This window comes from Arvicanthis niloticus, chromosome 4 (assembly GCF_011762505.2).
Source record: "Arvicanthis niloticus isolate mArvNil1 chromosome 4, mArvNil1.pat.X, whole genome shotgun sequence".
NCBI classification, from domain to species: Eukaryota; Metazoa; Chordata; class Mammalia; order Rodentia; family Muridae; genus Arvicanthis; species Arvicanthis niloticus.
Window position 1 is genome coordinate 95,058,936 of NC_047661.1, and position 144,179 is coordinate 95,203,114.

The window sequence follows — 144,179 nt, forward strand, 5'->3', positions numbered from 1 at the left end:
GGTGAAGGAATTGAACAAAACCATCCAGGACATAAAACTGGAAGTAGAAACAATCAAGAAATCACAAAGAGAGACTACCCTGGAGATAGAAAACCTAGGAAAGAAATCAGGAGTCATAGACATCACCAACAGAATATAAGAGATAGAAGAGAGAATCTCAGGTGAAGAAGAAACCATAGAAAATATTGACACAACTGTCAAAGAAAATGCAAAATGCAAAAAGTTCTTAACACAAAACATCCAGGAAATCCAGGACATAATGAGAAGACCAAACCTAAGGAAATAGGTATATATGAGAGTGAAGATTCCCGACTTAAAGGGCCAATAAATATCTTCAACAAAATTATAGAAGAAAACTTCCCTAACTTAAAGAACGAGATGCCCATAAACATACAAGAAGCCTCTAGAACTCCAAATAGACTAGACCAGAAAAGAAATACCTCTTGTCACATAATAATCAAAACCCCAAATGCACAAAACAAAGAAAGAATATTAAATGCACTAAGAAAAAAGGCCAAGTAACATATAAAGGCAGACCTATCAGAATTACACCAGACTTCTCACCAGATAATGTAAAAGTGAGAAGATGCTGGAAAGATGTCATACAGACCCTAAGAAAACATAAATGCCAGCCCAGGCCATTATACCCAACAAAACTCTCAATTACCATAGATGGAAAAACCAAGATATTCCACGACAAAACCAAATTTGCACAATATCTTTCCACAAACCCAGCACTTCAAAGGATAGTAGTGGGAAAGCTCCAACACAAGGAGGGAAATTATACCCTAGAAAGAGCAAGAAAATAATCCTCTTCCAACAAATTCAAAAGAAGATAGCCACACAAAGATAATTCCACCTCTAATAACAAAAAACAGGAAGCAACAATCACTGTTCCTTAATATCTCTTAACATCAATGGATTCAGTTCTCCAATTAAAAGACATAGGCAAATGGACTGGATATGTAAACAGGACCCAGCATTTTGCTCCATACAGGAAACCCACCTCAGTGCAAAGACAGACTCTACCTTAGAGTAAAAGGCTGGAAAACAATTTTTCAAGCAAATGATCCTAAGAAACAAGCTGAAATAGCCATTCTAAAATCTCCAGCCCAAGAACACAAAGGGAGGGACTCAGAGGTCCACCTGTATAGGCAGTTGAGGGTGGCCTTGCCAGGCATCAGTGGAAGTAGACAGCCTTGGTACCTGAAAGTTTGGATTCCCTAGTGTTGGGGAATTTTGAGAGCAGGGAGGCAGGAATGGGAGGATGGTGGGAGCACACCCTCATAGAAACTCCCAGACTTATATGGATTAGACATGACAGAGGCAGGCCGCCAGAAGACTAGATTCCAGAATTCAAACAAAAATTTATCTTGATACTAAAATTTGTTTTGAGAATTGTATATTGCAGAATACACAGCCTTGGTATATCTACTTATCATGCAAGCTGAGCAGACCTGCTCAAACCTATGATGTCCTGGAATTCCAGCTGGATGCAGTGAAGACACAGCATCAGAGGCTTATCAATTTACTCTCGCCCTACAATACCCACAATCAGCTTGAAGAAGTTAATGAAGAGTCGGCGCCCCTATTCCTTGGGCTTGGGGACTGAGGTGCTTAATATTGGGATGTCTTTCTAGGGAAAAGTAGTGGTTTTGTTGGAACATGAAGGATTAGCTAGGATTTATTGCATAGCCATAACCTACTGGTAGAAATCTGTATAATTGTTATTAAGATGAAGTTATAATTTCTTAAATGGTACAAAATTTACTTTGATTTCAAATTTAAGGTTTTTATTGGTATGAGTTTTTTATTGATATAAAAGTGAGATGAATATTGTTACTCTCATAGGCATTGTGCCTGTATAACACAGTTAGGAATACAAGGCTTAGACCCAGTCCCTCTTTAACTTTTCTGATGGTTAGCCTGTGAGTTAAGGGCCTATAGCAAATTCATGGCTCTGAGTTTATTGTTAGGGTGATTTCTATATTTTATTTAGAAATAGCTGAGAGGGGTTAACAGACAGCAGTCCAGATTGCCTTACATGGATAGTTGGTTTTCAAAACTTTAGAAGTCCACAGAATTGATGTTACAAACATTTTTGTAGTAATGTTCATTTTGATTAGAGACCTGTTTGTTCCTGACAGCTTCCTGTCTTGGATTCTAAGAAGAAATTGAGCATCTTTGGAGTTACTCCAGTTGTGGTGAGACAGACACTAGTTAAGAATTGCCTCTTTTCATTTACAGACAAATTACTGTCCAGAAAAGGACTCACTTGTGGAATAGTTGACTGGTTATATCTGCCAAGACAGAGCAATCAGCCCTTAATAATTCTGCAACACTAGGTCTGTCAGATGATTCTGGGCTAGAAGGCTGAAGATTGGATGCTCCAATGTTTTGTAGTATAGGGACTGTCCAGGTGTTCAGTGGTCTCTATAAATTTGCTAAGTTTTAGAAGCTATGCTTTGTGTTTCCCATAGTCTCAGTTAACTCAGTCATTCTGGATTTCTGATGGGGTTGAAGACTTATAGTCCTATAGCCAATCCTGGCTATTTACTTTGAGAGAAAAGATTTGAGAGGATGGTTTTCAGCTGACATTTATTCTAAAGTCAAGAAAAAAGCCAGGTTCAGAACTAATTAGGTCTTTTAGTTAGGAGAGATGACAGAGGTTCTGGTTAGTCAACAAAATGATGGACTGAGTAGTAGTTCTATCCTGTACCTTACTGACACAAATTGGTATAGTTATGCTCTAATTGTATTTTGAAAGGAAAGTTTTATTTTAACAGAAAGGGTGATATGTAGGAGGAGCTAAGGTGGGAGGAGTAAGGAGAGGAGAAGGAGAAGTAGAGGAAGAGCTAGGTGATGAGAGAGAAAGAGAGCAGGGAAGAGGAACATGGAGGCAGATGTTCGAGTGTCTCTGCCAGTCAAAGATAGTTGATATATCTAGGTTGGGTACTGGATTACACTTCTGATTGTATGGGGATCTTGTTATTGAGCATTACCAAACTTATAAAGCCTTTGATTAACATTAAAAATTGTATAAAAGCAAAAAGGAGAAGGGGGGATGGGATAGGGTTTTTCTAGGGGGGGGGAATGGGGAAAGGGGATGGCATCTGAAATGTAAATAAAATATCCAATAAAAAATAAATTTAAAAAAGGAAAAAAAAGAAAACTGAATTTAATTAGTGCTGCCTATATGTGCCTGTGTGTGGAGCCATCTGTGATGGTTTGTACATGCTTGGGCCAGGGAGTGGCACTATCAGGTGGTCTGGCCTTGTTGGAGTAGGTGTGTCAATGTGGGTTTGGGCTTCAATACCCCTATCCTTATAGGAAGCCAGTATTCTGCTAGCAGCCTTCAAATGAAGATGTAGAACTCTCCTTTCCATCCTCCAGCTTTTTCATTCTCCCCCCACCCCCCCTTTCATGATGTTCCCGAGCCCTGGGGAACGATAGTTGATATAGATGTCCTGTTTAGGGCTGAGCACTCACAGTCACTTCTTGTCAGCAATTTGACCAGTTAAGAGTCTTTGTACTATCAGTATAAAATTTGTGAGGATTCGCTTTAGAGTAAATCCATGTACTGAGCTGGAAATTTAATTTTGGCAAACTCCAAACAAAGAGAGAGAGAGAGAGAGAGAGAGAGAGAGAGAGAGAGAGAGAGAGAGATATGCATACATATATATACATACATATTGCCTATCTCTTTGAGACAGTAATCAAAGTTAATACCAAACCACAGAGCTAATCAAGGCTCACTGATATCCAGCAGGATATATGATAAAGATCAATGACCTTTTCTCTGGAAAACCAAGAACCAGTAATAACAGGAGGTAGAAATGAGTGATAGACATATTAGTATTGATTAATACCTTTCCCCCTTCCTACTAAAGACAAAGCTTAGTCATGTGACTTGCTTTGGCCAATGAACATTAGTAGAAGGTATATGAGTCTCATTCAAGTAGATTTGAGGGTTGTTTCATACTTGTCCTCTGTCTCTTTGCTGGAATGTGCACAGCATCCCAGAAAGAAACTGGTCCCAGTCTAGACCAGTAGTTCTCAACCTGTCACAACCCCACCTCCAGTGATTGCATATTAAATATTCTGTGTGTTAGATATTTGCATTTCAATTCATAACCGTAGCAAAGTGACAGTTATGAAATAGCAATGAAGTAGTTTTATGTTTGGGGGGTCACCACAGCACGAGGGACTGTTATTAAAGGATCACAGCATTTGGAAAGCTGAGAGCTACTGATCTAGACCCAGAAGGAGAAGGGGTTAGTGCAGAGCTGCAGTCAATCCACCATGACGTGGGTCCTGAGTGAATAATGGGCCTCTGCTAATGCACTTGTGTTTGTTACGCTGCCTTATCCGGAAGTGACTGAAAGCTGAACTGGCAAGATGTCAAGGCACAGTCGCCACTCTGATGAGGCTGATTAATGAGAACTGTGGAGCAACCTTCCTTATACAGAAAACCAGCTGGAAGGACCTCTGCGTGAGCATCAGCAGGTACAGTCCACCAGTCCTTTAGTTGATAAGAGTGCCTCTTGCTGCTTCTGCTTCAGAGCTACTTACATGCCTTTGTCTATTTCAGCTGGCCAATATGGGAAGAAACTAGAAAGGAAGAAAATAAGTAATTAACGTATCTGCTTGCTGTTTTTTTTTTTTCAACCATACAATGAAGTACTTGTTAATTTTCCTCTCTTGGAGAGCATGTTGCTGCAGGGAAGGAAAAGCCCAGCAAAGCTGGCTCTGACCTATGAGTAGTACTTTTCTGTTTTCTCCTAATCACTTTTAGCACCCCACACCCACCCTTCCATATGCACTGTGCCACATTTGGCAATTTTTCTTTGGCCAGTACCACTGCCAGGCACATCTTTAAGGTGATGTATTTGTGAAAGAGAAAAAACCCACTAGGCTCTAATGATGACAGCTAGTACCTGATATTTGTAAGTCACTTTGACATTTATTTATTGTTATTTTTGTGTGCACTGATGTTTTGCCTGTATGTCTGTATGAGGGTGACAGATCCCCTGGAACTGGAGTTACAGACAGTTGTGAGCTGCTGTATGGGTTCTGGGATTTGAACCCGGGTCCTTTGGAAGAGCAGACAATGCTCTTAACCACTAAGCCATTTTCCCACTCCTTGTAATTCACTATTATCATACAGTTTTGTGGGGATTTCCTAAAGGTCGTCTCACTTGAATCCTTTTATCCCTAGTGTGCCCAGTTGTCAGTGTGTGATGCTGAGGCACAGAGAGGGGAAGCCACACTGCCACACTTCCAAAGCCGTGTGCTCAGTGAGTGGCAGGGCTTGGGGTCTGAACTTAGAGGGCTGAAATCAGGAGCCACAAAGACATTTCCCTGCCCTACATCTGTCCCTAACGAGTGGTACAAACTTTGGTAATTCCTTCCCTCTGGATATCAGCTGTTTTTATGTTTCTGACAGGAAAGATTAAGTTTTGGAACTCTTCCAATGGTAAATCTTCACAAATTAATGGAAGATTAAAGAGGCAAATTAAAATAATTTAATACAAGGTAAGAAAGATCTACCACATTTTGGAAAGTAAACAATTTTTGGAGACTCTAAAACCGTGTAACTTCTGTTGAGTATTTCAACCTCTCTGCATCTATTTTCTCATGTGAACATTGAATTACCTGTCTTGAAGATTTGTTATCATGTTTCAAGGAAGAGTATATGTGTATGTGTGAGTGTGTGTGTGTGTGTGTATGTGTGTGTATATATATTGAGGATCTTTGCTAATTTTATTTATTTCTGAAAAAATATTTTAATTTATGTGTGTATGTTTGTATATGTAATGCAGTAACTGCAGTGCTTGTGCAGGTCAGAAGAGGGCGATGAAGATCCTACAACTGGAATCACAGGCAGCTGTGAGCTGCCCGATGTGGGTGCTAGGAACCAGACTCCATTTCTCTGCCAGAGCCTCGTGTGTTCTGAGCCACTAAGAAGAACCAATAGAAACACAGGAAATTACCAATGGTAAAAGATTTTGTTTTTGTTTTTAAAATTGAACCACCTATTCAATCTTTTGTCAACCCATTCACCAGCTAAACTTTTATCCCCTCTTTGAAAGGAGCTCATATTCTACGTGAGAAACAAACACAGGACCGAATAGCTACCTGGCCGAGGTTTGCAGGCTGATAGCATAAATAAGCTTTGTGGCCAACCAAAAAGCAGCCAGAGAGGCTTCACACAGTGCCAAGGACCACCTTCATCGTGAGGAGGGTCCTGAGAACGGGGTTATGGGAGCCACGCTGAGTAGTGAACCAAGCTGTCAGTTCAAAAGCTTCCTCCTTGCCCGAGGATTAAGCATCATTCTTTCTTCTTTTCCTTTCTTCCGTTTTCTCACTCTTTCCCCTTCTGTACATCCAATCTGTGTCTCTTTTAAGCTAATCCCATGCAAAACTAACTTTAGACTTCCCCCAACATGTCACGTTTGTGTTTCCCCCTTGTATTCTTTCTTGAAGCACCAGTGATGGGAAAGCCAGAGACCTAAATAATCTAATCATCTTCTACATAAATTTTAAACCTCCTCCATCAACCAGAATAAAAAAAAACCCTATATATGAAGAAATCATATTTACATAATTACACATACATATTAAAGTTAACACTTGTTCTCAATTTTTTATTGATAAATATTGATAAATATAGAATATTTTGGAATCTTATAAAGGTGCAATCTCTAGAACAAGCCGGTCTGATTTGGAAATGCTGATTTCACCTTGGGCTAGTTACTCAACCATTCTTTACTTCAGTTTCTTCAGTTTTAAGTATGGAGAAAAATACAGTTTCTTAAATTCAATGATTATAAGCTACAGTGAATACAAAAGGCTTAGTTAGGAGAGGGTCCAGACATTATTTGGTGTCAAGTATAAATACTAGTAGCCACAATTAGCTTTTGTATAAGAAGCTAATTTTGTGTTGTATAAGAAACCAGGGTATAGAATATAAATGTCAGACAAGTAAGACATTACCTCTACTCAGCATGCAGCTGAAACCAGTCAGAGAGCGAAGCACATCCTAGAGCTGGGAGGTCAGTGGAACTCCCTTTTCATCCTCATTTCTCAGTTTAGCTTCTTCGTCTTGGGCATGTACAAATCAGTCAGTTCCCCACAGCAGCATCGATTCTGGCATGATCCTATTATCCTCTGTCCCCGTTCTCCTCAGGATGTCACTCACTCTGATCCCAACCTCCTCAGATACGTGATGCACTAGAGATGACTTGCCTTCCAAGTATTAGAATTTTAAGTTGCCATCTTGGCTAGATGCTGCAGTACAGGGGATCTCAACCTTGCCTGCTAATACCACAGTGTCTGTGGTATTAGGGCCAACTCCTGTACCAGCCAATGTTTTCAAATGGGCTTCTGGAAAGAATATCAATCATCAGGACTACTGCTTTGATTTCTGGATTGAGAATCAATGCACTCATACAGCAGGTATCTATTTTACTTATTTACGGAAGGATTCAATGGAAGAAATTACTTGGCAAGTTGAGTTCCATAAACTTAAAGCCAGCCCTGAAGGGGATAGGAACTCCACAGGAAGACCAACAGAATCAACTAACCTGGACCCTTGGGGTTCTCAGAGTCTGAATCACCAACCAAAAAGCATACACAGGCTGGATCTAGGCCTCCCCATCATATATAGCAGATGTGCAGCTTGACTTCATGTGGGTCCTGAACCACTGGAGGGGGAGCTATTCCAAAAGCTGTTGTTGGTAGAGTAAGATATGTTCTTCTAACTGGGCTGTTTTGTCTGGCCTCAGTAGGATAGGAAGCACCTAGCTTTGAAGAGACTTGAAGTGCCAGGGTTGGGGGGCGATTAACGGGGGGGGGGGGGCACCTGCTCAGAGGAGAAGGGGAAGGAGAATGAGGGTAAGATTGTGGGAGGGAGGCAGTGAGTGGGATGTAAAGTGAATAAGTTAAAAAAAAAATAAAATTAAATACAAAAAACTTAAAGCACAGAGTTAAAATTCATAAGTAATATGAAGATACAGATGAAAAATTTGAACTGTTTTATGACAAAAGAGATACTCAAGGTATACATGACATTAATCAATAGGGAAAATGCTGAAATGAAACAAGCATGAGAAGAAATAATTTAAAATGGAAGTAATTAGAAGCAATAAGCAGAACAAATCTCCAATTCCTCTGGTAGTCATGAATATAAAAACGGAGATGTTATTTGTTGGTGCATAAAATCAATAATAATTAAAATGGATAGTAATTTCAAAAGGCTACCATAAGATGAGTTATCTGTATATTACGTAAATGGTACAGACTTCAAAAACAGAAACTGAAGACCTGTTTACAAAGGACTTAGAAAGCCCTATGCCCTTTGATTCAGTCATTACAATGCTAGAAATCTCCCTTATGTTCATATGCTTTTGCATAGAGATTATTTTTTACCATTTTATTTGTTATAGCAAGTAAACCCAGTAACATCACAACAACAACAATTTACTGTAGAAGTATTGTTATAGATTAGAACTGGGAAATGAAGCCCAGTGGTGGCAGCACTGCCTTTAATCCTGGTACTCAGGCGGCAGAGGCAGGCTACATAGAAAAACTGTGTCTCAAAACCACCAGGAAACAAAAGTTAATAAAAAAAAAAGGGAAATGTTTATATAAATTACAATTAATTCTTACAGTAGAATCATTCCACACTACATCTTCTCATAATGACAGTATGCACTAAATGGAAATAATTTCAAACAACCTCATACTGTATACATGTATCTAGAATCAGATAACAGATTTATTACACAAGGTGTTATTAACCATATTTTAAAGGACTTTAATTAATCTACACATATATATAAGTATCATAGACACATGTTATTGTATATAATTTTAGTACACATAATTATGACATTTATATTTTTAAATATATACAGATCAAATTATCAGTTATAAAATTATATTATTCATATTTTATAAAAATTAATTATAATAATCATAATATAATTAATTATATTGTGATTATAACTATTTAATTATTATAATAATTAATAATATAATATTATAACATTATAATAAAACAGCTATACTTAAAAGCCAAATCTATACACACAAAAGGCCTGTATATATACTGCTGAAAAGTGCTGGAGAAAGATAGGTGAAAACCTCAGGAGTAGTTGTAGGCTCCTGGGGGAGAAAGGACTTCAGGAAACTTCACATTGCCTGATATGGCGTGCTGCAGATGTGTCAGTTAAATAGCTTTACATGCCTTTTTCACCTGGAGCCCTCTAATACTGAAGGTAAGCACTGGCTTTTCTTCTTTTGGGAGGTAAAGGTTCTGAGATTCAGAAAGACAGTTAGTTTCCTCAAGGTTCCAAAAGCAAGGAAAGGTAAAGCTGAAACTTGAACATGGGTCAAATGATGCTCCATCTAACTAACGTGTAAGGTGGTATGGCCAGACGTTCTGTAGCTAGAGAGAGGGCAGGAAGTAAAAGGAACCTATATTTATAATTCCTGAAAGCTTCATGGGCATTCAAGAGAAATAGGAAATATTAACTTAAAGTTCTAGGTAGGAGTTACATGAAGAAGAAAGGCTCTGTCTGCATGCTTAAGAAATACATCTATTGTATAAAACATCTTGATTCTCTGGCTGAATTGAAGAATCGTTTTCAAAAGTCACCCGTAAGACCATAGAAGAAAAGTGAGTAGGTGCTAGCCTGCTCTACTTAGAGAGAAGCAACCATTAAATAAGGGAAGGCTACGCTTTACAGTCCCCCACACAGAAGCAGCAGACAGTAGTGAGTTGACGCTCACATTCTAGCCTCCCCCATCATATGGTGACGTCAGATTCCCAAGTGGATGGCCAGGGTGAGTTTGCGGGCGAGTGAGAAGATGGGACGCTCCACTCTTTAACTTCTTTCTTTTCACATTCTATTTTGTGCTTCCAAAAATGAGCTTGATCGTCCTCAGCCAGGAGCTTTGGAGTTAGAGAAGTGTGGAGCCAGTAATGTCACACTCTGGATGCCACTGCACATGGCCTCTCTTCCTCTTATGTCTTATGTTTGAAAAAGCTGAGCTGTGACGGAAATGGACAGTCTAGGAGCGCGGGGGTGGGGGTGGGGCGCACCAATAGCTCGGTGCCAACTTGAAAAATCGCTTATGATCAGACTTATTTCACATTACCCATAAGTACCATTTGTATAACTTCCTGTTTCCTATTAAGGATTATTGAACTAACTTCGCACGTTTTTAGTTTCACTCATTGCTTTGTACAGACTGACGAAGTGGTCACTAGGCCTAAAGCGTACATCCTGTGAACTCACTATATACTTCGTTTTGCCCTGTGGTAAAAAACATATGGGGGTGGGGGAAGCATTCTACACAGAGAAGACAAAGGAGATTATTAAAAGCAGTTTGGAAAGTATGATGGTTGGTGAGCAATGGAATGGTATCTAGTGAATATTTTCTCAAACATTCTATTTGTTGTAAGAACCCAAATGCTCTGCTCAGTTTGCTCCCTCTTAGCAATCTTACTGTCGTAACCTATGGCGCCCCAGAGGTAGTGAACTTTGTCTCTGATTGCACCTTTCCGGGCCCTCTTAACCTCTCACCCTGGTTATTCAATTCCTGCATCTGGGCTCTGAACAAGTGAGAGGATTAAGTGGTGGTTGAGTTAAACCAGTATAATTGTGGTCAGTCCGTGATGAAAGAATAACAAAACCCAATTTACCGTGACTGAAAAACAAGAGCAATTTCCGAGTGTGCCTCCAGGAGGTGGATGAGTGGCTCCAGGCTGATTGAGAGTTTCTGTGGTCCTAGCAGGCTTTTAGTGTGCTCAGAGAAAGAAATAAAACACATTATCCTAGCGTCCAACACTAACGTAAAACAAATAACCAGGAAAATATGAAGCAGGTAAAAAAAAATGTGAGAGCTGCCTGTGGCGACTCATGACTGCAATCTCAGCATTTGGGAGCCTGAGGCAGAGGAATCGCTGCCAGTTCTAGGCCATCTTAGGATATAATGGGAGGAGACCTTGTCCCCTAAACAGGAACCCAAACTCAAAATAGAGGGACAAGGAAGTCTGGAAGGGAGTTTGGTTCAGGGTGTGTGTGTGTGTGTGTGTGTGTGTGTGTGTGTGTGTGTGGCAATCTCTACGGGGAGAAATAACCGAAAGAGAGTCTGCAAAAGCTACTTGCAATTGCTATCTGCTGGGAGAGGGAAACACAGTTTTCTTGAATGGCCTCACAATCCAGGGCAGAACCCAAGCCCGGGAGTAGTTAGCAGTGCCATCTCCCATCCCCCCCCCGCCCCCCCCACCTCTCTCTCTGCTCTTGTGTGATTTTAGTCTAATTTTTGTTTTTTATTTTCATCTTGGGGGAGAGAAAGAGAGAGAGAGAAGAACACCTGAAGTTGAGTGGGTAGGGAAAGAACATGCATAAATATCTAGTATAAAAAAAGTTTAATTAAAAGTTAAAAAACGTATACACTGGCTAGAGTAAGTACTTAGATTTGGACAGAAAAAGTTCAAAGCAGATTTCTGATGTGCAAGATAATAGTTAACAAAGCCTTCTTTTTGAAAAAAGTAAAAGAAAAAAAGACTATAGTATGGGTAAAAGCATCCACTTTGTAACCTGAAAAGGTTTGGGTGTACTGGCCTTGTGGACTTGATTGCTATTTCACCTCCTAGAGCTTTGTTTTTCTTTCATGGGACTATTTCAGCAAAATAAATGTTGTCGATGCACACTGAACAGATTAGGCAACTTGGCTGGTAAGGTTGCAAAGACACATGCTAAGAGAATCTGAATTCAATCCCTGGGACTCTTATGTTAGAAGGAAAGAAATGACTGTACCAATTTGTCCTCTGACTTACACATGTATACACACACACACACACACACACACACATACACACACACACACACACACACACTAAGTAGATAAGTATGTAAAAAAAAAAAGTTAGGTGAAAAAAACCCAAATTCTTCTGGTTAGCTTCTAGTACATAATACTTGGTGACTGATGGTGACTATGATTAATTATTCTGGAGCTTGTATGATGGTTTAGACTCTAAAATTGTAAATTTCATCTGAAATGTAAATAAATAAAATATTCAATTAAAAAATGTATACTTAGGAGCTCCCAAGGGTCTAGGTTAGTTTACTCTGTTGGTCTTCCTGTGGAGTCCTTATCCCCTCTGGGTTCTTCAATCCTTCTCCCAACTCTTCCACAAGACTTCCTGAGCTCAGTCTAATCTTTGACTATAGTTCTCTGCATTGGTGTTGGTTAGCTGCTGGGTGGAGCCTCTCAGAGGACAATTATGTCAGGCTCTTGTCTGAAAATCAGGCTTGCGGATACAAACATGGCCCGAGGCCCCAACATAATTGAAGTAGGAAGGGAAGCCTGCAATGTGTCCCCATTGATCCTCTGAGGACAGCTGGGCACAACCCCCTAAAATTGGCAGGGGTTGCTACTGCATTAATTTATGTCTGTCTCACACAGGGCACCTGTGCAGCCAGGCTAGCAGTAACAAATATAGCTATCAACAGTGTCTTCACATGTTGGATCACTGTGACAAGGCTTTGACCAACAAAGAGGCATCAAAGTCTCACAGTGTGTCCCTGACAATCCACTGCCTGGGCAGTCACAGTAGGAGTTGTTTCTTCCATCCACACATAGACCTCCATGGAGTCATGGCTGACTGGCATGTTCATCAAAGTTGAGTTGATGGTGGTCTCCAAGGAACCCAGGTGCACAGTCAGAGAAGTAAGCCCAAGAGCATCCTCACATGTGACATCATGTGAACATGGCTGGAATCCACATTCATCAATTTCCAACTCACAGTTCAGAGCAGAATACACCTGAGGACAAACACACCTCTATCTTCCTATCTCATTGAGGCATACAGCCTTATTTATGGAGGGATCAGAGGCACACGCATCCACTTCCAAGTCACAATGCCTGCTTTGGTATCCAGGCACACAGAAGCAAGCAGCAGAGACTGAACCACCAACCAAAGAGCATACAAGGGCTGGACCTAGGTCCCCACACATATGTAGCAGATGTGCAGATTGGTCTTTATGCAGGTCCCCCAACAACTTGAGTAGAGGCTTACTCTAACTCTGTTGCCTGCTTGTGGGTACAGCTCCCCTAACTGGCCTGCTGTATCTGGCCTCAGTGGAAAAATATGTACCTAGTCCTTCAGTGACTTGAGGTGGAAGGGGTAGGTTGGTTCCCTGGGAAGGACCTCCCTCTTCTTGGAGATGAAGGAGAGGAGGAGATGATGGCAGGGAGAAACCATGTGAGGGGGAAGGGGTTCTCTGATCAGGATGCAAAGTGAATAACTAAATAAATCAATGGAAATTTTTTTTTTTAAAATTTGTTCTTGAGAATTTCTCCTGTATACACAAAATACAGTATTTACTCCTTATTTCCCCTTCCAGCTTCCCCCAGATCCTCTTTAATATATACTCCTCTCAACTTCGTGTCTTTGCAAAAAATAAAAATAAAAATTCTTATAACCCACTAAGTCCAGATAGTGCTATCTATAAGTGCTTTGGTGTGGGGACACTCACTGGAGAGTGGGGATCCTACCAGTGGCCTTGATTCTTCCTCCCCCCAGCAGCTGTTAACTGCCAATAAGCTCCTCAGTAAGGTGTGGGACCCGGGGATTCTTGGCTCTGTGTATGCTAGATTCTTGGCTGACTCCATCATGTGTAGGTGACAACATAAGGTGACAACATAAGGGGAGGAGCCATGTCACATCCAGAAGACAACATTTTATGGCACTCCTCCCCATCCAAATGGCTGCATTCTAATAGTGGATGTAAGGATGAAGGACGCAGGAGACAAGATAGAAAAAATTATGGAAGGTCTTGCTCTTGAACCAGAGGCATTCACAAGGATGGGAAGACCTGAATATTCAGCCATGTTTCACAAGAATATAAAAGGACTGTGTTGAAGACCAGAGGAGGCTAATGGCATTACACCAGTTTTGTTGTGCAGAGACATGTTGCTTCAAATTTGAAGCCAGTTGATCTCAGTGGGTGGCTTGGCATCTTCCAAGATGCTGTCTCTTGATAGGGTAAACATTCTGTATTTATATGACCTCTTGCATCATGGTACCTTGGAGTGTCATACGGATCACATAGTCCTTTGGTAGCACATCTGTGACGTGGGAAGAGCTGTGGGAAGAGGCAGTGTGTAGATAGAGTGGCTCACAGCAGGTGAGTGTGCTGTGCAGGTGGACCCCACTCGAGGTTTTCTTCTTCCCAGAGCCTTCAATAAAAGCTTATGTAGCTGACTGTAGTATATCTCATGAGACATCTGTTCCAGAGGAGACAGAAATGAAGAGAACGGAGCACTGTCAGGGCAAAAGCAAGAAGCTACAACATCCTTTGCAAATGAGTAATGAATCATGGAAACTGTTACCTAACGTATATGAAATATGAATCTGTAATTATGGAAAAGTTCAGACATAATTTCCCCAACAGGGAGGCATCAATAAACAGGTGTTTCCCCTGCTTAAAAAATGATTTTTTTCCATTTATAATGTCTTTGTTCTTATATTTCATGTTAGACTTATTCTTTTCTTTGGACAGCTAATAGCCTCTTCTCCCTTCTTCCCACTTGACACCCCTCTGTGAATGACTAGGCAAATAGAGATGACCAACATCTTGTGAAGCAGTATAAACTTTGGAGATTATGTGTGTTCCCTAGAGTCTTGGAGCTGAGGCCACAAGAGAACCCACTGTTCTCATTGTTTTGAGAACATGGGATGGTGGATTTAAAGAGCTTGGGCTGGAAGATGCTCGGCCACATCACTGATGCTTCAGCTTTCCAGAAGTCAGATGAATTCCAAAGAGCTACTACAGTCCATGATTTTTAAGCTATGGCTGCATATTGAGATCAGCTGGGGATTTAGATATCTTTGCTGCTTTGGCCTCAGTTTCTAGAATAATTATTATTCGTTTAAGACATGTGGAGATTAGAATTCTCCCTATCCTGAGACTGGAAACCACCATGTAAAGTGTGATATGTTATATACTCTACTGATGTTCTAGTGTGCTTTTAATGAGACATGGCAATGCAGACCAAATATTTCAGCATCGGCACATGCTAACCCTGTAGCTATTTCTCGAGTCTTCAAACTCTTTTCTGCAATATTACTTTGTAGAAGGGTTTTCTTTCTTAGGACATGGTCTTGCATTCTACTGTCTCTTTGCTGAACTTCCAAAATAAGTTATCTGAAAAAAGAGTCAGTGAGGGCCACGTTCTGAAATATAGGGGATTACTGCAAGCCTCTCTCACTTAGATCATTTCTGACGAGGAACAAAGAGCTTGATGCAAAACTGAAAAAGAAAACCTTCATGATAACTGTGATCTAATAACTTAAAGGCAGTTACTTACTGTCTACGAAGAGATGACTTGGTTTTCTCTATCATAATCATGCTATGGCCTATCTAAGGGAGCTTCAAGGTCTCTATGGGCTGAAAGCTGTGCGGTTGCATAGCGTATGTGATAGTGAATATGGTCCTCCCCACTGCAGCTTCAAAGACCAGCATTCTTATGGAAGATGCTCAGCCACATGACTGATGCTTCAGTTTTACAGAAGACAGCTGAATTCCAAAGAGCTACAGTCCATGATTATACAAACTATGGCCGCATGTTGGGGTCAGCTGTTTTGTTCCGATGGCTAGCCCTGCTGGAATAGAAGACAGGACATCCAGGTTTTTACCTAGAACAAAACTGAAGGCACAGATTGGTCTCCTCATAGGATATGAGTTGTGGAAGAACAGGTTTCTGCTAGCTTCCTATCTGCAACTTAATTTAAGAATTATGGCATGTGCTTCCTGTGTTATTTGTAGTGTTTGTGTTTAGATACCTTGTCTGTTTTTTTTCCCAATGGTATGTACTTAAGTAATTAAGGCAAACATGATTCCATATTTTCTCCACAGAGTCTTACAAAGGTAAGAAATCTAGAGGCCAATCCTCCATGACTTGCTGCTGCTCCTGTGCCAAAGAGTCCTTCTTTAGGATGTGGGGACTCTTCCTGAGATGCATTACAGTTATTTATGGAAATTATCCATATTATATTACAGTTAGAGCTGTAAGGAAAGAGGGGAGAGAAAGGACAGAAAAGCAGAGAAGCACCAGCATCTCGTAAGGACTTAGTGTAAGAACTTGACAGGCTGAGGGTGGAGCTCAGTTAGTGGAGTGCTTGTCTAACATGCAAAAGTCTTGGAATTGACCCCCGTGTACCACAAAAGCCAGGGGTGGCAGTGAAGGCCTCTAAACCCCACTACTCAGGAGGCAGAGGCAGGAGGATCAGAATCCCAGGGTCGTCATCCATTCTAGACTACCGTGGCCAAGACAAACTGTGGCTGAGTAGCTTTTATCTGACTATTTTTCTTCACCAAAGCACACATTAAAAAAAAAAAAAAGCTCATTTTTCAGGAAATGAGCATCAACTCATAGTGTGACGCTGAGATCCCTAAAGACAAGGGAAACACACGACCCTTGGATTTCTCCCAAGCATGATTTTCCAGCTATCAAATAAAAACAGCACCCAAGCAGAAGGTGGCAGAGGAAACAGATGCCAGTGTCTGGAATCACCACAGTCATTGGGATAGAGTATAAGATAGAGAACTGCAAAAACTGACACAAAATTCATACTGACCCTGGCTGGCTTAAAGAACTGCGCTTTTGCAAAATACAGTTTTAGGAGTCAAGAAAGGTGGAGAGATTTAGTCACACGCCAGGATTTCAGAGTTTGCCCGGAAGTTAAAATTTTGGTCCAGCTAGTGAATACCATATGCTTGTTGTTGTTGAAATACCACACCATAGAAATTGGGAACATGCTAGAAGTTAGGTCTAGATTTTGTAAGGGAAAAAATGAGATAAACCGATGGCCACCAAGGCCTCTCATCCTTACTTAGATCCCTCTAACCCAGTCACAAGTGACAGTGAGACTTGTGACTTCATGTTTGTTTATGCTTCAGTGACTGAAATGGTAGAGGCCTAGAAACCAATGGTCAGGTCAGATTAGGTGCCACGCCTACAACTGGACTCCAGATCCCCAGTCCAGAAAGCATCAGTGAAGAGAAGTTTTTCAAAACACCAACACCTTGGCTTTATTTAATTTGTTTTGTATGTTAAAGAAATTAGGGGTCGGGGGATGGCTCAGTAAGAAAATGGCTTGCCCCACAAGTGTGGCAACCTGAGTCTTCAGTCCTCAGCACCCACAAAAAAAGGGGGTGAGTGCATCAGTGCACATTTGTAATCATATTGCTGGAGGGTGGTGAAGGCAGGTGGATCCCTGGAGCAATCTGGTCAGCCAGCCTCACCTTTAGTAAGCTCAGTGAAAGACTTTGCCTCCAAAAATAAGGTGGGAAGAGAATGAGGAAGACAGCTAACATTGACTTCTGGCTTCTACATGCATTCACACACATGAGCATATGCCTCCTATACATACACACAGATGAACACAAACACACACACGCACACACACAGGAGTTTACTTTCTGGGACTTCAGGCTGTGTCACACAGATCAACAATGCCAATTATGATAGATTCAACTTGGTCTCTGGAGGATCTAGAAACTGCTAGCTATGTGGAAAACTGCCCACAACTTCCTAGAAAAGATTTGGAACACTAAGGCACAGGTAAATATTCTCATTTGACAAAACCCTAAATCATCATCCATTGGATCTGGATAAGCCATGAGCAAATGAATCCAGAGCAGGATGGCAGCTGGAAACTCCACATAGACCTCAATTAAGGGAATGGGGGGAGGAGTTGAGTTGGGAGAAGAGAGGGGCTGATATTGGGATGTAAAGTGAATAAATAAATTAATGAAAACAAAAAGGTTCTTTCGAGTGCACATCTTCCCTGCCTGGATTTTAACTTAGTCAAACTTGTATCTTATACCCTAGTTGTGGGGAAAGCAGCTTGTAAGGAGTTCTTTGTGCTTTTCTTATGAGTTATTCTAGCCAACTCTGGTCTCTAGGAACCCAAATTTACAATAGATACCAAAAGCAGAGATGGGCTTATAGGATCCCCACCCCCCCAAATTCTCACACAAATGGTAACAGTTATAAGCTATGGTTTTGTAATTATTAATAGCCACAAGTTAATGTGTAACAAGTTGATAATTTGAGTGGCTGGCATGAAGATAGTGTTGGTAACTGTCCTTTAAAAGGAAGGACTTGATGTTTTAAACACATAGTAAGTTCTTTGAGTTCTGAGGTATTCATTCCTTCCTCCGTCCATTTTTTCTTCCCCTCTCTCCCTTATTCAGTGAATACCTTACTATGTAATTGAAAGGGTATAACCCTCTATTGAGATGATTTCTAGATGTTGATGAGATGTAATACCAATGACAAACAAAGAAATCCATTAAGGAATGCATTCAAAGTCCATAATGAGTTACATAATCAAAACATTTTATTATTATTACTAATGGGTTCAGCTTTCTCTTTTAATCTAATCTGAAATGTTGTTAAAGATGTTACTTCCCAGAACATCTATTTTGATTTTGGCAGATCCCTAATTTCTTGGTCTCTGGGACTACACATAGGAAACTGAGGGCCATAATAGTCAGTTGTGTTTAAACAACACGGTGGTGATGTTGATATTCTGCATGGACCAAGATGGTTGACACTGGACATCCAGGTGGTGCTGGGAGTCAGCACAAAATGAGTGACACCAGATGTCTGGGGAACCCAAGAGTAAGCGATGACGTAATTTGTTATATAATGACCTCCCTCAGAATGCCACCTTTATATTGGTTTGTTTAACTATGGTATTGAGGTCAAAGATCAGAGGTCAGAGGGTTTATCCTTGCCAGCCTGCCTGTGTCTGTCTGCCTATAGACAGATGTGCCGACCTCTGAGAGTCCTGTATGCTGATGTGCATGTGTATCTCTTCCTACTTGCCTGTATGTGCTGACGTGTGCCTGGGTTCCTGCCAGTATCTGCCAGCCTATTGGCCTGTGTGCTAGTGAATAAAGTATGTCTTATCAGCCTAAGATGCTTCCCAGTTTCTTCAGCCTCCAGTCTTCCTGTGACTTCCTCTTGCTGGCTTCAGTTTGGACCTCACACTACAGCTGCCTTAAGGGGATGACAGAGCAAGAGCAGCTTTGAACTGCATGTTCTTGCAGCAAAGAATTAATAAACTTTTGGATTTATCTTTTAGAAGTGACTTCAATTACAGCTGCCTTGACTGTCTTTGTTGTTGTTAGTAAAGCACCAGGGGGATTTGGCTGCTGTACATGTGGGGTGCAAAGCTCCAGAGAAAGCAAAAATTGGACTTTGTAATCTTGAGGCTTTTAGGCAGGAGGAGGATTATGAAGCAGCTGGCAAGAATCAAATATTCATTAGTTTAGTTTGTAGCAACATTCAAATGTTTAGATGGTTTCTCATCTAGGGTAGCTCAAGCTTTGCCCCAGAGACATGCTAATTTGCAGATCATATTGGGCTGGGAGGACTGCGCAAGTTGTCGGTAAATTAGTCATTTCTGAGATTTTTTCTTCATTCTAACGTAAGCTACATATTATACTGTATGCTATCCAATGTATAGGGGAAAGTGGAGGCAATATTTAAAAAAAAATTAAAATGTATATCTTTGAGTATGTCTTAAAAAAACAAACAAAACAGTGCTCTCAAACAATGTGTACCTTTGCATCTGAGAATACTCATTTGAACTCAGTGCACTAATCTTCCAGGCCATTTTCAATCTTGGCCTGACATGACACCTCAGGCTCTCCCTTCTTAATCCTCAAAACTCATTAATGTAGTTTGGCAAGATATAATAGTATATGGTGCTTGCTGCAAGTAAAGCATCGAAAGTCACAAGGTAGACAGCAGCAGAGTTTAAACACAGTACTCATTTCCCTTCCCATAAAAACCACAGTACCAAACTTGAATACGTACGAACATTCTATAGTAGGGTTGTTGAAAATGTGCATGTCCTGGTGAGACACCTGGAAGTCTCGGCTCACTGTGCCAGCCACAAGGAAGGGGATACAGTTTAACAGTTCCACCTGGCCATCCTGAATAACCTGTCTGCAGCAAGGGAAGAGCAACATTACAGGAATAATGTGGAATTTTTCTGACAGCACCAAGAGTGGTTATTTGTGTATCTCCCAAACATTTTGCAGGATTGCAAGGAAGTCAGTATGCAGTGTTGAATTTGTGGCATCAAATAAAATAGAGTTGGTTTTCCTATGAAGAAAATGGCATTTTCTTTCCTGCTATCTGCTTGATTCCACTGTTGGAAGAGGAGGCCAGCTTTCTGTCCTAGAAGGTTTAGGTTGATGTCTAACTTTGCTGTCAACGTCCCAAGGGGTGGCATTTATTTTCCATGTTCATGCTGAATCATAAAAGAATGTGAAACTAATTAGAGTAAATTAAAGCTTCCACCCTGAAGCCCTGAAGTGTTTCTTTCAGTGGAAAATCCACCGATAACCCTCCCAGGCCACTGATAAAAATGCTGGGCCCACCCTTTTCCTGGTCTTGTTTAGTCTTACTGACTGCAATCAAGCTTTGCAAGGAGTCACTGGGAAACAAGAGCCTTTTAACTTCTCTAAAGGCCTATTGCCCCTTGCAAGAAATATCTAAGCAAGTCAAAGGGCAGAATGGGGGAAGGGCGAGAGGGAAGAGGGGAGAGGGAAGAAGGAAGAGGAGAAGAGGGGAGAGAGGAGAGAAGGGAGAGGAGAGAAAGAAGAAAAAAAGAAAGAAGAGAGAGGAGAGAGGACCTTTGGCTCCTTAGAATCTATTTCTGGATGACAGCAGTTCTACAGCCTTTGATGCACTATGCTGTTGAAATTGGAAGCCAGCACCACTCTGAGTATCAAGTGAAACTGAACTTTTTGGCTTGAGCCCACACCATCTCTTTTTCAACGTCAGATTTTGCTGGTCCTGATGGGAATGGCTTTCTTTCTACAGTGAGTGCTAGGTTTACAGTGGTAGAAGGGAACTCCATGTTGTATGGGGGCTCCCAGGAACTGTGACTGTGCCGGGGAAAGAATAAAACCATCTGATGAAGTAGGTTTTATTTACATCAACAGATAGTTGCCACGCAGATGAATTTTCTGTACCCCAGCAAAGATGACATATTAGGAACTTTCCTTTGCCATCTTCTGAAGTAAATGATTGTGTTTAATTTTCTCAGCAGGAAAATGAAGGGCTTGGATGAGATTAAGAGCCATCAGACTTTTTCTCAAAAGTATTTCAGGCTTTACAGACCCAGTCTCCTTCACAATTGGTGAACATTACTGTTGAAACACAAAATTAGCCATAGAAAATAAACAGATAAATAAATAAATGAGTGTCACTCTGTGGTGCTACTGCTACACACAAAATTAACCATAGGCAATGAATAAGTAAATGAATGTGTGTCACTCTGCCCTGATAGTTGGGCATATTTATCCTAGACGGTATAGCTTGCCTTCTGCAGAAGGCAAACATTTTTTTCCCCAATGACTCCAATTTGTCATTTTATTCAAGCAAATTAAAATCTAGTTGTCTCTTGGTCAATCTCTCTAATGTAGGCCCATTTCCAATTCTGCCTATCAAAAGCCTCTGGAATTAGAAATAATAGTAACATTTACTGAAAAACCTGTGCTGTGAATTTGGTAAATGCCTTTAAAAATCATGTGTATTTTTATGTGTGGGAGGATGAAGAGTGTTAGCATAGAAGTGCACACAGAGGCCAGAGGAGAATGGTGGGGCCAGTAGAGTCACAGGTGGTTCTGAGCTGGCCAATGTAGGTGTCAGGAACTAATTTGGATCCACTGGAAGAGTGGCAAGTGCGCTTAACTGCCAATCCATCTCTCTAGTCCCTTAAAAACTCTTAATTTTTTTTATTGTGTGTGGTGTGTGTGTGTGTGCGTGTGGCAATTGTACTGGCTGGTTTTATGTGTCAGCTTGACACAAGCTGGGGTTACCACAGAGAAAGGAGCTTCAGCTGAGGAAATGCCTCCATGAGACCCACCTGTAAGGCATTTTCTCAATTAGTGGTCAGTGGGGGAAGGCTCATTGTGAGAGTGCCTTCCCTGGGCTGGTAGACCTGGGTTCTATAAGAAGGCAAACTGAGCAAGTCAGGGAAGCAATCCAGTAAGCAGCATCTCTCCATGGCCTCTGCATCAGCTCTTGCCTCCGGGTGCCTTTTCTGTGTGAGTTCTAGTCCTGACTTCCTTTGGTGATAAACAACAATGTATAAGCTGAATAAACCCTTTCCTCCCCAGCTTGTTTCTTGGTCATGATGTTTTGTGCAGGAATAGAAACCTTGACTAAGACAGCAATTTTGGGGGTTTGAGTGTTTCTCCTCTTCCAGGGTGAGACCCATGGATGGAAGCTATGAGGAGACCTATGGTGGTTAGGATTGGTGGAAGGTACCGTTACCTGTTGAGCCAGCTGGCCAGTTTTCCATAAAAGTCCTTTAAACACTCCCTGAGTCTTCTCATAGAAGTCTAAAATGGCAATATCATAACTACCATTAATAGATAAAAAGAAATGAAGAGCTTGGGAAATAAAGCACATGACTGTAGTAAGTGGTTCCATTCTTATCTAGCTATTATAACAAAATACCACATACTGTGTGATTTATAAACCACAAAATTCCACTGATTACACTTTTAGAGAGGATGAAGTCCAATATCAAGGTTTCAGTAGCTGTAGTATCTGGTTGGGTCTCCTGCGTCACAGAAGGTGTTCTGTGGCAGTGTATTTGCATGCCAGAATAGGCAAGGAGCTTCATCAAATCTCTTTTCTAAGGGAGACACTCTTATTCAGGAGGACAGAGCTCTCATGAACTACATTTCCTGAAAACCCTATTTTTTATCACTTTGAAAGTAGGTTTTGAATGTGTGAATTTGAAGGGGCACGAGTATTTAGACCATCATAGTGTTGCCTGTCTTGAGTCAAGTGTAGGAGCATCAGCTTCAAGAATTCAGTTCTTATTCCCCTTCCTCCTTCTCCTTCTCTTCCTCCTCTTTTTTCTCCTCTCCTATTCCTCATCCTCTTCCTTTTCTTCCCAACCCCTCCTTTTTCTTCTTTTGGGACAGGGTGTCTACCAGGGTATCTGGCTGTCCTAGATCTCACCAGGCTGGCTTTGAATTCACCTGCCTTTCTACCTTCCCAGTGCTGGGATTAAAGGCGTACACCACTATGCATCACTAAGGGTCCAATTCTTAAACACTGTGCTCTCTACAGATTTCCATGAAGATAAAAGATTTTGCATACCAGTCAGGTAATGTGTGGGCTGACCACTTACTGAAGAATGTCAAGAGAACAAGAATGAAGGAGAAAGGGATTAAAACAGGAAAAGGAAATTATGGGCAGGAGAGGTTTTAAAAAGTGTAATATCAAACTGATCAGATGAATACTAAGAAAAACACACCGGACTTGAAAGATAAACAGTATCTCAGAACTGTGCTGGCTGGAGCCACAATAAGAGCATCAGCAGAAGAATGAATAAAGCCAACACAGAACTGTCACTTCAGAAAATTGGCCAATCTAGTGGAGACAAATGGTCCAGTTACTTCCAACTTTTCCCGTTCTCATGTTGTCTCTGTACAGAGAGGAAAGACTCACTCAACTCTCATCAGTGGACGACTATGTGGTTTGGCAAGATTGCCCCAAGTGAATGATCAGGACTCAGTCCTGTTAGAGGGACAAAAGTTTCTTTTGTGAAAGCAATTAATACTCTTCATCTTAGTGTGTGACAGGGCCAGCACTAAGGGGACTTGCCTTGTGGTTTAGGATGGTTTGAATATGCTTGGCCCAGAGAGTGGCACTATTGAGAGGTGTGGCCTTGTTGGGTCACTGTGTGTCACTGTGGGCATGGACTTTAATACTCTTGTCCTAGCTGCCTGGGAGTCAGTCTAGGGGCCTTCAGATGGAAATGTAGAACTCTCAGCTACTCCTTCACCATGCCTGCTTGGTTGCTGCTGTACTCTGGCCTTGATGATAATGGGCTGAACCTCCGAACCTGTAAGCCAGCCCCAATTAAATGTTGGCCTTATGAAAGTTGCCTTGGTCATAATGTTTGTTCATAGCAGTAAAACCCTAACTAAGACAGAAGTTGGTAACAGGGACTGGGATATTGCTGTGATAAGCCTGATCATGCTTTGGGTTGGAAGAATGTGGATTGTGGGACTTTGGATTTGGAAAAGTAGTGGAATCTTTTAAGTGGGGCTTACTGGGCTATTCTAGTAGGAATATAGAAGGTTTTGTTGCTAAGAGTGATTTGAACTGTGCAGACCTGGCCCAAGAGGTTTTAGTGAAATATTTCAGTATGTGGCCTAGAGACTGTTTTTGTGGTATTTTGGTGAAGAATTCGGCTTCTTTTTGCCACTGTCTAAAGAGTCTGCTTGAGGCTAAGGTGAAGAGATGAATTGCTTTGATAAAGGAAGTATCAAAACAACCTGGTGTAAATTCTGTTGTGTGGTCACTAAAGTTCACTCTTATGAAGAACATTTTAATGAAAAGGAGCAAGCTGAGAAAGGGAAAATAAAACATATATGGTTCAAGTATTAAAGGAGCATCAGGAGGTAGAACGGAGCTGAATCCTATGTTCTAAGAGATAGCAGATTAAGGGAGTGAGATTTTGAGGCAAGATCCCACCCAGCTAAATTTAGGTCTAGGTATGGTGCTACGCACCTTTAATCCCAGGAGATAAAGCCAAGCAGATTTCTGAGATCAAGGGTAGCCTGGGACAGAGCAAATTCTAGATGAAGAAAAGCTTAAATCCAGGCATGGTGGCACACACCTTTAATCCCGGGAGACAGAGCTGTGTAATTCTCTGAGAGTTCAAGGTCAATTGTACAGAGCAAGTTCCAGGACAGTTAAGGTTAGGCAGTGAGGGAGCTGGAAACAGAAAGCTGATGATAGTATAATAGAACAAGGGGTCATGTTACAGCTCCAGCAAGCAGCAGAACTCTGAAGCTTTATCATTTTGGCTCTGGCTTTATAGTCAAGAAGAAAATAAGACCACTGGGATAATTAGTGCTGGTTAGCTGGAGCTAAGAAAATAGCAATGATTAAGAGCCCAGTATCACTGAGGTGAAATATTCTGGGAAATATTTTCTGAGAGCACAAAGAAACTGTGTTCCAGAGATAGCCAAGGTTGTACCTCGTGCTGCAGCTGGACTTGGTATTGTATGAGAATCACCCAGGTGGTACTGGTTTTGAAGGTATGAAGGAGTCATTGAGAGCAGCTGAGGCTTGGCATTGTGAGAAGCCAGGAAAAGCCATTGGTGAAGGTGTAGCTTCAGTTGCAGATGATGGCCCAGGACTGAAGGGGTCATGCAAAGAAGTTGAGGCTTAGCATCGTGAAGGGAGCCTATGAGAGGCTATCGGTGAAACCTAGTTGCAGTGGTGGACCCCAGTATATTGGAGATGCTGGTACCATGGGATGATCACCAAGAACAGCAGCAGCAGTGGAATGAAGTCACTTGGATAGAGTCTAGAGTGCTACAGAAGGCAGAGCTGGAGATATGATCCAAGCCCTTTGGAGGGTCCCAGAGGATTGTTAGAACATGAAGCTGTAACACTGAAGTTGCCTTGGAGACCCCAAGATGTTTGAGATGCCAGGGCCATGGAAAGTCTGCTAAGGAAAGCTGCTAACAGGGAGTGGAACCAGCCCTGGAGAAAGATGTTTGCTGCAGTCAACAAAGACGAGAAAGGAGTTGGAGATCTGAAGACTGCTTTGACATCAGACTGGACATGTGGAGTTTGGAGTTTGCCCAGCTGCTTTCCAGTCTTACTTTGGGGATTAAAGTTAAGTGATTAGATGAATCTCAAAAGAGACTTTAAACTTTGGACTTTTAGCATTGTTGAGGCTGCTATAGACTATGGGGGCTTTTGAAGTTGGACTAAATGTATTTTTTATTATGCTATGTTTAGGTATGGCTCCCATAGACTTGTGTGTTTGAACAAGCCTATGGGGGCCAGGGAGTGGAATGGGATGGTTTGAGTATGCTTGGCCCAGGGAATAGCACAATTAGCAAGTGTGTCCTTGTTGGAGTATGTGTGTCACTCTGGGTGTCAGCTTTAATACCCCTGTCCTAGCTGCCTGGAAACCATTCTTAGAGGCCTTCAACTCTGTTGTTCCTTCACCATGGATACTGCTGTACTCCGGCCTTGATGATAATGGACTGAACCTCTGAACCTGTAAGCTAATCACAATTAAATGTTGCCCGTATAATAGTTGCTTTGGTCATGGTGTTTGTTCACGGCAGTAAAACCCTAGCTAAGACATGGCTGAAAGCCATGTTTCAACATACTTGTTTTACATGTTTGTTTGTTTATTTTCAAATAGCCGCTTCTTGGAAGTCAGGGCCACAGCTCATTTTGTAAACATGTATAGTTTCTGAGTTAGCAAGCAGAACTTTGGTGATATTTGCTTTTTTTATAAAGCAGGGTAAATGGATTGGTTATGATACAGCTCAAAGCCATTGCTACAGCTGAAGGGAAATATCTTTAAGATCGAGAAAAAGAGTATAAAGTGAACCATGTTCACTTCAGTCCTTACTTTAGAAAGCACCGGTGGCTACATCCTGAGTTCCATGTTTCTACAAAAGCTTTCCATATAAAACCCTATACCTTAGAAGTTTTGGGATCTCCATGTTTATCCAGAAGGGAATCTCCTAAGCAAGTTAGAGATTTTTTTTCTGTCATCTTGTTACAAATTGGAGTCTCCTGGAAAGAAGGGACCTCAATCTAGGAATTGCCCTCAAAAGATTAGTCAGGTTACAAATCTGTGAGGGAATTTTCTTTATTAGTGTCTCATATTGGAGGGTCCAGGCCACAGTGGGCAGTCCCACCCCTTTCTCTACATTGTATAATAAAAAGCAATCTGGGTGGTTCCATGATGATTAGCATGCAGAGATTTGTCTCCATAAGTAAAGACAAATGTGAAATGATAGAAAAATAAAAAGCAGACAAGCTGACCATGTCATAGAAAGCCAGCCAACACGTAGCTTTCCTTGTTTTCTGCTCCAGTTCCTACCTCCATATTCCTTCTCTGACTTCTCAGGATAACTGACTATAACTTGTAAGCCTAATTAATCCTTTCCTCTCAGTTTGCTTTTGATCAAGATATTTATCCTAGTAAGAAAGAAGCAAAGTAAGACACCTTCTTTTGTAAAAGAAATCTCTAAGTTAAACAATTGTTTAAAACCCTATAACCTATAGTCTATATAGATTCATTATATAGAATTTAAGAACAATGCACAGTTCCTTCTTTTTTATTGGATATTTTCTTTATTTACATTTCAAATGTTATCCCTTTTCCCAGTCCTCCCCCATCCCCAAAATCCTCTATCCCACCCCCCTTCCCTGCTTCTATGAATGTGTTCCCCCCACCTACCCACCCACTCCCACCTCCCTGCCCTCACATTCACTGGGGCATCGAGCCTTCACAGGACCAACGGCCTTTTCTGCCACTGATGCCCGGCAAGGCCATCCTCTGCTACATATGCAGCTGGAGCCATGGTTCCCTACATGTGTACTTCTTGGTTGATGGATCAATGCACTCACTGTTCTAAAAGTGTTACCACATGGGCACTTTAAGATTAAATGATGGAGGATATAGAACTTCCAAGAGAAGTGGAAAGCTTCTGTCCCTTTTCTAGGCAGCTAAAGTAGCATAGTGAAATGAAGAAAACCTCGGAAAGCCGGTAGCCCAATACAGTGAGTGATAGCCTCCACCACCAATCCTTCTCCACCACCATCAGTCCCAAATGTCAAATAAACACGACCCAGCCTCCAATGAGGAGCAAATGTTTTTACTGGTAACTCAACATAACATGCCATGATTCTCCAATATCAAATGTTTGCATTTTCATGTTGATAACAATCATTTGTAGCTTGCTGAAAGAATTATTAGGTGGGACAAAATATCTGAATAATCTGTATAATCTAGGCTTGTATAATTCTTTATTGTATAATCTAAGCTTGGCTATTATTATAATTAATGTAATTTGGTCACCTAACAAACACATTGGTGACCATTCTAACCTTTGCATGGCAAGAGACACAGTACTTTCTGCTTTTAGGTTACCTTTTCTTCTACATGTATCTCTTTTAATTGATCCTTAAAGGGAACATAAACACTTAAATGATATTTTTATGCATTCACAATTAGCTTCTTGTGGGAATGAGAATATGGTTATTGATTCATCCTCTTGGTCCTTTATCTATAAAACATTTGTTTGGTTCTAAACCCAAAGAACTTTTCACTGGTGCTGATCCCTCTCGGGGCCAATAGTTATCTTCTTGTAGAGATGCAGGATTGTTGCTGGCCGTTTGATGCCCTTGTTTTCAGTGTGGGTTGGAGACCAATGTTCTAGGAAACATTGGCTTAGAGTGTGTTTGACCTCAGCTCACTGCACCTGAAAGCAGACTTCTAACAAGAGATTTTCGAGCAAATATTCTTTTGATTGACATGACTTTGGGCTTTAGCTTCCGGTTTTCTCATTAAAAGGTGTGTGGTAAACTCATGACATGACATGGTAAACTCACGACAAAACTTTCCAAGCTACTTAATAATTTTGTGGCAGTCGTAGCTCGCTGTGCTTGGAGATATTGGAATCATCACCAGGAGTGACCAAGTCATCCCATGTTTTATTATTTCTAGGATGTTATGAAAAGGAAGAAAACAGATTCCAGAATGCACAGCAAGGCCTGTCATCAACCCCAGAGTAAAGACTACTTCTGTTACTTTGTTAGAGTTCTTAGGGTAAATTTTACTTTTTTTGATGAGCTGTTTATTATTCTCTCCAATATTTTGCATGAAAACTTATAAAATATAAATATGCTAGACTTGTGATTGCTACTCGATACTAATTTTCTCTAGAGTTTCATTTGTACTAAATGTATAAAATTGGTAATTATATGCATGGGTATTTAATTAATTAAAAACCTGATTACCGAGTCTTATTTATTTTGAAAAACAGAAATTTATTTCAAGTGTTTGACTATATTGGTACATAGTTCTTCTCAGGATGTTGCTAGGACATGCTAGGCAAAAATAATAATGCTACTTGCCTAAAATACATTTCTTATTTTTTAATGTGGGAGTAATCACGCATGTGATTATAAGAAGTAATTAGAATCAGCATGCTTTGAACAAAACTTCCTATAACCCAACCTACAGACGTATTTAAATTATAGGTCATGGGGTCAAGTATTTTTAAAGATTTATTTATTTTTATTTTCTGTGTATGAGTGTGTTGCTTACATGTAAGGGTGCTACGTGAGTGCCTGGTACCTGCAGAGGCCAGAAGAGGGCACTGGATCCTCTGGAACTGTCATGAATGACATTTATTAGCCATTATCCAAGTGTCCCAACCCACAGTTCTTAAACTGATCGTACTTGGAGACAGAATCTTTATAGTATACTGTACTTGGAGACAAGTCTTCACAGAGATAAGTAAGTTACAATGGATATTTTTTTTTTTTCGAGACAGGGTTTCTCTGTGTAGCCCTAGCTGTCCTGGAACTTGCTCTGTAGACCAAGCTAGCCCCAAACTCATGGGGATTCACCTGTCTCTGCCTCCTGAGTGCTGAGATTAAAGGTATGTGCCACCACTACCCAGCTCTAAAATGAGGATGTTAAGAAAAGTACTAATCATATTTGACAGAAGAATTCCTAAGAGAATATGATAGAGACACATAGAAGAATGATCCCAGGAAAACATGGAGAAGATGACACTCTACCAAGCAGGAAAAGCCTGAGAAGACACCAACCTTACCAACACATCGACCCCAGAGTTTGTAGCCTCTGGGACTATGAGAAAATGCATTTCTGCAATGTGAGCTATGTAGTCTGTAATTGTTTGTTAAAGTATAATCATGGCTAGTTGGAACATTAACAGCCATTACCATAGAAACTCAAAGACCAATTCTGTATCTTCTGCAAGGCTTATGCCTTTCAGATGCTGGTAATCTACTTCCTGCTAGTCAGTTTCGTTGTCATCTTGTGTTAAACTTTACTCTTCGTCAGGTAGATAGAAGTGTGTGTGTGTGTGTGTGTGTGTGTGTGTTACAATGGATGCTGAATGCTTGATGTGCTTCCAATCATATGAACTCTGAATCTCTTCCTCTGCCAGTGCACTGCTGAGGAAGGGACAGAAACAGGATTGTGCATTCACACATGTGCACCTGTGTATATAAGATGTGGGAGGCTCCTATGAATTGAATGGGTGTTAGAATGTAGTGTTTTGGAACCAGAAGGAGCCTAACAGCTTCACAGTTCTATTTGACCTTGCATGCTGTTCAGCTTCTCAGGCCTAGTGGCAGTCTGTACCTTCTTAGTATGTTCACAAGGATTGATGGGTGAGACCATTTAGAACAGTGTCTATTATGTCGTGTTAGGGGAGGGCTAAATCTACACTCCATAGCATCCCCGTGCAAGTTAAAGAAACGAGACAACAGATTTGGTGGGCTTGGTGTTGCTTGTTTAGAAACAGTGTCTCACTCTGCAGCCCAGGGTTGGTCTTGAACAGGCAGTCATCCTAACTGAAGTCAAACAATAGATTGAAGCAATACATGTAGTGTTGAGAAGTCGAGCAGGCATTAAACACCTGCTTCATTGTTCTAAGAATCTCAGTGAGTGTTAAGGTTCTGTTCGCAAACAAGGGATTGAAAGTGTGTGAACTGTATGGCTCTGACCGGTCGGCCAGCTTCAAGGCTCACAAACACTTGGAGAACAGAGAGGTCAGAGCACAATGTAGAGCTTCCAATTGCCAACCTTTGCAAACTCTACATCAGACATTGGCTCACTTTGCCATAGAGATAAAGCATGCTTTTGTCTTGCCTTTACCTCTTACACAGGGGAAAACCAGGCTTCATACAACCTGGGGCTTGGTAGGTAAAGAGTGGCAGAAGAAACTGGATGTCAGCAAGGCATTGGCAAAGAAACGATCTGTTGTCATTGTTACTCATGTGAACGTGTTTCATTTTTCATAAGGATATGGTTATCAGCCTTCTGCAAGCGAATGAGGAAAGAGTGAATCTCTACTGGCTCCTTCCTGATCTTTTTGAATATCTTTCCTGTGACCTTAGGTAGCCGTTCTCAACTTGTGGGCCATGACCTTTTTGGAGGCTGCATGTCAGATAGCCTGCTTGTTAGATATTTACAATTCGATCCATAACTAGCAAAATTGCAGTTAGGAAGTAGCAATGAAATAATGGTTGGTTGGAGGTCAGCACAACATGGACAGCTGTATAGAAGGGTCTCAGCATTAGGAGGGTTGAGAACCGCCACCTTAGAGCATGCCTCTGCTTCTCAGCTCTTCTGTCCTTACTAAGTCTAGTGTCTCCTCATCAATAGCAGAAATTTGAAATCAAAGTAAATTTGTGCCATTTAAGAAATTATAACTTCATCTTGATAATAATTGTACAGATTTCTACCAATAGGTTATGGCTATGCCATAAATCCTAGCTAATCCTCCCTATTCCCACAAAACCATTACGTTTCTCTAGAAAGACAGCCCAATATTTACCACCTTAGTCCCCAAGCCCAGGGAATAGGGGTGCTGACTCTTCATTACCGTCTTCAAGCTGACTATGGGCATTGAGATATTAGAAGAGGAGTGGGGGAATGAGTGAATTGATAAGCCTCTGATGCTGTGTTTTCACTGCATCCAGATGGAATTCCAGGACCTCAGAGGTTTGAGCAGGTCTGCTTAGCTTGCTTGTTGAGTAGATACACCAAGGCTGTGCATTCTGCAATATACAGTTCTCAAAACAAATTTTAGTATCAAGATAATATTTTTTAGAGGGCTGACATTTTATTAAAGATGTTGGTTCTAACAGCTTTTCTTTTTTTCCCCCTCTTTTATTGGATATAATATTTACATTTCAAATTTTATCACCTTACCCCATTACCCCCACCACCCAGGAACCCCTTATCCCTTTCCCCCTCCTCCTGCTTCTATGAGGGTGTGCACCCACCTACCCCCCACTCCCACCTTCCCACCCTCAGACCACCCCCCGCCCCACTCGGTGTTCAGCCTTCATGGGACCAAAGATCTTCTCTCCCACCTATGCCCAACAAGGCCATCCTCCCCTACCTATACAGCTGGAGTCATGTGTCCCTCCCTATGTGCTCCTAGGCTGGTGGTTTAGACCCTGGGGAGCTCTGGCTGGTTGGTATTGTTACTCTCCTCATGGGGCCACGAACCCTTCAGCTCCTTCAGTCTTCTCTCTGACTTCAAGGCTGAAGATTTTCAAGTCATGCATGCAGGATCCACACACATTTCAGCCCTCTCTTCAGGGGTTGCAGGATTCCAATGAGGCTGAGAATAACTGCAGAAGAAAAGCGTGAACTTCTCAAAACCGACCAGATGGTGGCAGCATAGAACGCACAAGAAAAGCCAGGACCAAGAGTGGCTCTGGAACATGAAACTACTAATTATTGATGAGAACACCACCAGGAGAACTGGTTAAGAACATGCAGTTCAGTTTCAGAAATACCTGCTTTTGGCCTTGTTTCCATGCTCACTGGCAGCGTGAACTTGGGCAAGCCGATTAATTTCTTTAAGCCTCATTTCCTCATCTACGCAATGAGGATGGCAATAATTACAGGAAGGTTTTAGGATTATGGGAGAAAATGTATGTGATACACTTAGTATCTATGCCTAGGAAACAAGTAGTTCAAGGACAGCCAGGCAGCCAGCCAGCCAGACAGATAGATACATGTGATGAGTAGTTTTATGTCAATTTGACACAAGCTTATGGCATCTGAGAGGAGGGAACCACAATTAAGAAGATGTCTCCATAAAATCAGGCTATAGGCAAGCCTGTAGGGCATTTTCTTGATTAATGATTGATGGTGGAGGGTCCAGCTCATTTTGAGTGGGACCGTTCATGACCATCTGGTCCTGGATTCTACAAGAAAACGGGCTGCACAAGCTGGTAAACAGCACTCCTTCACGACCTCTGCAGCTGCTCCTGCCTCCAGGTTCCTGCCCGGTTTTCCTGTCCTGACATCTTTTGATGATGAACAGTGATGTGGAATTATACAGCCTCTCTGACTTGATTTTTGTCATGATGTTTCATCACAGCATTAGGAATCCTTTCCAAGATAGACAGACAGACAGACAGATAGACAGACAGACAGGTTTTTATTTTTATTGTTTTTGGAGACATTGTCTCCTACTGAACCTGGTGCTTTCTAATTGAGCTAGCTTAACTGACCAGAAAATCTATTTTTTACTTATTTACTGTTGGAGTTACAGGTGTGTTCTCCCATACTTGGCTTTTAAAAATTGTATTTTATATTTTATTTTTAGTGTGTGTGTGTGTGTGTGTGTGTGTGTGTGTGCTTGTGTGTGCTCCTGCGTGCATGCACCAGCCTTTCTGGCTGGCTGTTTGTGTATGGACATATGAGTGCTGATACCTACAGGGGCCAAAAGGGGGCACCAGATCCCTTGGAGCTGGAGTTAGGGGTGATTGTAAGCCACTTGATATGGGTGCTGGGAACCTAACTTGGGCCCTCTGCAAAAGCAGTAACTTTTTAAGTTACTGAGTCATTTCTCCTGTTTTATCACTTCATGACTTTTTGTAGTGTGCATGCTGAGGATCAAAGTCATGTCTTCATGATTATGCAACAAGTACTTAATCGACGGAGCCATCTCCCCAACCCTGAGCATTGTATTTCTCAGGAATAGCTGTTTTAACATTTCCTAAACCGAGAGTGGATACCTAGAGCAAGGTAATGACAGCTTTGCAAGCCTGTACTCTGGCAAAGGAGGCTCCTTATCTGCAGAGCTTAGAAATGCTTCTAAATGCTAACTGAATTCAGTCTTCTCTTCTCAACCACCATGCGCTGGCAATGCCAAACATTAACAGTGACACAGTGATAAAATATTTTTCCTTATAGGAATTGGGTTCTTTAAAAAAAAAAAAACTGAGGACTTCATTATCAGCTAAGCATTTTAGATTGACGCCTTTGGCTTTTATACTTTGCCATTGAATCCCTCTGTCCAGTTCAATTGCACAGATTGTTCAGTGGAGGTACACTGCATATTCTTGCCTTTCCATGCCTGATCATATTTTGCCACACAGTTCCTATGACCTGAAATACCTTATAACCTTCTTTTCCAGTTACCTAGATCTTACTTTTCTTTCCAGGGACCAGTATTTTTTTTTTTAAAGCTACACTTTTCTGGGAAACTTTCGCCATCTGCTGATTCCACAGGGAGATCTCCCGTGTGAATGTAGCTATTTTGGCCTCTGGCATCTGGTGTCTTGAGTGAAGCATATTGCCTCTTCCTCCCTATATGAAGGAGGAACTCATTCACAGAGTTGGGGTTTATTTCCATAATCTAGAGCAACTTTAGGTTTTGGTATCATCTGTACACTTGGTGCTCATATGTGCTTAAATCTTATGATATTCTGTCTCACGGAGTACATGTGACTGCTGGGTGGATGCTTTCTATTTTGAACTGGGTCACACATGTACACATACTCTGTATAATTTAAATTATATTATTAGTGTTATATACTTTAAACCGCATATATGTTGTGTCATTAACATTAGGCATTTTTTATTTTTGTGTATGTTGGTTGTGTAAGTGGTCTGTGTATGGGCATATATGTGTCTATAGGTGCTCACATATGTGTTCATGCTTATGCAGGACCCAAATTGAGGTTGGATATCTTTCCTTGACTGCCTGCCACTTTTACTTTTTTGAGATTGTATCTCACTAAACACGAAGTTTATCCATTTGGTTAGGTTGACTGGCCAATGAACTTTGGGGAGCTGCTTGTCTTCTCCCAACTGTCTCTCCAAGACTGGGGTTACAGACATATATCATCCTGTCTGGCATGCTTTATATGGACTCTGGGAATCCAAACTCAGGGTCTCATGCTTGTGGAGGAGGCACTTTACCGATGGATCTGTCTCCCTAGGTCTAATATTAGGTATTTAAAAAAGAAGAAATATAATTTCTTTGTAAGGTAAGATACAAATGGTTGGAGCTTCTTTCTCATGTTCCAGATTAGTGTGCAAAGTCCCAATTAAACTCTAGACATTTCACCAAAGCTAATTTTAGTGGAATCTGGAATTCTATCTATCTATCTATCTATCTATCTATCTATCTATCTATCCATCCATCCATCCATGTATCTCAACCTAATGTATGTAATGGCTGCTCTTTTCATGGGAAAACATCAACCATGACAAATACAAGGTATTTGAATTCAATTGTTAGAATTAGGTTTACATCCTACCTAACTACCCAACTACTAGGTTACGTTGGGCATTTGAGCATTAAAGCACATCGGCCTGAAGGCCTCCTTTCTGTGGTCTAGCTTCTGTATTACTAGAAAGGCACTATGAAAACTGCCAAGAGAGGGAAGTGGTTAATATTTCTACAAACAAATATTATGAGCTACAATGGCCAATAAAGCATGATACCCTGAAGTGCATAAATGGTACTCATAAGTGGTAAGCAACAGTATCTAACTGGATATGTTGTTAGGGTCTACCCAACAGAGTAAAATGGAGGCTGGTGCTAGAAACTTAGTCAAATTCCTGGGACTACTAAGGTCATAGGTTTTGGAAGGGAATCTACTGCTGTTACTTTGCTGTGCCAGCATAATTTCTAACTACATTCTATATCTTATCCTTATACCCATACATAAATATTGCTACTACTCTCATCAAAGAAACTTCTTTTTCTGACAAATAGAGATCAGCACAGAAAACCACCACTAAACACAACGTAGTGATCAATAGATTGTTGGGATCCTAGTCTCAATGGATACATATATATCACAGCTTCTTTGTCTGTGGTTCAGGGAACATCGTGGAAAAAGGGGCAGGAAACTGTAAGGGACAGAATACCAAGAAGTCTGCCATGGACCAGTCTTTCATAGAAATAGCTGCACAAACAAGGCGTGACCGACAGCAATGGCAGTAAATGTACTAGTGTAGAAGTAAAGAAAATCTCATGGGGTCCTATTCTGTGCTGGCTGGTTTATGTCAACTTGATACAAGCTAGAGTCATCTGGGGAAAAGAGACTCTCAACTGAAAAGATGCTTCCATAAGATTTTCCTATGGTCAAGTCTGTAGTGCATTTTCTTAATTAGTGATTGGTTTGGGAGTTCTCAGCCCATTGTAGGCCATGTCACCCCTGGGATGATGGTCCTAGGTGATATAAGAGAGGAGGCTGAGCAGGTCATGGAGAGTAAGCACTCTTCCATGGGCTCTGTACCAGTTCTTACCTCTATGTTCCTCCTTGAGTTCCCTCCCAGATTTCTACAGTTGATGGATTTATAAGCTGAAAGCTAAAAAAAAAAAAAAAAATGCCCCCCCCCCCAGTTGATCATGGTGTTTTATCACAGGAATAGAAATACTAACCAAGACACACTGTGGTGGTTTGAATATGCTTGGCCCAGAGAGTGGCACTATTTAGAGGCGTGGCTTTGTTGAAGTGGGTGTGGCCTTGTTGGAGAAAGTGTGTCACTATGGGTATGAGCTTTAAGACCCTTGTCCTAGCTGCTTAGAAACAAGTCTTTTCCTGTCTGCCTTTGGATGAAGATGTAGAACTCTCAGCTTTCCCAGCCCCACATCTGCCTGGATGATGCCATGCTCCTGCCTTGATAATGGACTGAATCTCTGAACCTATAAGCCAGCCCCAATTAAATGTTGTCCTTTATAAGAGTTGCCTTGGTCATGGTGTCTCTTCACAGCAGTAAAACCCTAAGACACCCACTAAGACCAAGAACTGCAGGCAGGCTTCTAATGACTGCTGAGAGAGGGAGAATTAGCCTCATCCAAGGATGAGACACCTAATTGGTTATCAAGTACAAAATGGTCATCCCTGAAGGCATATACACACAAACAAAAACAGACTCAGAAGGTTGTATTTATGTATTTATGCAGACATACACATGCATTTATGCAAATATACATGCATATTTGTGTATGTAACAACAGTAAAGAAAAAGGCTATCAGTCTGAGAGCAGAGGAGCATAGGAACTGGAGGGTGGGGACTTGAGAACTGAATTGAGGATAGGGAAGGAGAAAAGTAATGGAATTTCTTTTAATTAAAATGTATAAAAATTAACAAACTACACTTTAAAAGGAAACAAAGAAAAGACAGGAAGGAGGAAAGAAACAAAAGGAGTGCATCTCTTTTCTGGTTTATAAAGATTATAGAATTTCATCTGGATATTAAGGAAATGTGCAAAGAATAATTTTTAAAAAGCCACTCAGTGTCCTTATGGTCCACGAAATAGCCACTACGTTATTCAAGTCCCTTGTAAAAATCCTTGCCATATCTTATTATTAGAGGCACAGTCTTTCTCTACAAGTACAGGGATCTCCAGAGTTCTGTGATTTCACTGAGTGGAATCATAGAATTTTTTTTCATTTATTTATTCAAGTTTGGAGAGAGATGCAATATTATAATGAAGTCTTAGATGTGTAAGCTAAAATAAACATTTTGTTCCTCAAATTTCTTTTTGTCAGAATGTTTTATCACAGCAACAGAAAACAAACTAGAACAGAAGGAAAAGTACAAATGTTGAGAAATTCTGCTTTGGTACCCTCTTTAATCCATGTGATTCAGAATGTATTTTATGACAAATAGCTTTTGTAAGAACATGTACTGGTAAGTTTTGTGTCAACTTTACAACTGAGGAAAGTCTCCATTGGTTTGCTTGTATGAAAGTCTGTATGTGCATTTTCTTGATTCCTAATTGATAGAGGAAGATCAAGTTTACTGGGGGCAGTATCTCAAGGTACTTATGAAAGTTAGTATGAATTGTCAATTTGACATAATCTAGACACCATGGGAAGGTGGTCCTGGACAGTATGAGAAAACCTGTAGAGCAAGACGTGATGAACAAGCAAGTAACAAGCAGCATTCTTCCATGGCCTCTGCTTTAGCTCCCACTTACAGGTCCCTGACTTGAGTTCCTGACCCAACTTCCTTTCATGATGACAGAGATCAAAACGTAAGCCAAATAAACCCTGTCCTCTCTTAGTGGCTTTTGTTTATGGCATTTATTACAGCAATAGACACTCAACTGGGACAGAACCTCACCATCAGCTTCCATGTTGGGTCATATTTCCAATCATCTTTCTTGTTTATCAAAAACATTCTTACTGCAGAGGTATTATCTGTCTCCCTAGAATACTCAGATAAAGTGCCAGTGATGCCTGAATTAGCTTCTCTGAAGGCAGTTATGAGAGAGAAAAACTGTCCTGATACTCAGACTGAGTGAATGGCTTCACTGTTGCTTGGAAAGATGAATACTATTGGTAAGAAATAGTATGATTTTTTAAAAAATTTGGACCCAAGCATATTTATAACATTTATTTGTATTTGGGAACAAATGGATAAAATATGCCTTATGATGATAGAAATGACTTTCTAATTGTAGTTCAAGAACTACTCATTACAGATAAAAACAAAGATGAGATTCTATCAGACAAGTAACCTACAAATGGTCGATTTTTCATTTAATTTTCTACAAAACAATTCCTCAAACATTATGTTAGTACTTCTGTCTCTTGTATTTCCTTCATATCCTTAAAAACTGTTAATTTCTGAATCTTCACATATATTATACCATGTAACAAGACCAAGAAAGAAACATTAACTATGATAACTTAAACCATATAGCAACATCTTTGGCTTTTGAATTTGAGAAATACAGAAGAGTCATCATAAAGATGATATGGTACCATACAGTGTCATGAAAAAGAATCAAGGTTTCTGTCTTTGTGGTCCCTTTCTTCTGCATCTTCTCCATTTGAAGGTCAACCAGATGGTTCCATTTCCTGGGAAAATAAGAGAAGACAAAGCAGAAAACTATAGAAGGTACTTGTAGTATTTAGTTTTAACTGTCAATTTGACATAAACTAGAGTCACCTGGGAAGAGAGATTCAATGAGGAATTGTCTGAATAGGAAGGTCCAAGGGCAGTTTGAGGATGGGGTGTTGTCTTGCTTATGTTAATTTATATGGGAAGATCCAACCTAAAAGTGGATGGTGCCATTCCCTACACTCAAGTCCTGGACTGCTTAAAGAAGGAGAAAGTGGTTATGAGAAAGCATGCATGCATCCATTCTCTCTCTACTCTTGAGTGTAGATATGACTAGTTCCTCTAAGTTCCTGACCTCTGTGACCTGTAATTGTGAGCTTTCTTCCCTAAGTTGTCTTGTCAGGGTGTTTTGTTAGAGCAAGAAGAAAGAAAACTAAGACAGTGTGCCCCTTGCTACTTCCCCACTTCCAAAGTATAATTCTCCGTCACATTGTCATACTTATATGCAAAAAGAACCTGAAAATATTCTTCTGACTTATTGAGTGCCCATCTAAAATGTGGGCTCTCTGGCACTAAAGGCAGAGGATTGGCAAACAGCCATTCTTTTATGCCACATATCACAAGTATGCATGTTCTTTAAAAAATGGGTAATAAATGAATATCTCATGTATTTTAAAGATATGATGAATAACGTGGCTACATATCATTCAGCCATTCAGAAATATAAATAATATAAATATAAATATAAATATAAATATAAATAGAAATTCAGTTGTATTAGAAAGAAGCTTCAGTGGCCTGGAGACTCCAGTGCTTCTGAATGCACTGGATTTACATTCTAATGTAGTTTTACTATGTTATATATTATATATATTATATATGTATAATATATATTATATTCTCTCAATATAATTAAATATATCAATATATATTTGATAAATATATACATATGTTATATATAATACAATTAAAATGAATTCATAGTCATTTTGGATATAAGCCCATAATCTTTCCTCAGAAAAGTTAAGATAAAAGGCATAGGGGCTCCTTGAATTTCACTACATTGTATGTCTCAGTAGACTCTATAAGCATTTCAGTAAATGCACCAATTTTGTCTTACACTTGCCTTATCAGCTTTATATCATGTTGGGTACATTCATTCCAAATCTTAGAGGTAAAAAATTTAAAACCTTAAACCATCAAATGTGTCAATAAGAATCTTTCTCAGTTAAAGTGTTAACATAGTCATTTGGTGGGGACTATATCCAGTTACATGTTATTTGTTCTTCTCTAGATATCAAACTGAAGTTTAAGAGTCTAGAACCCAGGTTTCCTTTTGTTAATTAGATGCCAATTTTAAGCATAGGAATTCCAGAAGAATCAGCTAAAAAGTATCACTTTCAGCAAATGTTTTTTTACTGCTTTGTAAATGGAATGAATGCAGGACTTCTCAGCAGAAAACACACATGCATCAATTTATATTATAAACTCTCCTGGCCCATTCCTCTCTCAAACTATTGTCCCATCCTTTCATTTTCTTCCTAGAGAAAAGGAAAATTTGAAATAACAGCCCATATTTCCCATGTTCAAACCTTCCTTCTCCTGGTCTTTTTCCTCTCCTCCACTTAGGGTTATACCATCATTCCAGAGAGTCAGTGATTTAACAGAAACTCAGGACCATTTCTTACTAAAACTTAACTGGAAGTATATAAAAGTTGCTAAATATCAGTGTTAGTATGTATCAGTAAATGGTTTCAATACATGTTCAAGCAAATTAAATATATTAACTTTTTATGCTATATATGTTTTCTGAGTTTTATATCCTATACTGTTTGCAGTCACTCCAGCTCTGTTAAGAAAACCTTGTAATTCATAGTAATTACAGGCACTGGTACCAGCTTTTCCCGTTCACATTAAAATACTCTCCTGGGGGCTGTATCTGTGATGGTTAATTTCAATGATTACTTTATCATCTTAGGAGATGGCTGGAAGATTCTCAGACACACTTCTGGGTATCTCTATGAAGGCATAACCAAAAGTGACTGGCATGTGGCATGGCCCATGAGGGAAATATCAGCACTATTCTAGAGGGTGGAGGCCTGGGTTGATAGGACAAGGAGAAGTCAGGCAGTTCATACAAACTCCGATCCTTCTGAACAAGTGTATCATAGATGATGTCTCACTCATACCAGTCAGTGACTCTCCAAATTTAACCCAAACATGGCAATGAGAATTTCCTGCCATTTTACAGAGAAATGTTAATGTAGCTCAGTGTTTGCCTAGCATGAATGATGCCCTGTGTTCATTTCCTAGCACTGTATAAGACTAGGCATAGTGATGAACATTGGACTTATAATACTGCATTTAAGAGATAGAGGCAAAAGGATCAGGAGTTCAAGGCCAGTCTTATGTACACAGTGACAGTTCAAGGCTAGCCTGTACTACATGAGAACTGTATATATATATATATATATATATATATATATATATATATATATATATATCTGTATATATCATATGTGTATATATATATACATGAGAACTATGTATATATATGTATATATATATCAAGACTGAAGTATGATACAAAAACTGAGGGCTCACTTTTACTTTTAAAAATATATTTATAATAAATATTTAATTATATATATATATATATATATATATATATATATATATATATATATATATATGTATTACTTCAGTCTTGTTAAATTTTAGCATCCTTATTTCTGGAGTTTTCTTCTTGTTTTCAGCAATTTCCTTCAGAGCCAGTAGAGGAGGGACTATTTTTCAGAGGCTAAATTTTGAAGTTGTAACAAGAAAGGTAACACTAGCCTTTCCAACTTAATTCTAAAAATAAATAAATCTGAGTCACTAGAATAAATCACTAGTAGGAGTTTTCTGCTTTGACTGCCTGCTAATGATTCTGAAGCACAGAAAAACAGCAGACTAGGCTATCTGTCACATGGAAGTTGTTTCTCTTAATGCAGTCAATTTAGAGCAAATGATCCTAATCACCTCTCCGGAGTGTGAAAACCTTGTGATCTGGGTGATAGCTCTTTTACATTGGTTAGAGAAGAGCAGTGGGGAGAGAATCTCAAGCTGTTCCCTGTGGAGGTCACAAAGGATGAGGAGGAACTCTGGGTGGAAGCAGATGCCTTCTGAAAGCAGGAGAGACTACAGAGGACATGGATGTGAAGCGGGATCTGCTTCCACAGGACGACCGCATTTGTGGGTGCCAAGCAGTCATGCAAAAGGATGGCGATTGCCTAACATACTTGAGAACTGTAACCAGCCACTTTGATCTTACAGAAATTTTTGTGAAGAATAAAGTGTATTGACATTGTGAGGGTGAGGTTTGAGAGTGTCTCTCCTACTCGCTCTCCTGCTAACTGGCTGAGTTCCTTAGAAATCCATGAAATACAGCATGAAATACAGGTAAAGTCAAAGAAGTCCTTTTTAGCTGAAAATAATCCATAAATCTACTGGTAATAAATAATAATTTCTCCTTAAACATGAGATATAAGAAATTCACACAGGGGCTAGGGAGATGAATCAGACAATGTCATCTCAGCACTGTGCAGGGGAAGGTGGGTGGATCCCTAGTGCACACTCATCACTCAGTCTGTCTGAAGTGGAGAACACCAGATCATGTGGGATACCTTATTCCATAACCTAAGATGGAGTGAATTGAATAGATGTTTGAAACCCACCCCTAACCTTTATACACATACGTCTGTACACCTACATACACATGTGAACACATCTACCACCCCACATGACACATTTCATGGACATTTTCTTGATAGAAAAAGTTAAATATTATTTAAGTCTTTCCAAATCAATACTAGCTGGCTGCTGAATTCAAGCTCAAGGCCCAGCTCTTCAGATGTTTCTGGAATAGGAGTCAGAGGGGTTCCTCCCTTCCAGACACTCCAGCTTTCCCTGTCACAGGATGATGTACAGGAGTAGACACTTTTCACCCGGGGAGGCTTGTCTTTTCTTGAGGATTTTGGATTTATTTAGTTCAGGAAAATGAGAGCAATTCTAGCCTTTATTTGTGGTTATCTTCACAGTTGCCCCTGTTCTCCCTGGATCCGTGTGACACTTTTAAAGTGCCTACATCTATTTCAGATCTTCTGTACAGTGAAGAAAATCACTAGAGCCAAGAGACAATGTATAGAATGGGGAAAAAGTATTTTCAAACTGTGTGTTTGTCAAAGGTATCTAGGAGATAAGGAATCTAGGAGAGATAAGGAAACCCCACAACTCAAAATTGGGCAACAGACCTAAGTAGACATTTTCTGAGGCATACAAATATTTTTCAGGTATATGAAAAATTGTTTCATATCAGTAATCATCATGTAAGTGTGAATCAAAATCCTAGCCAACAACACTTTAGTAAGAATGGCTGGTATCAGGAAGACTCAACTCTGTAAATACTGGGCAGGATGTAGACATAAGAGAATATTTGTTCACTGCTGGCATAATATAATTTAATGTGGAATTACGGAAAACAATGTGGAAAATTGGAACTACTAAATGAGTTACAATCCTATCTTTGGGTGTATACATATTGGAAGTAAAATCAGCATTCTACAGAGATACTGTGCTGGTATATTTATTGAAACACTATTCACAATGCTCCAAACTGGAAACAAACATAATCTCTATCCACTGAAAAACAGAAATAGAGAATCTACTACACTCACAATAGAATGCTATTCAGTCACTAAAAGATTGATATTCTCTCATTTGTGACAATTAGGAGATCATAACAGTCAGACTAGCACAGAAGATAAGTACTGCATCTGTCACTGAGATGCGGGTGCAGAAAGTACTGGTCTCAAAGAGATAAGAAAAGAATGATGGTGACCAGAAAGTAGGAATAGTGGGGTGGAAAGATGATGATGGGTAGGGGGGTGATGAATGGATATTAAATTTCAGTTAGAGAAGGAAGTAGTTCTGGTGTGCTTCTGATGAGAGGTGACCTGGGATATTAGACAAGCTCAAAGGAAGGACTTTAGAAAGTTTTTAATCATAAAGGGGCGAAAGGCGAAGGTATCTGCAATGATATATTATTTAAGTTTTATATAAAGCTCTTTTGTTTTAAGCATCAATGAAAATTTAATTTAGAAAAGGATTAATAAGTAGAGCATCTATGTGTTCAGGTAGTACCTCTCTTCAAGAATCCTTTGACAAAACTCTAGTGGCCTCCACTTCTCTAGGAACCCAAGCCACTGTCCACATCTTAGACTCTATTCTTTCTGTGATGCTATGAATGGGAGATTGGTGTCTGGTAGTTCATAAAAACTCATCTTTGTCTACCTCCCTGTCACTAGTGAATCGTGCAACCACAAGGCTTTAATTGCTGTTCCACTGGATCCTCAAGACCATAATATCCATCCTGTTCTACTTTGGACAGTGCAGCTTAAGAATGAATCTGAATCTCCAGCAAATGTATTCTCCATGTTCTCACAGTCTCCAACCCTTCTTATTTCTGATAACACAGCAGAACATCTGCTCCCCATTGCTACTTTTTCACTTTTGGGTTAAGAACACCATCCCTAGAATCACACCATCTAAATCTGAGCTCTACTCTCATTAGGCTATGGGGGGAGGGGTTGCTAAAGTTACATGATACACGATACTTCTGTATTTTACTTTCTCTGTGTGTATACGGCAAGAAATTGAAGACATCTAGTAAGGATATTATAAACTCAGCAGACATGTCATATTTGCAAGCTCATCTAGGGAGTAATGAGCATAATAGATTTACTGCTATTGCTGCTGGTACTAATCACTTTATTACTGACCTGTTTCTCAGGCATTTCAATGAGATATGTTTCAGCATAAGAAATTGTAGTGAGATTTTTTTCAGACTTATCCCATATCCTCAAACACTTCAGAAATATTTTTGATCTCACCATAAAATTACTTATCCTAGCACCGAATGAAAAGGTCTGTTTTATTTTTGACATGAGACTGGCAAATTTTTGTCACCCTATTAAACTTTGACAGGTCAGATAAATCTCTCTGTATTTGGATTCTGAAGTCTGTACACATTTCTTTATTCCGTTCCTTTCTTAATGCTTTACCAAGTAAATGTCCTCCAAACATTGAGTAATTGGTAAAAATTTCCCCTATTTCCAGAAACTAAATTGTGACTTTTAACTTGATATCCCTTGTAACTGAAAGTAATTTGAGTTGTTTCTTAAGATCTCAGCTTACCCTGTTAGCTGGCTTGCCAGTCTTTCATTTTTCCTTGGTGAGTCAAAAATAATTTTCACTTGGAGAATGAAATTTGGCTATTTCCACTTTACAGAATAGTTTTGAGTGTGTGGTCTTTGAATTGCTGATGGTTTAAGATCCTTCACACGTGCTATTTTTATATGTGACCTTTACATTGTTTTGAAATGCAAACTTCTAATGAGGAAGGTTTCGTTTCAATGTCCACATTGGCTTGTTTCACCAGCTCTTTGTCCTATGGGCAAAGAATGAAAATAAGTGATCCTTTGATTGCCTGTCAGCAGGAATTTTATTACCATGGTGTCTGACCACGTCCCTTGGGTGGAAACAGCAGCCATAAGCTGGGGCTTTATTTATTGTTAGGGCATTTTGTATGTGTTTAAAAAGAACTGTGCCTGTAAGCTTGGCAAGGGTACATGTGGAGACCAGGAGACCTTACTTTCAAAGCTGTCAGGACGACTCTGTGATAGAATGGATGGATCCAAATATTGCTTCTTGTATATTGTCTTCTTGGTAAACAGACCTACAGGGACACAGGAATGACTCGCGTTCATAACTATACTTTTAGGCCTTGGACTTACTCCTATGTGTTGGCTGATTTTTAAAATGAGACCTGAGGGAATGGGACTGAAGAGTTTAGGCAAGAGAAGCCTTGTTTCTCTGATTTTTAGAGTGATAACTTTGTTAAACTGGACCAGAGACTACATTTAGCATCATGGCTACAGCTCCCGAGGATTGAGGGCTAGAGCTAGAAAGAGAAGAAGTGCAAAACACTGTCCTAAGAATGGTTGTCAGTACTTTATAGGATGCTACTTAAATATTTCTCAGTCTAGCTTAAATTAATTTGACTGTGATAAATTTAAGATACATAAAATGACAAAGGTTTGCACTAAAGTCACAAAAATTAAGATCGGCAAAAACGGTGCTTTTTCAACTTCTGGGTGAAGATTGGCAGAGTCTCTTCAAGGCCTCCTTGATTTTTCACCTGGGTTAGCCCTAGATGAACCTGGAAGGTCATTTGACTAGACTAGAGGAGAACAAAGGGACAAGGGGCTCACAATGGCACAGTCTTTTTGTTAGATGCCTGAAGTGGGTGGTCTCCAGTCCAAGAAGGACCGGGAGCCTCAGTCTCCTCACAGGCTGTAGTAGTTACAGGGCAGACAAAGGGAAATGGGTTAGGGGCTGAAACTTTTCCTATTTTGTCCTGTGGTTGACTGTGGTTTGGGACACAAGGTGAGTGGCAGGTAAAGGAGTGTACAAAGATCTCTAAACATCTCTCTAGTTAGTGGGTGACTGCAGTTTACAGGGTAGGTGGTGCAAGAATCTGAAAAAAAAAGTCAAATTATTTTAGTTTTGTTATTGTCACAGTTGTACCAAAATGGAGGAGCTTTGCAATGTCACTTGGCAATGGCCTACCGTCTCCTTTGTCAAGAGAACTTTGTGGTTTTAGGAATTGTCTTCCAAGCACAACATATTTACAGTCATAAAGGTAGCAGTTTGAAACCATTTTGTGTCTCTAGGTGCTTATTTTGTACATTTCCATTCAGTTCCAAGTCTCAGAACTCCTGTGATATTCAACTTGCCAAACATCCTGTATTGGAATCATTTATCAAACCCTGGCTCGAACTGAAAAGGAACGAACTAAAGTGATGAGTTTAATATAATTCACAACCATTGGAGGGTGGCTCTCTCTCCACCTCCCTTACATCCCCAGGTTTTGAGATCTCACAGCCATCAGAGACTTCTACAAACTGTTTCAATTAGGTTCAGTTAGGCATGAGGGGAAAAGAAATTATCGAAAGACATGAGATAAGCAATCTGCTTTTTCTCCCCTGACCTACAAAAGTTCTCTTGAGATTGAAACTTCTTTCCTTAACAGATTCTTCCTAGAGTCCTCAGACAGCCTAACCTGTGTGGAAAAGGACTTGCTTTTAGTGACAGGGACGTCTACATTAATGATTTGAAAGCAGGCCAGAGGCTGTGGAGGCATGAGCTTGCATTATCTAATAAGCAATGAGGAAATGTGTGTGTACCTATTGATTTCTTTTAGAAAACAAAACCAACAACAATAAATAAATAAATAAATAAATAAAGAAAGAAAGAAAGAAAGAAAATGGTCTTTAATGTTTCAGGGAGTGATGGAGCTTGGAGATGTATGTAGTACTCTGGGGTTGACACCACTTCTCCACTGTGATTATTGTTTGGACAGAAGTATGTTAGAAATCCAGGATATTCTTTAACATGACTGTATATGGAATATCCAATATTCAGACAGAAACACAATCAATAGCCTGCTCTGAAGTTCAACTGTAGCAGAAATAGAAAACCCACCCTCATAATCATGATATCAACATAGAGATGTTGATCTCTCTCTCTCTCTCTCTCTCTCTCTCTCTCTCTCTCTCTCTCTCTCTCTCTCTCCAGGGAAATGTTTTCTTTGCTTTGTTTCAAGCATCAGTGGTCTTTCTGATTCAGCTGTTGTACAGAGCCACGGAGGAGGTGGAGACGGAAAGCGGGTGGGAGAGCCGCTGGAGCTGGCATGAGGTTACTGAACAGATGCAAAGGCATTTTAAATGTAGGCCTTTAATGCCTTTTTGGAAAGCATGTACAGATTCTTGACCCATCATCTGCAGTGAAGAGCCAAAGTGCTCTTGGGAAGGCGAATGCAGTTGTATTAATGGGCCCCGCACCTCACATTCCAGTGTTAGAAACAAGTGAGTTCTTAAGATCACAGGCCTAGAGAAAGGCCCCCTGACTAGAGATCTCAAATGTAGCTACACCCAGGGATCAGAAGCAGGGAGCAACCTGTGGAGGTTCAGCTTGACAATATCATCCTTGTTCTCCTGGAATATAGATTCCTATTCATGCCATCCTGCTCCTACTCTATCCTGTGATTTGTAGGAAAAACATGCATTAGATGTGCATGCATTGCCATCTCTTTGTGCCTGCATAGCCACCTCTATTGACATTTCATAGACCAGAACAGATTGGACTTATTTTCATTCTGCAATCACTTTCAAGTGTTTGAACTCTCTTAGCAGCTGGGAGACAATATTTATTCTTAATCAGCAACTGATTTCACAAACCTGATGCCATGTAATATACGTGGCTGTTTATTAAAACACACAGAGATGCCTGAGTGATGCAGTAGAATTTCAACAGGAAGAGATCAGTGTGCTTTGGGATCTTGGGACAGGTCAGGTTCTGTGGAATTACAGAGAGATGGCTTTCTTGGCAGTTCAAGAGGAGGGCAAGGATTTCCATTTCTGGGAGGAAAACTGCTGGTGTTCTATGAAGTAGTGGTGGTGGTGATGATGCAGAGAGATAAAGGTGATGGCGGTGCTCGGAGCAGAGAGTCAGTGCAACAGAAGGATGGGAAGACTGTTAGGTTGCGATCATTTACATATGAGTTTCACAGTGCATCCAGTCACCATCCACAAATTCTACTTGTCATTATAGTATTAGGGAATCACAGAGGAAAACCTTTGTACTTTTACAGTATAGCACAATGATCCTTGGAGTTTTACTTGCACACTTCTAGATTTCTGGTCTGAAAAAAATCTAAGTAATGTGGAGCCAAGACTCTTAACAGCTATTGGCAGTTGATGGCTACTGAGGGAGGGAGCATGAGGGTTTGTTTGCTTGTTTTGTTTTGTTTTTTTTCAGAAGTGCATCCCCTTAAAGACTACCCATGTTTCAGTAGATGGCTCTACATCTGTGCATACTGTCAGCCCTAAGTAGACTCAATGGGTTAAAGTTGGAGCACATGAAACAGAGAGGGAAAAATATTGTAGAATTGGGGCATAGTAGAGAGAGGAACTGGAGGGGAGAGCATGGGGGTGAATTTGATCAAAATATGCAGGCATGAAATTTTCAAACATAAAAAAGAATATAGGATTCTTACTCCCTGTAGTGAAAACACTTCTCAGACCCATAAATATAATGAACAGATATGAGGGACTAAAAATGCCCTTAAATTTTTTTTGTGTGTAAATTGATTATCAGTGGCAGAGAAGGTAAATCAGAGATGCTGAGTTACTGCCCAAATTATATAGTAACTACTAGCACCCTTTGGGCTTCTCTCCTTATACATAGGAAGTTTATTTACTGTGGCTTCAATCACAGTGTCTACAAAGGTCTCAGATACCGACCTGCAGCCCGGTTGTTCTGGAACATTATCTAGTCATCAGTCTGGTGGCTGGTTTACAGCTTTTCCAGCCACTTCATGTTCTACAATTTAGCATCTTCCTTCCAGTATATGTTTCTCTCGATTTGCCTCTGAGATTAGCAAGTAGGCCGCACCCTCCACCTACTGATCCAAACTACAAATGACAAGCCTAGGCTGGGTGGCCCTGCCATCCCATCACTTGGGAGGCTGAAGCAGGAGGATTATGAGTTTATGTCCTGCCTGGGCTACATAATACCTTATCTCAAAACAAAAGACATAAAGAAAAACTTACTTTCTTCACCCAAACCAACCAACCCAAACTAAACAACAGCAGCAAGAACAAAAACCTAACCCCAAACTACAGTTTTCTTTTGATAAAAACCAATTCTATACATATATCCCTTGGGCAATCCTCATTTCTAACCAACAGTTAAGGATAGCATTGCCTCTTATAAAATGTATCAATATTTGATTCATAATATAATTTTTTCCACAATATCAATAAAATCTTAAAGTAGAAATATTATTTAATTCGCAATTCCATGGATCAGTCAGGAAATGTTTGAGGTCTACAATAGCTCAGCTAATCTTATTGGGCTTCTGTGTGTGTCTGTTGCCTGGTGGCTCAGTGATCTGCCATGTTCTCATATATAGTGGCCAGTAAGTAGACTGCACCTGATCTCCTTCCATGTGGTCACCTTGCACTTAGCTTGGGCTCATCCACAGGATGGCACCACAGTTTCAAATTCAGGAAGAGAGAACAGGCCAAATTCTTTTCAAGAATTTGTGTTATTTATTTATTTATTTATTTATTTATTTATTTTTTATCGTGTCACCACAGGCAGGTGCCATGGTGGAGCACACTGCTGTAAACTATTGTCTTTCTCACTCTTGAGTTGAGGAAAACTCTTCCTAATTTTGTTGTCTTTCCCCTTCCTGGCAGGATAAACTTACTGATCTATTAGTGTCAGCAAACATATCCCCTCTTTAGGTTGACTACCCTGAACTTTAGAACTTGTACAGATTTAAGCTTTCCTATGAAACGCAAAGCTTTGTGGGCCAGGGACCATGTCTATTTCTCCTAGCACCAAGAATGTATGTAATACAGTATCTGGGACACAAGAAATACTGGTTAGAAACAAATTGCAGTTCCCTGTATGACTCAGAACCTCAATATTCTGTACCCAATTATTTATATTCTATTTATTCACCATATTTTTCTCTATATTTAACATTCTGCTTATCATTAAGACCATCTTTTATGACCACACTCTGAGCCAATAGCACTTCCTTCTAATCATCTTCATGCAGGGAGAAGAACACGTGTGCTTACAGATGTGGATTCTTGTTCAAAGGTTAAGTATAGATGACACAGTTGTGTGTCAACTCATTTTACTTGCCTCCTGTATTAGGGTTTTACTGCTGTGAACAGACACCATGACTAAGTCAACTCATATAAGGACACCATTTAATTGGGGCTGGCTTACAGATTCAGAGGTTTAGTCCACTATCATCAAGGCGGAAACATGGCAGCATCCAGACTGGCATGGTTCAGGAGATGCTGAGAGCTGAGAGTTCTACATCTGTATCTGAAGGCCCCGAGAAAAATACTGGCTTCCTGGCAGCTAGGATGAAAATCTTAAGGCCCATACCCAATGACATATCTACTCTAATAAGGCCACACCTACTTTAACAGGGCCACATCTACTCCAACAGGGCCACACCTTCTAATAGTGCCACTCTTTGGACTCAGCATATGCAAACCATATCAACTCCCATCCTCCTTTCAGAGGGTACTAAGCAAGTGAATGAGTGAAAGGTGTCCACATCAGGTTTCACTATGCTTGGGGGATTTTCCAGTGTCTGATAGTCTTGCCCACTTCGCTTTGGCTGTAGCTATTTTGGAGACCGTTCAAAAGTCCTGGAACATGTGTCAGGAAGCATGGCTCCTAGATTCATCTTTCTTGTGGGACATTTGAAGTCCAGCTTGCACTCTGCAGATGTAATATCAGGGGAAACTGCCACAGAAAAGCTCAGAAAAGAATAAGCAAACATAAACAAACAATATAACAATGCACGGAAGGCTTTTTTGAATACTAGAAGTATTTGTTCAGTCAAATATTTCTCAAATAAAAAAGTTATTTTCATTGTCCTTGGAGAATAAATACTATGTGATTTGAATAAATCTAGTTAGTTTGGTCCCCGTGGAATGATTTATAGCTTCATTTCCCTTGCCTTCTGCAATTGATCAATTTTCCTTCCTACAGGAAAGAGATATTTATGATATTATAATTAATAAGACAGCTATAGAGCCAATGTACTTTAAATAAAGAAAAATGTTGCCTCCTACAACACACTAGTCAGTCATCAAATGTTCATCAAGTACTTACATTCCAGATCTTTCTGTAGGGTCAACAAAACAAAGCAAAAGCTGGTCCTTTTTCCCTGATTAATCACACAACGTAGAGGGATGACAGACAGAAAGGTGAGATCATCATCCGGAGTAAACAAGACTGCCTTTCCACAGATGGCATGGTAATTAATTGTGTCTGGAGGGTTCACAGAAGTGCAGATATATACCCTGAGCATGAAAGGGTGGGTACGATTTCACCAAAGGGAGAAGACACAAAGGGTGTTTCAGTTAGCTGTCTACTTAGAATCTGTATCAGGAGAGTCACTTCCTCAGTACGGTAATGATAAGTGACAGGAGGCGGATGCCAGAGGCACAGAAAGCAGCTGTAATTGCTTCTTTTCTTTTCTCTTCTGCATTAAAGAAGACAAGCCAAATTCATAAAACAAAACAGCATCAAGAACAAAGAACCATGACAAAGAGCAAAAGTCTGGCTGGAGAAATAACAGTCCATAACTCTGCATACATGCTATAAACCTAATGAAGCTCCTACCTGAGCTTAGGATGCTTGGGTTTTCACACTAGGCATGTGGACCTATGAATTCAGAAGGACAAAGCGAGTGGACAGTGACTGACAGTGTATTTGGGCAAAGGTATATTCACACACTTGAGCAGCCATTCACTAACTAAGCAGGAAAATGAGAAAATGCTTTGCTTCCAATTATAATTTTGTGGTAACCAAAAAGGCCTATTATTCCTCTATACTCACCCTCAACTGCCAAGGGATCAATGTGATACTTTTTTAAGGGTATACATCTGTGTAAGATAAATTGAAAAGGCATTTTTAAAGGCTAAGGACACACCATTTTGTACACACACACACACACACACACACACACATACACAAAGAGGCACATAGACACAGACACATAATACAAGTTCATTTCCTTTATTTGGAAATTGTAAATTAAAGGCTCAAATGTAGGCTGGACATGGTGGTTTATAATCTCAGCTTTCATAGGCTGAGATAGGAAAAATGCAGGTTAGAGGCAAGCTTGGCCTACAAAGGGAGGCCCTGTATTGTGTATATATTCAAAGAGAGACCCTATGTTGTGTGTATATCCAACACACAACATATAGAAGAATGCTTTTGTAAGTGAAAGGGGGGGGCAAGCTAGGTGTACCCCTGGACTGTCCCAGGCATAATTAGATGCATGGTGCTACTCACTGGAGGAACCAGCTCAACAGTTCAATAGGATACGACAATGGTCTTTGTCCCCCTCTGAGGAGAATCTGGGGCTTCTGAATTTGGCACACTAGAAGTCATTGGTTTAGGCAGAAGTTACTATCTAGATAGGGTAGGAATCAATACAGTATTGTGGTTAAGAACATTGACTCATCTCAAATGCTGGCTAAGTAACTGTGTGACCTTGGACAAATTACATCACCTCTCTGTTTTGAAGCCTCCTTTTGTGTAAATTGGAAACAATTGTTGGTTGCTATGAAAATTAGATGACTTAATAAGTGAGAAGTGCTACCAGTAGTAGATAATAAGTAGGGCTTACTGTATTATATAGTTATTTCTTATTTTTATAGTTATACCATTTTATAGAGTACAAAAAAACCAAGCCTTCCTCCCAACTGAACAACAGGAACAAGAACAATAGCCCACCTCACACCCTCAATTTTACCTGCTATTTACGTTTATTTAAGAATAGCCAAGAACTGATGTTGACATTTAGTGGAGCTGGAAATCTCATTTCCCAGAAAGAAGTGCCTGCTGGATGGTGATAGTTAGTACAGATTGACAATGGAAGGTTCTAGAATGAGCTAGATACAAATCTCTGGGCATGTCAGACCCACTCTAACTGTGGGTGGCACACTCCATGGGCTGGGCTCCTACACAAGGTAAAGAGCTGAACACTAACCTCATCCCCCTCTATTATCTGACCGTAAATGTGACTGACAGTATTCTCGCACTGCTTCCAGGCATTCCCTGTCCAGGTGGCCTGTACCCTTGAACTGTGAGCCCAAGTAATCCTTCATCCCCCAAGCTGCTTTTGTCTGAAACTTTTGCTTACAGCAATGAGAAAAGTAACTATCAAGGAGGCTTTCTGTAGGAACAGGTAAGGGAAGACTTGACTATTTTGGTCTAAAGTTTGAAATTCTCAAGGCTGGGTCAGACCTTATTGGACTTATTGCTTAGATAGATGTATTTTTAAGGCAAGTGAATTCTAGTACTCTCCCTAACCCTAATCCTCTAACCATAACCCTCTAACCCTAAGCCTAAGTCTAAGCCTAACCCTAACCCTAAATAAAGTTGAAAAAAAGTAGCCACTTAAAATAGCTAGAAAAATTCCACAGAGGTCCATATTTAGATTCTTTGAGTTATGATAATGGCGGGCATCTGTCATTATCACAAGAAATAATACTATGATTATTATAATAAATAATAATAAATGGAGTTAAAATTCTTGAGCCCAGTAGATGCTAAGGTCCTGCCCTAGTTCTGCCCTAATTGCTTCATAAGTATTAACTCATTTAATCTTTGTGACAAAGATTTGAAGTGCTATTTGATAGATGATGTTTTGAGAGGTTAAAAAAAATATGTATTCATTTCTGCCTTTCCGGAGGGCCATATACACCAGGCATGTAGTATTTATTGAATCAAATTGATTTGTAGGCTTATTAACAGTTTCTAGCAGGATTTATGTGGTTAATTTTTTTTTAAAGCAGGAAGAGGAGTTGAGAGTTTATTTAGAGGAAAAACATTTACAGCTGCCTTGTCTATATTTGTCCTTGGTATTTTGATTTCTGCAGAACCATGAGAGTTAGTAATTATGAACAACACTTCAAATAACCTTTGAAGCAGCATCTGAGGTGAGGATGGAAATGCTGAATGAGATTTAAGATTCTGGAAATCAGCCTGACAAGTGAAATAAGACATTTAAAATAAACCAATTGTACCTGGCTCTGGAAAGCATTATTGTGGATATTTTTTTTTTCCTACAAAGATTTGTTTCCTAATTGTGTTTACCTCCAGACAGTATTGTAATTGCTTTTCTCTTCCAAGCATATAACAGCTGATGAAGGCGGGGCGGTAGCAACATTACTGGGCAGTTCTGAAGGAGTAGATAATCCAAGCAAAAGTAGTCAGCAGCCAATACTTTGCTTGCAATAAGAAAGTGTGTGAAGAAATAAGAGGGAGCCAAGCATTAAAACAGATAGCGGGAAAGACAGACATGGCAGAGAATACAGCAAAAATACTTCAGAGTAGCCATTATCCGTGCCAGTCATGGAGGTAAAAATGGCAGTTAGTTTTTATAAGCAGCACTTTGTGATTGGTTGAAAAGGATGACATTGTATTCTAGTGCCCTGAGTCAGTCACAGAAAATAAGAAGGAACAATATTCTTGAGCAATGTATCCTGACTGTTCATATTTAAAATCTAAAGGGTCAGGCTCATGAAATGATGAGGGAGAGAGTAAATGCTTTTCTAAATACTGAAGTGATAAAATGGGCCATTTCTATTTCTTTCTCACTGCGTCTCAGTTTGGTTATTTAAATATAAACCTAGCCATAATCTTACTGAGCTTGGTGTCTTCTCTCTTTTTTTTCCCATGTGTATGATACATGTGTGGGTGAGGTGAGGGGTCACGTGTGTATGCCACACTGTGTAGAGGTCAGAGGACAACCTCAAGTGTTGGTCTTTGCCTTTAACTTCGTATGAGACAGTCTCTTTATTGTTTGGCAGTGAGCATCCAGGGATTCTCCTGTCTCTACTGCCATCTTGCTCTAGGAGCACAGGGAATTACAGATATGTCTACAGTACACAGCACCCAGGTTTAGCATGAGTTCTGGAGGTTTGAAGCCAGGTCCTCATGTGTGCACAGCAAATACTTTATTCACTGAGTCATCTTCCTAGTTCCAAAGTTGTTAGTCACAAGATTCTGCTCAGAAAACACTCATTAAGCAGTGACTATGGGAATGGTAGCTAAGAGGAGAGGAAACAATGGAATACTAAAAAAGCAATCACACGCACACACAAATTGTCATATAATTATAAGTATTTAAAAATCATAGTATTTCTCAGAATAGCAAAAATGTCTTGATCTAGAAACGTGTCTGTTTGGAAAAGGAGAGAAAAAAGGAAAAGGAAGAAGAGATAGAGGATGATGATGATGATGAAGAGAATGAGAAAGAGGAGGTGAAGGAGGAGGAGAAGGAGGAAGATGAGGAGGAGGGTGATGAGGAAGAGGAGGGGAGGAATAAGAGGAGGGGAAAGAAATTCTCTTTGAAGATGTTGTACTTTAGAACACAGATAGGATACAGAGAAATAGGTAAGGCAAGGCAAGCGATGAGAAGGCCAAGGTTTGGTGAAGTTAGGTACAAAATAAATGTCCACTTGAGTATTGGGTATGTAGATCAGTTGGTAGAGGGCTTGCCTTGCATGCACAAAGTCTGATGGATAAAGACTTTTAACAAAAAAAAAAAAAAAAAGCAGAAAATCAGACATGTTGACACATGTCTGTAATCCTAACAATGCAAGCAGGAGCAGGAATTAAAAGTTATCATCGGCTCTGTAGTGAGTTTGAAGACAGATCAGGCTACACCCCCCCACCTCAAAAAAGAAACAAAAAGAAACAACAACAACAACAACAAAAACAAACAAACAAAAAACAAAAAGAAAGAACAGAAAAGGAACCATTGACTATTTCTGGCCTGGCTGAATGGAGGGGATAAAATGAAGACAGGAACATCACAAAGTAACAACAGTGAGACTGACTCAAGTTTTCTTTTAGTGTTTTCCTGTTTAAGCTAGCAAGTGGGATGTGTTACAGAATCATGGCTCTCAAGTAGAGGGCTCTGGATGGATCAGCATAAGCCTGATGTCCTGAGTGCCATCTCCCTAACTCACTAATTGTGTAGGTGAGAACTGATCCACATGGCTGTCCTCTGGCCTACACATGGGAATCATGACACATGTGCTCGTAATTATACACAGAATAAAAATTTTACAATTAAAAATTTCTACAAGTGGGATGGGTGTATTACCTTTATTTTTTTTAAGATGCCAAGACAGACAAAGTTCTGTGAATTGAGGTAGAAGGTGGTGACCATGAGATGTCAATTGTTCTTCACAGTAGACCAAGTCAACCTCCTGCTGGACACACAGGTAAGGCATAAACCACCTTCTGAGGATGCTAGAAATTAAGCAGTACAAGAAACAACTCCTCTAAAACTCAGATGGCAGATGGAGGGAGTAGTTTACTGCTCTCCCAGCAGCAAATTCTAAAGCTACACTATTTATGGCTGCATTTGTTGGTACGTTCAGAGTTTTTCCCCAGTGTTGGGGATAAGGGAGTCTAACAACGTTTTTTTTTTGGGGGGGGTTGTTTTGTTTTTGTGCTTAACGCTGGGTTCTGCAAATAGCCTCTGAAGGAGTCTGACATTAAAAGTAAAGATGATTTAAAACTTTATGCTTAAATAAAACCACACACACACACACACACACACACACACACACACACACACACACACACGAACACTGTGTGGGAGGCTGTACTCCCAGGTTTGGGGGCGGTTTAGAAGAGCCTTTCATGATGCTCACAGCTTGTGAGATCACGTGGTATGAATTCTCAGGCAGGGGAGTCTTTGGCAGCTCAACTTATATAATCTCATTTTCTTCAGAGCAGAAGATTTTATATGCAGGTTTTAATATCACATTAAGATGTAAAGAATTGCTCTTTAATTATGAGAACAATTCAGACCTTCCCTGTAGTTGCCTTCCTAGAGACAGCTTCCTTATGGGAGGATTTAATGCCACACTAGGTAATAGAGAGTTGTCATTCATGTAGAAATATGTGTGGGTTTATATTTAGCTGTGGATCTTACATAGGAATATGCATTCCATGATTTCTATTTTCATAAAATTAGATTAAGTGAGCAAATACCAACTGTATAAGTCTGTATGGATAATGGTTGCATTAACAGACAAAATACTTACAAAATCAAAAGAAATAAACATACTATTTTCCTTCCAATTCTTAATTATTGATTAGTAAATTATGATCTACTAATACAATAACTTCTGAATATCACTCCATCAGGATCCCAGAGTATCTGAGTTCTATTTTAGATCATCTGGGTACTAAAGGGAATATACAAAATTTAGTAATGGGACTTAACCAGGTAATGTTTATTTAGCAGCCTTTTTGTGTCAGTCAATATTCCTAGGATTTTCTAGGTTTTGTTGATATTTCATTGACGTTTGAAGTGACCCTTTGAAATAGGTGCTATTCTTAGCTTCATTTTACAGATGAGAAAAATAGTACAAAAATTAGACAAGGTCAATTAGCTTGTAACTTTAGCCAGGCTTGGAACCTGATTTTCTCACAAATTTGTAACATGAGAAAGCAAAACAACTATATATATATATATATATATATATATATATATATATATATATATATATATATTTGTATAAACAGCATTTTTAATAGAGAAACACAAAAATGCACACTACATGTTTCTTTATTGGGAATTCTGTTTACATTTATACCTCATTTTTAAACTGGATTATTTGGTTTTTGGGATATCTAGTTTCTTGGGTTATTTATATATTTTGGATATTAGTCCTCTGTTGGATGTAGAGTTGGTAAAAATCTTTTCCTATTCTTTAGTCTGCTGCTTTATCCAAATGATGGTGTCTTATGCCTTATAGAAGATTTTTACTTCATGAAGTCCCATTTATTAACTGTAAATCTTAGTGCCTGTGCTAATAATGTTCTTCTCAGAAAGCTTTCTCCTGTTCAAAGCTATGCCCCTCTTTCTCTCATCAGGTTCAGTGTATCCGGTTTCATGTTGATGTCTTTGATGTATTTGGATTCAAGTTTTGTGAAAGGTGTTAAGTTTGGATCTATTTGCAGTCTTCTACATGCAGGCATCCAGTTTGCTCAGCACCATTTGCTGAAGATGCTGTCTTTTTTTTTCCAGTGTGTATTTGTGACTTCTTTATCCATAATCAAGTGTCTATATGTATATTTGTGTTTGGGGCTTCACTTCAATTCCATTGATCAACCTGTGTGTTTTTATGCCAATTCCATGCAGTTTTTATTACTATTGCTCTGCAGTAGAACTTGAAATCTGGAATGGTGAGACCTCTAGCAGTTCTTCTTTTGTACAGGATTGTTTCGGTTATCCTGGGTTGTTGTTTTTCTATATAAAGTTGAGAACTTCCCTTTCAAGGTCTGTAAAGAATTGTGCTGGAATTTTGATGGACATTGCATTGAATCTGTAGATTGATTTTGGAAGGGAGCCCCCTCCCCCTTTTAAACTGTGTTACTCCTATTGATTCACGAGCATGGGAGATCTTTCTATTTTCTGATATCTTTCTCAATTTCTTTTTTCAAATACTTAACATTTTTATCTTATAAGTCTTCCATTTGTTTGGTTAGAGTAACCTCAAGATATTTTATATTATTTGAGGTGTTTTTCTATTATTTCTGTCTCTGTCCATTCATCAATTGTATACAGGAGGGCTACTGATTTGTCTGAGTTACTTATGAATCCAGCTACTTTGATAAAAGTGTTTATCAGCTTTCAGAGTTTCCTGGTGGCTGTTTTAGGGCTACTTATGATACTATTATTTCATCTGGAAATAACAATACTTTGACTACTTCCTTTTCCCCTTGGTCTCCTTCAGGGTTTCTTACTGCTCTAGCTAAGACTTCAAGTACTATATTGAATAAGTATTGGTAGAGTGAACAACTTTGTCTTTTTTCAGACCTTAATGGAACTTCTTAGAGTTTCTCTACATTTAATTTTAAGTTGCCTATAGGCTTGGTGTAAATTGCCTTTATTATACTTAGGTATGTACCTTTTATCTGTAGTCTTTTCAGGACTTTTATCATGAAGGGGTGTTGAATTTTGTTAAAGGCCCTTTCTGCATCTAATGAGATGATCATGTGTGGGCCTTTAATTTTAGTTTGTTTACATGATGGGTTACATTTATGAATTTTCATATAACCAATCACCTCTGCATCACTGTGAAGAAGCCTACTTGTTCATGGTAAATGCCTAAATACAAGATGCTCTCTTAGTTTTCTAATCTCCCAAAGTGAGAAAGGTTTCAAATGTTTTTGAAGAAATATTTATGTAGCTACATTGATACATTCTGTTTCAAGTATATTTGAGTTTAGTCCTTTTTTGTTTTAGAGAGTATTTCTTTCCTAAGATATACTTTGAAAAATGTCATTGTATGTACTCTATATGAATATTATTCCTCCTTTTCATCTTTTAAGTGTCTGGACATATTGTTAAATATTTCTTAATTTCAAATCCAGTGGTCTGTTCTTCAGACCTCATCTCTCAGATAATTTCAGATCCTATCCACTTTCTTTGGAAACATTGAACTTTCATGGTTTCCTGAACAATGTTCCCCCCCCCCTTCTTTTGTCTTACTTTTTTCTTGTTAATTTGCTTTAACTTAATTCTTATTTTTTAAATTAAAATTAAAAAATTTATATGGATGGGTACTTTGTCTGCAAGTGTGTGCACCACATGCATGCAGTTCCAGAGGCCAGAAGGGGCATTATACACCTGTAACTATGCTTATAGATCACTGGGTGCTGGGAGTTGAACTCAGATCTTCTGCAAGAGCAGCCATTACTTTTAACCACTCAGCCATATTTCTAGTCCATTATTTGTATTTTCAAGTGTGTGTGTGTGTGTGTGTGTGTGTGTGTGTGTGTGTGTTTATCCATACAAACCCAATGCCTTGAGAACAGAAGATACGGGACCTCCTGGAGCTGGAATCACAGGTAACTGCTAGCTGCTTGTCCTGAGTGCCAGCACCTGACCTGCTCTTAAGTGGCACATGTCCTACTGCTGTGTCATCTTTCCAGCCTCTGTCTTTATTTGAATCTTAAAAGCTAGTGACATTTATGATTCCATCCATCACTGTCTTCACTTCTGCCTCCTTGCTAAATCTTGGAGTTAGCATGCTTACTGGGTGCTGAACATGGATTTTCCCTTGACGACAGTTTGTCTTCATCTATTTCACAGGACAGAAGAGTCAACTTTGGAATGCTGGAATGAAGACTTGGACTCCTGCTCTCTCTGATTACCAGGGTCAAGTTTAGAGTCATGGAAATGGTTCAAAAGCTGTATCTGTTGTAGATAACCAGGAAATTCACATTAACAAACATAGTGTGAGTTGTAGCAAATAAATAATGTAAATATAGGGTGAATATTTTCCTGTTTTAATGGAGATACTATCTTTCTTAGTTATTTTTCTATGGCTGTGATAAAATAGCTGTATACAAACAATTGAAGGAAGGAGATGTTTATTTTGGTTCATAATTCCAGAGTACAGTTCACCAGGGCCAGAAAGCCAAGCCAGCATCATAAAGGCGCAGTGGTAGGAGCAGGAAGATGCATTTTGGATACATTCACACTTAAGAAGCAGAGGATGATAAATACATGTTGCTGCTCAGTTTCCTTTCTGTGTTTATGCATGTAGGATTCCATTCAGAAAATGGTACCTTGCATAGCAGGAGAGTATCCTCACCTCAAGTACTAATCAAGGTAACTCCTGTAGGCATGCCCAGAAACCATGTTCAAAGTGACTCTAGATCTCCTTAAGTTGGTAGCTGAGATTAAGCATCATACTATCCACACTTAAACATAAGGTGCACTTACTGTAATAACAACGACACCTAATATTAGGATGTGCAACTTCGGTACCTACCCAAATCAGTGTTCTATTGCTGTAAAGAGACAACATGACCACAGGAGCTCTTATAAAGGGAAACATTTAATTGGAGCTGATTTACAGTTTCAGAGGTTTAGTCCATTATCATCATGGTAGGAAATCTGGCAGCATGGTGACATACTGCAGACATGGTGTTGGAGAAGGAGCTGAGAGTTCTACATCTTGATCTACAGGCAGCAGAAAGAGACTGTGAGCCACACTGGGCACAGCTTGAGCATGGGAGACCTCAAAGCCCACCCCCACAGTGACACACTTTCTTCAAGGACACATCTCTCCACAAAGCCACACCTCCTAATAGTGCCACTCCCTATGGGCCAAGCATTCACATTCATGAGTCTATGGGGGCTATTTCTATTTAAACCACCATGGTTCCTAATGATAAAAGATGTTTTTCTAGATATTAAGGTCTTAAGAATGTTGTATCATTTGAGAACCTCATAGAAGCACCATTGGGTATTAGAGGTTAGTAGAACAACTCTTGTTCATCTAGTTCATCATGTTCTTTCAGGATGAAGTGTCACCAAGGGCTACTCTTCTTATGTATAACAGCACTGCTTGTCCACCTTTGAAGTATTTTTGGTTACCTTTGAATGTCATTTTCTATTTAGGGAAACTTCAAATGTTTTCCTTCCTCTTTTGCCATTTCCCCAAATGGCATGCTAGCTCTCTTTTTATTTTTCTAACATTTAAAATTGAAGATTAAATTAAACTTTAAACAAGATTAAATTTCAAATTGAAATTCATTAAAACAAATCTGAATTTTAAATGAAGATGAAATTCAATTAAATAAAAGGCTTAAATGAAATTAAATGTTGATTTAAAATTTAAATTCATCCAAAAAAGAAACAGAATTAGTTAAAAGGAGTTAACTCCTTAAAAGAAGTTAGATTATCTTGCCTTGATTTGAAGCAATTTAGAAATTTGATTCTCTGTGAACACATAATAACAGTGAAAAGAAATGGCTGCCAGGGACCAAAATGAAGATGTGAAAGATGGGCACAAATTGAATTGTTTAATACAGTAAGTGATTTCAGATGAGTGTTACAGTCATCTTTATACAAAACAGTATCTTGAGAAACAACTCAAGTTAGTATGAATGGTTATTCCCATGTGAAAACTAAGAATTCATTTGCTACTTGTGGACTATGTCATATGCAGGCACCACATGAAAATATTCCTTATAAAATCCTCACAATTATTTTTGCTATCTCAGTGTCTTTGATGAGTTGCTACTTAGGGAATGACCATTTGATCAAGTTATTTTTTTTTTTTTGGTGATTTTATTTGCTTGTCTGCTATCACAAAACTTCCTTAAAGAGTATTCTAGTATTTAGCTTTGTGTTAAATAGATGATCTGGCCCCCTCCATTTTTTGCATGTGTATATGGTGCATTTGTGTGTGTGTACATACAGGTGTGGGTATTGGTGCACAGCACACACAAGTGAAGCATATGAAGGCCAGTGGTGATGCTTCCTCCAACTTTGATCATTCTCCATTCTGTATCTTGAGGAAAGTCTTCTCACCTGAACTCAGATTCAGATACTCTAGCCAGCCAACCTTGTCAGCAGTCTCCCCAGCTCAGATCTCAACTGTATCCTCATCCATGTGCAGCAAGTGGTGTAAGCACTGAGCAATCTCCTCATCCCTCCTGCAGTATTTAGTGGAATGACTGTTCACTCCTTTATAACTCCTGTGTCTTAATCACCTCTGGCTGAGATAATTTGTTTCCCAGACCTACATATCTATTCCTGGATGCCTCAGAAACTCCTTACAGTCAAGATCCTCAAGATTAGTAGGCAGTCTTCTCACCGCTCCCTTACTCCACCATTTATAGAATCTGGTAGTCCTCGGAGGTCTTTTAAGGATATGGCACCATGATCCATCCAACCAGATAAGACCTGTCTTATCTTGACGAGAAATACTTGACATTTTTTTCTCCAACTCTAAACTAAGTCTGTCACCTGTCACTGATTTTTCTACTCATTTTTTTCCAGTCATCTTCATTATTTGTCCCCATGGTCAACAATCTAGTCCATGCCACCACCATCTTTTGTGGAACCAGGTACAATCATCTATTTTATTATTTACTTTATAGGCAGGAAAGATCAAACTTTCACATTTCAAAGTGTAGAATGAACATTGGCACCAAATCAGTACACCGTAAATGTATGAAAATGAAAAAAGCCATCATTCTTTGTCTCATTTATTCTGTTTTCTTAATATTTAGGTAGTTAATACTTTTAAAAGCAAGCAGGCATGTTACTTACTCCCTTACCAAAACCCTTCTAATGGCTCACTATTACTTTTAACACTTAAATCCACACCATGGCCTCTAGGTTTTGGTCTCTACAAACTTTACTATGTTCTTTGGTTATGGCCTCTAATTTTTCCGGGCCTGGAATGTTCCAGGCCACTGCACTCTCTAGAGTTTTTCTTATGGACTCTTGCCTGTGTGTCTCTCCATGCCCAGTCCAGCATCCATTGTCTATGGAACTCTTTTTCTTAGAAAAAAAAAAAGGAAAACATTATTTTTAGAGCAGTTTGATGTTCTCTGCAACGCTGAGAGGATAACGAGTCTCCCTGTCTTCTCCCTACTTAGAGAGCTCTACCTGCCCCTTGTTTTCTTTTGCTATTGACTCTAAGTCCCACATTCTCTTACTTCAAACATAATCTACTACATTCGATAGAGCCCTGCTAATTAAGGTCGAAGTGTACCATTGTCTGGATAGCCTTCTAAGCTCTGTGCAAAATGGGAGACTTCCTTTACCGTCAGGGCTTTTCCTTTTCTGACCTTATCCGGGGATCCCGAACCCCCTATATCCTCTACCAGGGGATTGCCATAGAGCTTTGGTGAGATTACAAGTTCAGTTTGCTTTCTCCTGATAAGAGCTTGTGAGCAAGCACCTGCGATTCCTGGAATGACTCTCCATGTAGACAAGACACTCATCGGACCTTAAAACTCTAGCCAATGATTTTCATTTACCCCGAAAACTCCCTGCCACTCTCTAAGGCCCATATATACCCCAGGTTCACTCGGAGTAAAGTGTTTGTGTACAAGTCTACCCTGGATAAAGAAATATGCACAAGCTAAGATCGTCGAGACTCAGAGAGCTGTTTCCTCGAAGATCATCGGAGAAGGCCTTTGCTTAAAAGAGCTGTAACACCAAGGTCCTCCCAGAGGGTTTTCTTCTGCCCCACCTCCATCTTGGCCCCTGCACTCGCTCCTAGCGGGAACAGGATCCAGCAGAACTCCACCTGTTCCAGACTGCTTCATCCTTTCAGCCTAGTGTGCAGCTGTGTCTAGACATCCTAAGCGAGAGGAAGTAGAGGACATGGAACCACAAATGGACCCCAAAATGCACCATGTAAGCATACATGTAATATATAATATATAATACATACTCCATGTAAGCAACATCTTTGTTGATTCTGCTTGTTATTTTCTTCCCAAGAGCTAATCCAGTGTCCGACGTCCTAGTTGTCTTCGAGGAATACTCGCCATTTTGTTTGAATGGCATATATCATAAAATCCTGTGCGGTCTCTGGGTAAAATACAGATAACCACCATTACAGGGGTTTAAAGGCTTAAAACAAAAGGTATCTCATTTTTGCCTGAGCCATTCAGTATTGCGTGCTTACGACTACCTTTGTCCAACCAACCGCTCTTAAACCAAGCCACGGACATTGCACTCAGTTCATAAGCAACTGCAATTATTTTGTTAGTAATTAAAAAAAGTAAATCTATATTTCCCCATTATAGCACGTTTATGCTCAAATCTGCAAAGCTTGTTTTCCTGAACCTGGGATTGCGACAACTGTGATGTATGTTTGCCACAAGGGGGCAGAGGCAGATAAACATTCTGTTCGGCTGGTCTATTTTGAAGATAGTCTTTGACAAAACATTTCTTTTTTTCTTCCTTCAGTCTCCCTTTTCATTTGTTATTCAGTTTAAAGTACTCCATGTAGGCCCCCTTCCTGCAGCGTATGTCTTTCAAAGCACAGGCAGTTTGCATAAAATTGAAGTACGAAATGATTTGTCATTTCAGCACATTAAGTAATTCAACAATGACACGAGCCTGCAGTACATTGTTCACTGGGAAGCATCATAGCTACATTCCATTTTTGCTTTATTCTCACTGCCCCTCTGTCCATACACATATGTCTACACATGGGTGCATGTATGTTGGCTGGAGGAAAAGGAGCCCATTTAGAAGGCAGAATCATTTAGGGAATTTTAGGGAATTAATGTTACAGAAACGACAACTGATTTTTCATAGAATACATTTTTTTTTTTTTTTTTTTGCAAAGCAGGCATACCTAATATTTTCCTGTCTGTTGTGAAGTAAACATCTTCACCCTCATCCTAAGTGAGAGAAACATGTGGTATCTATTTTTAGCCTTGTCTTTATAAGTAGTTTGGATGGAATTTACGTTAGTGATCTAAATATTTGACTGACCCCGTTTTATTCACTATTTTGCTATTTTCTTCTCTGTAACCGAAGAGAAAGCCCATTAAATTTGAAGTTGAATTTTAAAAATGTTAAGCTTAGAGATAATGATAATGAGATAGTTTATGTGTGAACAGATGCCTTAGTTGGGGAGAAGTTTAGAAGAAGAAGTTATTTTTGGAAAAAAAATTAACAGCAGGGAGCATGCGTGGAGTTGCTGACTGGAAACAGGGTCCCTGGAAAGGACCGGAGATGAATCAGCTGCCGTGGATGTCAGACATTCAAGATACTGCATAGTCTCCACCCAAGTTTCTGTTGCTCATTTTTCCTGGTATGTCCACCCCTTCCAGCCTACATTCTATTTTCCTATTTCCTCCTTGGAAAAGAATCGTGCTTTTACACACCTCTGTGCCTTTGCCTTTGCTGGTTTTGTAGCTCTGGGGTAATTCCTCCTGACATTTTCATTTGTCTCCAGGAAGTGTAAATAAGTGGGCGTATCTGACATTCTCCCTCATCTTAAACTTATGGAAGATCCTATTAATAGATTATATGATTAGCTTCATTTTCCAAAAATCTACTCTTCATGTCCTCATCAGAGATCTCTGGAAGATTTCAAATCCCAATGCCAATTAATTACAGTTGGTATATGAGATGTTTGGCATTTTGGCGACTAAGCCCAATTGGTAGCTGAAGTAAGACTAGGATTGGGCAGCTTTGGAGAACATAGTTTTTATTTGAATATGAATGAATATAACTATATAAATATGTTTATATATAGTTAGATACATAACTATATATTAGATATACATAACTTATACATAAGTTAGATATATAACTATATATAGTTAACTATATGTAGTTACATGTGACTATACATAGTTATTATATTTCTAATATATACTGTACTCCTATAAATAAATATAGAGGAACAGAATGACATTTTGTCCAAATTTGGCTGTAAAAGGATAAGTCATTTAGTCTGAAGGTAAGAAAATTAAATAACTTAAAGTATCATATAATCTTATTACATAAGATTACACAATGCATATGTAGGTAAAGCTGAATTGGAATATTAATTAATATTAAGCACCATGGGAGAGATGTGTTTATTTTGTTTCTCACTGTACCCCAACATTCAGTCAAGGGGCCATGATATGATAGGTTCTCTGTAATGGTGTCTGACAATGAGTAATGGTCAATGGCAAATATTATATTTCATGCCATAGCATTTCTCCATAACATGAGATAAACTTGAACTGTAAGTTTGTTACTGTTCTGTATGAAGGGTCCCAGAGAATTGAATGGGAAGTTATCCTTGAATAACAACTTCTTATAAGGCATCAACACAAAGACACAAGCAGGAGGACATGGAGAAACCCACAAGTGGATTTTCTGGTCTGTTTTGTTCTCAAAGCATTGAAGAATCATGTAACTCAAAGAAAAATGGAAAGTGTTATCATGTGTCAATTTGAGTACTCAGGTCAGTAAGTCACAGGTTAATTCCTCTTTGCAGTGGAATCCTAAACTAAATACCTAAGACTAAAAAGTCTAATTCTTCTGGCCCTGAAAATCAAGAGTGATTTAAAGTCTTAAAGCTTTAATTCTATCACAATATGATAGAGGTATGAGGATGGGAGGTGGAGGTTTGATGATGGGAATTCAAGGTCATCCTTTATCTTGATTGTATAGCAAGTTCAAGACAGCATGGGCTACATGAGGCCCTGTCCAGAAAGAGACAGAGTAAGGTGGCATGAGCCAGAGAGAGCAAGAGTAAGGCATTGAGTGAGTGAGAGAGGGAGGAGTGGAGGAGGGATAACTGTGAATTAGTCAAGTGCTTGGAAGCTAATTACTGGTACATGCTACATGGAGTCTCCCTTAGACTTTCTGGGCCTGAGTCGTTCATTAGACCATTGTGCCATGACAGCAGAGTTGTGTTTCGTGCTACACTACTCATTGGCTACACATGGAAGTGCACACCCAAAGTCTGAGTGGTGAAAGTCAGAGACTGAGTTTGTAAATCTATGTAAAACACGTAATTGAAATTTACATTTCAGTAGGTACATGTGCCCAGAGGCTACTGAGTTAAAAAGCACGGGGGGGGGGTGGGGGGGGCTAGAAGAATAAATGTTTAATGAAGGTGCTGGAGTTTTTGAGATGAGCTGCTGCTGACTTAAATCAAGATAGCAATGGGAACTAGGGAGACGTTGAAGAGCCATAGCAGGGAGATTTTTCACAATGTATTGAGCTGAGCATACCCTCTATGTTGGGCTCCAAGCAGGGAGTTTCCTGGCTATTTCAGGGACTGCTTACAACAACTCTGCAAGTGAAGATTTTTATCTCACAGTGAAAGCAAAACATCAAACATCAAAATGTCCGCAGCAGAAATCTGGTTCAGATATATTCATTATTTTGATAGTTTGCTCTAAAATTTGAGTATGTAAAAGAATTATGGGTGTAGTTATGAAATTGTAATCTGAGCCAAGGGTTAGAATAGATGAATGAATGAATGAATGCTGAATTTAAATATTTGTCTGGAACACTGTTCCTCATGGATAAGACTAGGAATAACTCTATTGTATTTTTTATATTTTTTTTGAGACAGGGTCTTACTATGTAGGACTGATTGGCCTAGAATTCACTATGTAGAACAGGCTGGCATGAAACTCACAGAGATCCACTTACCTCTGCCTCCTGAGTCAGGATCAAAGACATGTGTCACCATGCCTGGTTTGATTTCATTTTTGAAAAAGCGTCTCAACTTTCTTGTTTAAGTCCCAAAAGGTCTGAGATTATACGTATGTGCCACCATGCTCAGCTCACAGACATTCCTTGAAGTATCACAAAGGTAAGGTCAGGTGGTCCAAGCTGGTAAAGAAATGATGAAGAAACAAATACTGTTTCAGCACCAGTTGCTAGCCTTGCTGAAGAGTTGCCTTGGTTATAGTGTCTGTTCACAGCAGTAAAACCCAAACTAAGACACTCCCATAGGCTCATATGCTTGAAATCTTGGTCCACAGTTAGACTTGTTTGGGAAGAATTAGGAGATATGGCTTTGTTAGAGGAGGTTTCAAAGGGTTCATCATTCCCAGTGTGCTCTCTCTGCCTCTTAGTTACTAATCAAGAAGAGGACTCTCAGCTGTTCCTGCTGCTATACCTTTGCTCCACCATTATGGACTCTAACCCTTTGAAACCATAAGCCCAATTAAAAACCTTCTTTTATAAGTTGCCTGGGTCATGGCATTTTATCACAATAATAGAAAACTGACTAAGACAGGTGATTTTCTGTATAGAAATATATATTTTTCTCTTAATTTACTGAGATGGCAGTAGTGGTGTCTACAGCACCTAGCTGATCATGGATCTGGAACTGGACATAATGTTAATGATTGGCAGGACAGCAAATGGAAAGCTCATTCATCTACTGGACATGAAGTATAGCTGTTTTTTCTCTGTGCCACCTTTCTCTATGTACATGCTAACCAAGCTCTCTACCTATTTATCTTTCTATGTCTTTATGCATTTTTGTCAACACATCAAATGCATACAAACCCCATAACCAGTTTGTGACATAATCATTTTACTTTACTATTATTTTAGCAAATTATTTTATTTTTGTGCTCCTTCTTAGTTCAGAAAACATTTGTTTCATACTTCAAAGATGTTTTCAGAACAAAGTAGAAAAAATTCTTTGAAACAAACCCTTTGCTTTTGTGTTAGATGCTTTCTTTCTTTCTTTCTTTCTTTCTTTCTTTCTTTCTTTCTTTCTTTCTTTTTCTTTTTTACAGCAAGTGGGGAAATGGGGACCAAAGAGTATCTTTAGAGTCATAGAAGGAAAATTGTATTCTTTAGACTGAGGCCAAGGCAGAAGATACTGAATCTGTAGAACAACTCTGGACTGCTTGGTAACACTCTTGAGAAATGGCAAGACTCAATGGGCTGGTCCCAAGCCATAGCAGTCCCATATCTAGTGAAGATTCTCAATTCTATTTCTAATTGTTGAGTAGTGGTTTCTTTCATGTTTAAATGTTCTATCCTGAAGAGAGGCTGCCAAGACCCAGGAAGTAAACAATTTACAAATCTTGAGAGGTCCCTGAAATTTACCAGATTAACAAGCCTTACTCCTTTACTTTTCACCCTCTACCCTCCCACTCTTTCCTTAACTTTATATAAGCAGCAAAGACCACTTAGTAGAGGAGATTGACGGTAAGCCTTGTAGAAAGCCCCAGGGCTGGAGCTTTCATGTATCATTACATGTGTCGGTGTGATCTTTTCAGTGATGCACCTGCATTTGATTCAACCTTCTTCCAACAAATAATCCCTCATCCATACACCTGCAAATAACCCCAAGAAACTAATGGGCTTGCCATCTTGGACTTCGGTAGACTTTTTACATTGGTCACTCACTGGATTCCTGACTGGGCTAAGTAGCTTTTTGTGTTGTGTCTACAAGAAAAAGTCTCACATAACACAACCAGAACAGAAAGGTGTTTTGGGCCATGGGAGAGAATGATAGCCTGGAAAATGGCCTTCTCCATTTCCAAAGCAACTGGTATGAGCTGAGGAGGGAAGAGCCTTTTGGCAGTACAGATCTTTGGAAGAACGTGATTCTCCACTTCGATTAGTTATGACACTAAGGAAGGGGAAGAGTGGATGCTAAGAATAACTGGGATTAGAATTCTCTCCAGATTGGTGGGGTTTTGATTCAAATGGATTAAGAGAGGATTTGACTGAAATTAATGTAAGGAAAATAAAACTTTTATTTCTTGTACTTCGCATCTGGATTTGTGGATTAAGGTTTCAACCTGTTGATATTCTAGCAAGGAGAGCAGATGTTAAGCAAATAATTATTGCTCTATAAAAGGAGAACTCAGGGTGTTTGGGAAATATAGAGGAGTGAAGGCTGGTTTGGAGTATGTTTGTGAGCTGGACAGATTAGGAAAGATCTAGTTCTCTCAGGGGACTGACTTTCAGCTGCTACCTACAGAATAAATAAGTTAGCTGATTAGTTTTTGTCAAAGACACCAGACTAGTATAGCCAAAGCATGTCTGTAGTACTAATTCTTGATTGATGATTGATGTGGAAGGACCTAGCCTACTGTGGGTATTGCCACTTCTTGGGTAAGTGGAACTGGGTTGTATTATGAAAGCAGGCTGAGCAAGCCATACGTAGTGTTTCTCAATAGTCTGCTTCCTGCCTTCAGGTTCCTGCCTTGAACTCCTGCCTTCATTTCTCTCAATGACGGACTATAACCTGAATGCTGAAAAAACCCAACAAACTACCACCACCACCAACTGATGCAATATTAAAAATCAATCTACCCTATTGCCAGCTATGCTCTATTAAGGAGGTCTTCCCACCCCCATAGTTCCCATGAGGCAGCTGCCCAACTAGTGGTTTGCTTACTGTGGAACCTACTCACATTCCCAGTCATCTGTCCCCTGTGGCTAGCTGTCACAAATCCCCATAACCCAGTAAAATCAAAACTCTAGTGGCTTGTAATTTATCAGTCAGATTTATATCAGTAAATTCTCAATCCATAAAACACCCACACAATGAACTCAGAGCCAATTGATATTGATAGAAGCTGCCCACCTAGATTGGACAAATTGTCCTATATTATTCTGTCCCCTCTATGATATTCATAGCTACCTATGGCTGTTTAAAGCCACATGGATCGGGTTTGTCCTCTCTTACCTCCATCTTTTCTGTCCTCCTGTCCCCTATCTGTCCTGTCTCTAAAACTCTCAGCCCACCTTCTTTTCCGCTGTCCAATCACAGGCTCTAGCCTTATCTCGTGCTTGGCTTCACCTGCTTCTAGACAGGAATCCACAACCAACAGCAACAACCAAACCAAACCAAACCAAATCAAAACAAAAATATCCAAAAACTCCTTTCCTCTTCCAAGCTACATCTTATTGTTTCATCAAAACAACAGAAAACAAACTGAAATACTTAGTTAATGGGGTGTTGGTGAATAGCGCATGTTGAAAACAGTATGTTGGAATGTCTTGACATGGAAAATTGTTTGGACCAGCCAGTGTGGACAAGGGGAAAGGGTCAAAGGGTAGAGCTCAGATCGAGGCAGCCTCATTAGTCCTCATTAAGTAATGACTTATAAGGGAATGTGGAAAACCACTGAAGGATTTTAAAATTGAGTGTGATAAAGGTTGGAGTTTTCTAGAGTTAATTATGACTTCAGGTTGGGGAACAACTTAAATAGTGACAAATAGGATTTAGAAGACCAATTAGTATATAATTGGCTTTATAAACACAAGTGGTTAGACTAGATTGTATCAGGAAGGATGGCAAGAAGGTTGGAAAGAAGATATTTTTAGGAGTTAGAATCAATAGAGCCAATGACTAACATTGTTGTAGAGGACATGAGATGGAGGCCTGAAGAATTGGAAGGCTTGCTGAATTTCTGGCTGGAACAACAAGACAGAAGAACTGGAATTATGGAATTAAGAAGCCTAAATATATGTATATTAGCACAATGAGTTTGAAACAAATTGTCTGTCCAGATAAGGCTGCTGTCTCCTTAGAAATAGATAGCCTTGTGGGGCTATCAGGATGCAGGTGATGGCGGATGACTGAGTACTGCATGACAGTGATGGGAAAGAGACTGGAGTTTCTACATATGGGTGGGAGTTTTAAGCAAGCCCAAGGGCAGTGATACTCAACCTTCCTTATGCTGTCATTCTTTAATACAGTTCCTCATGTATGGTAACCTCCCAACCATAAAATTATTTTTGTTGCTACTTCATAACTGTAATTTGGCTACTGTTATAAATTGTACTGTAAAACATTTGTGTTTTTCTGATGGTCTTAGGTGATCCCTGTGAAAAGGTCATTCAGTCCCCAAAGGAGTCATGAGCACCTTAGGGGAATGGGAAGTTCCTTGGGCAGAGTCTGTCAGAGTTTGTTCAAGGTTTATTCTGACATTCCCTTATAAGACTAAGGTAGTTAACAGAAACTATGGGCATACCATCAAGCTGCTATGAAGATACTTCAGTCCACACATTTCCACAAATGCTCAGCAAACAATCCTTGTGTAGAAACTACAACCCAGGTGAATAACTGTGTAGTTAGAATAGTCTTCAAGTCTAGATTGTAATGACAGTGGTTGATGGTGTAGGTACCCCTCCCTACACCCTGTATTTCAGAAGCTCTTATTACCAACTAAGGTGGGCACTTGTTTTCTGGCATAAATGCCACAAAGTTTCTATTGGACTGAAGAATTATCTATCATTAGTCTTGACTCTGAGCAAGGGATCACAATAGAGCTTAAGTATTCATGGAATCATATTGTATCTCAAAAAAGTAAGGTAAAAATGTAACAATTGCTTCAGGAACGTGGATAAGCAGTAAGAGGTTATCAGGGTAGCATTTTCTTCAGTAGCAATCATTACCTGGGTACCAGTGCTTCGACAGACTGTGGTATCTGTTTACTTGAAGCATTTCGTATTTGGATAATAACATTTATCTTACTCTGTTTTACAGTAAGTTTAAATGGTAACTTTTCTTTAATTTGAATGAGCACCAAACTTTAAATAGGAGGCAGGAACGAGTTAAAGTATGTCTATGTGTCTATCACAGCTGGCAACATTTGGGCTAAATTTGCATACAAAATTTCCTGTAGCTCAGAGAAAGATTTGGCTAGGGGAGATTTTTTTTTTTAAGTGGTAAGAGGAAAAGAGTGTAAACAATGGAGCCTATTGTTCCCAAGCAATATGGTCTCCCTGGTGGTCTTGTTTCTGACCACTCTTCCTGCCTGGAGCATCAGCTGAGCACAATGCTTCAAGTGGGCAGAAATGGGTACCAATTGTAGCCAGAGAGGACAGCTTGACTTTGTCAGGCTGCAAACATAACAGGCTTTATCAACCATCAAGTGATGGACAGCCTAGCCTGTTCAGTAAATAGTCACAGAAATTCACCGGGAAAGTGTGCTGATTTTCAAAGGAGTCCTAAGGTCTGTTAGCTCATGTGTCTGGCTTTGTCCTTTGAGTAGTTGTGCACAGTTTCTTTTCCATTGTTGTGATAAAATACTTTGAAAAAATGCAACTTAACAGAGGAAAGGTTTATATTGGTTTGCAGTTCTAGAAGGATGGATCGAATTCATCATGGGAGACAGGATGCAGGAGCAAGAAGCTGGATGATCACATTGCATCAGCACCTCAGCAAACTGCGGGTGAACATCTAGTGGGGTCCCTGAAAGTCCAAAACCATGTCCTCAGGGATATACTTTCAGCAACAAGGCTCTGCCTCAAAAAGGTTTCATAACTGTCCCAAACAGCACCATCAGCTAGGGTTCAAGTGTTCTGACACAAGAGCATATGGGGCACATCTTATTATCACCTAACCATAACAGGATGTGTGGATGAGATGATGAGCAAAGAAGCCTGGCTTCCTGCAAGCACTGTCTGAATGTTAGCTGTTATCATTATGGGCCAGGGTGGTTAATAAGCCCAGAGATGAGGTAGGGCCAATCAGGTCATTTAAACAGTGGCTACCTAAAGGAAAGTAACCTTGTTCAATGTCAGGCATCTTACTAGGTGTTTATATGTTATCTCTCTTCAAACATCATATACCTTTACATGGAGTTAGTAACACATCTGTATTAGTCATTTTTATGTTGCTATGATAAAGCACCATGGTGGAAAGCAACTTAAAGAAGAAAGGGTCTATTTTCCCTTATGGTTCCAGTGGACTCGAGACCACAGAAGTGCAGAGTACATGGCAGCAGAATCAGGAAGATCATATTTCATCTGTACACAGGAAGTTCAGAGGAAAAGACCTGGGAGTGGGGCAGGGCTATGAACCCTCAAAGTTTGCTCTCAGACACATACACCTTCAAGCAAAGCTGCACTTCCTTTAGGTCTACAACCTCCCCAAAGAGCACCACCTACTGGGACCAGATGTTCAAATGTATGTGTCTATGTGGGACATTTCTCATTCAAACCACCACAAAATTTACGTCACAAAGTGTTATGGTTTTGATCTTAAATGTCCTTGAAAAGCCATGTGTTAAAGGATGGCGCCACCTTGTGGCACTGTTGGCAGGTGATGTAATCTTTAGGGGGTGGGACCTAGTGGAAGTTTGGTCTCTGGGGTCATGTCCTTGAAGGGATTATTGAGTATGTGCTTTGTCTCTCTATTTTCTTTCTGGCTACTGAATTCTGGGACAGTTTTCTCTGCCATATACTTCCTGTTATGATGTATGATGTTCTGGCTTACCACAGGTTCAATGTGATATTGCTAAGTGATGCTGTAGTGTAACCTCCGAAAGTGTGATGTATTATGAAGAGTGTATATATATACACTCTTACATATATATATATATGTAAGCAGCTGACCTGACAGACCTGACGGCTGAAAGGCACCGCAGGTTTGTCAGCTTGAAAAGAGGCTCAAAGTGGCTGCCCGTTTTTACTCTCGGTGCTGCTGACTGAAAGAGGCTGCGGCTGCCAGCCGAGAGAAGCAGCACCCCAGCCTCAAAGCGACTGATAGCACTGACATTCGTCAGCCGCTCTGAGGCACCATCCAAGATGGCGGCTACTCAGGTTCAGGTAAAACTAAGTGCATGCGCAGTGCACTTAGGAATTTGACTCCAGCCCCTCCCAAACGGGGCATGCAAATGAGGTACAACTAGGGTACCACGAACCTGGCCAATCACCCCCGCCCGGCCGAGGTATGCTAATGAATATGCTAATGAGTCATTGCAAATTGACCAATCGGACACCTCCATGTGCTTTGCCACGCCCAGGGCTGGGGGTATATAAGCAGCCCGTTCTGGGCATTCGAGTCAGTCTCTCCCAGAAACCTAAAAGAGCGCTTCCAATAAAGGCTGTTGAGAAGAATCCGGTTTGTCGCGTCTTCCTTGCTTTTTTATTTTTAAGCTGTTTATGTCATTTATTTTGTCATAGCCATGAAAAGCGGACACACATAGAGAGAAATTTGGACACAGAGATATTAAACTAATTTGCCCAATGATACAGCCTGTCAGTAGTAGATTAAAATCTGTCTTTTATAGATGCTTCCAAGAGTTAGTCTTTTAAGCTGCTAAGAGATCTATGTTAGAGAGACATAGATTGGTGAGGACAATGTTTGGACTTTGAAACCTAAGGAGAGAAGAATATTGATGTGTAAATTCAAGGTCTCAGTTCTGTGTGCTCTGAACACAACCTACAGACCCCAACAGCCTTTCCCTGACTAAACTATGTTTGTGGAATTGGGTCTTGTTTTAGTTTATTTGTTGTGATGAACACCATGACCAAAAGAAATTTGGGGGAGGAAAGGTTTACTAGGCTTCTAGTTACAGGTCATACTCCATCATTAAGAGACATCAAGGCAGGAACTCAAGGCAGGAACCTGGATACAGAAAGTGGAAGAACACCACATTCTGGGTCTGATTCATTCACCACTCAGCTTTCTTAGCCATTGAAGGCCTACATGCCTAGGGGTGGTGTTGCCCACATCAATTATCAATCAAAACATTCTCTCTCAGTGACAGCCACAAACCAGTTTTGACCTAATCTGGTTCTCATTTGAATTTTCCTTTTCCCAGCTAGATCTAGGTTTTGTCACCTTGACAATAAAAACTAACCACCACAAGGTTTTATTTAGATGCCCTTGGCCATGAGACTACTCACATCTTGAGTGTTGAGGCCGCCCCTCCCGCCCCCAGCCCCAGCCATAGCTGTAGCCATTTTGTTCCATGCCTGCCAGCTATTTGATATTGTTGCTTTAGTATGCCTGCCAGTCATTGACACAGAGAGATAACTTGATTCAGAGCAAGGTCATGCTGATCACACACCCTGTGATGTTATGTATATTCTAAGGTGTGTTAATCTTAGGAAATTAAATATCCATAAGTTCCACTTAGGACCAATCAGAGGAAAGGTCAGTTAGAACTGTTCTGTCTAGCTAGCCAATGCAGCTGGAGTCAGAGCCACAACACAGCACTTCCCGCAGCTTCAAATGATCTCCTTGTGGTTTTTCCCTTTATAAGCCAGCCCTAAGAAATGTTTGGGGTCATAGCATCAGCTCCTGATTTCCGAGCTACAGCCCTGACCAACCATAGGGCTGTACATTCAATAAACCATCTCTGTCTGACTGAGATCAGTGTTCATGTGGTTTGGGGGTGACTCCTGGACCCTAACACTGAGAACATGAAAATGATGGTTTTTTTGTATGTTCAAAGCCTTGTACAGTGTCTGCCACTCAGTAGGTAGTCACACACTTGTTGAATGAATTAGTTCATCAATTCAATCCCAGGAATACTTGGTATAGCACACAGGTTTGGAAATGATACCCAGCCAAGCACAAGGCGAATTGGTCACAAGACAGCAGCAGCCTTTCTCCAGTGGAGTAGCTTGCACTTTAATTATCTGTTTTTATCACCTACTTAAACAGAGGGTTCTGTTCATTAGATGATGGACAGATCCATTTATGTTTTCCTCTGTGTCCCATAAATCCTCAGAGCAATGCCTTCCACAGAATAGAAGTCCACAACTTTATATATATATACTCAGATAATAATTTGCAATGCCTAATCTTGGTTGTCACTATTGGGAAGATAGCACCTTGACTGAGCAGCTGCCTCCATTAGACTGTCCAGGGGACACATCTATGAGACATTTTCTTGATTGGTAGTTGATGTAGGAGAGTCCAGCTCACTGTGGCAGTACCATTCTTAGGCAGGTGGATGTGGTCTGTAAGAAAGGTAGCTGAACATGATCCTGGAAGCAAGTCAGTAAGAAACATTCCTTTGTGATCTGTTACAGTTCCTGCCTCCAGATTCTTGCCTTGGACTGTAACTTGGAAGATGAAATACACCCTTTCCTTCCCAAGTTAGTTTTGGTCAGTATTTTATCATAGTAATGGAAAAGAAAATTACAACCAAGCTTAAAATAATGTATGATATTCTATCTTTTCATAGGAATTAATATTCCTACAGTTATTAAATTGTGGTACCTTAATTCCTTTGAGTTAAAGCTCTGGTTCATGTTTAAGTCAGATTAATAATCTGGATATAAGGCGACGAGTGGAAACAATTCTAGGTTAGTTCTAGGAGGAATATTGTACCTAATGTAGATACAGTTCAATCCACAATATTATGGTTTTAAAGACTTGAGCCTCATCCTATTGCTGGGCATGGAGCCTATCCTGAAGTATAGTTAATATAACCAGTGACACTCCTTTAGAGAAAACTACTTTTTTCTTTGAAAGTGAGTGTTAAGTTCTTGCTTAGGGCTGGGAGCCCGCATCCACTTCTTGCTCAGTGCAGGGGGCACCATCTGGCTTGAACCTATGCAGACCCTGGTGTGCTGTTGCTGTCTCTGAAGTCCTATGTACATCAGTTCTATTTTGTCTGGGGGATTTTCTGGGAAAAACACCTCTAGGGTCAGACCACTAACTTCAAGCTCAATGAGACAAAAGAACCAGGAGCAGAAGGGGTAAGAAGAGGTGGAGGAAGCTGGAGGTTCCTATCAACTTGCACTAATTTAAGATCTGGATTAAAGAGCAGAGCTCAAGCTTGCTGAACTCACGCTGCCATCTGTGGTTCTGATGTGGCATTTGGGAGGATGAAAACACAGGTTGGAAGATTACCAAAACAAAGAAAAAAGAAGCCCAGAATTCAGGGATTTTCCTTCTGTGGCTAAAAGGCTGAGTTACTTTGGAAACATTTGGATTCCTTTTTTGCCTGTCTGTGCTGCAAAGCATCACTTCTAAAATACAGATAGAACCTTTTATATTGGAGGTGACCTTTGTGATCCAACCAGAGCTCAATTCCCAAGCTTCTCCAAGAGTCAAATCCTGAAGAAATATAAACATTGATAATTATCGATTTTTTTTAATGAAAGGGAGACAAAGGTAAATTAATACTCCATTTACATGGGTGATTGCTTAATGAGATCTCAGGTGTTCTTGCTAGCCCCAGTTACCATGGGAATTATTTAATGGTGAGAGGGAGTTCAGAGTACCGAAGGAGACTGTGCACTTTTGGAGCACCCGCAGAGAGAAGCAAAGCAAGAATTACCTGCATCTTGAATAGGATCCCACTTTGGGCCTGGAACCCACTAAAAGGGATTCATCAAGTAATTGCTGGGAATTGACCTCAGGGTCTCTGGAAAAGAGATCAATGCTTTGTTACATGCACATGTGCACTTATGCTTCTCAGAAAGTTTTCTAGAAAGTGTGCTGAGGTCCAAAGACAGCATGATTGTTTTATTAATTTTCTAGTGTTGGAGACAGAGACTTTGGGGTCTTGGACACACTGGGTAAGTGTGGAGATTGAACCTGGGGGTCTTGGACACACTGGATGAGTGTGGAGATTGGACCTGGGGGTCTTGGACACACTGGGTAAGTGTGGAGATTGGACCTGGAGGTCTTGGACACACTGGGTGAGTGTGGAGATTGAACCTGGGGGTCTTGGACACACTGGGTGAGTGTGGAGATTGGACCTGGAGGTCTTGGACACACTGGGTGAGTGTGGAGATTGAACCTGGGGGTCTTGGACACACTGGGTGAGTGTGGAGATTGAACCTGGGGGTCTTGGACACACTGGGTGAGTACTTTGCCACTGAACTGCATCCCTTTCCCTGATTGCCCTTCAATTTTAGATTGCGCTTTTACTTTGTATCCTTTATAGAAGTAATTCTGATATGAGCCAGTGTGCCGGTGATGGTTAATTTCCATTGATACCTTGACTGGATTTAGAATCGACTAGTAGATACATCTCTGGGTATGTCTGTGAGGGTGTTTTCAAAGAGGTTTACTGAGGAGACAAGACACACCGTGGACATGAGTAGCATCATCCTGTAGACTGAGGATAAAGAGAAAGTGATCTGAGTACTAACATTCGTTTCTCTCTGCTTCCTAACTGCTGATGCAATGTGACCAGTCATTTCACATTCCTGCTGCCATGCCTTCCCTAGAATGAAGGACTGTCTCCCTCAAACTGTGAGCCAATGTTTTCGGGATGAGTTTTTCAGGTATTTTTGTCACAACAATAAGTAACTAATGCAGTGGCCCCAAATCACTTTTTCTGACATCAAAGGGAAATTATGCAATACAAAAACATCCTAACGTGATACTATCTCATATAAATTTCGTGGATTATAAAAGGGGTTTACCTTTAACTTTATGTGAGGGAAACAGAGGGAAAATCTGTTTTGTGCCAGTCTCCTGGCTATAGGCATAGCTTAGAGTATATCATATATCACAGGAAATATAGCTGTCTCCACTTCATATGCAACACATACCTTGCCTGAGTTATTTGCACTAAATGAATGCATTCAGCATTACCTTCACTTAATCACAGTTGCTTGGGGGCAAGAGTACTGAAGAGAGAGAACTTGGAATTGAGAGGTGGAGGCTTTGGGTTCTAATGTTGGCTTTATCACATATATACATACACACACATCACATACTCACATATGTGTATACATACATATCACATACACACATATGTGTACACGTACACACACACACACACACACACACACACACACACACATCACAAAGTTTCTTGCCAGTTATCAAATATTTCCATGCCCCACTTTTCACATCTGTACGACAAGAACAGTATCAGCTAATACACATGAAGTTGTGAAAATTAGACCCTCAGCAATGCAAGTTCTTTTACCCTTTACCATTCTATTACACAACCTATCGTCTTTCATAGGAGGTACGGTCATAGCAAAGCCTCTTTGGACATGGTGCACCAAGTGGAGTAACTCCCATGGTCAAGATGATCTTTTCTTAATAGTAACAATATCCTAATTTTTATCTAAGAAAAAACACCTCTTGTTATTATTTGAAATGAATCAGATACTAAGGCCATCACATGCATATTTCATTAGTGATTGGTTTAAGTGACCCAGTTGAGCCTTTTGACTCAGGTGTATGGTGCAGGCCAAGAAGTTTTATCCTGACCATGAATGGGCAAAATCAGAAAGCTAAATCATCCATGCTTTCTCCATGTGCCTTCTCTTCCTCTTCTCCCCTTCCTACTTCTCTCTCTCTTTCTTTCTCTTTCTTTCAGCTACTGGATTTAGCATGCCTAAAACTAAATCCAGCAAGCTCTACAGCTTTGTTTTTGTTTTATTTAATTTTTAATCAAACGAGCCAGGAATATTTTTAGGTTGAATTTACTTCTAATCCAGTTGAATGGATTTCACCTAATGCCTCCAAGGAAGTAGGTCAACCTGAGTCTGGGATAAGATTGAATTTGGAGTTTGATTATTTTTACTTGCAGACTTATTTCTCTGGATATCCCATTGGCTTCATTGTTTCTTGACTGTGTGTAGTACAAAATAACCTAGGATATTACATAGTTATTCTTTGATGGGAGTTATAATCTCAGAAGCACAAGAAGGCCTTAGAGCCCCAAGAAAAAATATCACAGAGAACATTCCTGAAAGAATAAGCACAAAAGTAAGCCACTGTATAGGAAGGCGGCACTGTAGTTACCTAACAGGCTGACAGTACACACCCAGTTTGGACTTGCTGAGCAATCCCACAGTCCAGAGTGGGTTGCCCCTCATGGATGGGTAGCAGTGGGCAGAGGCAAAGGGAGCATACCATTGTAGCTTTTACTGACTTAACCAAATGGGTAATTAGAAAGACAGAGATGGTTATTCCTTTGAGGTAAATACTGAGCTATTGAAAGATAGAAGACAACTTGGGAGACCGTTTTTAACCTTCATGTTCACAGTGCACAGGAGGAGAGGAGAGACTCAGAGACTCATGGGAATCACGAATCTGGCTTAGCCTCTTCAAATCTGCATACTTTTTACTCCACTGTGTGAACTTGATATTGGTACCTGATCTCAAAGCATGTCATTATTTTGGTTCTTTTTGAGAGACACTCCACAAAGTTGAGACCAAAGTTCTAATACAAGTGAGAGACTGCTTATTGTTACTATTATTGCCAGCAACCTGCATGGGCTAAATCAAGTGACCTTGGAGATCAAGGGTACTTGGAAGGTTTGCCTGTCCTCTTAAAACACTTGTTTCACTCCTGGGGAGTAACACACGAGGTGATTTAGCCAGTGTCAGAATTACTGGATAGACTGTTTTAATTTCTGCTTCTTTACATTTTTTTCTCTTTATTCTCTAAACTTTCTCAGGGGTGAGCTCTCTTTTTTTCATCATGTGCCTTCTTTCTAAGGAGAATTTCATTCAGATTAGTTGTCTATAAGTTGATGACACCCTAATTTATATCTCCAGGTGGCTTTTCATCTCTACTAGATGTCTAATAGGCATTTCACATTCATGCTTCCCAAAGCATAATCTAGTCTTTCACTCAAATGCTATCATTTAGTTAATATCCATCTTTTTAATTCTTTTGGCTTCTCAGATTAAAATACTAGAGTTAGGCTGATCCATGGGCTGTAAATGTGTGATATGTAGTCTACCTTACCAATTCTTTAAAATGTATATGGAATTTGACCATTAATCACCACCTTCATAAATTCCATCATGGTCTAAACCACCATCACCATCTACCTGAATCACTACAAGGGCTTCCGGTCAGTGGAAGTCTGCCCTTATTCTTTGGCACCCAGGGTAAACAAACTGAATGACCTTGCTTGAGTGAAGTCTTCTTCTTTTTCTGCTCAATGATCTCTGGTGGTCCTCACCTCAGAATGATGACCATCTGGAAGAAGTTTTCAGAGCGGATTTTTGCCAAGACCTGAAATTATGCCAAGGTCTGACAACTGAGATGACACCTTTGAACAGGGATCCTGGCTTTACTTGTGAGCCTGGCTGCTCTACAAAGCATCTAAACTCAGGGCTGTTGGCACATGGCATTGTCCCATAGGTTTGCCTGCCTTTTGTGCCACTGGCCTTGATACCCTTGGTTCTCTGGGTTCACTGGTGTGCTTTCAATAATCTGGCTGCCCTTGGGAGTGGAGGGCCTCTACCTACTTAGCAAACTGGATCAGGTGCAGGATTTGAAATGGTGGGAAGATACCAAGAAACAAAGTCTCCATTGTAAGTTTTTATTTGTGGTAGGAGTGGCTGCTAGCCATCTTTTCTTGTACCAATGCAGTAGGCACAATAGTTTTATTGATGAAGTTTGGGAATCTCTAGAGACCCTGACATATAGATCATGAGAGCTTGGTACTAGCTTTAGTGCGCACTTCTGGGATATTTTATTACTCCTTAGTGCTTAGAATCAGATATTGAGGGACAGGACTTGGGACTTCAAATACTGGTAGCAATCTAATAGATTTCCACAGATCCTTTGAGTTTATTAATGGAAGATAAGGAAGTATTATCAGCAAATAATATGGTCTACCATGGTGTGATGTGTTCATCAAGGGAGATAATATTCAGCTGCTGATTAATTCAATCATGAATAGTTTATTTAGCAAACAAATATTTCCCAAGTGTTCAGAATACCAGACACTAGAGGATGTGGGCTCTGCCTTTCCAGGTTCTTTCGTTAACTATTAAAGGAGTAGAGAGAATGGAAGCAATGTGGAAGCAATAGTGGCCCATTACGTCCCAAGATCAGAATTAAGTCCACTTTTTGAGAAATGGTCTTTCAAACCTGTGGACTGTTGGGAAGAGGAGCAGAGGTGTTGATGCCTGAAATAACTAGGATCAGATTTTATTTTTGAGTCATTTAAACAGAATGGAAACATTTTCAAGTAAATTAAAATCATTTAGTCTTCAAATGATAACCCATGAGGCTCTAAATAAGAATCACTTCATCTTATCTCCATATAAGTTTATATTATTTTACTTATTATTGATTTATATGCAACTTAATTCATGATAATTTAAAGTGAGATCAAGGAAATTCATGAAATATACACGAGAATAAGTAACTAATAGCTATTGCTAACCCAGAAAATACAAAATTAGAAAATACATTGCATAGAAAGTATAGGAAACATTAATGAAAAATTATTTTCAAGGAGAGACAGATACAATTGTAACAGAAAGAAATTGCACTGAGTTGCCTTGGTGTCTGAGGGAGATGGTTTGTTTCCATAGTTTCCTGTAGGAACTTGAAGATAACAAGACTCATTGAAAGCAAATTTCCCATCGAAGAGTTTATCTGCCTCCCACTCCCAGGAGTAAATGTCTGTATTTTCTCTTTATGCTTTATCCTCACTTGGATACCTTTAGTCAAGTTACTGCAGCCATTACATACATGGAAAAGTAGAATGGTCTGCAGAGAAAATCACACCATTATTTCCAAATGTGCACATGCAGACATATAATAACTTTGGTGTTTGAAAGAGTTGTCAGTATATAAGAACTTAGGCAGCACAGTTTGCATGTGTGTGTGTGTGGTATGTTTTTATGTGTGCAGGAATGAGGGTGTATGCGCTTGTGTGTGGAGGCCAGAACACAACTTTGGATTTCGTTTCTTAGGTACTATTTGACCCCCAACTCCTTTTTTGGTAGGGTCTCCTATTTGCCTAAAGCTTACCTAGCAGGTTAAGCTGTCTGGTAAGTGAACTTCAGGGATCCATGTATCTTCTGGAGTGGGAGGGGCACCATATTATTTATTAGTTATAATAAATATTCTTATTATTTAATATGTAGTTGCCTTAATAGTCTTACACTACACAGTCATATTTATAGTTTTCACGGTTGTGATACTTAATTCAGGTATAAATCTCATTCAATGACGGGATATCAAAAAGTTTGGTAAAACACTACTTTTGGATATGTCTGCATGTGTGGGGTAGAGACTGAGTGGGGAAGATTTGCTCTCGTTGTGAAAGACCAGCATGCAATTGACCTAGAGTCCAAAAGAACAAAAAGGCGTAGGAAGTTGCCATGAGTTTCCAGGAGGTAGGACATTCTTCTTCCACTGCCCAAATGCTAGAGCTCTGGGTTTTCTGACTTTTGATCGTTGGGCTTTTCACCCCTTCAGTTTACTGGCCTTCTGCATCAGATTGAGAGAAACATTGCCATTTCACTCATTCAAGGCTCTGGGACTTGAACTGAGCTACGCTATTAGTATCCCAGGGTTTATAGCTTGCAGGTTGTCTGTCCTGTGACTTAGCCTCTAGTAAGTAGTCATGTGGGCTAATTTTCTTAATAAATACTTATTTAAATATATATCCACATAAGTGTTTCTGAACTCATGACAGGATTTAACTTAAAGGACCTGATTAATAAATTGAGAACATGATGAGCTGAGACTGCCTTTATTATGCATAAACCTACTGAATGTTGTAGCTTAGCAATACACTGTGATCATGTGGCTGACTGAGAGTCCTCATTGGCTTCCAGTGTCTAGAATAACAAGAGACTAACTTAAGCCATCTATCTAACAAGGGAAACAATTAAAATTCAAAGACTGAAATAGTATACACTATTTCACATCATTATAAAACTGAACACTCTGAAGTCCAACCTTTCTGAGCTGAGGGCTTCATAATCCACCTATTGTTTTTTTTTATATATTTTGATAAGACTTTGACTAATACAAACATTATTAACAAGAATGGAATTCTTACCCATAGGGGAAATTATACAGGTGTAAAGAGACCATAATATGATAGTTACCTTCACTTGGATTTCGAAGGATGCTGGAGACATGCCACTGGGTAGAACCATTGTAAAGAGTTGAGAGGCAGGGTGAACTCTGAGGCCGCAGGACTAGAGAGCTACCAGTACTCATTGCTATCCTAAGAATTATGCATGAGCTGAGTTTGCTAAGGCATTGATGGCCCAACTGTAGCTTTAATATGCTCAGAAGTTGAGGCTTGGTGTTAAAGGTGATTACTACTAAACTTTAGGAGATACTGTAGTTTCTTGTGTTGGATTTTAGACTTTCTTCTTTACTACTACTTTTTTTTTTTTAATGAAAGAGATTCCTATTGCCATCTGTGGTGGTTTGAATGAGAATGACTCCCATAGGCTTATATGTTTGACTGCTTGGTCTGCAGCTCATGGCACTGTTTGGGAAGGATTAGGAGGTATAGTCTTGTTGGAGGAGATGAGTCACTGGGGGTACAATTCGAGCTTTCAAAAGTACATGCCATTTCCAATTAGTCCCCTTTTCTCTGTGTCCTACTCCTGTGTCAGATATAAGCCCTTAGCTACTGTTCTAGCACCACGCCTGCCTGCCACCACCCTCCATGCTATGATGATCATGCACTAACCCTCTGAAACTACAAGCAAGCCCTACATTAAAAACTTTCCTTTATAAGTTGCCTTGGTCGCGATGTCTCCTCATGGCACTAGAACTGTAAGTAACTAAGCCACCATTCTTTGACATGCTATTCTGGGAACATTTGTTGGTTTTGGATTTATAGGCTTACATCTGGAGAGGAATTTGGTTCAGGATGAATTTTAGCCTTGACCATCACCCTCCTCTAACTTAGAGGAAACTAGTCTTTGTCTTTTGAGTCCTGTTAGATAGTTAGAGTTTGGTAGGTAATTGGTTGGAATGAATACATTTTGTATGTGAGCAGGGCAAGTATGGGGAATGGGTGGAACTCTAGAGCTTGGCTGTCCTTTTTAAAGCAGTTGCTTAGATTTAATTCCCGTTGTGGTAGTATTAGAAGGTGAGACCTGCACTGATTACTTGCTATAACAGACTACTTTAAAAGAATTAATTTAAAGAAGGAAGGGTTTATTCTGGCCTATAGTTCAAGGGGATACATTTCACATGGGAAAGTAGGGCAGCATGAGAGGGAGGCTGGATGGTCTTGTTGTATCCACAGTCAAGAAGCAGAGATCAATGGATGATTGCGCTTAAATCATTATGTCTATAATGATTTGATTAATTAAAAAGTTTTAATCTTAGGAGAGTTTGGGTTTAAGGGGAAAATATATACTCATAGTGCATACAACTCTCATGATTTGTATTGTATATTTGCTAAAATTAGGGAAATGTTAGTAACACATCTCTACTAACTGAAGTTCATACTTTGTAGAAATTGCCTTTGTTTCTTTCCAGTCCTTTTTCCGTTCCAAGTTTGTTTCTAGGGCACTGGATTATAGTTATCTGTCATGTGCTTTAGATTCTCTTGAGTGGCACAGTCTCTCAGGTTTTCTTTGTTTTTAATGACATTAGTAGTTATAGAGTAACAGTCAACAGCGAGCTCTTCTATAGGATTTTGAAATTTTTACTATGATTTTGGAAAGATGAACCACAAAGGCAAATTTCCATTTTCATTTCATTTTTTAAATGATTCATCAAGGTATGGCAGCAAATGCCTGGGGTCCCAGCTACTGGAGAGTCTGAGTCAGGAGAAGAACAAGTTCTAGACTAGCCTGGGATACTTGGAAGACCTTGTTTGGGGAATAGGAGTGAATACTATATATTGAGTTGTTATCATTCATAAGAACCTGTATTAGCTGGCCAAGGTGGTTCACCTCGGGCTTCTCCACTGTAAAGTTATTCTTTGTGTCCCCTACCCCATTTTTATTTCCCTTTTCCTCATAGTTGTCACTTGAAAGCAAGATAATCTATGTGGCCAGACTCCTCTGTGTCTGTCACTTGAGTGGAGAAGCTAATCTTCAGTCTCTTGGAAAAGGAGTACAGAAGGTACATAACTTAGTTGGGGTTCTACTCCAGAGGATAACTGTTGCTTTTTTTCCATTTATTTATTCAGTCAATCATCTATTTATATTAACTTGAACTCATGAATATTTATTTTATACTTGAGCTTATAATGAAATACTGTTTAAATTGCATCATTAGTCAAATTCTCTCATCTTTGGCCATTGGGAATTCTTGGTTGATTCCTGTGTCCCTTTGACATTTCTTGTGGAGTGTGTGTGTGTGTGTGTGTGTGTGTGTCTGGGGGGAGGAGATGGAGACAGGGAGGGAGGGAGGGAGGGAGAATTCCTTACTAATTGGCCATATAAGATGCTCAAGGAGAATCTTGTGTATTTCCTGTGAGTTTTTCTAACCTGACTTACTTCTTTTGTTAGAATGGTATTAAATACACAGATCTGCAGGCAAGTGAGCTTGCTGCTGCTGGCTGTTGTTGCTTCTGGGCCTTGTCAGCAGATAGAACCATGATGTATTTGTTTATGATAATTTCTGTATTTATACAGGTGCATAAATATTTCTCCATGTCATCTGATCTATGTTTTGCTAACGTGAGTAGTGATGTCTTCCACTTTAATCCACTCTTACAAAAATCACCTGGTGTCCTCTTGCTTTTTCCTGAGTCCTTGCTCCAGCAGTGAGGAAAGTGGGGCTCAGCACCCACTTGCTGAGTTGTTCATTTCCATCATGCATGCATAGCTGTATCAGATGTGATGACTAATACCCTCATATGAAACAAATTTAACACCTAGGGCATATTGCTTCAATACTTTTTCTTTAGTCATAAGTCTTATAGACTCATTTCTAAAGTCGCAGTGACAAGCAACCTGCCAAATTCCCACTTCTTTCAGTGGGGCTGTTCCAACCTTGGGAGTTCAGTCAGATTGCTTGGTCATATTTTGCATTCTATCCTGTGATTCCACCCTGTGAAATAACTTCTTACATTTACATTCATTCTTTGTTCAATGAAGTTTTGTTGGTCTTCAAGAGTGTTATCACATATTGATGGTGGCAGTGTCAGGAATAGTTTCATGCCTCACCTACATAATCCCTCTCCAGGTCCTCTCCCTTTCTTCCATAGCGACCACTTTTCTTTTAATGCTTTCTGTCAATTTAAAAGAAGGCATTGAGTTGCTATTCATAGAAATATTGACACACAGGATTTTGTGTAGATGGGAATTTTCAAATAAGTTGCTTAAATACCCAGGAGAGTAGTTGCCAGGCACTGTAGGTAGTTATGTTTAGTAAGAAACTGATGTGCTTCACTCTCCAGAAGCTGTGCTGTGAAGAAGCATTGGCACTGTGTACCTGACAGTAATCCACACCATCATTTTAACAAAACAGCCATTTTCATAGGGCAGTGGAGGCATGCATGACTTCGGACTACAAATGTAATTTTTATTCTCATTCCTTTGCAAGGAAGCCATGGATGCCTTTCATGTTTCTTCCTTTGTTTTTGGTGTCTTTGGTGTGTATGTAGTTTGAAAATGATGTGTCTCGGAAGAACATTTCTACATTTGTTTATTGCTTTGGCACTTATCCTGCTTCATGTTCTTTGAGTGTCTTGGATTTGTAGTTTGTTGCCTGCCACTAATTTTGGAACATTATTATCTGCTAATTGTTTACATGTTTGATTCCTTCCCTCCCTCGCCTCCATACTGCTGTTAAAATTCAAATTACTTACTTGTTACATTTACTGAAAGTGTCTATCATTCTGGGGTGTTCCAGCCTGTCCTTAATACATATCATTTGCACAGAGTGCAGGTTTCACTACATTTCCATACATGCATATATTGTAGTTTGATCATATTCACTGTGTAACACATTGTTACAGCTCTAGCCCCTCCAACTTTTATTCTTTATTTGTCTACTTCCCTATTTTCTCTTTCTCTTTTTGGATCTCTACTTACCCTTTTAGCTCTATGCTCTGCCCCACTTTTTTCTAGCTTTTACCTCAAGGAAAAAAAATTACATGTGATACTTAACTTTTGTAGGGTGGGCTTGTTTCACTTAAATGTAATAATATCAGATCCATCCATTTTCTGCAAATGATATAGCATTCTTTCTCTTCATGACTGAGTAAAATGATGTTATATATATATATATATATATATATATATATATATATATATATATAAAATTTTCCTTATGCATTCTTTTCTTGCTGTACCTAGTCTGATTCTATATCTTATCTATTGTGAATACTACTGCAATAAGCATGTGTATGCAGGCATCTCCATTATATGCTGCTTTGAGTTCATTGGGGGTATAAACATAGAAATGGTTCGACTCAATTATATGAAAGTTTGATGTTTAAACTGTAGAGAAGACTCATTTTAATTCCCACCAGTAGTAAGTGTCCCATCTCTATCCTTTCCAGTATTTGCTATTGTCTGTTTACTTGATGATAGCCAATCTGACAAGAGTGAGATGGGATATTAATATAGTTTTGTTTTTCCCCTATGGTTGAGGACGTCAAACATCTTTTAAATATCAGTCAGTTGTACTTCTTCATTTACAAGATTTCTGCACATTTCCACTGGCCATTTATTGATTGCACTATTTTTCCCTTTTATTGAGTTCTTTGTATAACTGTATACTACTTCCCTCTTAGAAGCCTATCTGACAATGACTTTTCTCCCATTCTGTAAGTTTCCTCTCCATTCACTTCCTTTGCTGTGCTGAAGCTTCTTAATTTGGTGACATATTATCTGTCAGCACTTTTTATCTTGAACTAATACAGTCCTATCCAGAGAGCTTCTAACTATGTAGAGATCTTGAAATGTTTCCCTCTAGCAGTTTCAAAGTTTCAGCTCTCAGATTAAGGTGCCCAATCTACATTGAGTTGATGTTCCAGCTGGGTGAGGAACTTATCAGGGTATATGGCTCAAGATAGCTGCAAGGATGATAGCTGCCTTCTGTCGGCTCCCCACACAGGACCACTCATTAAAAGGTTGCCGGTTTTTGTCATTATTTTATCTGATTTCATCTTTGCATTTAAGTGTGGGGACTCTCTGCTGACACTGGTTTAAGCCTACTGATATTTTCTTTGCCTGTATTTTACAAGATGATGAATCCATGAGAAGCATTCTTTATTTCTGTTGCAGCTTTAGACAAAATCTCCAGCGGTTGCTTTTGATTCGTTCTTCGTTCATATTTTCTATCTCTTCTCCTGTTTGTTTGTGGTTTGAAGTAGTCTCACCACATAGTCCAGGCTGCTTTTGATCCCAAGAGTCTCTTGTTGTCTACTCATTTACCTTAATCTCTGAACACCTTTTCAGTCTACTGCACAGCAGTGTTGTCTGAGAACCGCTTGCTAGCAGACTGCACCACTGCAGTGCTATAGCATCCTTACCTAGGCCCAGTGCTACCCATCTGTTCTAAAGGCTGTTTGCTTTTACCAGTAGAGTGCTTAGCATATTAATTAGAGTTATTTAAAATTCCCTACTGATAATCAAAAAATCTGTATGCTATTTGAAATTTGGTTGTGATACATGCTATGTTTTTCTTGTTTCAGCATGTGTTTGGATGTTTTGTTAAAAAAGACAATTCTTTGCTGTTATTATTGTTAATGTTAATGATGATGATGATGATGATGATGATAAAAAATGTTCTTCGAAGTGGTAGGAACTGAGACCATAGGACTTTATTCTGAAGTTCAAGTGAACATGGTCAAGTTTTTCTCTAAGGTATGTAGAAGGGAAACTTTACATATAGTGATTACATTTCAGTCCTTCTGTGGACCTGATTTCTGGGTTATGACTATAGGCATTTCTTAGCTTCTTTACTCCCATGAGAGACAGAGTAATGATACTGGGAGCCGAGAGTAGGAGTCAGATCATCTTTTATGTATGTAAATACGTTTGTAAAAGCTAATCATTATATATTGAACATACTAAGCTTTTGCCAAAAAATGACTAATATTTCCAGAAATAAGGAAATGTTTCAAACTATTCAACTGTTACTGGTACATTTAGATTATCTTCCTGTTGTTTAAAGAAGAAGATGCAGAAAGCAGTTGGATTTGGGCATCCTCCTGTACTGGCATGACTTACTTTAGTTCTCTCTCTCTCTCTCTCTCTCTCTCTCTCTCTCTCTCTCTCTCTCTCTCATTAAAATATAATTACAGCAACCTACTTTTTCCCCTTTCTCTCTCTGGTCCTTCCCATGTATCTATCTGCTCCTAACTCCTTTTTAAATTCATGGCCTTTCCCCCTTTTTACACACACACACACACACACACACACACACACACACACACACACACAGAGAGAGACATACACACTCACCCACACAGACACACACAGACATACACACACATACACACACACATACAGACATCACACACATACATACAGACACACACAGAACCTTGCCCATTATGTTTAGTGTTACTTATATGTATATGATTTCAGGGCTCCCCTCTCTGTATTAGATAATCAGTTAGGAGCTCATCCTTGGGGAAGACTATTTCTTCCTCTCAGCATTCTTTAGTTGTTTTAATTCTTTGTCGAAGAGTGGGGCCTTATGAGATCTCCCTCTTCCACATTAGCAGAGCTATTGGTGTTGTCCTTGTTCAAGTCTTGTTGCAGAGCCATATTATTGGTGTATTACGGATGGAATTTCCACATCACTTCTAATTAAAGAGCAGATTTTCTATTTCTCTGACTCTTACAATCTTTCTGCCCCATCTTCCACAGTGTTCCCTAGGAGTTAGGTATAAGAGTTGTACTGTAGGTGCATTGACTGCGGCTGGGCACCTCAGGATCACTTTCCCCTCATTTTTACTGGCTATGTTTTCTATAATATACCCTTTCTGTTACAAAGAGACGAGTCTTCGATGACGGGAGAGAACTACTCTTATCTATGAGTATAAGGATAGCTATTTAGAATGCAGTAAGGAAGTATGCAGTAAGAAAGTATGCTAGTTTAGTAAACCTCACCTGCCCCGAGTTGGCTTGGTTTCTAGTACCAGGCATTATTTTCCTCCGATTAAATGAGCTATAAGTCTATTTAGAGAATTATTGATCACTGCTAAGATATTAGTGCAACTATTGCACCCTGAGAGTTACTGTACTATGGTGGTTATTGTTGGGGCTCATAGGCATCACAATTGGGTAGGATTATTGCTTCTCCTCAGAAATTTGCACAGCATCTTGGAAGCTAATCTGCAAAGAGGAGGCTTTTAGGTCAGACTCAGCTGGAAGATTTTTGAGATATTTCTTATCTACTTTTATTTTTTGAGAACTCTGTTCAGATTTGTATCCCACTTAAAAAACCCATGTCATTCCTTTTTTTTAAAAAATCTTTTTATTGTTTTAGTTCTTTATATATTCTGGATATGTATCACCTGTCAGATATATGTCTGGCAAACATTCTCTCCCACTCTGTGGGCTTCCTCTTTCTTCAACTGATTGTTTTCTTAGATGTTCAGAAGCAATTAAGTTTGGTGAAGTTCCGTTAGTTAACCACTGCTCTTAATTCCTCATCAAATGGAATCCTAGACTTTTGTTTCTTCATTAGAAACTTTCGGTGACAATAACAAAGCTTAAAGGAGTGTTTTGGCCTTACTAGTGTTTTAACTCACTTCTGATGAGGTGCAGAGAAATACCAACTGAGCTGTTTTACTAGAATGTCCAGCTGCCCTGGTTTGAAGGAGCTTGAGGATTTCGTGGGTTGTAAGACTGTCCCAGCAGTCCCAGTAGGCAAACTGAGAAGGCATCTGGCAAATTTGAAAGTATCAGTCATCATAGAAAATAAAAAAAAAATCCTTTGTTAAAAAATTAACTGTTGACAAGAAATGAAGACTTGTACCCTTCACACTTATTATTTCTGTGTTGTCTGCTTAGCTCCTGCCCATGTATGCAGTGGACAGACTTCAGAATGATCAGCTTGCTGGCAAGGAGCTTGGACATTTCTTCATTACTCATAGTGAGTCATTTGAGACTTTTATCTGCCTGACTAAACTAAACAATAAAACAGACACAAGTCTTTGTTTGCGTGGGAATTGTACAAGTGTCAAGCCTACGTAAACTTGGGTGGGTATTCCATGGCAGTGCAGATAAACCTTTCTGTACTTCAGTATTCAGCATTGGAACCTTGGGTGGGAGGAAGCAGGATGAGACTGGAGGAGAAAGAATCTTGGCACCACCCAAATGGAAGGAGCTCATACTGCCTTTGCTGTTACCTCCACTTCACTGGATTGGCTTTTCCTTGACATAGTGATAGAAGTGACATCATTGACATCCTTTATGAGCAGGGTCAGGGATCATCAAAAAACAAAAAACCCCAGATATTCCCAGGGTTCTTCAGAGATATCTGAGAATAGTATTAAGAACAGAGTCAGTAATGTATATGTATATGTGTATGCTTATGTGTATGTGTGTGTGTATACATACACACATATACATATATATATACATACATATATACACATACACACACATATATACACACATATATATACATATATACACACATATATACATATATATACACACACAAATGTATATACACACACACAAATATATATATATACATATATATGTATACACACACACATGCATATATATATATATATATATATATATATATATATATATGCCAGGCACTGTTATCTAGGGCACCATTGCTGCCACAACCTTGGACCAGTTAGTTACTTCCTACAATTCATATGAGAACCCTAACCATGCGATCTATTAATCATTCCTAATCTAAGAATAAAGCATACTGTTTTCTAGGTAGTACCTTCTTCAGAAGGTTTGAGGTTTTGTTTCTCACCCAATCATGTTGCTTAGGACCTTCTGCCCAGTTACTGTCACTGTATGAATGGTTTTTACCTGACTTAGGAGGTGATGATCGCCTCCTGTAGGAATCCTTGTGATGGCTCAGTATTGTGCCTCCCCTCCTCTCATTTTTATAAACAGCAAATCAATTCTTGAAGGGGCTGGAAAGATGGCTCAGCAGTTAAGAGCACTTGCTGCTCTTTCAGAAGATGAGTTCAAGCTCACAACTGTCTAATCTCCAGCTGCAGAGAATCTGACACCCTCTTCTGGCCTTTTTTAACACCTGCATGCATGTGGCACACACACACACACACACACACACACACAAACACACACACACACACACACACACAACCATTCACATAAAAAAAAAGGTAAATCTTAAAAAAATTGATATGAAAGAGGAAGTTTGGGCTGGAGAGATGGCTCAGTGGTTAAGAACACTGACTGCTCTTCCAGAGGTCCTGAGTTCAATTCCCAGCAACCACATGGTGGCTCTCAACCATCTATAATGGAATCTGCTGCAAAATTCTGGTGTGTCTGAGACAGCAATAGTGTACTTATATACATTAAATAAATAAATAAATAAATAAATAAATATTTTAAGAAGAAAGTTTGAACCTATTTAAATATTGCATTATGCATACACATGTGTGCATTACCCCAAAGTAATTAAAAAGAAAATGGATCGAGTCAGTGAGTTTGAAAGGCAGCTGGCATCCCATTTACAGACTGTGTTACTGGGCACTTACACAGGGCTTGCTTTGTGCTTGGTGATGAGACTCTCTCCATGTCTACTCATTTACTCATATACTTTTATCACAGCCATATAAAATAGTTTATTCTGCTCTATGGATGGTGAAATTTAGGAGTATGGGGGTAGGTAATCAAGATCCAGGTTTGCTCATACAGTTGAGGATGAGGCACTGACTCAAAGGGTCTTGCTCTGTTGCCCATCTGACAGTGTTTATGAGAGCCCATGGGTCCTTTGATCATGATACAGTCAGGATCACATCAACCCTGCATTGTCCATGGACAGTCAAAGCTTCTGTCTCCCACTCTTAACTGGAGCTCTCTGTTGAATCCTTACGTAGGGACTGTCTAAACAAGTGACATGAAGATGACATTAACTCATTTGTCCTCTGGAATGGTCCATTTCATTCCCAGTTGCCTTCACCTCTCTTTGGATAGTTTGCTTTCCTATTTCTAAGCATCCTTTTCAGACTCTGAATTTATTTATTTATATACTATAAAGAAGAAAATCAGTTTATGTTTCCTTCTTGCCCTCATTCTCTTTGACACAGGCTTACATATCCCAGGATGGCCTCTTACTCACTGTGTAACAGGTGACCTTGAATTTCAGATCCCGACCCCACCTCCTTAGTTCTGAGATACTTAACTAATACAGTCTTTTCCTTAGCTAGTGTCTTAGTTAAGAGTTTATATTGCTTCAATAAAACAATAAAGCACAATGGCTATAAGCAGCTTGGAAAGGAAAGGGTTTATTTCTTCTTACAACTCTCAGGACACATTTGACCACTGATGGAAGTAATGGCAGAGGCTTAGGGCAGTAACCTAGAAGCAGAGGCCATGGAGGAACATTGCTTTCTGGCTTGCTCCTTGTAGCTTGCTCAGCCTACCTTACCATACAAGTCAGGACCATCTGCCCAGAAGTGCACTGCCTATTGTAGACTATACAAACTTATATCAATCATTAATCAGAAAGAAAAAAATAATGTCATATAGACTTGTCTTCAGGCAATCTGGTGGCAGAATTTTCTCAACTGAGGTTCTTCTTTTCAGATAACTCTGGCTTGTGTCAAGTTAACGAAACAAAACACAAACAAACAAACAAACAAACAAAAAACAACAACACCTCCAAAACAAAAACTAATAAATCAAACCAAACAGGACAGTTGGTTAGTATTATCAAGTACAGAGTTTTTGCTTCCAAAACTCAGGGGAGATGTTTACATATTGTGTTTCCTACTGATATTTGAAGTGTTATGCCGTGGACCTGTCCACCCTATAGAAGTTCATGGATGTAACGGGACACACATCTTCATATGTATCTCCCATTTCTGGGTGGCCTGTTTCTTATGTCATCTAGGGTACTTGCCACCTCTCACTCATAAGTCTTAATTAATGTAATGTCATCAATGCCAATGTGTATATGAACATGATACGTGATGTAGGAGTATATGGTTGGTAAACTTCCTTCATTCTGTGTCTTGGCAGAAGAAGGAAGTAAAAAAAAATACTGCAGTGATACCATTGCTTACTAGTCCTTACCAAGTGAATGCAAATGTTTTGGAGCTTGCTTTGTTATAGCTACGAACTAGAGTATGCTCACCAAATCAGTAGGCAAGGGGAACATGTCTGTGGCTGCAATGTCATTCTCTATTAAAGAATTAGGCCTGAGAAAACATCTGTAACTTGGGATAACATTACATGTTTCTGCTAGTTTACTGTCAACCATCAAGCTCCATTTGTCTTGTTCACATACTAAACTAATGAATTAAATAGAGATCCAACTTTCCAAGTCCTTATCTCTTTTTCTGTATGTGTGTGTTTAAGTGTATACAGGTGCATGTGTGTGCAAATGTACATGTGTATTATGTATATGTGTGTAGGCCAGAGGACAACTCTTATGCCATTTCCTAGGCATTGGTCTTGAACAGGGTCTATCACTTGCCCTGAACTTTATGAGTAGACTAGGCAGGCTGGAGATACCCAAGGACCTGCTTGTCTTTATCTCCCCAATGCTAGGATTACAGTGTACCACTGGGCGGGGAGTTTCTGGTTGAGCACCATGCATGGATTCTCATGCTTCACTGTCTGAGCCATCTCCTCAGCCTTTGTAAATCTATGGCCACGGCAATAGTCCATTCTCCACAATAAACTATAAAAATATTTGATTCACAATCTTAGCTGAATAGCCTCATTATGATAGTTATCTTTGATTGTTAACTTGATTCAATTAATAAATACTTAGAACACTTATAAAGCATGCCTTTGGATGTGTTCATATGAGTATTTCAAGGTAAGTTTAAAACTGAAGATGTAAAACCTGTCCTAAATGTGGGCTACATAAGCCCAGGGTCTGTGATTCAAAAAAGAAAGAAAGAAAGAAAGAAAGAAAGAAAGAAAGAAAGAAAGAAAGAGAAAGAAAGAAAGAAAGAAAGAAAGAGAAAGAAAGAAAGAATCCACCTAATATGTCATTTTCCTTTCAGCTTTTTACTGCAGATACAATGTTACATTATGCTTTTACTGTCTTGCCTTCACCGACATCATGGTGGATTGTATTCCTTTAGACTGTGAGCCAAAACAGATTTTTCTCATTTGAGTTTTTCACCCAGATATTTTGTCACAGCAATGAGAAAAGCTATTAATATATTCACTGAACAGTCTATCTTAATAGACAGTTTTAAAAGTTTTAATTGAGAAAAAATGTCAAATTGATTGAACATAGACTCATTTTTGCATATTTCACAAAGTTTGGTAAGGTTCACAAGGTAAGAGAAATATCTTCTAAAAACATGTAAGATGATATAAAGAAAGATTGGCTAATGAAAATATAATGGGGACCCATGAAAAGATTTTTAAGTTAGCAAGTCCATAGGAAGCACCCAGGAGTTCTTGAAGGCTTTGATAAGGAAATTGAATTCTACTGACAAGTATTATTTTAGTGATCTGTACCCTTAATAAGTACTAATTATGGACTATGTACTTTATATATATATTCTTCAATCGATCATTTTTTTAATGACTAAATGAATCAGAGACTGTTATATTCCTATGTCACACTCAGACAAGAAAGATGTTTGGAAGCACTACAAAACTTCACTCAATTCTGTTTCGAGCTGATTAGTAATGCAATTGAGGTTCAAATGCTGGTAAGTGGGAGTCATAACTTCACACCTCAGCATGTCTCTGTTGGTAGTGACATGTGCCTAGTGGAGGCTGAAGTAATGTAATGTGCTGGCTAGCACAGGAAGGTAGGCTTTTATACTGAAGAAGAAGGAGCCCGAGGAAGTTTATGACAATATGGCCTTCTGACTGGCTGGGCATTGGCTGAGTGAGGCAGAGGGAGACTGAGGGTTGTCAGTCTTTGGTCTGGGTTCTGCCCTCCTTCTCTATTTTACTGCCTTATGGTTACAGGTGTGTACCACCACATTCAGATCACTCTCTCTTTTTCAAAAATAATTCTTACAAGGTTATATTAGATAGCAGTAATGAAAATCAAAGGTATTATCTACAACTATCAAAATGTTGCTCAATAGTTTGCTTTTTGTAGTATTTATTAATAGGGCTGTATTATTTTTGAATAATTGTAATCAAGGAACAGATGATTTCTTTTTTTTGTTAACATATGAGCATTGTTTCATATAGCTCTTTTGTTTTAAAGTCAACCATCTTAATAATTGTATATTTCTCCATATAATAATTAGTCAAATGTATTTCTTTCATTGGACATGTAGGTTTTCTCTAGTATGTTTTATTTTTGAAAGTCTCATGGAGTGCACTGTAGCCTTGAACTTTCTGAGTAGTTGATGATGACTGTGGGGTGGTGGGCTTCGAGAAGCAGCTGGGTGCTTGGTTGAGCATAAGCCTGGAACTTTGGACCCTTATTGGACTGCAGGAGTTCGGCCCTGCTCCTGGGACATGCTTTTCTTTTTTTTTTTTCATTTAGTTTCAACCCTCCACAGCCCCTCCCACAGAAAGGTCTTTGGCCATCAGTCATGAGGAACAGGCCTCAGGCCCTAGAGACTTACATACTAATGAGATGCCTGAAGGCCAGAGGGTGGAGCCAATTAAGCATTCTTCTCTAGACCCTCCCCTCTTTTTCCCTCCCTATGTAACTCAGGTCTGCCCTTAGTTTCATGGGGGTGCACATCCAGATTCAACCATCATCCATTATGTCAATAAAACCTGTGGACTTTCTTGTGTCATTGAGGCTGCGCTGTGAAGAACCGTGGAGAAGGCCTTTAATGAGCCCCTGTGCCTAACATCCCCCACCTAGAGGAACTTTCAGTGGTTTCCAGCCACTTACCCACAGATGACCTTAACTCCTGATCCTGCTACCTCTACCTCCTAAATGCTTAGGTTTATAGGTGGGTACTACCACACATGGCTTGTTTCCTCTAGTGTTTGTGAACATAAGTAACAAGTAGTAAGCTAGTCGAGTACAGTCTCAGTGGTCTAAGTGTGTGAGCCCTGACTTTGTTATTTACAAACTGGGTACTTGATCCTCCTATTTCAACTACAACATATTCAGAAATAGCACAGTGTTAGAAGTCATTTGTCTCTGTTTATAGAGAGAGAAGAAGCAAGACATAGTCCATTTTCTGCATAGCTACATGGCTAATAGCTTAGTTTACCCTAAAGCAATGAAAGCAGTCTTTCCCTCACATAGTTGTGTGAGGTCTAAAAGGAAAAACAATTGCAAAGTCGTTATTCATTTTCACAAACCTGTCACACGGTAAGTGTCCTTACCATCTCTTTTATTATAGCATCTTATTGCTATGACTTCTTTCTTTCTTTTTTCTTTCTTTCTTTTTTTGTTTTGTTTTTTTTTTGAGACAGGGTTTCTCTGTGTAGTCCTGGCTGTCCTGGAACTCACTCTGTAGACCAGGCTGGCCTGGAACTCAGAAATCCGTCTGCCTCTGCCTCCCAAGTGCTGGGATTAAAGGCATGCGCCACCACCAACCGGCTATTGCTATGATTTCTAATGCTTTTGATTTCCTCCAAAGCTACTAGCTGTGAAAGGTTATCTGTCTACTGATTGTTTTATTAAGCATTAACCATTTTAAAGGTACTGCAAGTACTCAGATTTTGGAATGAGCACTTTAGGGAAGACTCTGTTTCTGTTTCCCGAGCAGCCAGACTGGGTGCCAAGGACTGGGAACTGGGAAGGGGAGCTCTCTCCACGGGTATAGATAGAGGCTCCTTGTTTGTGACTTAAGTCATAGAGGCTTTGTGTTTCGTTGTTTATTCTAGCAGGGAGAGAGAGAGAGAGAGAGAGAGAGAGAGAGAGAGAGAGAGAGAGAGAGAGAGAGAGAGAGAGAGAAAGAAAAGTCTATTGCATTTGGCATACATCTAATCTGATGTCAGCCAGTGTTTGTGCTCTCAGAATGGGAGAATCCTACTTTGTGCAGAAAGATCCTAACATCTGTTCTCCCAGAGCATCACTCTTCTAATAAAACCCTGCACCCACTCTTTGAAGTTTACTTAAGTCTGCATGGATGAATTATCATGTTAATGAGGATGGCTCCCTTGGGTCACTCAGTGTAGTTATGTTGGTTTTAACTCCTAAATTATAAGACACAGTTGTCACTGCTTAAAGCTCACAGAAACTCCACTATTAATATAGTCAAGATGACATTTAAATGAGAAAACCGTTACAGCACAAATTGTATTCATTAGCTGTGCTTAGGATCTTTTTTTTACATGAGACTGTGGATGAGAAATTAGTTACACCATCCTGTGGAGCTCATTTTTATTTAAGATTCTAATAACATTTCAAATTAAATCTGAACCCTAATGTGTATGCAGTTTTGTGGAGATGCTTAAGCAATGGGCTTGCTCTGTTAGTTCAGATCTGCATAGGAAAGACTTATTTCTATACTCTCCTTGGCTTTGTCTTGGTTATCTTTGCATGTTTCTGAGGTGCTGTTATAGATTATTATGTCTTGATATATACATATCTATATAAGGCTAAGTATATATAATAAAACATGTTATGAATAATTCTCTCACTTGTACAAACACACACACACACATATCCATGAAACGACCACGATAGGATAATGAACATCTCCGTTATTCCCCAATATTCCCCTGTAATCTTCCCTGATTGCCTTTTTATGACCTCCCTGTCCTTACCCTCAGCATCAGGGTCTATATTATCTTCCCTCAGATTTTAGTTTTGCTTCTAGAATTTTATACAAATGGTTTTGTAAGTCTATAATTTTATTGCTAGGCATCTTTGACTTTGTAAAATTATTTTGAGATGAATCCATATGGAACAAATATTAATAATCTATTGTTTTTGTGGCTAAAATTTTGCCCATTGCATAGACATATTGGAGTTTGCTTATCCATTTGCCTATTGCTAGAGATTTGATTCATTTCTAGTGTCTTCATTGCACATAGCTATATTCTGAACACTATGTCTAAGTACTTCAAGTTCTCTTTAAATACCCAGAAAGGAATGACTAGGAGTGTTATTGGAGTATTTGTACACTTTAAAATAGGTATCAAAGCATTTTGTAGAGTGGTCGTACTATTTTACATTCCCACCAGTAGGTCTACTTAGGGGAATTCCAGTTCTGTGTGATTCTCAGTTCTTAGTAGAATTAGTGTTTTAAACTTTATACACTTTAAATATTATAGTGAAGGGATTACCAAACTACTTAGTCTACTGTGTGTATTTAATGCCTCTGTGTGAGTGTGTGTGAGTGTGTGTGCATATATGATTGTATATTTGGTGATTTGGATACTATAGATCTAACCTGGAACCTTGTCTTTACCACTTGTTGTACTCATGAACTATATCCACATGCATTTTGTCTTGTAAATGAATTGTATTGAAACTGAGAAACTTTCACTAGTTTACACACTCTATGACCACATTAGTTTTATAATGATTGAGTCATAACAGCTGTGGTAGGTAGTTTATGGCCTGTAAGATATTTAACATTTAAGGTCTTTAAAATATACTTTGCTGGCTGGGGCTTTAGTCAGTGGTAGTTCATTTGTCTTGCACATTCAAGGGTCTGGGTTCAGTCTATATCAACACACACACACACAGAGAGAGAGAGAGAGAGAGAGAGAGAGAGAGAGAGAGAGAGAGAGAGAGAGACAGACAGACAGACAGATAGACAGAGACACAGAGAGACAAAAATTTTACTGAGTCTTGGTGTAATTATATCTCAATGAGTTTTTAATTTACACTTCCCTATTTGCATAGTTCCTCTTAAGTGGCAAAGTGATCTCTCTCTCTCTCTCTCTCTCTCTCTCTCTCTCTCTCTCTCTTACTGTTCTTAACACAACTAGAAAAATAATAAGTTTCTACTACTCTGTCAAACATGACTCAGCATTTTCCCCTCCCAAGTCATCACTGTCATGCTTATATTAGTCTACAAACTAGTTATTATAAAACCATGAGAAATTGATGTCTTTCATTATTTTCCAAACAGTTCAAAATATCTTGTCCTTGAAGTAGCATTGCTTTTTAAAGGCATCAAAGTTTTGATGGTTGTTTCAACAGAATTACTTTCTGTTAGAACAAAATACAGGTTTGGGAAAGGAACAGCTATGAAAATAACCTTCAGAAGGTGCTTGTTAGGAAAGAATGTCTTACTTCCATTGGAAAGGTGCACGATCAGCTCTTGTAGTAGAAGAGCAATTAGGTGAGATTCACCATGGTAGCAGAAACAGTGTAATGAGGCCATAAGGGGAGATACTATCTTCTACTCAAAATTCAAGAGGAGATGCATAGGAAGGCAGACCCTGGAGGGAAAGAGGAGTACTTCAGCCCCAGAGATAAGCTAATAGAAAAGATAGCCTCCATCCATCTTCTCTGTCTGTCTATCTATCTATCTATCTATCTATCTATCTATCTATCTATCTATCTATCCATCCATCCATCCATCTATCGAGAGGCACTTTGGCAAGCCTGTAGAACATTTTCTTAATTAGTGCTTGATGGGAGAGGGCAAAGCCCATTGTGGATGGTGCCATCCCTGGGCTGGGTCCTGGGTTCTTTAACAAAGTAGAATGAGCAAGCCATAAGGAGCAAGCCAGTAAGCAGAGTCCCTCCATGGACTCTGCATCAGCTTCTACCTTCAGTTTCCTGCCCTGTTTGATTTCCTTCCATGGTGAATAGTTCTGTGGACGTGTAAGCTAATAAACCCTTTCCCCCTTCACTTGCTTTTGGTCATGGTGTTTTCTCACAGCAGTAGAAACCCTAGGACAAAAGGCTCAAGAGAAGCCCTCAAATCCTTCCTCCAACCACTAAATAAAAGTAACATCTGATTATTATACGTTTTGAGAATGGGTGAGCAAATATACCATGTGACATAGCTAGGCTATGTGACTCCTGGCACATGGACAAGCATAAGAAAGGACCATACATGTATTTGTAACTGCACATGAGCATGTGGGCTGTAAGGCCATGCAGCATGTCTTATTAACTCTGTCTTCATAGAGCTGCAAGGACAGAGGCCCGATTTCTGAGAGCAGGAAAGAAGCAGCTAGAGGCATGATAATCTAATTTTTATTCCAAACACTCTAAGGGGGAAAATAATTTTCTATCTTTTCCACCCTTCAGAAGCCTCCTGCATCCTTTGGCTCTTGCTCATCCTCTGTTCTCCAAGACAGTAACCACATTGCTCTGCCTGCCCCCCCACACCTACCTGATTTCAAAAAGGGGCCTTTATGATTGCAGAATCTACAGTATAACACACTCAATAATATAGTTATTTTAATATCTTTAACTTAATCATATTTGCCAAGTTATTTTTGCTATAGATATTAGTTTTTTCTCCTTACTGTGATCAAATGATGCACACACACACACACACACATATACACACAAGCCTTAGGCGGGAAAGGGTTATTTTGACTCACAGTTCAGAAAAACACAGTCCATCATGATGAGGAAGACATGGCAGGCAGAGGCTCTTGGTTCACAGTGCAGAGTGAGAAGAAGTGAACTGGAAATGAATGCTGAGGTTCATCTGGCATTTTCTGTTTGTTCATTATGGGACTCCTGCTAATGGGGTTGTGCTACCTGCATTCATACACTTCCCCTTTTCAGTTAAACATCTGTGGAAATACTCCATTGACATACCTAAAATTAACACCTATATCCCTAAATCCAATCAAATTGGCAGTAGGTATTGATCATCACACCCTATATGGTAACATACTTATAAGTCTGAGGATCGTGCTGTAAAAGATTCGGGCAGTATTAATTGGCTTGATAAACAACAAAATTTGTGCTTGCCTCAGCTTTTCCAATCTCTGTGAATAGAAATTATCTTCTTTTCTTTGTAGAAATTCCTTGGAGCCACCCATAATGTATTTATTCCATTGAATATATTTAACATGTGAGCAAATTCTCATGTTTTTATTTAGAGTCCAGAATCTGATCTTACTACATAAAGGAACTTTCCACCAAGCCTGAGAATGTGAATTTCATCCCTGAGGTCTAAAGTGGTAGAAAGAGAGAACCAACTTCTCCAAGTTGCTCTCTGGTCCCTACACATGTACAATGGCATATGTATATAAATACACACAGAGAGACATGCACACACCACACTCTTACAACTAAATGAAAAAAAAAATAGAATCCACAATTCAATATAATCTATCACTTTCATCCGCTTGTACAATCTTAAACCTCATAACTGGTTTTCAAATTTCTATTCTTGATATTTTATAGCTGATTCTCAATCCAGCATCTGAGTGAAAACAATGCTATAAAACTAATCTTTTGAAATATCTCTAATGATTCTTAATTTTATGCCACAGCAAAGCAAATACTTACTTTGGCCCACCTGTGTGTTTTTACTTCTTTGGTGGCATCTCTCTTTCCATTGTCATAGCGCCCTCCTTACTATTTTGTAAATGCAGCAAGGTCTTTTGTCAGGGCATATGTAGTTACACTCAGAATCCACAGAGGATTGAGATCAGGAGCTCAGAGGATGTGCAAGTTCATGGATGCTCCAGACCCTTATATAAAATAGTGTAGCTAGAGCATTATTCTCTCAAGCTTTCTTTATACCTTAAATCATCTCTAGATTAGCTATCATACCCAATATAAGGTATATGTGGCATATGTAATTGCTCTGTATCATGATGAACTGTCATGTATGTAGTCAGTACAGACACCTGTTTTCCTTACCATTATTTTTCTTATCATTAGATGCATCTAATGATATGGAATCAATGGGTAAGAAGAACTGACTGAACTTGTTTTTAGAAAATGATTGTTCCTATCTTCCCTATACTTCTTTTAGATCTCTACTGTGATCAGAACCTCTTTCTGTGTATTCTACACAAAACAGTCCCTTCAATCTCACACCATACTGAGAAGCATTTTTCTCTTCTCCATCTTTGATATATTACACTGTTATTTCATACTTGTCTGCTCCATAGATCTTGCCTTTTACAGAGATGTGGGACTTTTGAGATCATTGACTCTGCTCATTACCACCTTTTGTGCTGAATTCCTATAACTTTGGACAGTCTTATATATCTAGCATATAGATAATGCTTAATAAAATATTTATTGAAAAAATTCAAATGAATGAAGCTTTGACTGCTTTTTGCTCAAGGTTATATATTTGAGATCTCTCCATGCTTTTTCATTAATTAATCTTAATTGTTATGCAATATCCCATTGTATAAATGTACTGCAATCTATTATTATTCTTTTGTAGACATGAGGGTTTTTTTTTTGTCACACCTAGAGGCACAATGATGAAACACATTACCTAATTCATTTATCCATGCCCTGCTTTGCCCTGAACTTATTACTAAATGCTGTACTGTAGGATGTATTTGAATTCAATTTGATTTAATACTGTCACATTTTTTTTCTCTAATGTGTTAAATTAATTCATAGTCCCACCAGAGGTCCAGATGTGGCTAACTTACATCAGTTTCTATTGTATGGCTATCAGTCTGTCAGACTCTGTGTACTTTCTAGTACTTCCAGTGTGCCTCTGAGTTGATTGCCTTATGGAAGAAGTCTTTTATCTATAGTCTTTTTCCATTAAATTTGTTTTTATGTGGCATAGAATTGGCCTCTAAAGGCAAGCAGAAAGACATGTAAATTATAATTCTACATCTATAATAAAAGACCATACTTTCTAAAACCACATACTTTCTAAAACCACAGCTGTGTTAAAACTTCTACGAGGTTGATTGACTGATTAGAATTTTGAAATTTTCTGAGAACTGGCATCTTGCAAAACTAGAAGCAACATTTTCTTGAGCTGTCTTTTGTCCTCTCAATAGCCATTCATTGGCTACAGTCAGACTTCAGAGGAACTCTAAAGATACAGAAGGCAGAAGGCGAGAGTAAGAGCTTCAACAGACGAGGCTGTGTGTGTTATTACATACACTGAGAGGCAGCTTCTCTCTTACAAAAAAAAGTAGAGGAGTGTAAAAAAAGGAAAAGTTGACTGGGACCCTGGATAAGGGTGGAGTTGAAAAGATTAGGAATGAGGAAATTGTTGAGGTCATAGGGGGCTACCCACATGCTGGTCTGCAGTCTCTCCTTCCTGACATTGTTTGTCCAAGGTGAGGCAGACTATCTTGGGAGACAGACTTTCTTAACAGACATTACTTTCTGGGTTGACGAGTAACAGTTGGGCAAAGTCATCTAAAATCTCATAAACATCCCTTTTTGATACCAGTCACCTCTGTGTTTGATTTACAGTCTTCATTTTCCATCTGATGAAGTTTTTTGAAATGTACTAGCTTCACTGACTACTAGCTTTCACAACCCTAAGAGCTAAGAATGTCATCATACAGCACTCGAGATTTACAACAGAGATTGCCCCGTACTTTTATAACCAGCCATATGTTAGTGGGACCTTCTGGCCTTCTCTCAGCTTCTCTCTCTTAATGATCTCTTTTCCATAAATTAGATGAGACACATAGAGTATAGTGTAGAAGACAGTGTCTACAGAATAATAGGAGGCTCTCATTGGTGAGAGTGAGCCATGGCCACAGCAGATGAAAACAGTCCCACAGAGTGGGCAGAGACCACTGTGGAGGAAAATACTTTCATGAGTGATGGTGTCAACTTAGACTTTTAGGTAGGCCTTGTACTGTTTCTTAAAACCCCCAGAATAAACAGCTTCCTTTAGGAGTATTTTCTTGTCCAAGTGATTGACAGCTTCATTAGGATTAACTTTCAAGGGAAAGGACAACAGTATGGTTTGTTCTTTACCAAAAAAGTCTCTTAGCTAGATAGTAAACTTGTGGTCTCTGGGGGAGTTCAGAATGTCAAGTCTCCATGCATGGACAGATAAACAACTCAGATCCCATCCCTTTAAACCCTCAAAAGGCTGAGACTTTAGAGTCAGGTTGTAGAAACTGCTGATTTTGATGAAGGGCTCCATCCTCAATGACTTCCAAGCGTGGATGCTTGATGGGCTACCTAACAAATATGTTCAGAAGAATGCTTTGATTCATGAAAACTCGTTTGTTTTGTTGATATAAAAACTCCAAGAAACTGTTTAGACATTGGAACATGTAAGATCCACAGAGTTCCTTGTGCTCACAGGAAAACACTAAGGAAACCATGAATGTTAAAATTCAGGGTTATCTCTTCAATATATCTATATACCTGTTTTCTACCCAGAAGGCTGGAAATAGATGTGTTTAGTAGTCTGGTGACCTCTGTGCTCGCTGTATGGCCATGCTACACCTAGCCACCTCCCCAGACTCTTATGTTTCTCAATCAATCTATTATAGTGCTATCCTCACCCAGATATTATCATATACTTTGTTTACCTTGAACCTGCTTTCTCAGTTAATCTATGAACCCTATCTTTATGGAAGATGTCACATGTATTTTATATAAAGTTTTGATGTAGTCATGCCTTGAGATTTATTGTGTATACAGAATTGAGTTATCACCAGGATATGCTATGACTGTGCTATGAGTAACTATGCCTGATTTAAATGATCCAGTGTCAAACTCTCAAGGTTTGAACCAACACTAGCTACTGCATCATGTTGAAACATAGTTTCTTCTTGACTCAATGGAATCAACATTCTGCTTGCCTTGGTGTCTACAGAGACCCCACAGGAGCATCTTATATTCCAGGGCCATGGTCTTTTAGTTTAATAACGAACTGTCACTAACACCTTTGAGGTGAGAGGTGTATTTTCTGTAGAAGAAATATACATCTAACATTTATTGATATAATGTTCCAAGCATTGTATATATCATATATAAATCTTTTAACAGTCCCATTGACTGATTATTAATTGTGTCTTTTTGTTGGTTACTATATCATCAAACACTTATTAATGGTTATCTGGCACCTACTGATGTATGAATAGTTATTATTGGAATGAATAAATCTTCATTTTATAACCTGGAGGTTTTAAGTATAAGTAAGTATACATTTCCATGACATCTATACTTGGTAGTTGGCAACATAAAAGTTTAAATGCTTGTCTTCTACTGCAGAATCTCGGCCTACTATCCTGACAGCTGAGCACAAAGAAGAATACAGAGTTTGCATTTGTGAGCATCACAGTTTACCTATCCATGAGCTATCCTCCCTGTTTAAAACAGTGTGCAAAAGATATTAGGTGTTTTAAGTGATGATAAATACTTTGGAAAAGTTGGTGATAGGAAGTAAAAAAGTGACCACTCGACTTACAAATCCCAACTTAACACTAACTCTGAGATGACATGAAGAGCCTGACAAAGCCAGACAGACTTAAGTGTTTCAACAACTGGATCTTTTTACAATGTCTTTCTTTTCATTTTTTTGTGTATTGCATGAATGTCTGTGTAAGTGTGTAGGGTTAGTGATGGTTATAAGCTGCCATGGAAATACTGAGAAATAAACCTGTTCCTCTCCAAGAGCAGTGTTCTTAACCTCGGAGCCATCACTGCAGCTTCAGCACCTGATCTTAGAAGCCTTCCTAGACAACATGCTTCTGTCTCTCCTTATATAAGGTCTTGTCCCTATAAAACAAAATGTCCCCAAAATATGATTAAAAGAATGGGGAATACTACTTGAGCTTAACATTTTAAAATAAAATTGTTACCATTTTAAGGTCTTGACAGTGGCTACTTCTTTTGCCTGGATATTTTCCTCCACTAGATACACACACACACACACACACACACACACACACACACACACACACACAGCCTGGATCCCTCTACTCCATCCATTTATCTTGATTTGCTTTTTCATAACAGATTGTGGTGCTGGACAGTATACTTCATATTCATTTGGAACTTGTCATCTTCAACATTAGCTGTAAGGTTCTTGGAGTAGTATATTATTTTTACTGGGATGCCACCATATCCCTAGAACTAATAATAGTACCTAACACATTATAAAATTTTACTAAAGTCTACTTTAGAGACTAGATAAATCAATTGAAATAATTCAAGATGGAAGCAAGGCAGACTGCAAAAATCAGCATAATGCATAGTGCACTCTGAAGAAAGTGACTGAACTCATACACAACAGTGACTAAGACAGAGCAGCATCTATGCCACTAGAAACATTATTTATATCAAACAAAACCTAAGCAGTTTTGTTTATCTTGAAAGAAATTTCTTGTATGTTTTAGGGCTGTGAAAGGGGTCTTGGTTTTTGGTAGAAGCACTGGCTGGAAGTAGCCCAGAGACCCTGCAAGGAACGGGCATCTATTCTGCTGTGCTCCCAGAATCCAGGCTCCTAATACTGGCATGGAACTTGCACTGTTCAGTCACATAGGGCAATACAGCCTCTCCCTAGAGGGTGTGACTACAGGCCTCAGCCTCAAGAGACTTATATACTAATGAGATACCTGAAGGCCAGAGGGTGTAGCCAATTAAGCATTCTTCCACAGACCCTCCTCCCTTTCTCCCTCCCTATTTAACTCGGGTCTGCTCTGAGTTTCACGGGGGTGCATCCAGATCCAGCTACCATCTGCCATGAAAATAAAGCCTGTAAAACTCATGGACTTTCTTGTGTCATTGTGGCCACGGCACGAGAACCATAGAGAAGACCTTTAATGAGCCACTGTAGCCACAACCACTGTGCCTAACTTCCTGCCTGGAGGAACTTTCTGCGTTTCCAGCCACACTACCCACAGTATGTAAATTTTTATCTTGTGGAGAAAGATGCTTATATAGTTTTTAACATTATCTTGAGGTTGCCATGGGAACAGTATGCTTTACATGATCAGTTACTCCATTTAGGAAACTTTCCAATGTCATTAAGAAGAGGCAACCCTCAGAGATTTTAGATGGTATTGCTGGTGATTTTTAAGTACAGCCTGGAAACTATAAGATGCAATATCAACAGACACATGAGGCACAGAAGGAATGACTTGGCGATTTTGTCTGCAAATGATAAAACATTTTCTAGTTTGCTAATTATTTACTTCCTAACTTTATAAAAAAAAATGTTTGTGCTGAATTGAAGTTAAAATGCTCCATTTCAACTGACTAGATATTTGTACAAGGACATAGCAAGAAGTTACTGCATACTAAAGAATTATTAACAAGGAGGTGGTTTGAATGAAGACTATCTTAAATAAGGCTTTTGTCTGTTTGCTTTTAATCTCCTTTGTTAGGAAAATCCAAATGCAAATACCAGAGCCAAGGAAAGGCCTCTTTAAGCAGTGCCATTGTGAACTGAATTATATCCTCTAAAGTTCATAAGCTGAAGCTCTAATTTCCAACGAGACTGCACATGGAGTAAGGAAGTAATTAAAACTCAACATGGTCATATGAGTGGGATCCTGATCCAGTGGGACTTAAGATTAGATGTGAAAGCAGATTGTCCCTCACCTGCCCCCTCCCTCTTTCTGTCCTCCTCCCTATCACTGTCACTTGCTCTTCCTGCTTCAATCCTTGGGGAAGCCATGAGAAGGGAACAGCAGACAGATCAGGAAGACAAGTCCCCATCACAGAAACCAATCAGTCTGTACCTTAATCTTGGACTTCTCAGACTCTAGAGTTCTGAGAAAGAAATTTTTGTCATTAATAAAACCACCCAACTGCAGTAACTTGTTACAGTATTCTGCGCTGACTAATACAGAGGCCATGTAAGCTAAATATGAATAAGTGTTAAAAGTAGAATACCACACAGACTCAGTCCATGTGAAAATCCTAATGCGTGACTCTAAAGTAGTACGTGTGTTATAAATCTGTGCCACGTACTGAATGGCCTATAAGAAATCTTAGGGCAAAACAAAGAACAGGATTAAATTTTAATGTACCGGTCAGTAATGCTGTGTAACAATACTCCAAAAGGAATGGTTTTAAATTTATTTATATCATCTGGATTAACAACTCCCTCATGCATCTGGGTCAGCCATGGGTCCAATCAGTGGCTTTCCTGCATTTGGCTGGACTGTCTTCACATATTTCAAGCTCATTTGGCATCAGCTGGAGCAATGAGACTCTTTTTATATTTTCTCTCAGCCTCTGAGATTGGTCCAGGCTTATTCATGTGGTAGCGGCATGGTGACATGTTTTCAAAAGAAAAGCAAACCATCTAGGGTTTACAGGCAACAGGCTGTTACTACTATAACATCTTAGCAAAAGCAAGCCACAAGGCCAATTCAGGTTTAAAAAGAAAGGAAATAGGCTTTCCTTTTCATGGTAAGATCTTCAAAGTTGCCTTGCAAAAAGCATGGATACAGGGAGCTGTTAACTGTGGTCTTAATGCACCCAATTGTCACCAAAGAACCTGAAGAGCAATTAACAAAGAGAATTCATGAGTTGAAATGAAAGTGGGCGGTGGGAACCAGGTGGGGCTAAATCAAGGCTGACATTTCTTAAGCATAATAATCATGGTTTAAGTAATAATTATGCATTCAGAAGAGTGGGAGTGGACAGATTATTCTAATTTTCTTAATGAGAGACAATTCCCCGCTTTAAGGAAAATCTAAGTGTGCAAGACCTTAATAGTACAGTCTTGATAGGAAGATAGGCATTGTCTGAAGTAAATCAGTTCATATTGTGCTGAAATCTGCTTCATTTTCCCTTCCTATTGTATGAATACATCCTGTTTATAATTCCCTTTATGGAACACATTCTCTGCTCAGCCCCTCTGCCAATTCTGGCTGAGTAGGAGGCTGTTAAATGGCATCTGAGAGGCAGGAAAGAGGCAGCTGTCTTTCTACATCCTGAAGCTCAAGAAATACCCAAAGCTCTTAGTCACGCAGAGATGAGACTTGAGTTTTAGAGTGAGGAGAACAGAAACAGAACTTTCCCATGACACCACCTTTGAAACTAGAGGAGACAAAATTTTTATTTTATTTTTTTCTGGTTTGATGGAGCTCAAGTAAAGTGAAATTACAGCCACACTTTTTAATTTTATATATGGTGATTTTATAAATTATAACCAGTAGATCATTTAGCAAAAACAGAATTCTTACTTGGAGCACAAGTACAATAAGAATGTATTTCCTATATTTGGCCATACATTACATATAACAAAATTGCTCTTCTGCAATTATATGTAATTTCTACTTTGTGTAGAACCTTTCTGAGGAGGTGACAGTGTCAGCATGGCCAATTTCATGATCCTTCTACATCCCTCTGACTGCACATAAGTTTCAGTGTCATATGATACACATAGTGCTGGGATTTTGAGAAGAGACATCTCACATCCACAGTATCAGCTGTGGACTCTGAAGTACACAGGGATGCCCAGCCTCATTTCCAGACCTCAGCTGGAACCCACAGGGATGCCCATCATCACACCTGGACCTCAGGTCTGTTAAGTTTAAGTGACTTTCCGAAATGACAACACCACTGACAATGTCCTAAATGACAGATAATCTGGGATTAGCTCAGATTGGACCATGATGGGGCAAAAGGAAGGATTGCTAGCAGATAAACCAGACCTGAAAACCAGCATTCCTAAGAAATCTTGTGAAACAACTCTGTTAGCCAGGACTAAATTTTCATGCTGCAATATGTGGAAATTCTAATTGGTCTGTAATGAGGTCACTTAACTAGACCTTTGTAGAGGTTTATGAGTCAGGGTTCTCTAGAGTCACAGAACTTATGGAATGTCTCTCTATTTGAGGGAATTTATTGTGATGACTTACAGTCTGCAGTTCAACTCTCCAACAGTGGTCAGCTGTGAATGGGAAATCCAAGAATCTAGTAGTTGTTCAGTCCCATGAGGCTGGGTGTTTCAGCTAGTCTTCTGTAGAAGTAGGTACCAACAGAGGTGCTGGCAAGAAAATGCAAGCAGGTAAAGAATAGTGTATCTTCCTTCTTCCTATGTCCTTACGTAGGCCTCCAGATGAAGATATGGTTCAAATTAGCTTTTCTTAGTTGCCTGTACTTCTCTGTATAGGTTTGATACCTCAGAGTCTTCTCTCTGTCCATATTGGCATATTTTTTATTGTCCTTCTTAATTTCATATTGAGGCAACCATGTGGGACTTTATGAGTATAGCTTCTGACATCCCTAGAAGACAGTCTCACAGCAAACACCATTCCTCTGGCTACTACAGAATTTCTGTCCCCTCTTTTGCAATGTTTCCTGAACCTTAGGTGTGAGAACTGTTTCATAGATGTTTTCATTGGGGACTGGGTTTCATAATCTGAATTTTAATTGGTTGTGGTTTTCCGTAGTGGTCTCTGTGTCAAAGAGATATTTCCTTGATGATGGGTATGATGACCACACTTATCTCATCTGTGGGTAGATGGACAACTGTTTAGATTGTTTAGAAGGATTAATCAGGTTTAGCAAATTGGTGGTTGTAGATTCTCCTCCCATATTCATGACTCCCCTGACACTGAATAATTAACTAAGTTTTTAGTACCAGGCATGGTTTCCCTCTGTTGAGAGGTCTAAAGTCTAATAAGAGAACTGTTGGTTACCTCCAAGGCATGCACGCCATTACTGAACCCTCAGTGTGATTGTGCCATGCTGGTTGCTGATGCAGTTTATAGGCATCTCCCAGCACTTAATCCTTAAAACACAAAACCACAATGTCTCTAACATTTGAATGCAAAATAGACCATTAATTAAGAAGTCTTCAAGGAGGATTTTGTTATAAATAATAAAATATATTTTATTTTTCTCTTTTTTATTCAGGGATTTGCATTGAAAGATATGTATTATTTTATATATCCTGATGATAACCCAATGAAATTTCTCTTATCTACATTTCTTCATGTGATAAATAGAACTATACTCTGCCTCAAAGACTTTTTAACTTTTATCTCTTTTCCTCCAATTCTGTGTTCCTTCCTGTTACTCTAATTTTTCAAAGAAAGGAATCTACTTGCTTTTTGTGAATGGATGAATGGCTCAGTTATTATTGTATTGGTGCCACCTTGGGGAGAGACCCCATATAGCAGCTTTGCACATGGACCAGCACTTTGTGAATCATCACCCATGTTAACACAAAGGTGGGGTAGAGAAAGGACTTAAAGAAGGGAGAGAGGGAATCATGGCAGATAGAACTGCAGGAACAGAGCCTTAGAAACTTCAAAATTAGAAAATTAGAAAATTAGAAACTTAGAAATAAGACAATGACATTAAAATTAGAAAATTAAAAACTTTCAACTTAGAAAATTCAAACAGATTTAGTCAAGAATGGCCTTCCTTCGTGCTATTACACTGAGAAGCTAAAGAGACCCTTATCCTCAACTTTCATTCAGAATTTTTACTAACACTTAAACCTCATTTTCTTTGTTTTTTTTTCTTACAATTATTTGCTTGGGTTAGTAAAGAAGAGAGCACAAACATTCTGTGATTCAAGTGTGGAAGTCAGAGTCAACTTAAGGGAGTCTGTTTTTTTCCTTTCACCATGTAGGTTCTGGAACTTAAGACAGGTTTGTTGTCAAGTGTCTCTGTTGGCTGAATCATCTTGATGATCCTTAAATCTCACTTTTGAATGGACTTTAATTTTCAAGGCTTTCTTGACTCCAAAGGATCACTCTTCTGGTTGTCTTGGAATACAAGAGGCACACCTTCCCATCAGTTAAACAAGATTATATATATGTAAAATGTGTTTATTGGGAATTTTCCCACTCATCTTGAATTGGGGGCTTCCAGTGCTACTTCCTCCTGAAGGAGACTCCTTCTGTCAGCCTTGCTTTTTCTCTAGTAGGCTGACCAAGGGCAGTGGAGCAGCCAACACACAAGACTACCATTTGTGCGTGGCTAAGGACCTGGGTATTTCATACCATAAAGTAGGAATTGGGGCTCTGCACCAGGCACTTCTTCTTTTGTTTCCTCTTCTCTTCTGGAGAGGGATTAAGGAGATCCTTTATGAGAGGCATGTTCTAGTAGGGAGATAGTCACTGCCGGAAAGGTCATTCAGGTTTCTGAGGTACCGCTAATGTTTGTCTTGCCTAACATGTACGTTAAGCTTAATCTTGATACATGATCCTTGGGAACCTGACCTTCACAAGAGTTTTATTTGTTTATTTAACTCTAATGATCAGAACCCAATGTTAATTAGGAATTATAAGATTAAAGCACAGTTTTGGGGGCTGGAGAGATGGCTCAGTAGTTAAAAACAAACAAACAATCAAACAAACTTACTGCTCTTACAGAGGCCTGGATTCAATTCTCAGCACCCAGAGGGAACTGACAACTGTCTGTAACTCCAGTCTCAGAGGATCTGACACCCTTTTGCTTTTTTGGGCACTAGGCATGTAAGTTTTATACAGACATACATTCAGGCAAAACATGCATACACATAAAAATTAAATAAAAAAGAAAACCAATTTATAGACTAAATTTAAAGACATTTTAAAAATGCTTTCTTTGTTTTGATAGATGTTAAGAGGGGGTCTTGAGCTCCCTATATAACAGAAGATAACCTCAGACTTTTGAAACTTCTGCTTTTGCCTTCTGAATGGTGGGACGTTCTACAGTGTCTTGTTTATGTTATGCTGAGGCTAGAACTCAGGACCTTATGCATGATAGGCAAGGATTTTTACCAAGGGAACTGTATCCAAGTCTCATCTAAACAATTTTATTATATGACCATTATCAATGTCTATGAAAACATTGTCTTAAGATTTTTCTCATTTTTTCCATACATTATTACCATAGGTGGTTGAAAATAAATTATTACTAAATTTGTAATCTATATTTAAATAAAGACAAGGAAAAAAATCTGTGTTGTGTCATTCCTCCAAGTCTTCCCTCTTTAAAGAGAAGGGCTTTTATGTTGAAGTTGTCACCCTTTTCATACTCTACACCAATTTTTAGAAATATATAAAACACAAAAATTTAAGAGAAAAAAATCATCCTATTATTATCTTGCAATTGCAGGCACTTACGGAAGCATAGCTACCCTGAGTCCCTTCAAGAGATAAAAGAAAACAAAGGAATTTGGCTGAACTGTGAGCCTTACGTGATTAGCATGGGGAGTTTTGCTAAAGGAATAGAGGCATTTTAAATTATTGTTCTTGTATAAGCTGTTATTTTAAATGAGATTTTTAAGTTGTAAAATCAGAGTCTCAAAACATGGCATTCCAAATATAAACATAATCCCGGTTTGTTTTTATTTCATAATATTTTCTTCAGGAGCTTCCATGAAAAACTTTCCATATTCTGGAAAGTTTTTTTTTTCTTTTTGATGTGGCATATGCTTGAAAAAAGTGTGTGGGCGCCTCACAGTTGAGTGGAAATTCTACTGTACTGTAAAGCGTCACACTCAGAGGGATTCTGGTAACTGTCCAGAGCACTCATTCCTCTTGGCCATGTCTGTGTGTTCAGCATGCAAGACTGCTCTGGCTCTGTGAGGGTGATCCCAAATCTAAGCTTCGCTGTCTTTGTGGCTAACTTAAGGCTTAGAAGAAGGAGGGAAAAAAAGCCCCTGTGTGTCATTTAGTTCAAGATTTGCAAATTGGATCCACTGTCCTTAAGACTTAGGATTCCATTGCAGCCTTCATCTTTCAATATATCTGGAAGTAGTAACCATCACTAAGTTATCACAGAAGCATCTCTTTGTGGATTTTCCCAGCATGCTCAGTGAATACACAAAGAGAAACTCAGATGATCATCTTTGCTTGCCTGTGCTTATCTTTGCTGCTTGTTTGTAATGGATGACTTCTGTCCACAATAAAACTGAAATACAGTGCTGTCAAGGTGTTCAAGCAGGTTTGAAAGGTACTTGTCACCATGTCTGATGACCTGAGTTTGATCTCCAGCCCTCACATGGCCTAACTCACAAGAAGAGAAATGACTCTCACAATTTTCCTCTGGCCTCCACAGGCATGTTGTGGCATGTGCATTCTTGCCTGCAGTTGCACTGGCATTGGTGAGGCAAGTGTCTACAGTGTTTTTTTTCATATCACCAACTCTATAAGGTTCTCAGTCCAATATTAAGAAATAATTTTTCTCCACAATGTAAATGAAAGATACCCAGTTGGCAAGATGACATGGGTCTGGGGAGATGGTCAGTTGGGAGAGTGCTGATGGCAAAAGCAGGAAAACCTGACTTTGCTTCCCAAAACCCACATGAAGAAAAACAGGAGTGATACTGAATAGCTTGCAGTCATGACTTTGCAGAGACAGAGACAAGCAGATCCCATGGATTCACTAGCCAGCAAGCCTCATCATGTTTGGTAAGCTCTAGACCCATGATTTTCAACCTGTGCATCATGACCCCTTGGGGGTCGAATTTAATATATCTTGTATGTCAGATATTTACCTTATTACTCATAATAGCAAATTACAGTTATGAAGTAAAAATGAATTTCATGGTTAGAGGTCATCACAACTTGAGGAATGGTATTAAAAGTACACAGCATTAAGAAGGTTGAGAACCACTGCATGAGATCAAAGAGGGACATTACCTAAAAAAGTAGATGGGTGGCACCTGTGAAAGAACACCCAAGGCTGTCCTCTGGCATCCATATGCATGTACATACATGTGGACTTAACCTGTGTGCTCATGTGTGTGTACACGTGTAAAAAACACACACACAGAGGGGGGAGAGGGAGAGAGACAGAGAGAGACAGAGACAGAGAGACAAAGACAGTGCTTTGTTTCAGGAACAAGATATTGAATGTCATACACCAATCTGCACGCCTGGAGATGCATAATGGAAAGACAGTCACAGTCTTCCAAGCACTTTGACTATTGTCTATTCAACTATCACTGACTCCTTTTTTGAATGGCTTATAAAGTGGCCTTTATAAAAAAAAAAATCACCAACAAAATCCCAAATTGGTAAGAGTAAGAAGGTTATTAGACATGAAAGAAAATCCTTTGGTCTTTAAGCAGAAAGGAAAATTCTCTTCAAAGGTCAATATCCCCGATACAAATTGAATAATGAAATGTGGCACACTGTCCTGATCAAAACACTAATTGCCAACTTTGATGTGCTTCCTCCACATTGAATGTCCCTTGGGAAGGCCTTGTGAAAGCATCAAAGAAAAGAAATGCAAAGAAATCCCCCTTTTTTTGTCTGTTATCAATAAGTGAAAAGTAAGTATGGTTAGTCCCAGTATAAATGTCTTTACTCAGATCAGTTTACATATGCCTAATTATGAAGACATTGAGAAAAATAATTCTTATGTTGGAATCAAGTTAATATATATATATATATATATATATATATATATATATATATATTGCAGTGTGTGCATGTGTGCATGCATGTGTGTGTGCATGAATGTGTGTGTGTGTGTGTGTGTGTGTGTGTATGTGTAAGGAAGAGTTACTTTGGTCTATGGAAATCCTATCTGTGACAAAGAGATGCTCACATTTTCCCAGGAAGTCACACAGCACGTATAAACATGAATGCAGAGGAACATAATAGAGAGGAATGGAAAGTTTGAGTAATCTAGGTTCTTAGTTGCTTTAGGGAGTTACCAGATCATGCCTATGTTCCCCAGTGAGTATCTTTAATTATGTATATAAGACATACCCAGATAATATGCTATGTTTCTGGGAGGCTGAGGTTAAGATGCAGTGTCTCTTACTCAGAGCTGCATGCATTCTCTAACCAACAGAACTATACAAAAATGCCTGCATTCTTTGGCCAGTTTTTCATGAAAGTGTTTAGGTGATTCCATACATTACAAGCTCCTCTTTACCCACAAAATATATGGCTTCATGTTTGTTCATACTTCAGTCTTATCACTCTGTAGAGTTTTCCCTTCATGAATTTTAGGTACACCATTTGAATCAATATTTCTCAACCTGTGGGTCATGACCCTTTAGGGGTTAAATAAGGGGACCTCTTTTCACAGGGGTTGCCTAAGACCATCCACATATCAGATATTTACATTGCAATTCATAACAGTAGCAAAATTACCATTACAAATTGGCAACAAAAATAATTTTATAGTTGGGGGTCACCACGACATTTAAAAGGTTGAGAACCACTGATCTAAATGAACTTGAACCACAGACAACTTTGAAGTGGGAAATCCATCCTTAGGAGGAATTTTCTTATGGATAGACGCTCAGTAGGCGCTTCCCAAATGTACATGGTGAGGTTGCTGATGCCATGCCCACTAAAAACAGTCTCTGTCACACTTTTAATGGCATCCATGTGTCACCTAAATATTTAATTGTGCTCTTTTTATATGTGTGCTTCTCTCATTTTCCAGAAGTTTAAGTTATAAAACCAAAAAATAAAATCTCTGACCTTTCCATAGATGAATGAGAATTTTCGTCTTCCAGCAGTTACAAGGAAAACAACCTAGATTTGTTCTACTTTTACCTTTCTTTTACTATTAAAAACTCTCTTCATACACATAATTATAGTGTATATAAGCGTCATGTGTGTCTTTCTGTGTGTGTTTGCTTGTATGTCTGTGTCTGTGTAAGTGCAGGTGCCACTTACACACACATGCCACATGGCACACATGTGGAGGGTCAAGGATAACTTTTGGGGGTCAATTTTTTTCTACCATGTTTGGGGACTTCTTATTTATAGCTCACTGAAAACTCTTTTGGCTGATCTTCTTTCAAAGCTTTCTCTTTCTACCCATTTCCTTAACTTCATTGTTATATTGTAACTTTACATCTGCACATTCCTAAAGTCTGCTTTAAAATATTCTTGGTTACCAATGAAATGCTGAGGGAGAAAGTTAGCACAGGTCATTTTAAATCTGGGCTTAATTTAGAGCACAGATAAAGAATACAACACTTGATTTAATTGTCTCTTTGCCTGTAGGCATGTTGTATAACTACCTATCAGCACTGGAAGTAATTTGTCTGATATCAAGAGCTTTCTTTTTCCCCCAAGTTCTTCCATGTTCCCATACTTCAGAGAACAAGGTTGTCCTTTGGCCTTTTCTCTTTGTACCAGAGCATTGTCCAGTAGACATTACTCATCTTTCAAGGCTTCCTGAAGTTGGAAGCTCGGGATTCCTTCCAAGGATTTTCAGTCAGAAGTGAATTATTATGGACAAAATAATCAGTACATACTATATTTCCTGAGGTCAGATAATAAATTGGTTTAAAACTTTCAAAATTTCCATAGGAGTGACTCATAAGCTTTCTTCCAATGGAGGCCAGACATTTTGTATTTTCATTATACATTGCAGTGGTTCGAATGAAAATGTCCTCCATAGGCTTATATATTCAAATGCTTGATCCCCAGCTGATGGAATGGTTTGGAAAGAATTAGGAGGTGTGGCCTTGTTAAAAGAGGTGTGTCACTGGGGCTGGCTTTGGGGTTTCAAAAGACTCATGTCTTTCTTTCCTAGTGGCTCTTTACCTCCTGTTGGTTGCTTTTGATATGTGAGCTTTTAGATGTTCCTCTTACGGTGCTTGTTCTCCTTTGCCACCATTGACTCTAACCCTCAGAAACTGTAAGCCTAAATTGAACAACTTCTTTTATAAGAAAGAAATTGTTGGCTGTGGTGTCTTACCATAGCAGTAAAAAGTAAATAATACATACATGGATGTCTTACGTGTTAAAGTGGAACTAACAGAGGCTTATGGATCAAAGGAGTTCTGCAAGTTCTTCACAAGTGCAATTTCAAATAAGGGGCAGAAGTTATAGATGTCATTAGGAGAATGGAGTCTACATGGTTGATGTGAGCCAGTAGCATGTGATGTGAGGTCTGTGAGATGATTTGCACATGGTAAAGCAGTGTACACATGACTATACAGTTGACTGAATGGATGATCACTGTGGAAGTAATTTAGCTTCTCTTCCAAGTTCTATAACCATCACTCATCTTTACCAGGCTTGCTACCTTATAGTCCTGAGGTCTGTGGTACAGATGACATTGTCACTGCTGGGCTCAGTGCTGACTTCTTTGCTCACTGTGGTGATGTATTAGAGCATTTATTTACTTTCTTGTGAGTCTCACTTATCTAGTCTAAAGAACTAGGACTTTGATTTTAATTAATTAGGTTGATTTAGGGGTTTATGAGACAAGCTATTACAAAGTGGTTATTACGGTGCCTGTTATATAGACAATTATGCATATTAATGGAATTTATTACTTTGAGCACAAGGATATGATGTAATTCTTGGAATGTGGCTGCTGACATTTCATTTTTCTTCCCTACGAAAGGGTAAGAGAGTGCTGTAGGGCACAGGGTGCCTGCTGTAAGGGCACATGCCGTGTTGGACACTGCATGGGGCTTCATCCTTAAAGCTTTTTTTTCCCCATTTAACTAGAAGTCATTCTAATTTTACCATCTCAACCTTCTGTTTTCCCATATTCTGCCATAATTGAAGGGTGAACACATTTTATAGTTTTGATTTCATTTTTCTCTCCAATGTCTGATATGTGACAGATTTGATTTGTGCCATTACTTATAGGGGTAATTTTGTAAAAGAGAATAAATAAAACTAAACTTAATTATACATTTATTCCACATTAAAGTAGTAAAGAGCATAAAAAGATATAAAATACATCTTAATCTGGAAGCCTTGTATATGCAGGTGTGCTTAATGGATTTATGATGTGGAATAATGAAAATATTCTTAAGATTTTAGAAGCTTTAATTAGTGTCTGTGATGGATATCAGTATGAAATATCATATGAAACAGATAAGATGAAGAACTTTCTTTTATTATCTATTTTTAAAGATTTTGTTTTACTTTTAATTTGTGTGTGTGTGTGTGTGTGTGTGTGTAAGAGTATGTGTCTGTGAGTGCAGGTACCTATGGAGGCCTACATTGAGTATCAGATCTCTTGCAGCAGGAGTTATGGGCAGTTATCAGCTGTCCAACAGGGATGTTGAGAACTGAACTCAAGTCCTCAGCAAGAACATTCTGGGCTCCTGATAGCTGAGCCGTTGGTCCAGCTTCAAGACTCCCATTTCATTAAAAAAATGACTTGACTCTTATTTTATATAAAAAATCTACTTACACAATATATGTATCACACATTTTAAAGACCTGTGTTCATTTTTGTCTTTATCTGTTAAGGAGGACACAATTGAAGGGTAGCTATGGATTGAAGGTTTGAGACTAAATGAATTTGGGGAGGGCAAGAGCAAATGAGAAAGCTAATGGATTGAGTAGTCATTTCATTGGTAGACATGTTTCTGCATGAGTTTGGAGTATGCTGATTTACATTATTTTTGCTGTATACATATTTCCTGCCCAGCATCTCATCCATGAATATGGATATACCACAACAGGACCTCAAAGACATTTATTAAGTTGCAGTTATAGATCAGTTAATATACAGGATAATTCTACACAATGGAATACTCTTCAGCTATTAAAAACAAGGACATCATGAATTTTGCAGACAAATGGATGGAACTAGAAAATGTCATCTTGAGTGAGGTAACCCAAAGCACATGCATGATATGTACTCACTTATAAGTGGATATTACTCATGAAGTACATGATAACCACAGTACAATCCACAACCCCCCCAAAAGACAAATATCAAGGAGAGTACAAGAGATGATGGTTGACTCTCAGAAAATATATCAGAGTTGGAGGGAGGGAGGGAATTCGATAGAAGAGAGAAAGAGGAAGAGAGCAAAGTAGGGAGGGGATCTGATATACATAGAGCAGAAGAGAACAGAAATCAGTGAGGAGCCATCTCTGGGAGATGGTTGGGGGTGGGTAGGACAGTGTATCTATGGCTTTGACTCTAGCTGAGATTCCTAGCAGTGGGGATATGGATTCTGAAGTGACGCCTCTTGTAGCCAGGCAGGACTTCCAGTGGAGGAATAAGGACAGCAACTCACTAACAAAACCTTCAACTCAAAATGTGTCCTTATAAAATGTACAGGGACAAAGATAGAGCAGAGATGGAGGTAATAGCCAACCAATGACTGGCCTAACTTGAGACCCATCCTATAGGCAAGAATCCCTGAAATTATTAGTGATACTCTGTTATGCTTGCAGACAAGATCTTAGCATGACTATCCTTTGAGAGGTTTCAACCAGGAGGCAATGGAAACAGATACAGAGACCCCTCAGCCAAACATTAGGGAAGTCTTGTGGTAGAGTTGGGGGGAAGGATTGAGTGACCCAAAAAGGACAGGGACTCCACAGGAAAACCAACAGAGTCAACTAATTTGGACCCTTGGGGTTCCCAGAGACTGAACCACCAACCAAACAGAGAGCACGTGCTGGACCTAGCTCCCTGCCCCCTGCAGATGTGTAGCAGAAGTGCATCTTGGTATTCATACAGATTCCCCCAATAACTGGAACAGAGGCTGTCCTCAAATCTGTGGCCTGTCTGTGGATCCCATTCTCCTAATTGGGCTGCCTTGTCTGGCCTTTATGGGAGTGGATGTGCCTAGTCCTGAAGTGATTTGATGTGCCAGTGTGTGTGTGTGTGTGTGTGTGTGTGTGTGTTATGGGGGGGGGGGCTCTCCATTCTCACAGGAGAAGGGAATGGGAGAATGGGGAGAAGATCTATGTGAGGGGGAACTGGGAGAAGAAGGGGTGCTGATATTCAGATGTAAAGTGAATAAATAAATAAATTAATAAAAACTGATCTAGGATAATTAATAAGAATGCACCTGTGTTTGGTCATCCTTCTGACTCTCCTCTATCTTCAGACGTTCTTCATTGCACTTATTTTATTTCTCCAAACTTAAAACTCTTGTAAACAAGTAAACAAGAGGAAGGGAAAGATGTTTCCTTCTGAGGCTTCTATACTCAGAAAATCATTTAGTTATTTTCCGTGGATCTCTTCTTGTATCTTCTATCTTCATCAATCTTGTGTTTTCTTTGTTTCCTCAATGCATACACTCTGGCTAGGCTGTTCTCTCAACATCCTTAGTGACCCCAGTATGCCAAGTGCAGTGGTTGTGTACAAACGGTTTTGGACTTGACTTCCTGTAGAATCTGATACAACCCCATTTGAAGAAACTCATAGTTATGAGTAGAGTTTCTTTTGTTTTCCATTTATGTCTTAGAGGTTAATAGTTTATGTCCTCACTTTATAAGTATTCCATGTGTAATCTAGATAGACACCAGTGACTCTTATGCAATCTTCATTGTCTTTCTCCTTGGTCCTCAGCTCATGTATCTTATTATATACTGAATTGCTCTCTGAAAAATCTCACAGATAGTCTAAATGTAATAGGACTTGAGTGGAAATTCTTTCTTCTTATACTTGACTGTTCTAAGATTTAAAAAATGTTGTTTAGGCAGCTGGGAAAACTGGCTACAGGGTCACAATAGTGGGAGTTCTGCCCTTGCCAGCTAGGGCAGCACTCAAAAGAGCAGGTCCTGCACCTCTTTTGGGCAGCATGGTAGAGCTAGCCTGGTGGAGGGGGTGGGAGTGAGTCAACCCTGAGGGAAAGAGTAAGGTAGAGCTGTCCCCACCACTCACCTTAATTGAGGTGGCATGGGTGCAGGGGTGGATGTACTCCTCCTCTCACTCCTCATCACCTGCAGTCTGGAGAGCTGACCCCAAAGTAATGAGAGTGGAAGAGCTAGCTCACTGGCTGCAGCACTTGGGAGAGTAGGCCTTGTGTCTTGCTTAGGCAGTAGACTGGAGCTGGCCTTGATGGTAAAGGCACAAGTGAATCAGCCCCAGGTTGTGAGAGTGGGAGAGCTGGCCCAGGTCCCCACTGGCTGCAGTACAGTGAGATTGGCTCTGGAAGCATGGGTGCTGGTGAGCTGGGCCTAAGGGCATGAGAGCTGACCCAGCCTTTTGCACATGGTGACATTGGGTGGCCTAGCCAGAGCAGTGTGGGAAAGCTTGCACTGGTGGTGCTGATAAGGGAAAGCCATTGGGCTAACCAGCTCAGCTACCTCTCAGGCTTTTAGTTGGCCCACCCCAAAATCTACACCATCTATGAATGGTTGGGGAAGGTGAAATGGTTCAAACTACTGAGCCAAAGCTACAGGATCTCCATGACACAGAAAAAAAACCAGGATAAGTGGGAAGAGTCCACTTGAGGACCCAATATTGATAGTATCACAGAAGCCAGAGACCTCACGTTAGACCAGTAGTCGCTGCTTACATAGGTACATTCAGCATAACACATACACTAAATTTATAGAGTCTCAGAAGGCAAGGAAGCATTCATTTATAGCTTATTGGTATAAATGATATAGGAAGAGACATCATCAAGTTAAGGAGTGGCCAGAGCTTCCTCAAATCTAGTTCCAAGACACAAGAACAAAGCCTTGTAAGAAGATCTCACAAAAGGGTCATGTCTGTATCCATAAACATTTCTTGGCACACTATTGTAGGCCTTGAAAGACTTTTAAAAATACCACTAGCACTCCTCTGATTAAAGGTTCTGGTTTCTATCTGTCATACTCTAAAGTCAGATCAGATTTAATGGTGCATCCCAAAGGATCTCCCTTATGTCCTTGCACATAGCAGTTCTCAGTTCAATTTGTAATTCATTAGAGAAGTGTATAAAATCTTTCCTAACTTTGTCATATTCCATAAGTCCAATGTTAGCTATCAAATGTCCCCTGGCTATATTTTATACACTCTAAACCCCGTTCTTCTTCCCACACTATCTTACATTTTCTAGATCGTTGGAATATATTCTTTTTTCTAGAAAGTTCTTTCTCCCTTAGCTACCAGACAGAGTTAAATGTGAGCTTAAGAGTGAGGTTCTATTCTCTCATTCATTATGATAAATTTCAGGCAGAGCTTTTTTGCTATGTTGCTTTCATATTGATAATAAATCATTATTTTAAAGCTTTATTTATTTATTATTTATTTATTTATTTGTGTGTATGTGTATATATGTGTATGTGCATGCCATGGTACTCACAGAGAGGTTAGAGGACAATTTGAATGAATAAGTTCTTTTCTCTTAATACTTGGAACCTGGGAGTTGAACTCAGGTTATCAAGCTTGGTGGTAGCCCTTGAAAAGGAATTTAGCCCAAAAATATGGCTGCTCTGACTGGTGTGTACACTCTTAGTATACACATTTATTTTCAAACAATGTACATAAGGTTAGTTTATAGAAGGAATCAGCCATATTTGAAAGTGATGTCTAACTGAGGGGCAGACAAAGTGATGAATCAGAGAAAGAATTGACAGAACAAAATAGAGATAGGATATACCAAACTCTCATGAGAACAACACAGGAAAGAAAGTCTATTTAAGAGCAATGTAAGGAGAGACAGTCAGTTAGTTCTGTTCACTCAGTTGAGTTCAGGGCAGTAGAGTTGAGTCAGCCAGTTGGGAGTCAGTGCAGTAAGTGTAGTGCAGTGGAGTTGAGTTCCTTTGTGGCTTCATGCTGCTCAGTGTAGGTCAGCAGAGGCAGATGAAGCCAGAGAATAAAAAAGGAGCCAGAAGATTAAAACAAATTGCAGAGTTAGTTTGAGGCTGAGCAGAGCAATTCAGTTGGAAGCTTAGAGAAGCCAGATTTAATCAGTCAGCTTGGAGAGGAGTTTGAGCCAGAACAGCTGAGTTGAACCAGCCAGCCTGAGTTCAGAAAGAACTAGAAAGAGTGAAGTTATTCAGTAGGAAGCCTCTGAGACAACAATTACTCCAGGCAAATAAGTTACTTTTATACCTATTGAGACACCTCTCTGGCTCTATTTCAGTATGGGGCATGTACCTGAGTTTTGCTTTTTGAAGGCCAGGGATGTCACATTGTCAGAATGCCTCAGGATCACATTTCTTTATTTGACAGCTGACATTATCACAGTCCAGAAGCAGACATTTAGTTTCTGTGCTTAGAAACCAGCCTCAGTCATGTCTTAATTAATAAGAATGATTGGATACTGAGATGCTAACTCATAGAGAAAACCTCATAGAGACAACTCTGTCAATTTAAGATAAAAAACACCTGGGAAGCCAACTTGACACTCATATTTACAGGATAAATATGTTTAATCCTTTCAGGTAAGCAGTGATGAGAGCCAGATTGGCTGGGAGTTTATGCGATAAGCATGGGATCAGAACAGACATCTATATCTTAACTGAGCATGACAACATCCGAAGGAGGGGATGTACCCTTATGTGGGGAAGATAATCCTGAGACTCTCATGAAACTCCTCCCATTTGCCTTTGTGTGTGTGTGTGTGCAACATTGCATTTCACTGTATTTAAATGCTTATTTCTGGGTTTATTGTCAAAGTTTAAATCATGTTACCCTGGAGACCAGTCTGCTTCCTTAAGCAGAATTTAAAAATTTCTGCCCTGTGTATTGAATTCTGAAGGCAAAAACAAAAAAAACCAAACAAACAAAAAAACAAAAACTATCACTTTAAGTATCTTTAAAATGTAGAAAAAAAGATCTGCACATTGTTCATTTATTTTCCACGCCTCTTCATGCGGGGACATCTCATCTCCGAGCAGTTAGGAACTATGATTTACCAGTCCTGGTACCACAGTTCTGAATCAAATCACCAACAAACATGCTACATAAATAGTGTTTATTTTCAGTGATTTTGAAATATCTTTAAGAAAAGGGGTTATCTTGAAATGTACAATGATTTCAGTATTTTAGAAATGTTTTTTAATTTTTAAAAAGAGGATATTATATTTATATTTCAGATGTTATCCCTTTCCCCATTTCCCCACCCACCCAGAAACCCCCTATCCCATCCCCCCTCATCCTACTTTTATGAGGATGTACCCCAACAACCCACCCACTCCCACCTCCCCACCCTCAAATTCCCCCACACTGGACCATCCAGCCTTCACAGGAACCAAGGACCTCCTCTCCCACCTTTGCCTGATAAGGCCATCCTCCCCTACATATACAGCTGGAGCCATGGGTCCCTCCCTATGTGCTCCCAGGCTGGTGGTTTAGACCCTGGGCACTTTGGTTGGTTAGTATTGTTGCTCTCCCCATGGGGCCACAAACCCTTTCAACTCCTTCAGTTTTCTCTCTAACTCCTCCATTGGGAACCCCATGATCAATAGTTAGCTGTGAGCATCCCCTCTGTATATGTCAGGCTCTGGCAGACCTCTAAGGAGACAGCTATATCAGGCTCCTGTCAGCATGAACTTCCTGGCATCCACATCAGCTTTGCCCTTGGTGACTGCACATGGGATGGATACCCAAGTGGAATAGTATCCAGAAGGCCCCTCCTTCAGTTTCTGTTCCACACTTTGTCTCCATATTTGCTCCCATGAGTATTTTGTTATTTCTTCTAAGAAGGACTAAAGCATCCACACTTTGGTTTTCCTTTTTCATGAGCTTCATGTGGTCTGTGAGTTGTATCTTGGGTATTTCAAGCTTTTGGGCTAATATCCAATTATCAGTGAGTGAATACCGTGTGTGTTCTTTTGTGATTGGGTTACCTCACTCAGGATGATATTCTCTAGTCCCATCCATTTGCCTAAGAATTTTATGAATTCGTTGCTTTTAATAGCTGAGTAATACTCCATTGTGTAAATGTACCACATTTTCTGTATCCATTTCTCTGTTGAAGGACATCTGGGTTCTTTCCAGTTTCTGGCTATTATAAATAAGGCTGCTGTGAACATAGTGGAGCATGTGTCCTTGTTATATGTTGGAGCATCTTCTGGGTGTATGCCTAGGGATGGTATAGCTAGGTCCTCAGGTAATATTATGTCCAATTTTCTGAGGAACCGCCCGATTGATTTCCAGAGTGGTTGCACCATCTTGCAATCCCACCAACAATGGAGGAGTGTTCCTCTGTCTCCACATCCTCACCAGCATCTGCTATCACCTGAGTTTTTGATCTTAGCCATTCTGACTGGTGTAAGGTGGAATCTCAGGGTTGTTTTGATTTGCATTTCCCTGATGACTAAGGATGTGAACATTTCTTTAGGTGCGTCTTGGCCATTTGAGTTTCCACAGTTGAGATTTCTTTGTTTAGCTCTGTCCCCCCCCCCCCCCATTTTTTTCATAGGGTTATTTGGTTGTCTGGAGTCTAATTTCTTGATTTCTTTGTATATATTGGATATTAGCCCTCTATCGAATGTAGGATTGGTCAATTTTCTGGTGTTCTAAAATTCAATTTTCCTTTCAGGCAGAAAAAATTGGTTATTAATAATGCATTGAGAAAAAAGTTATTACAAGTATACTTAGTAGCTTATACTTCAGTACATTAAAATATTTCTATACTGAGATTTATAATCAACAGGACAAAATTAGTTTAATAGCTAATTTGAGATAGACAATTTGTGTGTGTGTGTGTGTGTGTGTGTGTGCATGTGTGTGTGTGCATGTGTGTGTGTGTTTGTGAGCAGAAGTTGATGTCAGGTGTTTTCCTTGATAGGTCTCTAATTTATTTTGTCAGGTTGGGTCTCTCACACTCAGAACTTGACTATTCTGATGGTCTAGCTTGGTCCAGAGATCTCTGTAACATGTAGTTTTAAAAAGCCAGGCTATCACCTTCTTGGGCCAGCTGCACCCTCAGCTCAGCTCTGAGAACAAGCTGCTGCTGGTCCCACACTGGCATTGCTCTTCCAACAGCCAGCTGGTTGTCTGACCCCTGGGAATTGTGATCGCTCCTCCAACCCCTCATGGCTAGTTCTGCCAAACCATTAATGACCACCCTGCAGCTGTGACCTTTCTCCTGCCCACCTGAGTTGCCAAGGATGGAAAACACCAGACAATCAATACCTGGCTGAAAAAGCCCTTTTACTATCTCTTTCCCTCCTCTTCCTCTCGGGACCCTGAAAATCCCAGCTCTTTATCTTCGACCAGCGATTGACTTCTGCCGTCTTTATTGACAAGATCAAGAAACAATTTGGAAACCATATTTAGTATCAGCCCTTCCCCCAACAGATCTCTATGTCTCTGGGATTACAGACTGGCTTTGTAATTTCATGGCTTTTACAAGGTCTCAGGGTTTCTGAATTCTAGTCCCCATGCTTGAAAGGGAAGCACATTATTCCCAGTCCCCAACTCTATTTTCTTCTCTGCCAAAGTGCTGGGCCCTGTGCTCTGTTGATACGAACTGGAGGTAGAACCAACTGCTAACAATGACACCAGAGATGGTATTTCTTAACACAGCTGCTCAAATGCGCAGATCGAGGTGGAGGGGTGGAGATTTCCCGCTTGTCTGAGCTGTGATTGGCAGTTTCTGCCATTTTATACTCCAAGTACAGAACAGTTCTGTAAACATGTACTTTTCCTGACTGTTCTCTAGAAGAATGTGTGGCGGATGAAGCATTAAGCAGAAATGTTTATTGCTGCCAGTGTTATGCATCAGTCTTCTAAATACAATCCCATGATGGAGGGAAAGAAAGAATGAAAAGAAATTGCCAAATTACCAATAGTAAGCAAATCAACAGTACTAAAAAAAGAGGTAACATTATCTTGCTGTCTTTGGAGATTCCAGAGCTGTGTTTACACATGCCCACAAGCATAGGGTACACAATTTGCAGAGTTTAGAGCAGATCAAAATCTGGGTCTCTTTGTACAAAATGTCAATTTCAAGCCAAACTACACAGATTTCCAACTCCGGAAGTTGGCCCAGGGTCTCATTAGCTTAGGCTGTTTGTCCAAACATAAGCCTTTGAGGCTGAAGTTTGAGAGTGAGTCCTAGAAAATGCTAGAGGCATTCGGTTGCAGTCAGTTTTATCATGTCTCCTGATGGTGTTCCTTAAGACCTTGTGGGTGAATAGCTGTAATAATGCAAATATTGCTTTGTCATTGACTTCTCATTTTCTAGGTCATCTGGAGAGCCTAGAACTTCTTCAGATAGTTTAATGAGTTTATGAACTATTTGAAATAACATCTGGTAGGCAATTTTAAAAGGTTTTTACGTAGCATAATTGAACATATTTATGCCCATGATATAAAGAATAATCAACGTAAATAGAATATTCATTATCTAAAATATTTATCTCTTCCTAAAGGCAAAACACTAAAAAAATTCTATCTTGTAGTTATTTGGAAGTTAAAGTAAACTATTTTTAGCCATTTTCACCTACTGCATGATAAATACAGGGAGGCTTCTCTATCCGATTGTAACTTAGGACCCACTGACTAAATTTTTTTCATCCTACAAATTTTTTTTTGGCATGGCTTTTATTTATGGATATTCTTGATAATACCTTCTCTAAAAATTATGTCACCAAAAGACGTTTCTTGGTTATATTAGGTGCTTAAGTGTAAATACAATGGTGGGCAAATTAAATGTAAATACAAATTTGGTGGTCAAAATAAAACAGAGCAAAAGTCCAGACAACGACTGACATGGAGATAATAATGGCTAGTATTTAGAATTTTCAAAAGAACTAAGGTGCACATTTTTCTACAGTTTCACCTTTTCTCTGAGAACAGCTTCTTCCTTTCCACAATGGAAGATGACTTGTTTCCCAGTTTTGTGTTTTCTCTCTGCCATACCTCATCTTGCTGATTTAACATGCTGCCTCTACTTAGCTGCCTGAGATGTGTCTCTGGGATCTAAGAAGAGAGCTGGAGAGCAACACCATTATTATATATTGAAAGTATAAAAATGGGGACAGCTTTAAGCAGCAAATTCACATCTACAAACACAGTCAGTTGTTCTCAAATACAATTGTGTTCCCAGGAAACCTTACATTATTAATCACTGTGTATGAACAATTGATTGGCAGCAAGGAGCTTAGAATTGAGACAGTTTCAGAACTGTAGTTACAAAGTTATTTTTCCACTAGGAATATCAGTGTTGTGTGCATTTTCGGCTTATGAATAATTTATATTTGTAATATAAAAATTAAAGAGTAATCAATAAAAAATTAGATTAAAAAATTTCAAACTAAGCCATCTGCATTTTAGATGATCAAAACCAGAGAAGTTTTAATGACTTACTGTTAATTTACAGGCGATTCTTCTGGCCAGCCCTCAGGGACCTAGCAGGTGCTTACATCATGACCTGCCACTGCAGCCACCATGTGTGTCAGGTGTGAGGTGATAAGAGGGCCCCAGACATCCCAGATAGCTCTCTATCTCTGTTCTTGGCATTTCCTCTTTATGCCCCACATGTGCCCCATTTTTAAACAGATCTGTTGCATGGGGTAATTTCCTAGAGGTGAACCTTAGACTGGGCCTACCAAAGGTACCTCCTTGCTGCATTATATTTCATAACACTTAGCATTATCCAAAGGAAGTTTTATAACTCATTGCTATGACAAAGACTAGGTTAAAAGAAAATGTTTAAAAAGGCATTAGGTCACAGTTAATGATGCTATTTATAGCTGTCAGTGTTGGTTTAGTCATGAGTAAAGGGTTAAAACATATTCAGGATAATTAGCTTAGTCCACACCTTGTATTTTAATACTTAAAACAACTGCATGCAATGCTGGTCATCTGCTATATGTTAATCAAGTTCAGAGCTCAGTGTACTGCTGTAGGTGTATAAACTCAGCACTCAGGAGGCTGAGGTGGGTGGATCAGAAGTTCAAGATCAGTTTCTTCTCTTAAAAAGCCAAAATAAATAAATAAATAAACAAATAAGCAAATAAGTAAATAAATAAATAAATAAATAGTTAAGGTCAGGATGGGCATGGTAGCACACGCCTGTGATGTTGCACTTGTAAGAGCATTACAATACAAGAACAGACTTACATTTGCACCATAGGAAGACTATACAGCGACAGTGTGTGATTGCTTATATACTTATGCTGTTCTAGGTTAATAGTTGATCTAGCAAAATAATATTTCACTAAATCTTTAATGGACAGAATGCTATAGTGTTAACAAATAATTTGTAGAATGTGTCTGGGTATAGTTCCATTCTATTTGTTCTAAGGAAATAGAAATGTTGCATAGATAGGAAAGTGTATTATTTATGGCTAAACTTTACAAAGGAGAGAACTAAACATTGATATGGAAATCTACCTTGTAAGGCTTAACCTTTAAAAAGTGATTCAACATTACCTTGTCGTTCAGTCTTCACAGGGCTGTGGACTTGGTACCAGATGTTAGGGATTTATAAACAGGCAAGACAAGGGCTCAACTCTGGAATCTCACTGTGTTGCCGGATAGAAACAAACAAAAATCTCTCCGAAGTCTAAAGTTTGCTATCAGCTGTTTAGCACCACAGGAGAACTGAAACATCAGCGATAAATTAATTCATCAGTAGAGTCATGGAGAAAGGAGACTTCAGTTGCTACTTAAGGAATGGGTTGATTTACTGGATGACAGTTGAGAACAAACAGAACAGCAAGAGCCGAAGAGCAGATGACAGGTAATGTGTCACAGGTACATTGATTATCCAGAATGGGGGACTTGGGTGTGTGAGTAGACCAGAGAACATCTGATGGTGTGAAAGGAGCTGATTGGTTAGTCCGTGGAAACCCTGAGCTATGGGAGCACAGAAATTGCATTTTGAAAATAAAGATAAATGGTTTCTGTCATTTAAAGTGGTTTCTTCTTATGTGCCCTCCCATCTATTCTTTCATTTAGCTCTATCTTTACCTCACAAGGCTGTTTGCTCCAAATTTACACTGGAGGGAGTGGAAGCCACAGTCACTGACTGGTGCTTCAGAAGATGAAATGCCACAACCAGAGAATCAAGCTTCAAAGCACTTCCACAACTGCCTTCTTTCCACTCTACTACAATGTCTATGAGATGCAGGCATTGTTATGAAACAATGCAGCGACTTTAGCAAGGGGCTACCTGGCAGGCCCATGCCAAGGTGTCCCCCCCTGAGAAATCACACTATGGGACAGACCTAGAATAAGGGAGGTTTATTGTGGGGGAAGAAAGGGCAGTGGTGACTTGCAGAAGTGGGTAGAGGCAGAGAAGGGGGCAGGAAAGGACAGAAAGGGAGAGAGGGGCCAGCTGAGAAGATGTGGAGAGAGAGAGAGAGAGAGAGAGAGAGAGAGAGAGAGAGAGAGAGAGAGAGAAAGACAGAGACAGACAGAGAGAGATGGGAAGGGAGGGGAAGGAGGGAGGGACAGAGGAAAGGGAAGGAGAGGAGAGGAGAGGAGAGGAGAGGAGAGGAGAGGAGAGGAGAGGAGAGGAGAGGAGAGGAGAGGAGAGAAGAGAAGAGAAGAGAAGAGAAGAGAAGAGAAGAGAAGAGGACTGGGGTAACGTGCAATCCTCTCTATATACTGGCTTGCACCTGGCAGGTAATTGCAGCAGGTAATGTTGCAAGCTGTTGCTAGGTCCCTCTTATGAGGAATTGTCTGTAAACCAATATGTATAGTTCCCACAGATGATCAGACAGTGGGACACATGGTACCTTTCCTCATGCACACAGCCCTGGCCACACCAGCTCCTTCACCACCACTAGAGATCTACCATTTTCTCCTCACCACCAGTACTCTACCTTTACCTCCTCCTCTGCCTCCTCTGCCTCCTCCACCATCTTCTTATCCTCCATTCTCCACCACTATCACCACCAACTACCTCATCTTCTTCCTCCTCCCCCTCCACTTTCACCTCTATATTTATCAGTGGAAACAAATGAAGAGAGAGAGGATATGCATGTGAGAACTGTATAATAAGCTGAACTGCCCTAATGCATGCAGCATTCCTTTTGGGATTGTGTCAGCGATACAAATGTAGAAATTCTCTATTTTCAAGCCCTGCTTCTTCCTTCTCCATTGTAGTGCACAGCTGTCAGGATATGGTGTTGTTTCCCGAGTAAAGAAAAACAAAACAAAAGAGAAAAGAAATTAAAAAGGCCCCCTTTCTGGTATTTGGATCCACATTCAAGATCCCTACTTCCTCTGCCTTCACAGAGAACTGATTCGGTATGCATGATGCTTGCCACAGCACAGGTGTCTGAGCTTGGGAGGCAGCTCCCACTGATGTGGGTTTATGAGCCTGCTGTATTGACCCTCCATGTGTGTTTGCCAGGAGGTATCATTTTTCCAGAATATGACCTTGCAGTTCAGACAGTGACGCACAACTGAATTGCCACTTGAGTGTCCTGGTTTCCTCATTTCTTCTGCATTCCCTGCCTGGGAGAGGTCCAACATGAAGTACTTTCTGTGGAGAGGTGAGTGTCAGCATCTGCCAGGGCAGTGAGATGCTAGATGCTTTCTCAGTGACCAGATCAGCATATCAAAGAGCCTATTCTGTTGAGCGGATTCCTGCTAAAACTCCCATTTTCTTTCTCATCATGTTGGCAGTGATTGGCACCAGGTTATTGCGTTCCTTGGTGGTGACTTCTTAGGGCCTCTTCTACATCGACAGACAGACTTGTTTTATGTGAAAATCCGATCATAGTTACCCTCAGCTTCATATTTGTACAAAGGAAATGCAGGCCACTCTTTATTCTTCTTATGGTATGAGATGAATTCTTTCTTCGTTGGCCTAGCTAGACCTTGTTAAAAAACCTTTGTTGAATTTGATTAATCGGGTGCGTTCAATTATTTTAAATGTGTTTTAAAATGTTTAGTTATTGTTATCATCTGTGTTTTCATGGTGTGTGTGTGCTCACGTACATGTGCATGTGTGCATATGTGTGGATGCACATGACATAGCACACATGAAGTCTTAAGACAACCTTGTGTGGTCAGTGCTCCTTTTCCTCATTTAAGTGGTTCTAGGAATTAAACTCAGGTTGTTAGGATCGTGCTGCAAGCACCCTTACCTGCTGCGCCATCTTGCCAGCCTAAAAATACACCAACATTGTAACTAGCTTATTTGACTAGACAATGGTATGTGAGGTAGGCAGCACCAGATTAGAACTGCTGTAGAGGGAGCTGGATGTAGGGCAGGGAGAAAACTTGTATAATGTTTTTGCACAGCCAATACAAAGACATTGTATTTGTTTGGTTAGAGTAGAAAGTTTCTAATTGGACTTAGCTGGTGTCTTCTGATTGGCCACGTGTAAGTTTTCTTAGTTTATATTTAGGTTTGGTTTGCTTATGTAGGCCCTTGTATTCAAGCATAAAGCCCCTTCAGTTATTATTTTCAAAATATTGTTTGGAGTTGGCAAGATGACTCAGACAGTAAGGGCATTTGCTGAGATACCTAATGATCTTTGTTGATCTCTGGGTCTCTCAGGGTCAAAGAAGAGAACTGACTCAGCAGGTTATCCTCTGACTTCCACAGGAACATTGTGATGTGAATACACACACACACACACACACACACACACCCCAAATAAATAAATAAATATGTAAGTAAATAAATAAATGAAACTAAACACCCCTTTCACATAGTATTAACAGTCCATATTTGCTGTTCTCTGGTTATCTATTCCTCTTTCTAATTACTAATTGAGTTTGGTTACTATATCTTGTTAACTATTTTACTGTCAGAATTGCATGTAGCATTGTCCCATCATATGTTCAAAGAAAGCATTAGCTAAAATTAGTAGGTAAATTAATTAAAGACTGAATGGATCATTAAATCTGAAGTGCAGGAGCTATGAACCTTAGTAGGAGGGGAGGGTAGAGGAGCTAGAGAGACATTATGTCCCCCTGCCATGAAGATCACTAATAAAGGCTACTGGAAAGGACCTGGGTGCCTTTAACATGATGTGCAGCCTCTGAACCAGCCCTTCCTTATGAACGGATGATGTCAGTGTTAATGTTAACTCATGAACCATCTCTGAAGTCATCATGTTCCAAGTAAAAGCTACTGTGTGATGATAAAGGAAACTAATCAGGCCGGGACCTAGAATATATATAAGTAATCCTTACTAGCCTTAGAGTTTCTAGAAAGGTCTTCCTATTATAACAATAATACTTAGAACTCTCCAAAAAGAAATCTACTTTTCTTAAGATAGTCAGTTTCCCTGAAGTCTTTCAAAAATAGTCAGAAGCTGGGCATAAGCCAAAATTATTTGATTTTTCTTTGTAGAACTCTCTGAATTTCCTTTACACACATACACACTCATGCTTGCACACATGTACATGCACACACATGCATGTGCACACACACAGACACACAGACACAGACACACACACACACACACACACACTCTTTCATCTAGTGTCAATGCACCATATTTACTGTCCTCTGGTATTTAGGCATGTTCAGGTGACCATTAAATACCTTCATCATACTATATCGTAATGCCTTCCTCAATAGCCTTATTTTTTAAAAAGAGATTATTTATTTTATGTATGTGAATACACCGTTGCTGTCTCCAGCCACACTAGAAGAAGGCATCAGATCTCATTACATATGGTTGTGAGCCACCATTCGGTTATTGGGAATTGAACTCAGGACCTCTGGAAGAGCAGGCTGTGCTTTTAACTACTGAACCATCTCTCTAGCCCCAATAGCCTTATTTTATTTCATCTTGGGCCATATCACATCAGGCTAAGAAGAGTGTCAGGAGCCTCCCATCCTGGAGCAGGGTGAGAGGAGACACAGAGTAGGGCTCTGGTTCCAGCTCTTTAATTATACTGAAAGGCTGATGATAACTTTTAAAAAGTCCTTAAAACTTTCTTGCTCAGCCAGGCAGTGGTGGTGCACGCCTTTGATCCCAGCACTTGGGAGGCAGAGGCAGAGGCAGGCAGATTTCTGAGTTCGAGGCCAGCCTGGTCTACAGAGTGAGTTCCACGACAGCCAGGAATACACAGAGAAACTCTGTCTCAAAAAACCAAACCAAACCAAACCAAACCAAACCAAACCAAACCAAACCAAACCAAACCAACAACAACAAAATAAAACGCCAAAAACCAAACCAAACCAAACCAAAAAAAAAAAAAAAACCAAAAAACAAAACAAAACAAAAACCAAATAAACGTTGTTCTTGCTCTTTCTGAGGGTAAAAAGCTGCTGACTCGGGTGATTGATACCTGTAGCCTAACAGGGGGAGGTGGGAAGGGGATTAAGTAACATGGCCTTTGTTCTATCTCAGCCTGCTAGTAGAAGTCTCAGGAGAAAAAGGAACACGTTGAAAAGTGATTGTAGCCTTTATTACTAAGTTGTAAAAGGTTTCCTATAGAAGCTATCTAAGGAAAAGGGGGGAAATAGAATGAATGAAAAGGGGACTAAGGGAAAATTCTTCTCCTCTTTGTCCAAGAAGTGTTTGTTCAAAAATGTTCTCCTCAGCTCAGTTCTGACCCTTCTCTGTCCTCAGCACTTATACATCTTCCAGAATACATGATCACAAGTTTTCACAAATTCAAATTATTAATCGAATAAGAAGTGTACATCAGTGGATTTTTACAACCATATCCACTAGGAGTAATTATCTGGCTAAACATTCATCTCCTGTCACAGCTTCACAGGTTCATTGAAAGTTAAAAACCATAACTAAGTTATTAGTGAAGTTTTGTATAGATAACCCCAGTCAGTATTTTATTTTCTGTCCTACCACCTATAATAAATCGTTAGTTCCCTTTTTATGACCTTTGGTTAATAGTTTTACAATCTCTTGGAATGTGCTCTGAGTAGGAGAAAGTCTGGTCATTATCTAGAAGCAATTAGTTGGTGACACAATGGGAGACTGGCAGAGTTCTCATTGTAGTTTTGACTATCAGAAGAGACCTAATAGTGGTCCCAGTATAAAAGAGCTTAATAAATACTGATATAATTCTAGGATTCTTATAAGATCATCATAAAGAATTAAGAAGTGATCTATTTTAGCATCATTACAAGACAGTGTGTCTTTGTAGATTTGAAGATATCTGTTCGAAAGGGTGGGCTAATACCTAGTGATTGTTATATTTGTTTAATAATAACAGGAAAAGCATATTAATAGCAGGAATCTCTCCTAAAATGATTTTCTCCTGGCCTTGCCTATCAGAGTTCCACTGTAGATGTTAATTTAAGGAGGTTGTCTCAGGAAGATCACCTGCTAGTTATTAGCTTGACCTGTGATGGCTCCTGCCAGAAGGGTGATTTCAGAAGAAGACATTTTGAGAAAGACTGTGGTTCATAGCTGTTATTGTAGGACATGTCTATAATTATTCCTAGTTCTTAAGTTGTTATTGTGCTTAATTTATAAATGGATATTTTCATAATTGTGTGTGTGTACGTATAAAATAGCATATCTAGGGTTTGATAATATCTATAGTCTCAGGCATCTAGTTGCTCTTGACTGAATGCTTTTTCTCCAAAACAATGTTGGAACTTCAGTGTTTAGGCTTTGCTCAGTTTTCCCATCAGACACAGCTTCCTTCTTCCCTACTTAGAGCTAATAACCCAGAGTCCAGCTGCTCAATCAGCCTTAGCCTTTCTTCTTCATCTAACCTATGAAACTAATCATTGACTTCCCCCAGGGTGTCTCTCTCTCTCTCTCTCTCTCTCTCTCTCTCTCTCTCTCTCTCTCTCTCCCTCTCTCTCTCCCTCCCTCCTTCCCTCCCTTCCTTGCTCCCCTCTGTCTCTCTCTGTCTCTCTCTCTGTCTCTCCCTGTTTTAGAAAGAAAATTTCATACTCAGGTCTATAGCTAGAAATGTATGCGTTAACTTTTTCTACTTTCTTGTTTTGCCATGTGATGCAGTACCCTGTTTGCCAACCTTAAAACTCATTTTCAGCTTTCCATCAGCAATCCCTGGGACAAATGGGAGTCCCCAATAAACTCTACCCTAGTGGATTTGCTAAATACTCTGTAGCTGACTTATATGTCCCTTGCCAGCTTGTCCCTGTCTCCACATTGGTTCTTACCCATGTTAACATTCTTTGATAGCAAAATCAAACTCAGAAGGAGGTCTAAGCCACCCTCTTTTGACTGCAATACTTCCAATATACAGCTGGCCTCCTTCCCTTAACCACCCACCCCAACTCCTCTCCATGCTTCTGTACTTTCTTCCCCCAGCTGCTATTGGCAGCTGTTCCCATTAGCATCTCACTTCATCAATCTCATGGAGCCCTACCCACACAAAAGTTACAAAGCATTCCTCTCCTCAGTCTACCTCTCCCCTTTGCCTTATAGGACCCTCTTCAAGATCCCACCCTACATTTTCCTGTAACATCACTGTCTCCAAGCCAATATGAACTAATACCCCCTCCCTTCTCTTGTGTGACATTACCAGTTCCTGCAGTAAACTCCTTTTTCCAGGTTCCCCCGGTTTATCTCTAGGAGACTGAGGAAACTACCTGGCTTCACAGCTAGTAGGGAACAGAAAAAGAGGCCACATCTCCAACCCTCTGCTGTAGGTTAGCCAATGGCATCCACCACAAGCAAGTGATGGCTTCTATTGCTGACACTCTTAAGGCTCCCCAGTGACAGATCACATCCCTAGCAGGGGTTGTCCTCCAGTACCTGAGGAGCTCTGGACTTAATGACTGCCAAACAGGGAGGGATTTGCATTGTGTTAAGGGAGGAATGTTGTTTTTATGTCTGTGAGTCTGGGCTGGTGAAACAGGATATAGATATATGCTCAAAGATCTACAGCGAGATCTCTGAGCACGCTAAATGCCCAACCCCTAACCCGTGGTACGCAAATTCTCTCGTACCTTGGCTTCTCCCCCTTCTTGGCGCTGTACTGGCCATCGGAGCCATACTCCTCCTGGCACCCTACCTCATCCAATTTCGAAAACGGCAGATGACTCAGATGAATAGCTTTGCAAATCTCACTGCCAATTGTGTTCTGGTTCAATATAAAATCGTTCCCAATATAGAGGCTATGAACTATGATTACACCTCCCCTTTATAAAACAAAAACGGAGTGACGTAGGCCAAGTGCAACTGGGGAATGGGCCTAGAACAAGAGCGAGATCGAGAAGTATCCAAACTCTGAAAATCTCATCTTGAGTAAGGAATGTTCCCTCCCTATTCTCAGCCTGCATGTCCTGGTACCATTGGACAAATTATAGGTTTAAGCACTGGTATCCCTCTTTATGCAAACAAAGCATTCTCAGCCCCTCAGCCCCAGCCAATAATGTACACTCGCCTTGAAAACCATTTCCCAATAAAGAGAGCCACTGTTTTATGGCGCATCATAAGCTACGAGAGCTATTTCATTGACTATCATCTAGAAGAGCTGTTTTCCTTTCCCACATAAAGAAGAGCTGTACCAATAAAAACCATCTTGGAGAAGTGCTCCCCATCCCCCATTCTGCAACGCTGGATTTCAATTCATCCACCCAGACAAACTTTGTTCCCTTCATTCTGGCTCTCACTGGTGACTGATTATCTCAAAAGCAGAAGCAAAGCCAGATCCACAGTAGGCAAAGAGCAAGAGCTTTTTATTTCCATGTTCTTTATATAGGCAGCCACCAGAAGGTGTGGCCCAGATTGATGGTGGATCATCCTACCTCAAATGGTCTTAATTAAATGTGGATCTTCTAATTTCAAATGATTTAATTAAAAAAAAAACCTTCACAGGTATGTATACCCAGCTGCTTGGGTTCTAGTTAATTCTGGATATAGTGAAGCTGATAACCAAGAACAGCCCATAGATGGTATTTAGACACATAAAGCTTAATTTTTTAAATCAGGGATACATTATATATATTTACCTATAAGGGTATTTTTGTGGTTGTTCTTGTGTGACACAACATGCAAGAGGAGGTCAGAGGACAACTTGTGGAAAGTGTTACTTTTAGGAATTGACTCTGGTCATAAGACTTGGTGTCAAGCTATCTTGCTGACCCTCAGACATGCTTTTATATACTTTTAATCACTTTACACTTTAATCATCTCAGAGCCTGATTTTGTGTTTAGAAGGATCGGTGGTGCAAAACAGTATATTTACTAAAGACAGCTAGGGAGCAGACTGAGCTTGAGATTTTATAACCAGCTCTATTTAGTTTGAAGGCAAGGCCATGATATATATATATATATATATATATATATATATATATATATATGTATTGCATATGCAAATTGGAGGAAATTATTTCCTACCCCTGAATATGAGTTATGCCACCTATAAAATGGTGTCTAATGAGGTTATTAAATGATTTGTTGAATTTAACATATGTAATTACAACTATTTCTGTTTACTACATAGTAAATAGAAGGGTTTCTCTATTTTTGCATGTTTTAAAAGACATATCAAATATATCATATGTCCTCATCCCTCCCAATGGAGAGTATGTCTTAACAGTGAATTATAGCTGGATGAGAGCTAACATAAAAAGATAGAAGGGCACAGTGTGTCAATCAAAGATTTTAGGACATAGAGATTAGTGTCCTATATATTTGTGTATGTGCATGTCGTGTTGAGCAGGACATCGGAAGGCAGGAAGAATGGGTCAGATCCTCTGGATCTTGAGTTACACATGCTTGTAATCCCCTGATGAGGCTGCTGGGAATTAACCTAGATCCCCTGCAAGAGCTGCAAGTCCTCTTAACTGTTGAGCCATCTGTGTAGCAGACCAATGTTTTTTGATGGCTAAGAACAAAAATGAGTGATGATGCACTGGTTCCTTGATTCCCAGTTGCTTTTAATTTGCTTTTAATTTGTTTTTTATTATTTATAAAAACCCTCTGGAGAAATCCATTGTACATATCTGCTTCTTTGAGGGAAGGGAAAGGATGTATTTATGTTTCATGACACAGTTACTTTTCTGTGCACTCTTAACACTACCTGGCTCTGTGAGGGTGCTTTAAGTCAGTGAGGAAACTAAGACAATCTTGCCCTAACTTTTATGAATAAATCAAATGGCTAAAAGGCATTATCATAATTTGTCTATATTTATATTTAGAGAGGGCTGTGCCTGGATCACCTCAGCAGAACGATGAAGCCCAAAGAGAGGGCTCTGTGGGGAAAGGCACATACTTCCAAGTCTGATGACCTGAGTTGGTTCACTGAGATCCACAGAGTTTAAAGAAAGAACTGGCTCCTGCAATTTGTTCTCTGACCCCCCACATGTGTGCTGTGACTCCCCTGTGCCAGAACAAGCAAAATAAATGAATAAAAACAAAACAAATACAATAGGATGAGAGATTGTCTGGCTCATTGCCCTAAACACATTGTATACAAGACTAACCTCTGTTGATCAAGGCCCATCCATCTTTATCCTTTCTGCATGCCTTTTCTCTTATGGATAAGCAGTAGTATTTTGGTGTCTATTTTTGGAGGGTGATGCTGAACTATTGGAGGTGGATTTATTAGTAAGGGGAGCAAAAGAGTAATCACCTAATATAAAGAATAAGAATCAAGGACACGCTTGTCTCTGTCCTCAGGTGAGTGATAATTAAAGCAGCAGATGATTGAGATCATTAATCATGAGCAATTATACCCACTATAAAATTTTGTTTTTACACATAATTAAAGGGTAGATATAATTTCATATACAAATTAATGCGCACACACACTTTAAGAATACATCAATGAGCTATAAAAATCTGTCCTCACAGGTACTAATCTTTACCAATTCCTCCAATAATAATTTATATGGATAACAATTATTTAGGGCTTCTGAGGTAGCAGCTGCTCTGGTAGCTATTTTAAATATCTAATTCTAGCAACATTGTCTTAACAGAGCCACAGATGAACTATATTTCAAACTACACAAGGAAAGCAAATTTTGCAGAGGGTAAGAAAGTAGCTTTTCTAAGATCTTTAAGACTTAGTATGTAATGGAGGTTTGTTTGAGTTCAGATTTATTGCTGTAAAGAGATACCATGACCAAGGCAACTTATGAAAGAGAACATTTAATTGGAGTTTGCTTATAGTTTCAGAGGGTCAGTCCATGATCACTATGGAGGGAAGCATAGTGACAGATATGGAAGTAAGCAGGCATGGCACTGAGCAATAGTTGAGAGCTTACATCCACAAGCAGGAGGGAGGGAGGGAGGGAAGGATGGAGGGAGGGAGAGAGGGAGGAAGAAGGAGACAGAGGATGGGAGGGAGGGAGGGAGAGAGAGAGACAGAGAGAGACACACACACACACACACACAGAGAGAGAGAGAGAGAGAGAGAGAGAGAGAGAGAGAGAGAGAGAGAGAGAGAGCCAGACTGGGCCTAGTGTGTGCTTTTAAAACCTCATTGCCCACCTGAAGTGAGATACCTTTTCCATTGAGGCTATACCTCCTAAATCCTTCCATAAACAGTTCAGTAACTGGGAAGCAAACATTAAAATATGCTAAGCCTGTGAGAACCATTGTCATTTAAAGCACCACACTTGACTTGGTCCTGGAGAGATAGAACAGTCATTAAGGGCATGGTTGCTCTTCCAGAGGACCTAAGTTCAAGTCCCGTCATCCAGATGATGGCTCACAACCATTTGTAGTTTCAG

General features: G+C 39.6%; 1 long non-coding RNA gene and 1 pseudogene across 3 annotated transcripts; one reads left to right on the top strand and one right to left on the bottom strand.

Annotated features, from left to right (window-relative positions):
• The first annotated feature begins 23,586 nt into the window (after positions 1–23,586).
• Positions 23,587–64,731, top strand: LOC143442112 (uncharacterized). 3 transcript variants are annotated; one of them, XR_013110042.1, is made up of 4 exons: positions 23,587–23,973; positions 28,622–28,723; positions 60,606–63,376; positions 64,342–64,731. It is a non-coding gene; the product is annotated as an uncharacterized LOC143442112 (long non-coding RNA). The 3 variants fall into 3 exon arrangements; XR_013110043.1 differs by having other exon boundaries at positions 23,836–23,973; positions 60,606–60,751; positions 63,309–64,731; XR_013110041.1 differs by having other exon boundaries at positions 23,836–23,973; positions 60,606–64,731.
• A 50,154-nt stretch (positions 64,732–114,885) lies between these two features.
• On the bottom strand, positions 114,886–115,110 carry LOC117707497 (small ribosomal subunit protein eS27 pseudogene; annotated as a pseudogene).
• Positions 115,111–144,179: the final 29,069 nt, after the last annotated feature.